Source organism: Pholcus phalangioides, unplaced genomic scaffold (genome assembly GCF_987345545.1).
Source record: "Pholcus phalangioides strain wild (caught in Gottingen) unplaced genomic scaffold, Ppha-v1.0 ptg000032l_1, whole genome shotgun sequence".
In the NCBI taxonomy this organism is placed as follows: Eukaryota; Metazoa; Arthropoda; class Arachnida; order Araneae; family Pholcidae; genus Pholcus; species Pholcus phalangioides.
The window spans coordinates 5637721-5781899 of NW_028301622.1; the positions used below are offsets into that span (position 1 = coordinate 5637721).

Consider the following 144179-nt stretch of genomic DNA (forward strand, 5'->3'; position numbering starts at 1 on the left):
AATTGCTGATTCTTTTTTGTCTTGCCGAATTTGCGATACCAGTTTGGCTCAGTTTTTTTTCCTGCCAAGTTTTCTCGGAGTCAATTTGGCTTTCTTTCATGCAACCACATTTCTGTTACTCTTCAATCAAAACTATGTGATTTTTTTCCCCTAAGCTCGCAACTTATCTCTGTTTCAATGTTGAAGGTGCCGCTTGATTCAACTGAACTCTGTTATTTAGTTAACTGTCTGTCATTAGTTTATATTATTGATGTTATTATTGTGGAGATGAAGTATCAGCCAAATGTGCAGCTTTCATTTCAGCTGTGCTGGTTTACATTCCGATAAATTCTGTCAAATATTTTTATATCATAATGTTCTTGCCAAATATTGCATGAACAAGCCCAATATCGTGCCAAAGGCATGTGAAAAGGATCAAGCTAAAATGCACCAATTCGATGTAGAAAAATTATACGGATTGGTGTAACAGGAAAGCACCTAAGAATGTTATTTGTTTAACTGCTGCAGTATAATAAATCTTTTGCGATACATTGACAATTTTTTTTTTTGGCAAGAAAAACGTCGAAAGCATGACTGTTTCACTCTTGGTGATTTCTCATCATGCTTTCGGATTTTTCCTCAATAAAAGATGAAAATCACATCGCCAAAAAGGGGATTATACTATAGCGGTTCCACAGTTATACTTATGATTAGGGCTGGACGAATAAAAAAAAACTAGGCACCATATAGATTTTCCCCCGAAAGAAAAAGGTCTGAAATACCGCTTCTTTTGACTTTTTCCAGGGCATACTGATCCTCTTTCATGTTGGCGGATATGCTGCTATAAGCTACAAACATTCTGTGCCGCTCTCAGCCTGCAATTTAGTGACCACACAAAGAAAATTTTAGGATGCCAGTACCAATTTTTAAGTCGACCTGGCGCCTGGGGTTTGTCCAGCCCTGCTTATGATTGGTCGTTGAACAAAGGCTGCTAAAATGAATAAAGCTCTCACCAGGAAACCAGAGTAGTAAGGCCCTATCGAGAAGCTCCAATGTTTCGGGATCCTTGAGTGATCGTAGCAACGCCTTTCTAGGTTCCGGCAAGACTTTTAGATTGGCCATCCTTTGGATCACTAGGTTAGCGCTAGGTCCCGATACTCTAATAACGGCTAGAGCGGACACTACACCAGCTGGTGATGTCGAAAGTGCATATATCGTGCTCCTACTACTCGCAAGTCTTTTATTAACGAGGAGGAACTTGAATTCGCGGTTGAGTATCCACGTAAGCTTCCTACACGTGAATCTCTGAAAGATATTAAACATTATTTTATGTAAAATAGATTATTTTATTCTTTTTAAAAATTAATTTTTTTTAAATTTAAAATGTCAATGTCTCGTAAGTGTCTCGTAACAGTCCAACCACTTCCCTTGTACCAACGAGTTGGCTTCAATTGTTTTTGTTTACAATAGGTGAACAAGACGACCGTAACTGCGATAATAAGTGTTTCAATTTTAATTATACAGGGTTCTTGGCTCTTTGGCTGTTTTTCCAATTAAGTCACAATGCACTTAATTTTTCGCCTATTAAAAAATATATATACATGATTTCTCAATAAAATTGGTACAAAAAAAGAAATTTCTTAAAGAATTTTTGTTGCAAAACAAAATCAGTTTCTGTGCGTATATTTTTCTAGAACATGTACAAGGTGTCCAAAAAAATTCGTAATAGTTTTCAGATAGTTTGAAATTTCGCAAAAAATGAAAGAATTGCTATATTTGAGTGCGGTTGGCAACAGTCTGAGTGCATGCATAGTGTTGTGTCTGATTTTTCAGTGCTGACATTTATATTTCAGAAGTGAAGTGTAATGATTGAATTATATTTGTAGGTCAGTTGTTGTCTGTGGCGAGACTTTTTAAAGGGGAGATCGGATCACATTCGCTCCTTGAAGTTGGGAGCAACTGAAAACCAACTTCAGCCGACCATCACTGTGGGGTTCGAACGCGGGACCTCGTGATGCGAGTCTGTCACTATCACCATTCGACCACCACAGCGGCAATCAAGACGACTGGTGATTATTCACAGCCATAAGTGTATCACTGCCACGCAGTAACGTTTTAACATTAAAATGTATATGAAACAATTACGACCGAAGCCAAATGTCGTATAAACGACATTGAACTGTAATCGTATCTCCCCATTAACGGACACTTTCCATTATCGAGGCAAATTTTTAGTTCCATGAGTGTCCGTTATCCAGAGGTTCTACTGTTCGTTATCCACCAATGCCAACATCACAATGAAAACCTTCAAAGGAAAATTCAGACATGAACGGTCGTCCACCCTGCATATACAGTAGAACCTCTCAATAACGGACAACCATGGGCCAACAGTTTTGTCCGCTATTGGGGAGGCACAAAGTAAAGTAGAACCTCGTTTATACGACTTTCACATTAATACGACGTTTGGCTTTGGTCGCAATTGGCTCTTATATTTTACTGCGTGTGAAAGTGACGATTATGCATAATCATCAATTGTCTCAATAAAAAATGTTTTATTAAGTTTCACTACATTTATCACTTTTACCAGCGATTATAAATAATTCCTAAATAAAATTGAAACTGACGGATTTTACTCCCAAGAAAGATTTGGGGGGCTTCTCTGAAATTCCGCTATGCTGGTTTGAAAATCAAATTATTTTCATAACTTTGCCTCCCATCAATAACACTAAATACATTTGGGATCCCAGCACTAATGATATTTTTTCCCGATTTCACAATCTCATTATAGTCCTACATCCCTCAATCAAGACTAGTCACTCTTTCAGTCCTCCCAGTAATTGAAGAAAACCCGGGCAGCATCGGGTTTTATGGCTAGTAATCTATATATATAAAATTGATTTTCTGTGTGTGTCTGTGTGTATGTTCTCCATACAAATCCACAATTTTAGTTCCATCGTCGGCCGTTGACAAATTTTGCATACGTACCAAATGGGACCCGACTTGAACGATAGGCTACTTTAAAAGTTTGTCAGATCTGGGAAAATGCCCGAAATGGGCAGACAACTGTTGGGCAAAAAATGGTTTTTTTGGCCTATACAGTCGAATCCCGTTATAACAAATTTCAAAAGACCGGAGAAATCACTTCGTAATAAAGAAATTTCGTTATAAAGGAATTCCAGATGTTTACATCGTTCGTATGTAAACTCATCTGGGTGATTAGAAAAGTGTTCGTTGAAACGAGATTTTCGCTATAATGGTATTCGTTAAAACGGGATTCGCCTGTACAATCACTTTTGGAATGTTTACTTTGGTTACCGTGGTTCCCTAGCAATGCGTTTCAGACATGTATATTAGGGTGGAACGAAATTTTTTGTCATTGTAATAGAATTTAAAATATGCCTTTATGTGAAGAAATGCCATTCCTAATTTTTTTCCCCAAAATTCAAACTTCTTGAGATTACTCATCGTTCCTGAAGTTTTACGCACGTGTGGAATTCTGTAACACAGCGGTTCCCTACAGGGGATACATTACGAGAGGCCGTTAGGGGGTACGCGAAAAGAAAATGGTAATGGCGGGCATCCGTCTAAAAAAAAGAACAAAATAATTCAAAAAGATTAACAAGATATTTTAAAAGTAGGTAGAGGTTTTTAGTGATATTGTCAGTTGTAATGTATTGACCTTTCCCTATCAATGAAATCTTTTATAACAGAGGGGTTGCGTCTGCTGGAAGGTTCGGCCTTCTCGCCCGCGCCTAACGTATGATCGGAATTCGTGAACTCCTTCCTCTCGGCTCACTTTACTTCGGCGTTTCAGATTTGATTATTGACTCATGCCGGGCTGTGCATAAAAGTGAAGAATTAATTCGTGTTGTGTTTAACTTTTGTTGTGGGCGTTTGTATTGAGGCGTGTGCGTGTTATCCCCACAATTTTAAACATCAACTTTTCTACCAAGCACCTGCTACTCACGTGATTTGCGGTATGGACCAGTGGCTAAAAACTAGATCTGTGCGGAAGCGGACTGAAACACCAGAATGAAATACCTTGCATCTGTAAACGTGAAAACATATTTTGAATCTTCCAAAAGGTGTGCTGCCAAAACTACCGAAACAACCTACGACATTAGCTATTGTCCCAAGTTGTCGCCTGACGTCAATAAAAACGTTTTTTGGAAGTCATAAAATGTCTCAAACATGACGTGATAAAATGGTCATTATGTCCATTTTGGAAACGTCAAAAATGACGTCAAAAAATTACCATTTGCAAATAGTTAGACTTTCAGAAGATAGATGGCGCTATTTGAAGAGACGGGGGGGGGGAAATACCACTTTCTGGCGCAGGTCGGAGTCGAACCTGGTTTCTCTCTGGATTGTCCCTATGTATCTCACGCCATGCCTTAACCGATCGCGCTATCGTAGCAGTAACCAGCTGGTGTTATTTAATGAAGACTTTAAAAGTATTGATTAGTTATATTACAATTACTGTTTAATCTCTTGCTGAGTTTAGCCTATGGCAGTTATTTTTTCGTTTTATTTTATTTTTTTATCCATGAAAAATATATTAATATAATTATAAATATAATTATTTGCGTTATTTATAATTATCGAAAAAAAAACCTTTTAAAAAATTCATTTTTTTAGATCAATGAATTCGTTGCATCTTTTTGAATTTTTGACAGATATCACAGATCTTCTGATCGTCCGTAAAAAGCATTATATGGATGCAATTATAATTTATATAACGTACGTTGATAAATTTATATGAACAATTACTCATTGAAAAATTTTGCATTTCCATTCAAAACAAAATCGCAATTAAAAGTACTTCATTTATCTTGTGAAAACCAGTAACGAATAGGCCTAGGGTAATTTTGAAACACCCTCTGAAGGTTCATTAACAAACATTTTGGATAATTTTGATATTTTCATCCGGAACAGAATTTTTTCAGTTGGAAAGAAATTCGTGATTTTTATGACGCAAAATCGTTTACGCCATAAAAAATCACGTCATTTCATGACCTTCATGGCTAATAAGGTCATGAAATGACCTGATATTTCATTAAGGTCATCAAGAATCACGTTATTTCCTGACCTTTATTGTTCGTGGTCATTAAATTACTTTGAAATGACGTGATTTTTTTTTTGACTGACGTCATTCAGAGAAAATGACCAAATTTTCACGTTATATTTGACGTCAGGCGACTACTTGGGGTATTGCGAGACGAGGAAAAAATCACAATATTGGTGAAAAGATGCTGTCAGACGCATGTTTGCAGAGGAAAGTGCTCTTATAATGAGTTTAATACCTCTGACAAATATTTTTTTCCCATCCAAGTCGACGAAAGTACCGACGTTGCGCAATATTCTCTGATACTTGCAATTGTTAAGTACTTGAAATAGAAAAGGAAATATTTTTATTTGTCACCCATCGAAGGGATCGTACGACTGCTAAAGACGTATTTGAAGCAATTAATCATTATTTCCTTAAAAAAAGAATTCAATGGTCAAAATGCATTGTTTCACAACAGATGGAGGAAAATCCACGGAAAGTTGCTATTCAGGCCGTCGTGCACGCGTGGCAGAAGTCGCGCCCAAAATGAAATGGACTCACTGCACAGACAGATCCCTGCATCGAAACCGTTACTTCCAAATTTGGGAAACGTTCTTGATGAAACGGTCAAGGTTGTCAACTTTGTCAAGGTGAATCCTACCAACTACAGGTTGTTTCAGTTGTTGTGTGAAGACATGGACATCCTTCACAACTCTTTGATTTTGCACACCAACAGTTAGGTGGTTGTCCCGGGGTAAAGTCCTGAAGTGGCTGTTTTAACTTCGGCAAGAGGTGGCCATTTTTTTAGGAAGTGTTCGAAACACTTCACGATTTCTTGTCACAAGCTGAACTGAATTTAACAGTCGGCCACTTGGAAGGATTAAAATCCTCGTTTGAAAAATATTTTTCAGACCCGGAAATGGGTGATCGGCTTAATTTTTCAAAATCCTTTCAAAGAAGAGTACTTTGAACCGGCTTCATTGTTGATTGCAGAAAAGGAGAATTGTTCGTATACTTACATAAAAAATATTGTTACGAACTATCGACGATAGATGGCGCGATTCGCTCGATGGCTGTCAGAAATATCGAAATCAGTTGATACCGGTTTCGGTCTAGCGCATAGGCATGCGATTGGCGGAGAATTGGCCGGAACATTCTAGAAAGCCCCGCCTCTCCAGACAGTGGTCCAACCCCTCCGTACAGTAGCGCCGCCGACTAGGAAACTGTAAGATAGAGTTTTGTGGAATGTTCTATTTCTGGAAGTTTCTGTCAGGGTTATAAATAGTGCGGCGCTCACAAGATGGCAGGCTAGACAGGCACAAGGCGATTCAGTCAGTTGTGTTTAAACTTTACGAGAAAGTTGTTAGCTCTCTGATTAGCCTGTAAATACGTGTAAATTGCTGTTCTGTAAGTAAATCTGTGTTTGTCCGTCGAACCGCTTCTTGTTTTGCAATCTCGAAGTCTTGTGGAAAATTATCCGGAACAATATAGAAGCAAATTGAACGCGATTTGAGTTTGTATTTACCCTCTTTTGAGCTTAATTTTTCAAAACTTTGTATTTCAATACAGTCTCAAACATCACATTAATTTTTTCCCCAATCTTTGTGTTAATTTGTTTGCTTACTTCAAAAATAAAAAAAAAAGCTAAGTGTATATATAATGAATTTATTTAATTTAATTCAACATGTACCTTGTTTTGAAGTTTTTCGAAAACTGTAATGGTCGAAACAGATTGGTGGGGGGGGGGGGAGTCCGGAAGAATTCGGGGTTGAGGGTGCGCGGAAAGGAACCGAGCCAGCTGGGGGTTCGCGGACCGAGAAAGGTTGGGAACCACTGCTGTAACATGACACCGCGGAGGAGGCGTTCCTATTCCCTTGAAAACGTGATTCGTTCAGTGACCTCGATGTTTTTCCCTTGTTTTCAGTATTCATTTGCAATCTTACCCCTTAACTTAGAGGGTGTATAGCAGTCAAAATGGTGACCAGAAGCTTTTATTGTTGTGACATTTTAGGGAATCCTGAAGAGTGGGATTCTCGGGTCTCGCCCATCTCTGGCGATGTTAAGTTTTGTTATTTGCTGACTCAACGCAATATGAAGGCACAACAATCAAGAAAAGATCCAGCTATTCCAAAAAATAATATAAAATATTTTAAAATCGTAACTTTGTAAAAGAAAAGACAACTACGTTTTTTATAGCATTATTGGTCTTAATTTCTTCTGCATGCTTTTGTTATAATATTTAACTGATTTAAACAGTCTGATACATTATCACCTACACTAATTAGTCCTACACCACTTCTGACAGAAGTGGTCCTAAAACTGTTTATTACCAAAAGGATATACTTTTTGAAAATTTTTTTCGAAATTTATTACCACCACCATCTTTTTTTTCTCTACCATTAAGCACGGAATTTTAATCCTTCCCTTACGCGAATTAAAATGAACAATTTTGTTTGGCATACAGTGTTAATCTTTCAGAATACAATCCAGTAATTACATAACAAAGCCACCTTGTGACCGAAAGCACAACAGATCGTACGCTATTAAGGTAGTGGGAATTATCGTAAACCAAGAAGAGACGTGATTGGCTGAAATCGTGTAATCGCAGAATAGCGGTGCATTTGCGAAATTATCGTACACACACACACACAGGTGGGACGTAAATTTAACCCTTTAACCTCTCTCTCACCAATAAGGGGATTCCAAAATCAGGGCCATTTTAAGAGCATCATGGGGCCCCGGGCCAAGTTGCTTTCTGAGGCCCTACCAGGAAAATTCTCGAAAAGTTCAACTACTTCTCGTTTTACCGAGGTCCCTGTTCACTTGAGGACCCCAGGCCGTGCCCGGGTGGATCCATGCGTTGAGACGGCACTGGCCAAAATGCGTGCTTGCCCCGGCTAACCAAACATCTTGTTGTGGCCTTGTGTTCATGGACACTGGGGGATTATGAAACCCCGTTTTAGAAGGCCGCAAAGCAATTTTCGCACCAGGCAGCAAAATACTCAAGTCCGTTCCTGCGTCCATTGAGATGGACACTGGGTCTGAAAGGGTTAATGAATATCTTTCGATTCATAATTCTTAATATAATTTGTAAATTATGAAATTATCCCCAGAAAAAAAATGAATAAAACGTGAGCTTCATTGAAAATATGGAAAGATGTCCCGTAAAATGCGGCCCATATGGTCACATAGTGTAGATACCACATGATAATAAAAAAGAAAGTTTCAGTTTATAAATGCATTAACAGCAAAATAATCCCATTCATATTTTTGAAGAGTCAAAGATTCAACGCAATCTTTATTTCAGTTTTTAATTATATTTTTACCATTCTCATTACAAAATAGGAAACGAGTCTTTCGCAAATATATGTAAACACGTTCAAATTATCTTCATGTAGAAAAATCAATAATAAGTGAGATAATCATAAATCTAACTTCTTCGATATTGATTATACTCGTTTCACAATTTTGATCCATTTGTTTATTTTGTTAATTGATATAAATAATTTGCGTGAAATGCAAGTAATAGGGATAAAAGGAGCATATTCGTATCGTATTGCCTTACCAGACGGTAACAGGCAACGAAATAAAGTTGATGGTGTGTGTGTTTTCTCGTGATGAGTATTTGCCTGTGTGATAGCTGAATCGTTAATTGAAAATTAGTTCCGTCTCGTCAGAGAGAAGTTAAATCTTTTTCGTGAGAAGATCTAATCTCATATAAATCTGCCTTTCGAATGATGGCTTGCCTACCGAGACGCATCATAAAAGAAACGCAGCGCCTTCTGGCCGAGCCCGTTCCAGGAATCAACGCCGTCCCCGACGAGAGCAACGCCAGATATTTCCACGTCGTCGTGGCCGGGCCCGAGGAGTCGCCGTTCGAAGGGGGGACCTTCAAGCTGGAGCTGTTCCTTCCCGAGGAGTACCCGATGTCCGCGCCGAAGGTCCGTTTCGTGACCAAGATCTACCACCCGAACATCGACAAGCTGGGCAGGATATGCCTGGACATCCTCAAGGACAAGTGGAGCCCGGCCCTGCAGATACGGACTGTCCTGTTGTCCATCCAGGCCTTGCTGTCCGCCCCGAACCCGGACGACCCGTTGGCCAACGACGTCGCCGAGCAGTGGAAGATCAACGAGGCCGAGGCCATCAGGACGGCCAAGGAGTGGACTCGCATCTACGCCGTCAATAACCATTGAGGTTTGATGAGCATGGGTAACCGATTATAATAATGATGATGAGTATATGTGCGTGCGTGTTTGTTTTGCTGTTGATCATTATTATTATGGAGAGGAGAGGGAGGGAAAGAAACTTTATCCAAAGGATACAAGTTTGATTTGCGTTTGTATCTCTATTCCTGTGTTTTTATTATTATTTTTTAAAATGTGTTTAGCATGTTTGGCTGAAATGTGTGGTGTAAATAAGAAAAATATGTATGTGTAGCATCACGATTATGAGTATAAAATTGAATTTTATGAGCTATTTATGATCGCTACATGTTTCATTTTAATTGAGAACCTACTCGCTAAGCCCATGGCCCATAGGGTCGATTCCCCTAGTGTACAGTTTACCAATTTGTTGACAAGTTTCTGGTATGACTGGTATGTTGCCAACACTGTCCTCCCTGGTATGTTTATGAACGTTATTAGTTGTTCCTATTGTCCCGTCAGTGATCCTAGCAAATAGCGCTGGCACGTAATGAAAACAGGTGTCAAGAGTAATTATGTTTCATATGCCATGTTCACCACACTTGATTGGAAGACTGAGTCCAAGAAGGATCCTTTTTCGTGTCTGTGAAAGAGCAGCCTATAGCCTCAAATTGAGCCGCTGTGGTGGTCGAGTGTCATAGTGACAGACTCGCATCGCAAGGGTCTGGGTTTGAACCCCACCGTATCACCGCAGTGGTGGTCGGCTGAAGTTGGTTTCCTGTGGTTCCCAACTTCAAGGCGCGAATGCGGGCCGATCTCCCCCTTTAAAAAGTCTCACCACAGAGAGCAACAGACCTACAAACAGCAGAAATTAATTCAATCATATGAAATATAGATGGCAGCACTGAAAAATCAAACAACACTATATACGCATTCAAGACTTAGGTACACACACACAGTTACACTTCCGGCACAGCTCACTTAGTAGTAATTGCCCATAGATGGTGATAGACTGGAGTTGTGCTCGGTTTGAAAGAAAAAAAAAGGCTCAGATTGAGATCCATAAATTTCGCCTGCCTAGAGATGTAAAAATCTTGAGAATATTCTCCTGTAGTTTATAATATAATTATATATAATCTCCTTGAGGATATTCTCTGTACGGACTACTTTAATAAATTACTGGGAAATATTCTCCAAAATAATACTGTAAAATAGGATGAATAGAAACGAAACTTTGTAAAAGCACAAACATTCCCGTAATACATTTGCAAAAGAATTTCTCTTCCCAGTTTATTTTTAGATGGCTAACGTGATAATGGAAAAATTCTTTTGCGGATATAATAAGGGAATAAATTTGTGCTTTTACAAAGTTTCGTCTCTCATTCACCCCATTTTGCGGTAACTATTCTCAAGTTAATAATAGTCCTTACAAAGAGTATTCTCAAGTTACAACAGTCCTTGTAGAGAGTATTCTCAAGAACCCCAAAGCAGAATGTTTAGCACTGTTCTGCGACGAGCCCTCAGCTGACTGGAAATGTTCTGCGGTAAAAATCCCAATACATGTAATAGTGGGGGGTTTTTTTTTTGCACGTTTTCTTAAATTTCGTACAAATTGTTCTGCAGTAGCACTAACTGTTCTGTGACGTACGTCGTAGATTTTGGCACATTCTGCTTTGGTGCTCAAGAACATATGTAATGACATGCATTATAATAAATAATCTCTATGAAATGTCTGTAAACCAGGCTCGGATACTGTGAAACCTCCCATAACGGGACCATTAATGAGCCATTTTAAAGCCCCGTTCCCACAAGCTTCAATGGATTGCTTCTTCTGCTGTTTGTCCGCTAATTGGGAGTTAATATGTAGAAAAATCCATTGAAGCTTGTAGGAACGGGGCTTTAAAATGGCCCATTAATGGTCCTGTTACGGGAGGTTTCACAGTATCTGAGTCTGGTTTACAGACATTTTTCCTGCCCTGAGCATACATGTGACTTGCTCATTGCTGTGATAAATCGCTATGCTATAGCAGGGCTTGACAGATCGGAAAAACGGTTTAGGCGCCCGTGTGCAAAGTTTCATAGGCACAAAGTAATTCTTTCCCAGACAAAAGACTTAGGGACCACTTTTACTTGCTTGCAGACCCAGCATAATTTCCAATAATTTTGTGCTGCCCTTCGACTTAGTTATCACATATAAAGAATATTAAGCGCCAATTCCAATTTGTTGCCACCTGGGATTTGTCCAGTTCTGTGCGATAGATGCAACACACCTCTTTTCTTAAAGCTTATATGGGTGGAATGGGACAGTCGAATCTATATATATATATATATATCTTTTTTTGCCACCAGATGGCAACTTATCTGATGATGATGTCACTCTCTGCTATTGATACGAAGAGTTTTTTTATTAGCTTACTGATAAAAAGATGAATTCAGGTCAGAAATGAGATTCTTTCCTGCAAGCAAGGGCATAGCGGAGGGGACTTGGGGATATGGTCCCCCAAAATGTGAGAAAATGACCGAAAAAAGGGAAAAAGATGGCCAAATCTATTGTTCTATTACTTTCGTTCCTCCAAACGAAATTTCTGGCTACGCCCCTGCCTGAAAGAATAGCAGACAGTGATGTTATATCTTTGGAAAATAGTTTCCCTGTGGATATCAAAACTCATTACTGTGTGTGTATGACCTCTAACCTGTTAGTTAACACTAGAAGGACCAAGCTGGTTATTTTTGACCGTTTTAGATTTTCAGGCTCAAATTTCATATTAAGCCAGATCATTTAGAATATTGAAATATGACGACGTTTCTTGAAAAGGCTTAAATATTGCACTGTCCATCTATCATAAAGTTTTAAAAGAATTGGTTAAGATATTTTTAGTTATACTTGGAGGACCATCACCTCATTTCATAGTGTGCAGCAAATATTTCGTTGAATCATGGTATCAAATTTCTACTGATATAGATATGCTCACTTCAGCTAATCGAAAGCATTCTTAATGATCGGCTGATTACAAAATAAAAATACCAAGATGGCCAAAAATGCAGTGATGCTAATCATTGAATCTTATCTGAAAGGTAGTAGAAATTTGAGCATGTGATCAGGGCTGGACATATCGAAAAAAGAAAAAAATTCTATGCGCCAAGACAATATTTTAGGCGACAAAAAAAAGTAATGCTTCTTCTGACTTTTTCAGGGCATAGCGACTCTCTTTCGTGTTGGCATATATGCTTCTTTTTTCTTTTCAAACTCGAGTACAACCCATGTATATCGCCATCTATGGGCAATTTACTTCCTAGTGAGTTGTTCCGGAAGTGTAAGTTTGTGTAGTTAAGAGTCTGAGTGCGTATCTAGAGTTGTGTCTGATTTTTCAGGCCAGACATCTATATTTCAGATGTGAAGTGAAATGATTGAATTATATTTGCAGTGTTTGTATGGCGAGACTTTTTAAAGGGGAGATTGGCTTGCATTAGATCCTCGAAGTTAGGAACCACAGAAAACCAACTTCAGCAGACTACCATTATGGCAACGGTGGGATTCGAACCCGGGACCTAACATTCAAAATCCCAGACATTTTGTGCTGCTCTCTCTGTCTGCAACTACACTAAGAAAATTTTAGGCGACCTGAGATTTTTGTCCGACCCTCCATGTGATGATTGTTCGTCTTCATCAATACTTGCTGAAATACTGAAGCGGAACAATGCTATCTCATCGGTAGATGATAATAAAAGGTTGAAAAGAAATTTACGCGTGAAATTCATTAAAGACCCTTTTATATGAAATGCGTTCACACAATATAGAAACGTTATATTTCGTGTTTTCTTGTGTAATAGAAAGAAAAACATTCTATGTTCTTTGCATTGGAAATGAAATTCCAATGCATTGAAATTCTGGAAAAAACTCCTATTTCTCAAAAACTCTATACCTCGAAAAATAAAGCAATTTTTGCATTTATTGTACTAAATCATAGTTTCCCCAACCTTTTTTGTCCCATCGCCCCCTTCTTCAGAAATTGTTTTCTCCCAGCGCCCCCCAACGAAATCTAACCCATATAATCCTATGCTATAACCCGTAGCTTCTACCGTCCCCCTGGAACATTCCATCGCCCCCAAGGGGGCGTTAACGCCCACGTTGGGAATCACTACTAAATCAAATCAACGCATTTCCCCCTCTCTATTTCGAAGGCCAAACCCAATTGATGGTAAAAAGAAAACCTAAAAGTTCTTTTTCTTTCATCTGGCGATAGGCGGATATAGACTTGAGTGTGAAAGTCTGGGGGGGGGGGCACGATGATGATGTCAATTCATATATACACAAATACATTAGATCAGTCGACTCCACCTTTGACGTTGGGCTCCCCTAATATCTCCACCCATGCATCTGGCTTCTTTCCAGAGGTGAAAGAAACTGATAACAAATTATTATTCCTATATATCAAAGCCCATTGTGTTGGATCTTGTCAATCGTAGGCAGATACTATGATTGACAGGATAGAGATGGGGGATGCCACGTGGATGGCTTGTTCGTTCGGCATGGCGAAAAGTCAGCCAGCAGACAATGCAAAATTTCTTCAAGAAAGCTGCGTTTTGAACCAGTCAGTCATGGCCCCGCCTCCCCCTCCCCAGCATAGGGGGGAAGGGGGCTGACAGGGTTCTAGCCCTGGGGCCTGGGATGGTTCTCATCATTTCTTGCTTTTTCACGCTATAAATTAACTACAGAAGGGGCCCGTTAAAAGTCTGGCAGAAGGGCTCGCAAAAGATCCCAGACTAGGGGCCCCGCTACAGGATGTGGGGGCCATGCAGTCAGTGATGAAGGATCGGGGATCTGGTGGTTCACTCGAATCTCAGAACAATGTTTACGATGAAATTTCAGAACATTATGGCATTACTAAAAAAACACTTGAAGCTAGAAATTACATTTCATCCAATTTTATGGAAATGGACAAGTTCACTTCAAACTTGTCAGCACCTTGACCGGTGCCGAAATTATTTCTCTGAATGTATGGCCGACGAAAATACAGCAGAGGATACTCCCCAGAGGAATTAGAAGAAAATAACAGTGAAAAAAATACTGATCACACGCTGCGCCATTTTCCGGAGCAAGCTCAGAAGATGGGGCCCGAAATATTTGCAGCTGTTGCCATGGCCCCCACATCCTGGAGACGGGCCCCCTTTATGATGAATTTACAGCGTGAAAAAACAAAAAAGGTAAAAATCGTTCCGGGCCCCAGGGCTGGAGCCTTGTCAGTCCACCCCTTGTGGGGGCCATGGCTGTTGCTAGTGTAAATGAATTTGTAAGGGGCCATTCAAGTATTACGTAAGCAGATTTTCGGCCATTTTTTTAACCCCCCCCCCCCCTAGTCAGCAAAATCCTGACCACCCCCACGTCAGCAGCTTAGAATATTTCATATCAAAAAGGGGTGGATGATGACGTAAGCAACCTTCAACCCGCTCCCCCCGTCATAAGAAGTCAGCAAATCCGAAACCCCCTCAGCCCTCTGGATGCTGACGTAATACTTGAATAACCCCTAAGGTTCAGAGAACGAATGCATAAGTGTAAGTTTACGGATTATTGTAACTAAGGTATGCAAATAAAATTGAATTCAGCAAAAAAAAAAATCGAACGTATTTTAGTGTGCATGCATACAGGGCCGTCTTAAGCATGGGTGGAGATACGGGGGGGGGGCATGCGTGGAACAGAGCCGTCTTAAGAGCATCATGGGCCCCCGGGCCAAGAGATTTCTCTGAGGCCCTACCTGGCGAATTATAGAAAATTTCCAACAGATCTAACTTTTGTGAGGCCCCTCTTGCTCTTCTCTTAAGGCCCCGGGCCGTGACCGGGTGGGCCCATGCGTAAAGACGGCACTGGCGTGGGAAGCAATGCCCCCCCCCCCTCCCCCAGCATCAACGGTGAAGTCGACTGATCTAATGCATATTTGTATAGATGAATTGATATCATCATCGTGGCCCAGACGTCCAAGTCTATCTCCGCCTATGGTCTTAAGAGCATCATGGGAAAAGTGATTTTTCTGAGGGCCTACTTGGCGAATTCTCGAAAATTTGAACAGGTTCAAATTTTTGTGAGGCCCCCGGGTGGGCCTCATGCGTTAAGGTGGCACTTCTTGCATATAGTGTGATTGAACATTTTTGATTGTGTAACTTAACCAATAATTTCATTAGTATGATATTGTAAAATATAGTACGGCGTAATAATATAGACCATAACGGGGGGGGGGGGGTCTGGTCCTCCGAAATGTGAGAAAATTACCGAAAACAAGGGGAAAAAGATGGCCAAATCTATGGTTCTATCACTTTGGTCCCTCCCCGGAACGAAATTTCTGGCGGCGGGCCTGTAGTACGGCATATTTCATAGCTCTTAAGCCGGGTTTTCCTAGGAGTAGAATTTCTGCGCCGGGTGCAGCGTGAAAACGTTGATTGGTTAAATACTTGAAATTCAGGTTTTTTTTTTTTGGCCAATCAGCGTTTTCACGCTGCACGCACTGTAGAAACCTGCTTCTAGGAAAACCTGGCTTTAGGGGTCATTCAAGTATTACGTCAGCATCGGGTGGGGGTTTCGGATTTGCTGACTTTTGATGACAAGGGGGGGGGGCCCCAAAAAATTTCTTAAATCGTTGAGTTTTACAACGTTTGGCTCTTCCATATCACTGTTGTTTTTTTCCCGTTGGTCAAGATTTTGTGAATTTCCACGTCAATGTGTTCAAATGGCAGCCCCATATGCACACATAACTGGACAATGCCCTGGGGTGCACAGGAAATGCCGGAAACCGTATACAGGGTGGTTAGAAATAAACCGGCACTACTCAGGCGTATGGGGTCATTCAAGTATTACGTCAGCATCGGGGGGGGGGGGGGAGGGTTGAAGGTTGCTTACGTCATCAGCCACCCCTTTTTGAAGATATGAAATATTCTAAGCTGCTGACGGGGGGGGGGGTCAAAAATGGCTGAAAATCTGCTTATGTAATACTTGAATGGCCCTTATGTAGAGCCCATTCTGGTGGAGATATTTTGATATATACGGACCATGGGGGGGGGGGGAGATGCAATATAAAAAATAGTTTGAGAAATTGAATACCATCTCTTCATATAAAAACGCCAATTGGGGCGAAATTTCCGGAGGAGGCAAATCACTTTTCTTTCCAATTATCAGTTTCGGCATTAACATCCAGAAAATTCAATTTCTCAGTATATTTCGGACCGAAAAAAATGCCATTTCTTCATAAAAAAAAATAGTTTGTTTTTGACCACCAGGTGAAAAAGTGGCACTTTTTATCGCAGTTATCTTTTTTTCCTTGGTCTAAATAACGAATATATCAAGTTTTAATGAAATAGGTCCACTACATTGGTCTGAGTAGTGTCAGTATATGTAAACTGACACTAACTGAGCTTAATTATACTGACTCCGACCAATGTAGCGCCCGTTGTGGTGGACGCATTTAATTGAAAATTGGTATATACGTTATTTGGGACCACAAGGACAAGGGGTAACTACGATTAAAAAAAAATCTCCACATTTTCACCTGGTGGTTAAAAAGTAAACTTTTTTTTTTTTTTTTTTAAATTGAATCTTTGGAAGATATGGGGGGGGGGGGAAGAAGAAAGATTCAATTTAAAAAAAAAAAGTTAACTTTTTGACCACCAGGTGAAAATGTGGAGATCTATATACCAAATTTCATCAAAATATTCCCACCAGAATGGACGCTACATACATCTGAGTAGTGTCTGTTTATTTTAACCACCCTATACAATCAAAGCTTGATATAATGACCCCTTTCTTTCCGTCGAAAACGAATGTTGTATTGGGAGGGTCGAAAGTAAAGCATATACGATAGTCTTTCTATGGAAACGTTTGGGACTTATCCTACTGGTCGTTGTAATAGAATGGTCGTTATAACAAGCGTCGGCTGTACAGTCGAATCCCATTATAGCGAAATCCAAGGGACCGGAGAAATCATTTCGTTATAAAGGAATTCCATGTTTTTGCATTGTTCTTATGTGAACTTATCTAAAGGATTAGAAAAGTGTTCGTTAAAGCGAGAGAATTTCGTTATAACTGTATTCGTTAAAACGGGATTCGACTGTATATGGAAATGTATCGGGTTTTTGTTTTGCAACTGCTCAGGGGTGCAAGAGCTGCGCCAAACTGCGCCGAAACTGTTCTCTTGCTACATGGTGCGCCGAATCCCTGCGCATTTGCGCCAATTCTTGTTTGTGGTTCGCGGAGGTACCGCTAATGCACTGTAGTACGTCAAATACCCTTAATTAAGCAAAAATTCGCATGAAAATGTTGTTCACGGGACGCGTTCTTTCCGAGACACGGAAAAAGATACGGGGGGGGGGGGGGAGAGAAACTTCAATTTTTTTTTCACTTCCCACCATCTACCACAATCGCGTTATCTCGTGACCTTGGAAAGTAGTTATACTACCTTGAAGTATAAAGTCCTGTACTGTTATTGGTATAACCGGCGGGCTATCAAAGTCCCTGAATAAATATGCCGAATTTTCCGATTTCGGAGACCGTTTTTTCTCCTGCTGGTTATAGGTTATATACTGAAAATAACGGTAATTTCGCGGCTGCCAACTTGCGTTCTAAGACGGCATGCATCGAAAAGAGGATTGGTTTACTCGTTTAAATTACCGAAATTTTTCGGAGATCGTTGGGAAAAAATAGAATCTGTAAAAACTCCAGCTAAGATATTCATAGTTTTGTCATCTAGCCACTATGCGGTCATGTTGGTTATCGTCGGCGGTTGCCGATCGTAACAATTTCACATCACGAAAATCCGGATTTGGCGAACGGGGCCGGCTCGAGAGAAAAAAATCTCTACCCATGCAGAACCTTTTTTTTTTGGCGCTACTGACCACGTTTTTTTTGGTCGACAAACCTTTTTCAAACCCTTTCAACTCCATTTGGCACCCCTCCTTGAGCGGCGCCCAATAAGGCCGCACGGTCCGCCACTGCATTGGTGGGGGAGGGGCATGCTCTTAACAATAGTCAGAGGAAGGAGTTTGTACTAGGGCATGCTCATTTTACATAACTTCTGTGAGATACCTAATATATATTAATGTCCTACTTTTCCAAAACATGTTGTTGGAGAGAATGAAATATTTTCACCCTTTCTTGTTTTTCGCACTCCCTCTCGTGTATTGCTGGGATGGTACGTTACTCCCTCACATATTGCTGGGATGTTGTTTAACATTGTATCACCAGCAGAACTATTGATTATGTGTGATGAATGGGTTGCACTACAATCCAAACAATTAGAAGAAGTGAAATCAGTTCAGAGAATAGATAGATAGATATTGGGCAGACATATTCAAACTTTGTAACTTTGAAAGCTGCCCAAAGTTAAAAATTTTGCCAGTTTTGGTGAAGACTTTTTTATCTTCAGCACATGGTAACACAGACAGTGAAAAAGAGTTCATTGTTAACAAATAAACAAAAGTCTGTTCGAACATTGAAAAATCTATGACATGAATGTCGCATGACATGAATGTATATATAGCCATCTGGTGGCTCGTCGTCCATGAGCTATTAGCTGATCGGTTTCACCGTCCATTGCACGGTTCCGTTCGGCATATATACGCTCTAGCGAAGGAAAATCTCTATCTCCTCTGTAGCTTAGTGGTCAGAACACTCGTCCGGCAATCGAGGGACCCGGGTTCGACTCCCGGTAGAGGCAGAGATGAGTTTTTTCCTTCCTTAAAAAATTAACATCTCAAATAATAAATATCTTCACAACATCCAGTCTTCCGTATATCTTGTATTGAAAAATCTGTCCATGCAATGCTTTAATGTTCAATGTAATAAGACATACAAAATCTTATGTTCGAGGGCATCAAATATTTCAAAAAAATTGTCAACGAGATGTTGAACTTCTGAAAGCGACTCTGATTCGTAATCTATTAACATGCTATTAGGTTGAGAAATTGTTTAAGTAAATAAGGTATTTATATTTTTCTCGTTTTTTGCATTTTGCATTTAAATTTAATAATTCCTTTAAATTTTGTGAGAAGCTAATTTTTTTCACGGAAACCCTTATTATATTCTGCACGTACTTTTTTTGCTATATCAGGATGAATAAGATTTTGGTGTTCAAGCAGCAGAAATTCTTGTTGCCTAGGTTTTCAGTATACATGCTGTTTAATTTGAAAAGAGTCTAATAATTTTTATTCGTCATTTCAGTAATGCATGTTTTAGTAGGGACAGAGATAATTCAGAAAAAATTTAAATGGATTTTAATTTGTGAAGGAAATTTATTTAGAATTATTTGTTTCAACCATTTTTGGCAAAACTTTTGGCATTTCACAGAAAAATTACTCCTTATATTGCAGATATAGTTCGTTTTTAGTTCTGCTCCATTTTCAAAATTTCTGCTCCAAAAATGAAATTTGCTGCTCCGAAATGGACGAGGGACACTTGCACCCCCTGAACTGCTAGATAAGGCACAAGAATGGTGTAACTTTGGATGCGGCCGTGTGACCGCATGGGTCATCGGCTGGTTCAGCGCTTTCTCCTATATATGTGTCATTCTCATTTGTACATTTTCTAACTGTATTATCGATTATCCATGATCACTTACCCCAACATTAGCCCGGATAATCATGGTTCTACAGTATTCGTGCCATCAATGAAACCCAGTGTACTAGTATATAGTGCGGCTTATCTCCTTCAATAATTTTTTTTATATTTTCTCGCACAGATAATATGGATATACAAGGGTATACAATGTAATTGTCGTAATGCAGCCTCTATCAACGAAAACTGGAGCGAAATTGAATTTTAATGCCTGAATCTCACACATCTATATGTGTGTACCGGTGAACACTGCCTCTTGCGGCTCACCGCTTGCTTTCCGACCCCACACTGTGCGGTAAAAGTTGTTTGTTTTGGCGAGTTCTATCACCCCATATATCAGTTCTGGCCATCAGTTTAGATACACCCCGCATATATGGTGAAACTTTCATTCAAAGGACACCTCTATTTCAGGGGAAGCGGATGTCTGTATCTCTTTGGATAGAAGCAAAAAGTCTGGTTTCATAGGTATCCCTTATAGAGATGGTTTCACTGTATACAGGGTGTCCTGTAAGTGCTAATGCGGCCTTTATTTCATTAACTAGGATTCCAATTTCAAAAATTACCCTGCACCAGTTTTGACAGTGAGAATATCATGTGTAACAAAATAAACAATCTAAATTCTTATACGGCCCCACTTTGCTTTAACTTCCAATTAAAAAGTTGTTTCCCTGTATCTCCTGAGGCCAAGAAAATACATATCATGTTTCTAAGTGCAATATCCGCCGACATATTAGAATTCAAAAACCGGAGAAAAGTTATGAAAGAATAGCAAAAACTAACGGATACTTCTTTCCCTCATTTAAGCTGTCTTCTCCCAACTATTCTCCGTATTTTGAATTCAAATATCTCAACGAACATTGCACTTAGAAACATGATATATATTTTCTTGGCCTCAGGAGATACAGGGAAACAACTTTGTAATTGGAAGTTGAAAGACAGTATAAATAAATTCAGCTTTTCTCATTTTATTACACGCTGAAAACTGATACAGGGTAATTTTTGAATGCCTTTTGAAATTGGAATCCTACCTCTGCGACGGACGGTCGATGAGATAAAGGCGGCATTTAGCGCTTACGGGGCACCCCAATACAGTGAAATCTCTCGATAAGGGATACCTATGATAAAACCAGACTTATTGTCTCTATCCAAAGAGATACAGACCGAGATATCAGTTCAAGCAAGCGGTGAGCCACGAGATGCAGGGTTTGCCAGTAAACATCTAGATGTGTGATTCACAAATTGATATTCAATCTTACTCCAAGATTCGTTGAGGAGTGAAAATACTCCTTCAAATTTTTTTTTTTTTCAATAGAGTTATTTCGGTTCTTTAATAAAAAATACTTTTTCTTTTTCAAAAACGCCGTTAAGGCTGGGACCTGACCACGGCGCGGTTGCACGCGGTTCAGGTTGGGGGGGGGGGGGGGAAGGCATAATCTATAGTTTTATTCTGTCAACGCACAGATACAACTGCAACCGCTGAGCGCGGTTTTTTCAACCGAGAAAATCCACATTTTTTTGGGACGGTTGGGATAACCGGAAAGCTGCCATCATGTATTGCAAAGGCTTGGGCTCCCTGATGACGGTTCGGCTGGACCTGCGGTTGCTCTCTTCCATTGTCTATTAAGTGGTTTGACAAGGAGGGTGACGGGATTTCGGATGCACTGGACAAAGGAATTGCTCTCCTTCTCAGGCTGCCATAAAAAAAATGAGAGGAGAAGACAAATTCGAGGAAGTGTATGGTGAAGTTCCATGCGACGGAAACACTAATTCTTTGTTTGGCACTTTTGCACTGATAACAATAAAAAAAACCAATGAAGAAAAAATTAAATTTTTCTAACTAGTGAAATTTTTTTGCTTTCCTACATGAGCATACATTGAAACTCGGTTATAATGACATTCATAAACTAACGTGATTACGCTAAAACCGAGATGTATATTTTAGAACACTTGAATGAAATGCATTGGATCCCAATTATAACGTTTTAGCAAAAAACCAATTGGTTATCTCACCCAAAAGAGTACAAATTACCACGGGGCCCAACCATTTATAATAAATTCATAAAAAATTAGAAGTAAAAATAATCAGACATCTGAAGGAATATATTTTTATATTTGCAAATTCTCCATATCAAACTTTTGAAACATTTATTAAAAGCCTAAGTATGAACCGGGGATGAAATATGTCCCTAAGAGCTGCATTGTGCTTTGCTTTCATTATTCTGTCTTTTTGGTATTTATTTTTGTATCGTATATGAATGTGGCTGTCTATCTGTTGTTTTTGCAATGAAAAAAAACCCATCTAGTCCAGCGGTTCTCAACCGGTGCTCCGTGTGAACTCCCAAGGGCTCCGCGGCCCTCGAGGAAAATAAAAAAAAGAACCAGTAAATTTGAAATAAAATAATTGATATTTTTGAATAAAAATAAATCAGTAACTTTGATGAATAAATAAAAAATAGGCTTACGGGGCTCCACCATAGAAATTATATACTGGAAAGGGCTCTGTGGGTCAAAAAAGATTGAGAACCGCTGATTTAGACAAAACGTTGTATGCGGGTAATATCGAAGATGCACTAAAACAATTTTCACACCTACCGTTCTTTTCAAGCAGTTTTTCATTTACATACACACACAAAGCCGCAACTAGGGAGAGCGGGTCCACTGTATCGAGTGCTGAACTAGGGGGGCGCCGAATTGCCCCTTTAACACCACTCCTTCTAACCTTTCCGTACACGGGGACGCCAAAAGCTTGCTAGCTCCAGTTAAAAAAGAATCCAGCTGCGGCCCTGTCCTTAAACCTTGCAACATACATACTGATGAACAGGGCCACAACGGCATGCGTGGTCAGCCGGGGCAAGCACGCATTTTGGCGTCCCCTTTTAATATGGAAGGAGAGATGAAAGGTTAACATTTGCGCTCCTGTCTGGCTCGGAGTTCGGGGCATCAGTCAGTGCCGTCTTAACGCAGGGGCCCACCCGAGCACGGCCCCGGTGCCTCAAGAGAAGAGGGGCCTCCCAAAAATGAGATCCGTTTGAAATTTTCAAGGATTTACCATGTAGGGCCTCCTAAAAACCACTTGGCCCGGGGGGGGGGCCCATAATACTCTTAAGACGACCCTGGCACCAGTCCCACCTGCTCCTCTCTAGTTGCGGCCCTGATGTCGTATGTACAGGGTGTTAAGCGGTCGGGGTAGCAAGTTCAGAGGGGCGGCAAATTTGAGTAATTCGTGATCAAGAACTTTAAATTATAACGTGAATAGGGGGCAGAGCAATTCGAATAGCCGGCACGTGGCGAAGCTATAAATCTGTGTCTGGAAACAGATTTAGTGTGAAGCATGTAAATAATTCTGTATAAATGAATCGTCCCCAAATGAACATTTTTGGGAATTAAAAGGTCTAATGAGTATCATAATGTTTTTTTAAAAAAAAATTTGATTTTTTACAGTTTTTAAGACATGAAATTCAGAAATTTCATTCCGATTTCCTATCTGAATTTTTTTTTTCCTGACCATCAAAAGAAATATATATTTTTTAAATAGGATAGGAATTTCCTTGACTTTTTTTTTGGTCATATGGGGTTTCCCAAAATTACAATTATTGTTCTTAATTTCCATTAATTAGAAATTTAATTAATTGGAAATTCACTTTAATTACAAAGAAAAACGTGCTAAATTCATGGCCAATAATTTTCTTCAAGCCAAAACTTCAAAAATATGTTACTTAAATAGTTTTTTAATACATATGTTATTTAAATTAATTAAGATGATTCTAGTTATCATATATAAAAAAATTTGTGCGATTTGGTCACGAATCATAAAAGCATCAAAAATGGGTCAACTTGTAGGCTGTCTTTCTTCAACTCTGAATTAATTTCAAATGGCAAATATTGTTATAGAAAATTAAATTTCATTACATGAATATTTTTATTAGTATATACAGTAAAACCCCTCCTTTCTGTGAACACGGACAGGACAAAAAAATTAAATACATGTAAAATGGGTGACCGTTAAAAAGAGGTTTGAAATTCATACTTTTATATATTATACATCTGTAAATTATTATTTGTCCGTAAAAGAGGGAGTATCCATTAAGAGGGGGTTTTACTGCAATGCAGCTTATGAGCACGAATTTGCATGCTAACTGGAGCCAACTTCAGCTTGGCGAAAAAAATTTGGCCAATCCTGAGATGTCACGTGACATAAAAAAATAAAAAACCCCGGTTGCTAACAGCAGTGTGTGTTTCACGTGAAATTCTACGGTTGCTGATAAGATCAACCGCGCCAGCCGAACCGTAGTGTGGCAGCAGCCTAAGGAAACCGAGCTAAAGCGTTCCCCCCCCCCCCCTTGAATATGTGCTATTGTGACTGTAATTGACCAATAAAGCCTGCTGTCCCAGATTTCAACACCATATGGGGTAATGAAAGGTCCAACACTCCCCAACCGGAGCTGATTTTGCTAATGATTAAGTCATTATTGGAGCCCCCCACAAAGATGGGGTTGGTGCTGGTTTCAGGGCCCCCGAAACGATTCCCATCATTTTTTTTTCACGTTATAAATTTACTACAGCAGAGCGGACCGTCAAAGAGCCTAGCCTCGGGGCAGGATGTGTGTGTGCGTGGGGGGCACGATTTTAGCATCACTGTTCATTCACCTACAGCTATGGTCTTTTTGTATGTTGTTTTTTATATATAATGACATTCATCGTCATCGCCGTACAAAGTTGTCGTCAAACTTATGTCATATATCCGCGGCTTCCTTTACCCTAGGCTCCTACAGTAATGGTTATTATCTGCGGCTTTCAGGAAAAGTATAGCAGCTATTGTACACATTCATTCCCGAACACAGAGTTTGGAAATCAGATTAGCACCTTATTAAGTATAGCGGCAAACTGATCAGTAGCCCTATCGTTATAGGCTGAATATTATTTCATCCGTAAAACATCTGTCTGCACTCAGGCACGGCACACACCCCTTAAAGAATCACAGCTAATTTATACAAGGACAGGATTTTGTCTGAAAGAAAAAGTTGTAAAGGTAAGGGGACTCCCTTTTTCCAACAACGTGCGATGAAAACGTTCGAGACAAAAAAACGGCCTAGTACACAGTTGAGGCACATCAATGTGACTGATCATTATACACAGGAAAATGGTTCTGCGTGTGGTCCAGCAGCAAGAGATAATGTGTGTAAGTGATATAACCATTGCCGCCTTAACGCATGGGCACCTCAAGAGAGAGGGGCCACGCAAAACTGAGATTTGGTTGAAATTTTCTAGAATTTACCCGGTACGGTCGAAAAAAAAAACCACTTGGCCTTGGAGGGGGGGGGGGGCATGATGCTTTTTAGACGGCCCTGGATATAACAAGACACCCAAAGAGTTATTACTTATCTAGATCACAGGTTCTTAGCTTTTTTGCCGCTGTGGTGGTCGAGTGGTTATAGTGACGGACTCGCATCGCCCCGGGTTCGAGCCCCACCGTCACCACAGTGGTGGTCGGCTGAAGTTGGTTTTCTGTGGTTCCCAACTTTGAGGCGCAAATGCGAGCGGATCTCCCCGTTAAAAAGTCTCGCCACAGTCCTACAAACAGTACAAATATTCAGTCATTACACTTCACTTCTGAGATATAGATGGCAGCACTAAAAATCATACACAACACTAGATACGCACTCAGACAGTTAGGTACACACACTTCCGGCACAACTCACTAGGTAGTAAATTGCCCATGGCGATAGACCCGAGTTGTGCTCGGCTTGGGGAAAAAAAAAGGTTCTTAGCTTTGTGCGATTCACTAACCCTTTGTGCCAATTAAATGAAGGCTATGGACCCCTTCACAAAATATTCGGTGTAAAGACAATAGGTTAATTTTATTTCCCCTCTCGAAGATCACTGATCCCGCCTGAATTCACTCCAGGAACTCCCCCAATAAATTCAGAACCACTGAATTATTACTATTTAATACTTAACCATACATGCACTTCAAAAACATTGCATCTTATTAATAATTTCAATTTTGTTTCATGCCAGTTGCAGTATTTCATTACCTAAAATAAAGGGTTCACTGTATTCTTAGGCAAGGAGAGTCCTTGGAAAGCTTTCGTGAGGAAGGGAGGTCCGTGGGCTTAGATGAGAAAACGATTACTTTAATAGTATATATAATGGGTTTGACAAATCCCAGGCATCATAGCGCCCGCCTAAAAATTATCTATGTATGATGACTGAATTGCAGTTTGAGGGCAATGATGAAATTATTTCGAAATTTGTTTTTACGTTTCTACCTGCATGGGAAAAGTTCATCGGGGGGGGGGGGCACCTAAAAAAATTATTTTAACCATTTTTCTCTGGAGGAAAAAAAATGCTTGGCTCCAAGGAAATTCAGGTAGCGCCTCTTAATTTATTTCAATTTGCCAAACCCCAGTATATGCTAAATACAATTCTGAAAAAGGGAACTGTGTAGCCTTCATTTTATTCTTAGAAGGGTTCTGCGGATTTTATTTGATTAGTCAGTCGTGAAGACCGGATCGGTTTCTGGATCGAGTGAAACAACCTTTCGACTTAGAGACATCACTGTAGATCGGTGTTTCGCAAAATGGGGGGCAATTCGAGTTCTTCTATGAAGGTATGGAACCTTTCGAACTCCCTTCATTTTTTATATGTTCAAATTTGTAATTTTTGTAGTTTCTTGTTGACTTCTTTCATTTTTCTTTTTAAGTGTAAAGGGGTTTGACCAAGGGTTCTTAATGAAATTTATAGTGCAATCTCGGCCTAAGTAAAAGTAGACAGAAATGGGGCCCCTGGTTTTAAAATTTATGGCAGCCAAAGCAAAAATAATGTTTCTTAATTGAAAAAAAAAAGTTATGGAACCAATGAAGTTTCACGGGAAGGGAGGGGGCATCAGGATTTGAAAGATGCTTTGGTGGGGCGCGGCCTCAAAAAAGTTAGGAACTACTGCTGTAGATCCATCCCTCCAATGAATACAAATATCTTGGAGTAAAGATCAGTGTTGACCCAGGAAGACACCCTCCCCAACCGAAGATCTGACCACAAAAGCTTTAACATTCCAGGGGTTTATCAAAAGTAGGGCGCTCTACTTCTACAGTAGGCATAAAGTTGCCAGACTTTTATGGAAATCTGTGTTAGTACCATCTCTTTCATGTGCAGATGCAATCCTGGTCTCAGACCAAACAACCAGAAGCGCTTTGGAAGCTACTCAGATCTCAGTTTGTAGATTTGCCTTCGGAGCGACCTCACTGGCATCCACACCCTTGAAGCAAGGGGAGAAAAGCTATCATATGTTGCCTGACTTTGGTCGCTGGATGATCGTAGAGTGGTGAAGAAACTCTTTATCCATTCTTTCTACTGCCTCCAAGGTACATCATCCTGGTGCCATAGGACCAACTTCCTTAGGAAAAAATATTTTAATACAGCAGTGCTACAGAACACTCAGAAAACCTGTTTGGGCGATGAAAACATTGAAAGAAGGCCCATGAATTAAGGAGGCAAGAAGTTCTAGAGAAATCATCACACTAAACTAATATTCTAGAAAGTTGGCCTGTTCCTGAGAGAGCACGTACAACGAATCGCTTGCAGGAACACTCTTCAAGGCTAGAAAACTCGCTCACAGGAGAAAAATCACCATCTTGCAAAGCTCATTCCAAACATGCCCTCTCTGCAGGATAAACGAGGAAGCAATAGAATATATACAAGGATGATGTCACTTTCCATATGAATGTTCTTAACAACTGGTTGATGCGAAGGTGGATTCAAGAAAGAAAGAAAATTCAGTTGCCCTCGCGAAAACCCAAAACCATATCCTCTCACTTGCTGGGCGAGCACCCTAGACTACAAAAAAAATTCAAGCTTCAAATCAACCAGCTATTAAAAACCTTCGAATAGAACAAATCATATTACACTGCCCTGAATTGCCACACTGCCAAATGTACCTAAATGAGCCTCTAGATGTGGATGAGCATGTTGCCCTTAGGCTCGGTCTACACGAGATCATCTGAAAGGGAAAAAATCATGAATGACACACAAGCACTGTTGAAGCAGTGGCATAGCAGGAACCACCATCTGGGAAGAGAAGAAGCACTTGTGCTGCGGTACTAACTGTTATGAAGGCATCCTTATCATTGATGTAAGGGGCCTGTGGCCTTCATTCAATAGTTACAAGGGAGGGAGAGGGGTGGGGTTGAACTTCATTTCATTGTTGAGAGAGCGATCAGTGACCTTCATTCAATGGTATGAGCCGCTGGTTGCCGCTGTGGTGGTCGAGTGGTTATAGTGACAGACTCGCGATGCGAGGATCCGGGTTCGAACCCCACAGTGGTGGTCGGCTGAAGTTGGTTTTCTGTGATTCCCAACTTCCAGGCACAAATGCGAGCCGATCTCCCCGTTAAAAAGTATCGCCACAGAGAGCAACAGTCCTACAACGATAAATCATTCAATCATAACACTTCACTCATAGTTAGAAAAACTGGTGGCAGATGGCAGCACTACACATGACAAGCATTACAAAGAAACAAAAAAAAAACAACTTCACGTCAGGTTTCCCTACACGTACATTCCCGCATGTACCGATTCGTTGGGGGTGTGGTGTAGCAGTAGTAGGTAGGGCCTCCAAAAAATGGCTCGGGGATCCATGATGTTAAGTCAGCCACCTCATTGGGCAATTTGCCTGTTGTGGCATTGTATTTGTATGAGACAGTGCTTGACAAATTGTGAAAAAATCAAACCAACAAAATACCTTAGGAGTCAAGTGGTTTTCCCCAGAACCTATTGTCACATTAAGAAAATTCTAGATGCCAATACACATTTTTTTAATCACTCTGGTGACCCGAGATTTGTCAAGCTCTGGTATAAGGGGTCTATAGTCTTAATTATACCAATAACAAAGGGGGTACACTGGAACACAAAAAGTTAAGAAATCCCTGGCTTTTAAGCCAACGATGTCAAAAATATAAAGTGGGTCAACCGCAAGGTTTATCAACAATAAGTACAAAGATTATGTCTAAGTTGAATAAAGCTATTTACAGATTACGCCAAAGAGGTTGAGGTTTATCGAGATTCACTGTGTTTTAGAAAAATCAAACTTTAAAAAATTGAATTGGTGTAATTGTGTACACACTTACGATGGCAAAAAATATTTTTACTTTACGTGGATTATGATGTTTTTGGCAAAGGAAATCACGATAACAACATTTGACTTGTCTTTCTTGCATGAATGAATGAACGCCAGGGTCTCTGCCACCGGACTTATCCCGTTGCCGAGATCTCTTCCAGCCCAGCTTCGTGGTAGAGTCTGGAACAAAGTGAGTGCATCTAACAGTCTGAGTGTGTAGCTAGTGTTGTGTATGATATTTCAGTGCTGCCATCTATACTTCAAATTGTGAGTGAAGTGTAATGATTGAATATTTGTAACGTTGTAGGCCTGTTGCTCTCTGTGGCGAGACTTTTTAACGGGGAGATCGGCTCGCATTCACGCCTTGAAGTTGGGAACCACAGAAAACCAACTTCAGCCGACCACCTCTGTGGGGTTCGAACCCGGATCCTCGCATCGCGAGTCCGTCACTATAACCACTCGATCACCACAGCGGCTTGTCTTTCTTGCAGAAACTCCAGTACCCTATGATGTCAAGAACCAATTAATTAGCTAAAATGGCATTTATTTGGCAGAAATCCAATGAACAGTATGAGCAATGCAGATATAATTAAAAAAAAAAAAGAGAACAAATAACGCCAAATGACTAACACAATAATAGTGTACAATGCAACAACAAATCAATACATGAAAAAAAATGACACACAGCAACAATAAAATAGCTTGATTTGTATCAATCGTATTAATGGCACCTTCATATATAATATAACTCTTTCTCAAAACCTGTACAATAAAGCACCATGTTAACAATCGACCCACTATTTCATTTTTTTTTTTTAATCTTCAATTAGGGGGAGGGGGAAGAGGATTCAGGTTCGAGCAAATCCTTCAAAACAAACATCACATACATCAATCCAAAAACAACAAAAAATATTAAATTGCATGCTTCGATAGCGATACATGCACAGTTACGTCAAATCCAAATAAACAGTAAAGAAAGACGAGACACACGCACAACACACAGGAACTCAGGTACGAAATTACGAAGTAGAATAACTTCACATCGACAAAATATGCAATAAACAACGGGGGAGGGAAAAACGTTAAATTATATAATGAAAGTTGATTCTGAAACGACACTTTTTTTTTGGAAAAATACATTTAAGAAATCTGAGATGCAAGATGTCGATATATTACGGTCCACATTTATAGTTATTAAGTATATCCGAAGGCCGAAACAGAAAGCATTTCTTTATGTTGTCATTTAACGAAAATGCATTTCTATACTCGTCATTGATCATTTTTGTCGTACCACGGTCATTTTTTCTATACTCGTTTATATAATAAGATGGTTATGGCCGTGCAGGTTATATATATTATTTTTAGATTTTGAATGGATGAACTGTCGCTAAACTAATGAGCAAATTCGCAAAAAGTTTTTAAAAATACGCCGGATGATGAGAAGATTGTCTTTAGACATGGTGACCTCACGTTTCTCAACTGAACTGATTTTTTCTTCCCTCGAAATTCTTCAAAAAATAAATGTGATTCTTTGAAAATAATCCATATCGAACCAAAGTAGACAAAATATTGCGCACACCTAGCTTCTCTCTCTCTCTGATATTCAAGACATCGAAACATACAAATCAAATGGTCCCTGGCCTTTATTTTATTGATATAAGGTGTTTGTGGCTTTCATTTTATTGGAACAAAATGTTTGTAGCCTTGCGGAACGAGTGGTTTAAGCCCTTCATTTTACTGGAATAAGTGGTCCAAAGCCTTTATTTTATTGAAACAAGGGATCTGTGACCTTATTTTTTTGAACAAGATCTGTCGCCTCCATTTTATTGGTACAAAGGAGCCTGCGGAACACAAAATGTTAAGAACCAATGATTAAGCAAAATAAAGCAGAATTAATCTTTATTGGCTAGTGATCAAAGTGTACGCAATAATTTGTCCAATGAGTGCATTTTATATGGCTTCTAATCAATATAAATCGTCATACATAAATACTAATTTTCTTGTTTCATTCTACGAAGAAAATGGCATATGAAACAAAAATGTTGTAAATGGATTTCTCATATTCGGTTTCGTTTGATTTAAAATAGCGATTTTGATTTGATAAGTTATTTTAGAAAAATTTGAAACATAGAACAGACTATTATTATAATACATGTTCTTCTAAGAATTTATGAATCTACGATGTGTAAAATTTTTTTCTCCCGTATTTCAACCAATTACAAAATCGAATTGCACCAATATTACACACCAGTTGCACAATACCAAGTATCGTCTCAATAAACCAAGTTTTTACATTCTAGGTTCTTTTGAAATTTCTAAAAAATCCGTACCATAAAGGCTGGCGAGTCGTTAAATAAACATTTTGCTTGTCAATGATCTTAACACATTGTCGACGGGATATGTAGAAAGGTGGTATTCATTTCTCAAGTTCAGAACACTACAAACGCTGTCCACCCCCTGCATGCAGGGGCGGCTAGAGAGAAAAATCTTCATCCGTGTGTGACCTATTTTTGATGCCTGACCACGTTTTTTGGTCAACAAAACTTTTTGTTTCACCATTTCAACTGGGATTTTGCCTGTCCTGCCTGCATTATAAGCAGGGTTTGGTAAATCAAGAAAAAAAATTTAGGCGCCACATTCCCATTATGTTGCAGGATTACTCTATTTCCATGCTCGTAATTCCAAATTTGAACACCTAAGATATACAATTCCGCTGTACATCTAACCATTTTCCAAAAATTTGCAAGAAGTAGGGATAGATTCTTTTTGCAGCATACCGTAGACCAGAGCAGGACAAATTTAAAAAAACTCTAGGTGCCAGAAAAATTTTCAAATCGGCAAAAAAAATTAATGCTTATTTTGACTTTTTCAGGGCATAGCAACCATCTTTCATATTGGCAGATAAGCCGCTTTAAATTACAAACATTTTGTGCTGCTCTCAGCCTGCAACTGCACAAAGAAAATTTTAGGTGCCAATACCAATTTTTTTAGTCGCCGTGGTGCCTGGGATTTGTCCAGCCTTGCCTTAAACAATGCGTTCACATGCAGAATTTTATATTTTTGAAACGGCAGGCCATCTTAATTCTAAGTAATTTCAAGATATCATTTTGAACTAAATTATCAAGAGACAAAATCTAAAAAAAAAAAAAATATTTCATCTTAATACACGGGCCAACCCAGCCTTAGTTCAGGGCCGTCTATGATGAGATCTGGTACAGTGATTTTAAAGAACGCGTTGATAGGCTAGTAGTTCCAGCCAGGTAACAGGCCCTACAATACATTACCTTGTCTGGGAGGCCCACGATATTGTTAAAGCAGCTCCGACTAATGGAAAAACTTCATAAACATTTTTGTATTCAGCTTTCTCACACATACAAAGAAAAAACTGTTTCAAACTCGGTTTATCGAGACTAGCAGGCGTCTTTAAACTGTTCCTAATGAGCACCATGGGATCCCCTGAGGCACCAGTGTGCCTGAATTTGTAATAATTGACATGTATTATTTTTATTTAGGTTCCAACACTGGTTACCATAGATGCTCGCAGCTAAAGAAAAGTTGAAGACCCCTGTGCTTTACAATGATAATTATCATAAATTAACAATAGCATAAGAATCTTGAAAACTAAAAGAACAGCACAAATAATATCTGAAAACAGTATTTCAAACAATAGAATCACACAGATGTGTAATTAACGATATTCTGAGCCGAAAAAAATATATTGAAATCAAGTCTTTTTAGAAATTTGGACGAATTAGTTCCTCAGATCAATCTACCAACTTGGCCACAGTATATAATGAAAATGGTCAGTTATTGTACAGAAAAAAAATCATTATTCATCTGTGGACGGTCCAACATGAAACTCCCTCTATGTATACATATATATATCGCCTACAATAGATGCAAAAAATACGACGGTACATTTTTTTAAATACATGGGAAGCACCATTGGTCTTGGAATCCAGTTCAATGCCCTTTTCAATTCTCGGAACGAGGATCCAGGGATATTTTTTTTTTGTAGCGAGAATATCATCAGTGCAACAATATTTAAAAATACATTTAGAAAAATATCTATAATCAACTGAGTTTGTTTTTAATTCTGCCGAAGGAACTAATTGAATAAATCTAATGCTACGACTATAATGATTACGATTAATTTTAAATTACAGATGAGGAAATGCATGATTTCCTTTCCACGAGAATAGGATCTTTATATGAGATTTTGGGGTCTGATAACAAGAAAAAAAACATAGCACATGTGTATTTTGATGCATGAAAAAAGGAACCAATGTCTGTATATACTCATTAAATAATTACCCATTTTTTTTTAATCGGGAATATAAGGGGAGGGTTTTCATACATGAATGAAAATGCTTTCACACTCAGCCACTTTGATGTATTGGGCCCACCCTGGCATGGCCTGGGGGACTAAAGTGCAAAGGGACCTCGTGAAAATGAGATTTGGTTAAAATTTGAGTACAGGTCTGGTTTCACACAAGCCGGTGTCTACAAGTCAATCCAGTCACATCTAGGTCTGTCTTGTCATTCACACAGAATTCCTAAAATTGGCTTTTTCGCAATACACTAAAGTATTACATATCCTAAGGACAAACATCTAGGGCCATTACAAAGGAAGTGATGGGAATGGGTTCACTTATCAAAATCAAGACCAGTTTGGTTCCCCTTTGACGGGACTGGTTTAAATTGAAATTGACAGGCGCGGCCTGTGTGAATGCAATATGGGAAGGAAAGCATGATGGATTTTTCTGTTGACCCAAACACACTTTACATGATGGGATGGACCTGACGTGACTGGACATACCTGGTGTGAAAGCACCCTAAGCATGTAAATTGGAAGGCACAAACTTACAGCCAGGCAGGGCGTCAAAGAAATCCCTTTTCCCAGACGCCTGTGATTTTTTGACAGTCATGACTTCAAAGGCTGAATGAAATATACAGCTTTGCTATGCTTCGGAAAATCATGCTCATTAAATAGCTGTGCATGTTTTCATAGCCACAATTCTGAATGTCTCTTAGAATCATCTTAAGTTTGAGTATTGTTCTCACATGTCTAACCCTAGACGTTGGATCAAAGGGGGGGGGGGAAAGGGCACTGCTATTTATGCTTTAACTGACTTTTCATGAGTGAAGCTTCCATAGCCATCCCAATGAAAGCATTTTGGACATCCATAAATTCTTCGGTAATTCAGAGTGAGAACCAAACAGACAGCATTTCCGATGTTTTGGGGGCGGGGATGATTTTGCTGAAAATTTGAGAGGAAATCAGGTTGCATGGACTCAAACTTGTGCTATCTGTAAATCAATAATATCAGCGCATACACATTTTTTCTGCTATACAAATATTTGCAAAAAAAAAGAAAAGAGAGAAACAAACACTCGTAAATGTTGACTCTACAGAATTACGAAAACATTTTATAACGAAAGATTCAGAGAGTATTAGTAATAACATTACGACGTGAAAACGATTTCATATAAAATATAAGCTTGAGTAAACTAGGGGGGGGGGGGGGGGCAGGGGGAACAACAAAATCCTGACATGATTCACATCAACACAAAATGTAGAAAAAAATGAGGTGTTTAGCGCTTCAGTGAAATGAATGTCTCGTAACATCACTTTCAATGCATATATATTCAAGAAATCCCTTGTCTCGATTTCAACGTTATTCCTTCTGATAGAATTGAATAAGGATAAGGTTATGTATGACAAAATTCGGACAACCACAGGAAGGAATATTCAATTGAACAGCTAAACTGTGTCCAGCACACACAGCATGTCTTAATTTGACATACACTGAAAAAAAGAAACTGCTCCACTAAAAGTTTTTTGCCCCAAAAAGAAATGTAGGTCCGATTTGAAAAAAAATTAAGTAGAATTAAGTATTAACACACAGGGGGTTCTTATAACTAGGGGGGTCCACGAATCCCTTGGAAAGCATTGGGGGGGGGGGGGTTGGGTTTGTAAGCCATGTATAAATATACTTTTGAAAAGGTATCTGTGACCTTCATTTCATTAAAACAAAGGGTCTGTGGACTTTATTTTATTAGACAAGGGGGTCTGTGATATTTATTGCATTGAAAAAACAGAGGATCTTTGAAACGCAAAAAATTACAAACCTCCTGTACTAACGTAATTTCTGGAAGATAACACAAACCCTCCTTGAAAACTATCAGCAGCATATGAAAGTTTTGAACGAAACAATGCCCCCAATTTAAACGAATTAACATGCTGAAAAAGTGGAATAATAAAATACCTTCAACAATTGAACTTCCCTTTTGCAGTATGTTGGTCAACAGCACTCAATGTACCTTTTGAATTTTTTTAAACTAATCAGAATAGTGATTCCCAAAACTTGTGCCACAAGATCAGTCAGGGGTGCTGCAAGATATCTTTGACACAAAATCACATTAATAGTACAGTGGATCCTGCATATAACATTTTCACTTTGTACAAATTATTTTTGATCCGATTATTATTGGTCTGATTCTCACCAAAAATTATCACAATTTCCTGCTTGAAGCATTTTTCACGGTTTTTGAAAAACATTATATAAGCTGGATCTTCAGTGATACTTAAACAACGTGTCAGGTCATTTAAGAATGCCACAGAAATGTTCCAAGATATTACAGGGGTGCTATCACGTAACTGCACATGCACCTCCAATACATTCCTCTACAGAATTTCTAATGAATGTTCTGAGTCTAAGAATGACCTTGACATATTCATGTTGTCAGGATAGTGCTTGTTTCATGTTCTTGCTGGTGTTGTCACCTGTTTTCCATATTTTTAAACAAAGATGATAAATGCTTCAATATTCATGTTATGTAAGTATCGTGTTGTAGGTCTGCCTGCTTACAGGGACGCTTTAAGCTATTTCGAAATTTCAAAAGGATTCATAGAATGTGGAAAGTCTGAAAATCCTTTTATTAGAGATAATCATTTAAAGAAATCATCAGATTAATAGGAAATAGTTTGAATTGAGTCTCTGTATATGACCTCCGATTTGCTTGCCAAATCTTAACCAACATAGCAATAAGCTATCTAAGCTATCAAACACTTCTAACTCTCCATTATATAGTTTGTGGAAGACAACGTTCATATACAAGCCCATTTTCTGTGCTTTCTCCCCTCTACCATTATATCCAATGCTTAACACTAATCATAAATATATTGAAGGCATGTGATGGTATGTCTACTAACTAAAATCCGAAACATCCCTGCATTCAGGAGAATCAGAGAACTTATTCTCAATCTTATCTTCAGTTGACAAAAACATGACAATTTGTTGAAGTGAACAGAGCGACAGAGCGCAATTGTCCTTTTCCAAATTTATTTAGATACATCAAATAGGGGAGGATCTTGGTTCCAGCTGTATTTGGCCAATCGGATAAATGCTAATTCAAAAACATAGTGTCCTCCGAAACTAAAGTGAAATAAAACTACAAAGAAATTTCAAAGTAAAAACCAAGTTGTCATGTTAGCCGAATTGCCAGAAAAACTACTAGAACCAGGCTCCTTGGAGATATTTCAGAGGGGGTCAGTGACTTTGGATTAGAGAATAAAGTCATTATTTTCACACACATTGATATATACAGAATATTATTTTGCAAAGAGGTCTGTGACCTTTATTTTAATAGTATAAAGGGTGCGTGGAACATAAAAGGTTAAGAACCTCTGATTTAGTGATTATATTTCATCAAGACAATGCTGAAAAGAGGTTCATAACTTCTATTTTATTGGTACAAGGGATCAGTGGCTGTAACTCCATTGGTACAAGGGGTTCATGACCTTTATTTTATTTGCTTAGTGGGTCTGTGGATTTCATCTTATTGTCTATGGAATACAAAAGATTAAGAACCCTTTGCACCGTAACCGAATGAGTAAATTTTCAACTGAGAAAAGTTGCAGCTTACCTTCCAGAAATAATGGTAGTTTCCTTCAATAAATCTATTTAAAAAATTCTGTATCGCAATCGGCACATTTTAAATTTTTACAGTAATTCATCTTCATTTGAATTCATCAATAGCCCCCCCCCCCTCAACAAACGCGATTTCAAAAATAGAAAAAACAAAATTACAAAAATTTAAAAAGTTCATTGCCCAGAATGGCATCATTATAAAAAGTATTTATATATTTTTTGCGTTATCGTTAAAGAAGAAGACGGTACCAAAACTTGGACTCGCTCAGGATTATTCAAAGCCAATCATACTCATGTTACAAAAAATACGCAACAAACATTGTTTAAATGACATTCATGATGAAAGGAAGTGATAAAGACCTCATTTCTACTGTACAACATGCAAATATACACATATAATGTACATCCAATAAACGAAGACAGTTGCACGATTTTCTTTTCCATCTCCTCTAACAGGTGTGGTTTCATACAAAAACAAAAAGTGCTCATGCATCCAAATAGCTGGAAGTGGTAAAAATATTTACAATGTGAGAGATGTATGACTTACGAAATACTCAAAGCTAAAGTAACAAGCGTTTCGGGTCGGTTAAACTGAGTATGAAATATTCAGTGCGAAGAAGTTTTTTTCCCAGCGACAAACATTACAAATTATTTTTTTATGCGAGAGTGTGTGTCGGATAAATTGATCATACAATTTCTACATGCTTATCGTTAGTAACACAAGGGACAGTGACTATATCATTGGCAGTCTGGGGTTTCCGATCGCCAACTAGTTCGTTCCACGTCACGTACCCATTCGTCGAACCGTGCTGAAGTTTTTTAGAGTTCTGGCCACAGATTGTTCTCTCTAGTAATGGCTTTGGCATCGAAACTGATTCGGGGACGTCGGAAAATTTAGAGCACTCTCTGACATTGCCGTTTGGCCGGATGTCCGGTAAATTAGATGGAGGACCGCTATTCTGTAGGGTGACTTGTTCTATTCCTGCAGTTCTTGACGGAGATGGGAGATCTGAAATTAAATCAACTAAATCCACTGAGTTCTCTGACGATAAGCATCCCATATTGTTATCCTCCGAATCATCGGAGAACTGTGTCGAATCAGTTTTTGACACTGTCCCATGATTATCTGTGCTACACGAAATACCCGCTGGAGACGAGTCCGAACTGTTTGTTTTGTACTTCAACGGAATAATATCCTCGTCTATGTTCTCTGAAATACCAGCAGCCGGCATTTCAATGTGATTGCCATTGAGTGTGTTAGGCGGAGAGTTGCAATCGGACTGGCCGTGCCTCGCCATGACTTTGGCATCTTGAAAACTAACGTAACTGCTCTTTTTTGGCTGCACTGGCGTTTCTTGCTGCGTAGTAGCTAGGGACGAATGATCCAGTATCGGATCCAGAACCTTCTCTTCGTTATTGAGAGCATTCAACGCATCATTTGGCACATAATCTTCACTTATATCGTTAGAAGTCTGACATATATCATCGTTTAAGCTTTCCCCATCACTTTCAGCACCTCCGAACTGACCAGAGTTCTTAGAATTCTCATCATTGCAATTAAAACCACTCAAAGCATGATTATATGTAACATAACCTGAACTGACACCCGTTTTCGGAGCAGATGAGACAGCACATGGTAACGAAGATGCACCACCACCACCAACATTTTCCGGAACTTCAGTTGAGGTTTCTGAAGTGTCAATCAACTCCACATCACTGCACGATACATTGTCAGGCTTCTCTTCTACGACATCCAATGGTTTCTGTCTAGCTGACTTTTGACCCAAACCTGGAGCTGGACGACAGAACAGATCAATGGAGTTCCCAACAAGGTTTTGCATCATTTTGGGCTGAGTAACTTTAGAATAACTTGGAGCGCTTAAGATTTCCGATTCAATAGGGTTCGGTTTACGCACAGCACTGTAAATTATACCAAATTTGGAATAACCTAAATTTTGCTGTACTGGGAAAGCCTGGTTGCTGATGTTCAACCCATTTCCAACACTTCTTGCCAAACCGAATCTGCAGTAAGGAGGTACGCCTGACAGCATGAGTGGCTCTGAATCGCTATCATCTGGAAATTCTGCAACTGAAGGTTCACTGTTTGCCAGTGACTGCTGATCTAACAGATTCACGTTGTGCACCCCCACAGAGACATAGCTGGATGTGAACGCTGGAGCCACAATGGCAAACTTGCTGTAAGGCTGCATGTGGCTGTTCTTCTTCAACGGATGTGGGTTGAAGTAGATGGGATCTTTCTTTCTTATGTAATATGGACATTTTGGTGACATATCTGTGATTCTCATAACCTTCGTCACAGGTCTAGGAGACATGCTCTCTCGTTCGAGACCAGAGTCCTTGCTGTTATTTGATGGACAGTTCTCCTCTACCATTTCCAGGTCTGGTTTGTATGAACGAGGCGTGGTATTGGAAGAGCTAGTTTCTGAAAATATGCCATCAGGGGACGGAGGAAGATCTACTTCTGCACCAGAATCGATCGAAATATGAGTCTTGTTTGTGTTGGAGGAGGATATACTGTCATGTCCCTTGCATGATATACTGCTATCCCCGCTTCTATTGCGTCCGTTCTTCTCACGATTTCCTTTCGTACTCAGAAACTGGAATACAAAGATAACTTTTTATTATAACCTATCAACAACATATAACCTATTATAAACATAGTATAATTCTTAATAAAAATTTTATAATTCTGCTCGATGCCCATTAATTTTGGCACTCTTCATCAGTTACAGAACAAATTACTAACAAATAATGAAATCAGGGGTTGGGTTTCTACCATTTAGTTTAAGTACACATAATTAATGCTTGTTATTTCACCTCATTGGTTGTGAAATATCAAATGTTTTAAAACAATATTTTTTAACATTTAATTATAATATCTCACCAAGATATGCAATATAAAAAAAAGTATGAATAGTCAGTTTCGATTCTTGGAAAAAAACCTATCATCGTCAGGACATTTCTTGCTGCAGTTTTTTCCAGCAATGGCAAAAACTCACCAACTCTAACATTTATTAATTCTAATTCTATTATTAATTTTAATAGTAAAGTTCAGTGAGAAGTGTATGTTTGTGTTCAAAACGACCTTATTTACATTAATAATAAAAAAAAATGCACAGTGGGCACAAAATACAAAAAATGCAAAGTACCTCACATTCGATGAATGGGGGAAAAAATTTTGCCACTTAGCAAAAACCCATTTTTGCTAGGACAGTTTTTTATTGTGATTTTATAGCGGTTTTTCCACCTATGGTGAAAATTCACCAACCCTGTAAAGAAATAATGAGTTGAATATCTGAAATTCTCAAAAAGCTGTGATTGTGTTGAAATGCTCCTAAGTAGTTCTGCAAATTCAGCAGCCTTAAAAAGAATTTTATATATGTTTTTGGATTCAGTCACTCAACTATGGAACAGTCTAATGGACATAGTAACAAAAGACCGTTTTGTTACACCATGTTACACTGAACTGACGAAAGTGAACGATTAATTTTAAACTGGTTATATTTCTTGTCAATAAAAGTAATTTGAAGTTCATAAATAAACAAAGGACTTTTATTCAAATATAAAACTAATAAATGCTTTCAAAATTGCTACTATATTAGCATTACTGTTGATATAAAATCCTCCTGTAACAGTATTAAATTAAGCTTATGATTTCATGAGTATGAAAGGAAGTAGTTTTTTAGAAATCAGTTTCTTCCATTTGAAACCTATTTCTTCCTGCTGTTTTCCAACCTGGAAGGAGCTTCCTAATCTTGGCAGCAACATACCTGATGAACTTGGTAGATATGTCAAATTGCTTTTAAGCCCCCCCCCCCCTTCAAGTTCTGCAGAACTCAAAAGAATTTCATCTTTTGCATTTATTCATTTTACGCAGAAAAATTGATTGCAGCATACAACTGCTAAAGACACTTTTGCTTTTCAATGTTTCACTACGGTGAGGAAAATGAGGATTTTTATAATATTTTCTGATATTTTGAACATTATTATTTGTAATAATAATCTGCTTTCTAATAATCTTCAAAATAAGATAAAATTTTTCATTTCGCAATAATACGGAAGAGATCAGTGTCATTTAATAAATGAATAATGTTTAACTGTTTTGTTACTTAAAAAAATTAAAAATAATTTTGTCAATTAGATGGATGTATTTTGAACTTTCAATGAAATTTCTCTGGGTCTGATAAAAAGCTTCAGCTGGATATGTGATTTTGGTCAAAGGACCAATATAATTTTTATAATTAATTTTACACGTGCATAGTTAGATTTTCATAGGCTTAATTCAAATTTATTAGAGGTGCTAAAATGTATTTGCCATATCTTACATTGCAGTGCAAATGATGAATACACAAGGAAAACTGGTTTTTTTCACTTGGAGGAAGCAGGGTCGGCAGTTTTTTGCCAAACGGAAGAAACTGTCCAACTTTTCAAAATACTGATGCAGTTATCAATTTGCATATGCAGACATGCTATGCTAACATAGGCTTAAAGCTTGTCAGTAGCAATGAATATACAGCTTTGCCATGGGGGTGGGGGGTGCCCCCTAGGGCAACATAATCATAGTATAATTAAAAAAACTCAAAAATTTAATTAAAAAAATTTAATTGAAAATTCATTAAATACAGCACCTTATTGGCACTGGAACCTAGATGGCTCAGGCCACGTGACTTCCCCCACCTCCCAAAGCAACTTTCCAAGGTCGTCAAGTCCCTTAATAATTCATGAATATTCAATGCAATCCCAACCTGCATACATCCTTGTGGGCCGTATATACGGACATCTAGCAACCCTAGACCCCCCTATTTTCATATTCAAGCTGCTATGGCACTTACAATGGAACATTCTCTCCAATACAAGTTCACGAGCTGGACCATGCACTATGCAAATTAAGCCGGGTCCGGACGCACCACGCTGAACCACTCAAAAACTGTTTTTAAAAGCTCACGTCATGGGATGGTGGAAATTTGATGGAAAACAGGTTTTGCATGTTTGGGCGAGCGGCGGGTTTAGATGCGGCTTTACAGATTGCCTTCTGTGCACAGACAAAACAGATCGACTCCGAGTTTGTCTTCACTCGAACTCTCTCACATGCATATTCATCGTTATGGTAAAGATCGAGGCAATATAAAAAAAGTTATAAGTAAAACACCGCAAGAAACTTAAGGACCAGATTTTTTTAAAGCTGATTTCCGTTGTATTGAGAGTGTATGCTGTAGCTCAGTAGTTTATTGTAGCCTTTCGTAGAAACTATGGAGAATCCGTAGCAGTTGGCAACTCTGCATATGTAATTGAATTAGCTTAAAATTTACTTAATATTATAAAAAATATACATTTGCTATATCTAAAGCATAAATTCTAAATTATATGATAAATTATTGATGGAAAACCAGTTTCTTCCACTAGGAAGAAACCTATCTCTTCAAGCTGGGTTTTTCCATGGTTTTCTCCCTTCGGAAGAAACTGTCCAACCCTGAATGAGATAGTAATGTATGATTTCATAGCTGCCAAATTTCGAGAATGAGAATTTTTCTTGCATACAAATTCTGTACAAAAATAAAAAATGATTTTTGGAAAGATTTTTCATTAATAACTTCAAGATTTTAGTACTAAGTCGCCAATCCTCGCCAACCAGTTAGTTAAATTACCTGTCACTCAAAACAAATCTCACCAACAAAAAAATTGCCACCTGGCCCAAAATGGGATGTAGACACTCAACAGGACATGTGGTCACATATGTCAGATAAAGCCATCTCCCTAATTTCAGATGTTAAAAGGCTAAATTGATGCTGGTTGTTTGACAAATTTTGTCTTAAGTTTTTTATAATTCAGTTATATATTATTGATACTTTTTAATGATCTAAGGCACTGTGCAAAAATTATGTTTATGACATCATTTCAGGGATTAAAAATGAAACAATCTTTTTTTTCAGGCGAATTCTTTGGGAATAATTTTTTTCCTTAAAAGTAGTGATTCTTTTAAGATCACTGAAAATTCTGGAGATTTATAAATTTTTTGGAAGTTTGGGAGAGGAAGTAGAAATCCAGGAGACTTAGCAGCTATGTTATTTGAGAGTGTCCACAAGGGATTTTTAGACAATAAATAGCTATCCTTGATGAATAACAAAAAATGAAACAAAATTGATAAGAAAAACAATAATTTTACCTCTTCCGAAGAAGCATCATAAGAACTTTCCAAATGCTTCGACAGCTTATCAGAAGAAGAATATGAGCACAAACGCTTATAGGCACTCTCCGAGGGAATTCCAGCATCTCGATTCATCTGCAGACCATTTTTGAACTTGTCATAGGTATTCAGTGGGTTCTTGAAATTTAAAAGAAACATTGTGTCAGAGAAAAGGAAATGAACAAAAATTAATACTGAACTTCATACATATATGGAGGGGAGAATTTTATTTCAGCCAAATACCTCTATAGGTGAATCCAATCCTCTGGGTAGTTGAACCTGAATCCTTTTGAGAGTATCGACTTCTTTCTTCATCCTAATAAGAAAATAAAAGGAAAAAAAAATTGCTCAGATAAGGGTTATTCCAGATTCAGTCGAACGAAACAAAATGATAGAACGGTATGTTATAATCACGAAAAGATACACATATTCAGAAAAATAAATACAGTAGAATTTTGATTAACTGAGATGAGCCATAGTGCCATGAATAACTCATCACTACCCAGTCTTTTATTTAAGATAATCAATATCACCTTCTCTTGCATAATGGCACCAAATAAAAAAATTCTGATGCACGTACTGTACTGCAGAATCTTTTTATTTGGACCAAAACAATTTCAAGTCTATTAGAGCTGGCTTTCTATAAATGTACATTGGAACTTTGGTTTAAGAGCATAATTCGTTCCATTCGCATGTTCGTCTGTAATGTGCTCATAAATAATGAAAATTCGAATGAGATTCATTCAACAATTATTTATTCACATAAAAATGACAGATAAAAATGAATTTAATAACCACACAATGCAATACCAGTATAATAAATAGTTTTATCTGCAAACAAAACTCTCCAATTTCTGCCATTAATTTTGTGTTGTTTCCAGTGTCTGACCATAGTGTCCCCTCCCCCAATAAAATAATACATTCCACAACAGAGAAAAATTCTTAAATAAGGCAGTAAGAGTTGAGTAACTCAATATAATTCAACAGCAATAGCAGGGCAATCCTGGGTCAAACAATCACTAGTTGGTAATGGGGTCAAAAGTTTTTCTACATTTTATCTATTTTCATCTCTTGCAACAGTGGACTGCTCGTATATCGTATTAAAAAAAAAGGGATCACTCGAAACAACACAAAGGTTAACTCAGGACTAGTCTGCTTTTGCTCTCATTGCCTCGAATGAAAATTCAACACGTTACAAGACATAGCTTTTCACAGCATATATTTTAAAATATCGTAGTTTTTATCGATACCGTTGTTTTTATAATATTTTGAGCATGGCATATATTACTACATACCATTTGGCCAATGAAAAAATCAAGAGTATGAGAAGTGACAGGCCACACGCAACTCCTATGATTAATCCAATCAGAACTATTGTTGACATTCCTGAAACATAACATTTTGTAAAAATCAAGTATTTTTTAAAAGTCCAATGCCAAACTTAATTGCAATTACAAATAGTCAAACCTCTCAAAAAAAGTATATTATCAGGACTGAAACTACAATATTTCCTTGAGTGGTTTTATATTAATACAGCCATACAAAATGATACAACTATTTTGAATTTTAATTTCTACTGCAAACACATTTTTTTTACAATTTTTACAAGCAGTGTGCAAACCAGTAGATAAGAAAATTATTAGAAAATTCATTATCAACTAAAGTTGTTTATTTACATTGTGTTTGAAGATTTTTTGGACCCAGAATAAACATTCAGCTGAAGCAGTCTGTGCCTTAAAACCATATCCAATTATCAAATTTTCTTTCACTATAGTTACAGTACAAAACCAAATTCAAAAAATCTGGTGGGTCAGAGTTCCCCCCCCCCCCTATTAAATCAGGATTGAGATAATCATACACATTGAAATAAGAACATAGAAAAATTCTTTAAATTGACAGTTCTACTAAGAGAGTCAAAAAAAAAAAATTATTTCATAACTCACACAATCTATATAAAGGTCTCTTGATAAGTAAGGTAAAATAGGGTGTTTAACTAACTATTTGCCTAACCCCTCAAAATAGTTAATAGATGCACTGGCCTCATTTGTTGGGGGGGGGGGGAATTCTACCAAGCTAAACTTTTAAGTTTAGGAACAGAAAAAAATCATGAGAGCCAAATATGTAGAATTCAGAGGATGACAAATTGGTGTCAAAGTCCAATTCACACAATTTGGCCATTGCAATGGTGGATCTGTGACCTGGACAGTCTTAGTGAAATAGGATTTTATTTGTGCACCTATCTTTGCTGTTTCACCTGCAGATGTTCTTTCGCATTTCCCGAAAATATTGCATAATGTTCTCTTATACCATACTGACACTTCTGGAAGTAATCTATATAGGCATTACTTTGAAAATTCTCAAAAATTGTGGCTGTCACTTTTTCCATCAGACAAAATAGTCTTTGGTTTGCTTGGTGCCATTTCACCAAGCTCTATCCACTTCTTTGACTTGTTTTGATTATAGTGCAGGAATCTTCAACCTGTTGCTCACGAACACTATGGTGCTCCCTGAAGCACCCAGATTGCTCGATGCTCGTGAGCACTTGATCAATGTTCCAATTAAACACTTTGCACAAATTGCATTCAAGGGTTGAAATCATCCGGATTTCATGCATGCGTATGTCAAACTTGCTGTAAAAGTGGTTTTTTTTATGATGGGTACAGGTAGTGCTCATGACTAGGAGAGAGTTGAAGACCTCTGCTTTAGTGTATGGTGATGAACCCAGTTGCAAGAGAGGTATTTCCGTAACTTTCAGACCTCTTGATGAACCCATATTTCACCCACAGCCAAAAATCAAAAAGTTTGATTTCTGGTGACAACAAACATTTCTTTCTAAAGTTTGTCTTGACGTTAAAATCCAAAAATACACTTTCTTTGATGTGTTGCGGTGTGAGAAAAAAATGTCACTCTATATTTACATCTGTTTATGCAAGTGACCCCTTATAGACTGGCATGCACTCGATCTGAGGTATCTGCTATTATTTAGAAACAGGATATAACAATCTTTCAAGATCAAGTCAGACCTCTCAAGAACTGATCATGTTGCAGCAAAATCACTAGCCCAGCAGCTTTGATTACATTCGACAGGTTGCAGTCGATGCTCGAACAGACTTTAACAATTAATTCATGAACTTGAAAGTTTGTGAATGTGAAAGATACTGGAAAAAAATTACATATTTAATATTTAAGGACCAGACAGGACTAGTTTGTAAAAATGGATCTGTTTATAAATTGAAGGTTTGTAAAAGTGAGTTGAAACCATATAGACATAACTTTATTTTTTTATGTAAATTAACTATTCATAAAAGATTCAAGTTACTATTTTCTTCTGGATTTTGGTATTTCAGAGAATCAATAAACATAAGGAAATGGTTACTTACCGATTGGACTTATAAAGCATAGTTTAGCCTTCGTTACTTCACTTGGTGGACTGAACAGAAGCGCTCCGTTTCTCACGTTTGCAGCTCTGATGCCAAAGTTGTAAGACACACCTTCGCTACCCATGGGTTGACAGTCAACATTCACAGTCATAGAGGTTTCCATCCCAGTCACATTCGTGATCACGATCTCTTGACGTTCCATGTCGTCAAAAGTCTCTGTATAAGTCATAGTCAATTCGTACATATCGATTGGTCCGTTCGGTATGCTTGGTGATTTCCAGGTTATATTGACTAGTGTTGTGTTTATTACTTCTGCGTGCGGTTGATCCATGAAACCGGGATCTAAACAAAAATAATAAAGGAGGTTATTGAAGGCGGTATTTTAATACCAGTATAAACAAATAAGCAATATAAACAATCTTATCAGAGAATCCGCAAATACACTTTTAATCCCGATTTCTTGAGGATCTATCTCATCAGGTCTCTGAAGCTACCTTCAATGAGAAATTTTTAATTCTGATCTTTGTGGCTTTAATGGAAACTAATTAATACTACATGTTATTTTAATAATATAATTTTTTTTTCATCGAAAAAGTTAAATAATGCTATCTAAACAAGAGGGGGGAAGAATTTCTAAATATTGCACTAAAAAACAATCTGCAAAATCATTCATTCAGAGATTGCTCTGGGATCAGTGATACGATTTAGACAAAGTAATTTTTGAGGAGCCCCCCTCTATCTAACTGAAAGAGTACCAGCCTACCAAGTTCCATATTTTCAAAGATCACATTATCAGATCTCATTATTATGGGACTGAACGCCTAAGAAATGCCCAGATGGACCCCATGCGTGAAAACAGCCCTTCAATGTATCAGTTATTTTTTTCCCCAAAAAGTTTTACAAAATAAACTTGATGCTCTTAAGCTTGTCAGCTGCAGATATATTTTCTATATAGTGTGTTATTTCCATATATTTTTCATAATGTTGAGTATGGAGATTATTCATTTTCAGTTGCTAATACAATACCAATTTGTTATTCCTAGCATATTGATGTAGTAAAACCTCAAGTTCTGTGTCAGATTCTTGTTAACTGGTGGGTCTTTCAGATTCTTGTGTTTTGGAAATCATCCAAATTTTGACTTGACCACTTCAGAGAAGAGGGAAAAGTCTCTAATATTCAATGGTCCATAATAATGATTTTTTTATGGTGATCTAATCCAGAGCTCTCTCTTTGGACAAGCGCCAAGTCACAATGGCGATTAAAAAATTGGTATTGGCGCCCACATTTTCTTTGTGTAGTAACTAAATTGCAAGCTGAGAGCAACACAAAATGTTTGGAATTTAAAGCAGCATATTTGTCAGTATGAAAGAAGGTCACTATGCCCTGAAGAAGTTGAAAGAAGCATTATTTTGGAGACTGTCTTCAAGTAAAAAATTTTTTTGGGATTTGCCCAGCCCTGATCTAATCTCGATCGATTCCACTTGAGAATTACAATGTGTGAGTAAACTCACATACAGCAGCAAAAAGGTGTTTTTTTTTTCAGATATTTCACATTACACAGGAAAGGGGTGGGGCAAAGGAAATTTCATGAAAAAAATCTGCAGTACTTGGCACATGTCAAAATATCTCATTCAAACTTTAGTTCAAGTATGGGGCCCCACAGGCTCCTTGGGAGGATCCCCTGGAGAAATTTTTGGGAAGACTGTAAGCTTGAAAGAGAAAATGACTCATTTTATTAATATAGGGGGTTCGTGGAATATAAAAGGTTAGGTCAAGAATCCCTGCTAGTAGGATGATCCTAATTCAAATGTTACCAGAACTATAAAGAAGAAAAAAGAAATGGAACTCACTTCCGATTCCTGTGAACACATAAACAGGCTTGGAATAATTGGAACATGCAAGGCCAACGCAAGCTTGTATGAGGATCGAATAGTTTGTGTAATGGGCTATATCTTTCTCCTTTATCTCCAACACATAGATGCTCTTATTCTTCACTGATGGTCTGTAATCTTTTCTTTTCATTTCACTTATAGGAGACCCTGCAGGTGCATAAGATATCACATACTTGTCTATTTCCCCGTTCGGCTGAGTTGGTGGCTTGAAAGACATCAACACTGCAGTTTCGTTGACTGATAACAGATTAGCATCTTGTGGTGGATCATCTGGAGCTGATTGATGGGAAATAATCAATATTTTAAAAACAATAATTCACTGTCTATAAACATTTTAAATTTAAGATGTTTCTCATATTATAAAAGAAATTAATTATTCATTATTTTCAAAACTTTATTAATTTAAAGTTTGAACTTTGCTCATTATTCCGTTTCTGAATCACAACTGATTCTTTCCCAACCATTTCTGGTTCTGCAGAATTATAAAACTTCAAAATAACTTAACTCAAAATGAACAAATATAAACATATAATTACCAGCGGACATAGTTCTCTCGTGTTTAACATCACTTTTCTCGCTACATCCATTGGCATTGCAAGCAGTAACAATAAACTTGTACCAGGTAAATGGCTTCAGATTTTCAACTATATACTGTTCGGAATCTGGATTTGTGACGTTGATTTGTTGCATTTTCACTGGTGGGCAAATGAGTAAAAAACTAAAGCATTAATACCAACATTATTTTTTAGTATTGATCACTAATGCAAGTTAATCCAGAATCTTTCAATTTTGTTTCAGAATCTATCGATAAAAATATAAGAAACAATATTACACTCATAGTGAATTTCATAACAAGTAATTACCTGAACAACTCATGTCAGCATGTACTGGACAGTACGATATTGTATATTTTTTTACAACATCCTTCTGCGCTCCGCATTCCAGATTCCAGTAGATTTGCATGCCAGTTGGACTATGACGAGTGACCACCACATTCTGAACTTTGTGAAGCACTGAAACAAATGATAAATATTGTAACCATGCAGAAGCTTATTCTTTTCACATTACAAATTACCTTTAAAAAACCTATTTCAATTTGACTACTTCATTTTTCCCGTCCCCCTATCTTACAGTTCACTAGTTCAGGTTTCTTTGACTAAGCAATGGCAATCAAAACGAAATATTCGTAGTACACATTGAATTCAAACTGTTTTACACATAAAATATTTTACATATTCACTGAAAATTTTTCATTTCTCTGGGAACCCTGCTGTATCTGCTTATCCAGACATGAGTTAAGAATACAACCTAAATAGTTAGGAACAACATTTTCTGAATTTTTTTTCATTGTGAACATGTTCTTTCATGTGCAGTAACTGCAATATCTTACATATGAGAAGCTTATTTTCAAAAAGTAATGTTTCCACTTTTACTTGAAATACACTTTTTAATGGTTTATGAATCTGAGATAAGCTGTGACAAATTTTCTTCTGACATAACACCTATATCCCGTACTGCTATCTGCAGCACATTTAAAACTTCTTCCACATGCGTACAATTTAATATATGAATTTAAAATTAAGTTCGATCAATCATGAAATGCTGAATGAGTTCATTATTTGGTGAGCGAAAACATCATTCCCCTGTTTATTTTGCTAGAAAAAGTTATTTTTTGGATAATAAAATGAAAGTATTTCATGTTTTTGTGAGTGTGTTGCAATCATTTCTTAAAAATTAATTTAAAAAAGTAATTTTACACAAACACAATGCCATCGTGAGTGTAATTCAAACCTCAGTGGTTGGTTCCCCCCCACTCCTTGTCCCACAGAGCGAAAGCGATGCTTGTTCAAGCATCGAGCTTTGGTGGCTGGTATGAAAATTGCCTTATAAAGAGCAGATTATCTGTATTTCATGGATTATTATTTAAAAGCATGGGGGGGGGGAGTGTGGTAGGTCCCCCCATATTATGTGTGACTGGATTTTTGAATACCAACCTGTATTAATAGATTTTGCGCGCACAGAAGCATTTTTCATCACACATGCAGCCAAGATATAATTTTGCTTGGGGGTAAGGAAAAACACTAAGAAGCAGTTAAAACTGCAAAGCTGCAATTGTTTTTATAAAAAAAAATTTCATCTCAGATCATTTCCCTAGGCGTAACTTACATAGGGTGCATAGGAAAACCCCTTTATTCTGGAGTAACTTGTGAACTGTCGATTCTAGAGAAGCATACTTCCAATTGGAAAAGTATCCAAATAATCTATGGACCTCAGATATGCCATTCATATCGCAAGGGAGAAGAATAGTTTTCAAAATAACAAAAATTAACTTTTAATTTGGTCATTGTAATAAAAAACCCAATTAGGAAAAATGTTGCCCTGTCTCTTCTGAGGGGGAAAAAAACCATACTTTTAATTTTTAGTGCAATATTTGCCGAGATACTTGAATTCAAACATCACCGAAAATGAGGGAAAGAGCCGAATATGAAGCTTAAAATGAGCTTGCTCTTACTTTATGCGGTTCTCTCCTTCATTTTCAGTGGTATATATAACACATCAACAGTATACGGAGACTGCGTAATAAATAAATTTGCTATAGACACCATGAATAATGTACGTTCTTTGTAGATTTAGCTGTTTCTTTTCCCTTATGTCAAATACAGCATCATACAAATATTTCATATCAGTAGTGAAAAAGACTCACCTCCGTGAAAAGGAACCACACAAACCGCCCACTTTATACCAGATGTAGCATGATGAGCATTATAAGCTACACCAAACTGGTAATTCATATTGTGATGAGGCAGTGTAACCTGATGGTGTGTTCCGTGTACAGTCTTCCATTCTATAGGTCCTTCACAGTTAAATGGCCGTTGCCAAATATTCTGACAGAAGAACAGAGTGTAATTTCCGATATTGTTGGATGTCGGGATAACAGGTTTCCAAGATATGTTGTAATTCCCATTTCCGAGAGCCAAGACCAATATATCTTCTGGAACAGGTGGCACTGGAAGACGAGGGGAAAAAAAAGTTCAGTACATGCTAATAAAGGGAAATGGAATCTATTTAGTTAAATATGAGAAAGTTGGGACCAACAGTTAGAGAAAACAAGTTTAACGTTCAACAAGGGACCTTCTAAATTTTACAAGAGAAAGGAAGAACAATGACTTTGCTGCTACTTACTGTTATCAGCCTTGTCGACTACAATGACAGAGAAATTGCTTGAGACTGCAACACTGTTCTTGGCATAAATTCTGAATAGATAAGCGACGTTTAGATCCATATTTTCAAATGGGTGAGTAGTATTGTTGCCCACTTCAATGATGCGCTCGTGAGTACCTCGTTTTGATCTGTGCCGAACGTAGTGCATGTGGTACTTGATCACATACCCAAACGATTTGCCATTTTCAAACTGCCTTGGAATGGGCTGAAAAATTGAAAAAGATAATTTCATGAATAATCTTACCATCACAGGTCGAAGATATTAATAACAAACATTTTTTTTCTGGTAATGTGAATTTTTTAAGAATATTGCACATAAATACTAAATACAGTTAAAATGTATAAATGGGGGATAGAGTACCATATCTCACATTCGGTTTAAATGCAATCAAGATTTTTTTCCCCTTGAAAAACAGTCTTCTGAACCTTAAAATGCGGTAAGTGACATTCATTTTTTTAAGGACATACAAAAGTACTAAGCATTCACTACATACTTTCCAATAAAGAGTGATCCTTCGACTACTCTGGGTATTCTGAACTTCAAATAATGAACCCATCGTTTCTGGAGCGAGGTATGGAACTGTAACATAAATTAGCATGTATTAAGAATCGTACGTAATCTATTTTAAATACAGAATAAATTTAATGCCACAACTACTATAAATATATTAGGCAATACCATATTGACTTGTCTTACCATCCGACTTCGTGGTCACTGTTTTATTCAGAAATTCACTCCAATAACTGCCAGAAATATTAGTTTTGCATCGCAACATTATCTTATAAGTAGTTGATGGAATCAGCCCATGAATCTCTGTTGATGTTACCGCACTTGTATTAACAACCTGGATTTAAAAAGCATAAATAACTTGATTATTTATCAAAAGAAAGTCCTATATGCATATTAATAACCCGATTCTCATTTTGCAATAGCAATGTCAGTTTTCACTACTTCATACAAAACATATAACGAAACTTACACCACACAGTTCTGGATACAAGCCATCCGCTCGACAATAATAAATCCAATATTCAAGGTGATTCTTGATATCATCAAACTCCATGCCTCTAGGAGGTAGCCATTGCAGTTGTAAACTGGTTTGATTGACAAACGGTTCATGCATATTTTTCACATCTTGAGGTGCTGCCGGCTTGACTGCAGAATTGAAAAAAATAAACAATTAAAACCAAAATAAAATTCCTGTATTTAATAACTAAGATATAATACATAGCGGCTCTTTCACTTGTCAGAGGTAGGGGAAAGGAATTTTCCTACCAGCAATATTTCCTCTTCAACAGCCTAATTGTTTGCATTCAAGCCTCACTGAATCTGGTATATAAGAAAGATCTACATTTTGTGCTACGATCCTAGTGATCCCAGTCAGAAGAATGAAAACCGTATCTTAAAGCAATCAGGGTTCTGGCCAGACTTTTTTGTAGGGTCTAGTTTTGTGAAAATGGTCATTAATTTTGTGAAAACAAGTAATTTTTCGGAAGCGAAATAATCTAGTTAATCTATCACAAAAGAAATGAAATGTCAAATTTATGGGTTCATTAATTTTTATTTTGTGAAAGGTATGGAAAATGAACACAAATTTTGGCTGGACAGACCCCATACAAGAAGTTATTGCAATGAATCTGGGCTTTTGCTATGATGATTTATTACTGTCTACTGAAATTAGTTTTCTGAATTTTTTTAACTTCTAGGTGCCAATGGAAACCAGTTTTGGGCTGTTGAAAAAAAAAAAATCTCACCTCAATAAATAAAAAGACGTGCAACGTTTAAGTTACGAATACATTTGGAAAAATAATCATTCCAGGCCAGTTTTCTCACTTCAGATTTTAAAGACAGATGAAAGCATATAAACACGTGATACACGGCCGGATTGACTCGACCTCACATCTTTTGCAAGATATCGTCCCCGCAGATGGGCACCTGGAAATCTATGTTCCCTTATTTCGAAACTTAAATTATAACAAATCCAAAAAAAAAACAACAAGATAAAAACTTGTAATATTACCAAACATAAAAATAATATATGTACGTATGTATATGTATACACACACACAGGGTGTTGAGCATCTTATTGGCGAACCATTGATCCTACACGTATACTTTCAGTTAGAAAAAGTGTCAAAAATAACATGTAGCACTCACATATGCCATTCATGTTTCAAGGGGTTTTATAGTTATTAAAATAAAAATACATTTTCATACCGCCTCCCAAAACTCAATTAGAAAGTTGTTGCCCCGTCTCTCCTTATGCCAATAAAATAATTCTACGTTCATAAGTGAAATATTCATTGAGATATTTAAATTCAAAAAGCGGAGGAAAGTTGGGGAAAAAACAACTCTAAGCGTGGAAAAACTGTTTTATCCATATTTGACGCTGTTTTTTCCCCAAATTTCCTCAGTGTTTTTGAATTCAAATATCTCAGTGAATATTGCACTTAGAAATGGATTCATTTTATTTTTTTGACAGGGCAACAACCTTCTGATTGGGTTTTGGGGCATATGAGGACCGTATAAAAAGTTATTTTAATAACTACACACAGCCCCTTGCAACATGAATAACATATCTGAGTACTACACATCATTTAGACACTTTTTCTTAATTGGAAATATGCCTCTAGGATCAGCGGTTTGTCAGTAAAATGCCACCCCCCTCCCCATTTGCGATGCACCCTGGATATCATAATCACAAACTGATAAATTGAGTCATGAACGTCCATTCAGTGCTTGCAAGATAAGATCATCGAATTAGAAGTATAAGATAATTTTAAATTTATACAGCAATCTCGATGCCCACTGTTTTATGCCGTCATTGGTATTAGTTCTGTTCCAGTTGTTTCACCTGCAGTAGCCACGTGGACACAACATGCACGGAAAATTATATCATTGCAATATAAAACATTATATTAGAAGTGAATTTACTATGGCTGTGTAGGGTTAATAGAGTCTCTCATTTAAAACATTCAAAATTTGAATGTTAAGTTACATAATGTACCGATTTTACAAAAATAAAACAGCCAAGTTCTTAGATAATGGGTCTAATGCCATCTCCTTCGGTTATTAAAAATAAACTAATTTTCCCACTGTTTCTCACAAGCTCTCATACATATTGTTAAAATGAATAAAAGGAAAGAAAAACAAACTTACTGATTTTCCAATGCAACAAAGAAATATACTGCCTCTCATGACCGAGCTTGTTTTTCCCTTCCAGCACCAACTCGATTGATGGCGGTTGTTTGCGATATGGTGGTTCAGAGTCAAGCCGCCATTCACAACTAGAACCATAATATGCTGCGCAAGGCCTCATCAAACTTGTTCAATGAAAAATAAGAACAGAGGGAATAAATATTTGAATGAAAAAGCAAATCAATATTCACATATACAAAAATATAAATATTAATCCATAATTAATTTTTAATTGAAAACCCAAACTGTCAAAATAATCTTGATAATTGAAAAATTATCAAATTTATTTATATTCCAGATAAGTACAAATGGTAAAAGCAGGGCATTCAATGAGTAATGATGTCAAGTTTTCTATTTGAACAAGAATTACAAATTTTAATGGACCCATCTTTTTGGATCTTTCACCAAATAGATGGATATGCCATTCTCAAGCAAAAATCTGCCACAAAGGATCTCAGCAAATCAAATTTTGTTTTAGCCCAAGTAAAATGTCAACAGAAACATGAAATGACCAGGAAGTGTATGGTGATGAAGCAGCTTCCTCAAAATGAACCTATATATATTATTTTGGATAAGTGGCCATATTTTAAGACATTTGAACCAATATTTTGATCAAATATTTAGACAAGTCGATTTAACGGAAACTGATAATTTCAGTTTCAAATTGAGTTGGATGGGTGTTTTAAGGGATAAGTGGATAGTTTTCAAGACTATCCACATAATGAAGACCAAGATAGTCTTCATTATGAACAGTAGTTTTTTTTTTTGTATTCTCGTAAGTATCAGTTCCTTTCTCCATGAGTACCATCTCAGAAAAGTTTTACAAGTTTTAGGAAAACAAACAACATTTTGATTAAAAGTAGTTTCCAAATCAGTGACCAACCTAAACTAAGTTTTCAAAAAACCAACGAGTTCCAAAGTTTTGGCAAAATATATATTCAGTATATTCAATTGCTTCAAGAGCAGCCCTATAATTTCTTAATCTTTTCCCTTCATTTGTTCATATCTATAGCGAATAGGTGTGAAATACATACTGTTGATGCTCAATATAGCACCCTTTTTCCCATCGAAAACTGACATTATATCGGGAGGGTCATTATATCAAAAATAAAACGTATATGATAGTCGTACTATGAAAAAAGTTTCGACTTAACCTACTGGTTGTTGTAATGGAATGGTTGTTATAATGAGCGTCAAATGTATATTTTTGTAGCATCAATTAATGCTATATGGTTGCAAAAAATATTTGATTAATTCAAAAATTTTGATTAACAGCTAAAATTTTTAGTCACTTCTCAGACTTAAAATTAATATCAACATACTATCTGTTGTCATAAAGTTTGTAGGATGTTTTAACTGGATTGTATGGCTCCTTCCACGAACAATTCAATCTTTCGTAATTGTAGCTGACACAGGAAAAATCATTGATACGAAGAGGTTTATCTAGAAAGAGAAAAAAATGTTAAAGATGAAAGCGTTACTTATAAAAAAAACATCAATGCAGTTAATGTTTATTGACAAGTGTTGAATTAACCCTTTCGCTTAGACATTTCACAGCAAATTTGGACTGAATTAGGTCCCCTGATGAAAAATCAATTTTTGTTTAAACATTAAGAAAGTGGAAACAGGGATGGGATGGATTTGATATTTCTCATGTTATCGGCCTACACTCCCCTCCAAGCATCGTCCATCATTCATCTCTCATGTAGGAACTTGTCAAGCATTTTTTTTCCTTTTATTTTACAGTGAAACCATTAAAATCAAATTTAATTGAGACAAGCCCAAGTCAATTAACCATAAGATTTCTAGCAACACTAAACTGATAACATAAACCAAACTCCTGATAACTATAAACAAATTTTTTCCCATGTCAAGATATTTGTCCATTCTGTACTTTGCAAAATTGACATTAATACCTGAATGATAACATTATCTGTGATTATAATAAGCAGCATATACTATACTATGTATCTGTAGATGCTGCTTATTAGAATTATATGTTAATAAAGCAGGTTTTCTTCAAGCAAGAGAAAAACATGTCGCTGTATGTCTGTGCTCAGAAGTTGATATCATTTAAATGGGATTTTTCAATAAACTTCAAGTAATCTGGTGCACCCTGGTCTGATAAGTGCTAGATTAGCAAGAGTCTACTGCAGCGGTTCTCAACCTTTTTGACTCACAGAGCCCTTTTAAGTAAAGAAATTCTATGGCAGAGCCCGTAGGCCAATTTTTTAATTATTCATCAAAGTTACTGATTTATATTTTGACTATTTAAAAATATTTATAATGATTATTTTTTCATTTTACTGCTTTTTTTATTTTCCTCGAGCGGCCGCGGAGCCCCTGGAGAGTGCAGAAGGAGCACACCAAGGGCTCCACGGAACACAGGTTAAGAACCTCTGGTCTACTGTATTCTCATTTGACATTTTAATAAGACAATATTCGTAAATAGAGCTTATTTTGAGAAATCTTATTCCCATTCCGAAACAGGAATTTTAGATAAGTCAAACTAATGATAGCGAAGTTTTTTGTTGGCTGCCACACATTTGACATACTTGCAAACATTGTACTTTCTAATGACGTTATAGTATTGTCATACTATTCAATGCTATTTTAGATTATAGGGGTGAGAGAAAAACCCTTGTGAAAAAAAACTCATGTTATAAACCCATTTATCATAATAAGATGCAAAACGATTTTGCCCCCCCCCCTCCATCAGAATTTTCTGTAATGAGTCCCGCCACTGATATTTATAATTACATGAATAATTGCCATATATTGCTAGGTGCATTATATTTATGTAGTCTGCATCATATACAACTTGCTTTCCTCGTGCTCCAGTATCATAAACCCGAAAGAACCCAAGCTTTTCCAACTTTGCACAATACACATGCTTTGATAGACCAGTATACTTACACCCGACTGCAACATAAGACGAACAAATGAGCGGATTGAAATGGATGGATGGAGAAGACATGATGCAGTTGTAGAAACCAGTATCGTTAACTGTGGCGTTGAATATCGTATATTCTACACTAAAGTCATCGATGATATCAACATCCTGAAAGGTCTTGTTTCTGAATTTCAGCGCCAAGTCTTCTGAAGTGATTCGATAATCTGTGCCATTGATGTTGATTCTGTGACTGAACAACGTGCATGTGAGAGTGAATGGTGAGCCAACTTCGATATCCATATCCATGCTCATATCTACAATATAAAAAAATATTGCACCAAATTAAAATGATAGGAAAATGCTACAAAAATGTTCAGGAAAAAAAGGTTAAAATGTGTGTGGGGGTCAGATTTTATATAAATTCAAATTGCATCTAAGCTCCATCTATTGTTTCACTGATTCATTAGAAATGGGGAAAAATATTCATGCTCAAACTGAAACTAAGCCTGATCCTTTCATTTTTTTTACTCTTTATTTAAAAAAAAACTAGACTCCAGTCTATTGCCATGAGCAATTTACTCCTGAGTGAGTTGTGCTGGAAGTGTGTACACCTGAGTGCCTATCTACTGCTGTGTATGAAATGTTAGTGCTGTCATCTTTTTTCAAATTGTGAAACATAATCCAATATTTGTACCATGGTAGGTATGTTGCTATCCTTGAGGTATTAATGATCTCCCATTCATTTGACCGTTATGGAAAAAATACTAGTAGAGAGAACAAAAATACACACTTGCCCCTTGCAAGAGAGTACAGCGGGGTGGCTCTTGGGCCATGTGATCCATTATGGCCACACGGATCACATTCCTTAAGCTGTTCCCAACTGTGCACTGGCGAGAACCAAACCAAAGTCTGTGCAATATGAGTCTATCATGACCACCACACGTCTGCGATGCTGTCCATTTTTTTAGCACTGCTATCATTATAGTGAATTAGAGTTAAATACTCTGATTATTAATCAGAGTACTTGACCATACATGTTCAGATGTCTCAAACATATTTATGTTGTCAGAGTTCTATATAAGGGTAGTGCCACCCGTCTTCCACCATATTCTGGAACAAAAATGGCGAATATCTGAATTTCATGTTTCCTGAAGGTTTGCTTACTCTGTGCAGAAAGGCTTTGTTTGTCACAGACTACTGTACACAGTAAAATGCCAATCCTGAACATGAATATGTCCAATATATGACTATTTGTCAACCGAATATTTTATGAGCCAAGTATATTTTATTTGCTAAGACAGGTGATTACACATAGAAAATTGTAGGCGCTAATACAATTTTTCTTAGTCACCACGGCAATCTGGTACCGGGGATATGCCAAGCCCTAGATTACAGTACATAAAGATCTACATCAAGGCATAACAAATCCTAGGTAGCTGTGGCATTTAAAAAAACTGGTATATTGCAGCCTAAAATTTTCTAGGTGTGATAACAAAATTAGTCTGAGGACAACACGGAATGTTCATAATTTATGTACCAGCATAAAAATTTTAACGTGTATAAAGAACCCTGTTTTACTAAAAACTGATAGGCCTATGATCCCAAAAAATAAGTAGGGCTTCCTTTATATTTTTTTATAAAGAAACTTTTCTCAAATAGAAAGGTTTTATACATGGATAGTATTATAGATACAGTAGACTCTCTAATCCTGCACATATCAGACCACGGTGTGGCGGATTATTACCGGATTACTGGAAGTCAATTGAAAAAGCCCATTCAAACTTCTGCACACAATGACATGGTTTCATCTTCCATGCTCAAAGAAAACCTGCCTAAAAAGCATTAGATTACTGGATGGGCCAGATTAGTGTGTGACCGGATTATCGAGAGTCTACGATATATCTCAAACTTTTTTCCATATTTCAAGCCCAAAAAAAGAAAATTAGGGGATTCTTCATACAAGTTTTAAAATGTGTTATTTATTTCATATTAAGCTCCAATAAAATATTAATGTCAAACATTTTTCTTAAATGTACATTTTGGTGTTGCAATTCTTAAATGATTTCAATTGCCACCATTGGGCATTTTGAAGGCAAATATAATCAACTTATGTAACTTCAAATTCAAAAATATTATTTATTTGTATCATTCTCCGATCATATAAGCAAATAAAAATAGATATTGGTGCGATTCAAAATACACAATACCTACTTGCTATAATTTTTTGAAAATTTCATAGGGAGCCAGAAATCAATATGATGTTTGCATATCAAAAAGGGAATATGCTTGAACTCACTATAAAGAATGAACGGTGAAAGCCATAAATGGTAGTTATTCTGATCGGAATCACCAGGGTAAAAAGGGTTAATTTTGGTAGTTTTTTCAAAATGACAAAATGACACACAGTGTGTGTCTCCCCCCCCCCCCCCAGTTCCCCTTCACTGGCTAGGCTAGGAAAGGATACTGGAACCAGTTCAATGAGGCCACTGTTGGGCTAAGAGTCGCTGACATTGGGCCCTCGCATGTCTCTCATCCCTTGGCCCGCTTTCCTCCGTCACAAAGCCATAACCTACAGCCCAGACTGAATCTGCAGAGATTGAAACAAGCAGACCTTCGCAATTCCATGCTTGCATCTTCATGGACCAAGTTACAGACCTGCTCTATCGCTCTCACCAGGACCCTCCTTGGCATTCCTCCATGAAGTCAAGAGAGAGGACTACCTCTGTGAGCTATGGTCTCTCCTGTGCTCAATCTATAAATAATATATAGCTTATGCTTATTTTATCAACTTTATCCATATAGCAATGAGGATAAGGCATCTGGGAATTGAACTACCTGAATCCTGTAAATTTTCCAGCACTGATCTCGGGCAAGCTACTTACATGGCTATGTTAAGACTGAGGAAACCTGTCAAGATTCGTGCCTTCGCGCCAAAAGATTTGCTTCCTATAGGGCCCAGGGATTTCTGGACTCAGTCTGAAGAAGTCTAAATCTCTAACTACACACCTCAAGATGTAAAGACTATACTTGAATCTAGTGATTGTGTGGAAGCAACAAAATCTCTTTGTAACCACAAATCTGACCTGTGAGTTGGTAGACATGGCAATGGGTGTTCTGCGCCAGTCATGGTTGCAGCTTGACCTTATAAGCATGATATGTCATTATTGTGTTCCTACTTCTGATGCAATAAAGATATTTCTTGAAAAAAATTGTTGGAGGTTATTAATTTTGATTGGGTTCAAAATGATACGATTTCTCTGATGCCACCAATGTCAGTACAGTACAATGCAGTGAAATGCCTCTTTTCAGTCAAATTTGCTTATAACAAGCTTGCTTTTAGCAAGAGCCTGGATTTAACGGACAAATCAATGCATTCCATTTGGTATAATGCTAATTTACCTAGCGATTCTGTCGCTTTTAGTGCATACATTTTCAGCTCAAATTTAATGAGCAATTTAAAAGGAAAATGTAAATACAAAAATGACGGAATGAAATTTTTTTTTTCATTCTGTCCCTCTCTCATATTATGGAGATAATACAATTGATACATAAGGGATCAATAAGTCAATCAAATAATTCACAAAAAGCCTATCATCCCATAAGGTTTGTTGTCAATGTACAGGAACAGCATCTGTAATATTTACAGATAAGAGAGTAAGTATGTAGTAGATTTCTCTTTTCACCCCTCACCTACCTGTTCTCTTTCACTACATGTATATAGTAGAAAGATATATCAGGGAAGTAAAAAGAACTTTTTTTTTTCATAGCCTTGCAGTAAAGCTTCACAATGTTGAGGAGAGAAGAAAGAAAACACAGAGAACTTGTTTGAACTTATTCCAATGGTGTTTTGATGCAATATTATGTCCTTGAGAATAAAGTGGTTAAGCAAGGACTGAATCAAACTCCATATGTTCAAGTGTGAGGATTATTAACAGAATTTTTTCATTTTCCATGTGTTGTGTTCTTTTGGGGAAACAAATGTCCAAAAACAAAGTTTCAACTATCAAAACTGAAACAGAAATTATATCAGGGAGTATAAAGTTACTAGAAAAAAAATGAAAAAAATATTTTATACATCTAATATCCCATACCATGCTACATTTACTTGTCATAGGAACTTAATTTCCAAAATTTCATTATATTTCACTCGAATACAGATTTAGCGAGAAATTGGATTTAACCAGTCATCTGGCTATGATGGCATACAACGCTGTGCCCATTTGTTTCAGTCTAATTACCTTAATTTTTGAAAATTAATTGGTAATTATTTGTTATAATTTTTTTATGATTATCAAAATGCATCAATTATGATTATTTAAAAATGCAGTTAAGAACAACATGCAATGTATTCATAAAATATTTTAATCAGGAAAGTATATTTTATTAGCTTCAAGCTTTTAAAAACTGAGCGAAAAAAAGAAACATGAGAAGTTAATTGGCCAGATGAATTGTTAACAAGCATTTTTGCTAGAAAGGAGGTCATAGTCATCAGCAGGTCAGACTCTGTAACCTGCTGTATTTTAACATAATAAGGTACCCTTTTTTTGCCAAAAATTTGGTCTCAAAAATAAGTGGGGGGGGGGGCTCTTATACATCATACATGGATGGTATTAGATATTAACAAATACTCAATTCCTGATGAGAGTGAATGATAATGATGAATTAGTTGATGTAGCTGATCGTCATGTATTAGATTAGAGTGATAAAGAATTTAACGGTTTGTATGATGTGTGTGAATATTATTTTAAAATAAAAACTTTTTCCAAATTTCAAGCCTAAAAATTGGGGGGGGGGGCTTCCTTATGCGAGATTTGTTGAAAAGTAACCAATCATAATTTTTTGTGCATAAACTAATGAAGTATCATTAATCCAATTTAATATACGGCAACTTTATCTGTATAAAGTTTTAGTATTCATCTATAAGAATCCTGATTGGTATCCCAGAGTGAATATACAAAGAAGCACTATGAGATCACAATATTTATATCAAATACCATTACCTAAAAAAACAATTTTCAAAAAATCAATATGTTTTCTTGCTCCAAGAATATGTAGAGAATTTGATGATATTATTAGACAACAGCAATCATGTTATATGTTTAAAAAGGCTATAAAAGATTGTATACTGGAAATAGCAGATATGGAGCGGTTCGTTTCGTTCGATAGTTAATGAAATTGCAAATGATATAAGGAGTAAAATTTGTTTATATCCTTGTTGTGTAAGAAAATATATCTGTATTTCGACATATCAGACTATAGTTTAACATTTTAAAGTAATATATTTGGTGTGACTTGCCTGCAGCAATTGTAGTAAAGTATATCTCTCTATGTGTGTTGCCAGAAATTCTTTATGTAATGTATCAATATGGCCCATGGAAGGTTATTATTTATATCCCTTTAGGTTGAAAAGTGTTAGCTTAATTTTTTTTTTTTGCCTGTTTTGTCCATTGTGCTGTTTGTTCAATGTTAAAAAAAAAAAAAAAAGCTCTGTAGAGAAATGGAATGAATCAGTTCAATCCATTTTGATTGACAATTTTGTCTTCAGAAGATGCAATGTAAAAGTTATGCTGACCATCTCATTCAACTCCACTGCATGGCACCACCACCACCATCAAGAGGTTCACCGTCAAAATTGGTGGCCATACCATGATTATTGCAGTAGCGTTGTTTAAGTTTTTCCCGCCATTTTTTCAAAAACTAAAATGGGACAACACTCACTTACACTCATCAGCAGTCTGCCAGAGATGGGAGGTTTATGCAGGCATGAAACAGTTCAAGCATGTGCACTGGGATTGCCTACATACCTGCACTAAACCATGCCACCCTGGCTTTATTGATAAAGGAATGAAAAATTACGATAGGATACTTTAACAAACCTCATACACATGTTATGATACAGTAAGTTACAGATTGTGTGTGAAACTAGTATTGTGCATACTTTCGTACAAAAGTACATTTTATTTTACACTGGAACAAAGAAAATTACAAAAGAGTTTCCTGTAAATAAGTTGCAAACCAAAAAAACAATCTGAGAAGAAACGTTCTTGGGAAAATGCAGACCCTTCATATAAGCTGCAGCATTTTCGTATAAGACACTGATAAAACTCTAATTACTAATTGAATAAAACCTTCTAAGTTTTCCTCTATGGTTTCATAATAAAGATTAAACATTATTTGGTTTGAACCCCACAGTGGTGGTCGGCTGAAGTTGGTTTTCTGTGGTTCCCAACTTCAAGGCGCAAATGCGAGCCGATCTCCCCGTTAAAAAGTCTCGCCACAGAGAGCAACAGTCCTACAACGGTAAATCATTCAACCATAACACTTCACTCATAGTTTGTAAAACTGGGGGCAGATGACAGCACTACACATAACAAGCATTACACAGAAAACAAACTTTACGTCAGGTTGCACTACACGTACAAACACATTCCCGCATGTACCGATTCGTTGGGGGGTTCCGCGGGGGGGGGGGGGGTGCATGTGTGGTGTAGCAGTAGTAGGTAGGGGCTCGGGGATCCATGATGTTCTTAAGTCAGCCACCTCGTTGGGCAATTTGCCTGTTGTGGCGTTGTATTTGTATTATGTATTACCTTGAGCACAAGAATGTTTTTTCACCAAAATGAAAATGAGGCTAAGCAAAATTAATTATAAAAATTGATTGAAATCCTTTGACTTTAGAAAAAAAAAGACTGAATAGGCCACAGAGAGCTAAATATTAACTTCAGAACCCATAAGCTATGGTTTCATTATGCGAAATTTGAGAAATAATCAAAGAAAGAATGTGTCCATATATAAATTCTAGCCCAATGGTATGAATGATGAAAATAATGTCTGTGACTGTATCTGCTGGGTTACTGTTATGAAGGGGTTCAAAATGCATACTTTAAATGAGATTTTTCACAGAAAAATTACTTAGTTGTAAAAGATTGGTGACCACATTGGTGGTGGGGGAGGGTACCGTTATGGGGGTATTTTATTGTACTTCAGGCAACCAGTGTCAGTTGAGCACTGTAATGTAATTTGTCATCAATGTAATGTTTGTAAAAATAAATGTTTGTAATCAATGTAATTTGTGATCAGCTTATTTACAGCTGTGATGCAAACAGATTAAGAAAACCAACACAGCTACATTATCGTATTTATATAGCAACATATTCTTAAATTGTTCTAGCACACCCAAAAAGGCATCATTGTCCACTTTGAAAAACAGTATACATCAAGGACTCTTCCAATAGATTCTTTTCATTTTCAGGTAAATATTGTTTGATTAAATGCAAACACATCTTGAAAACATTCTTTTGAGAATAATATTTCATGACAGAGAAGTTCAGAAATTTTAAATATTAATAGAGTACAGAATAACTGTGGTTGTGCAAACTCTCCTCTAAATCAACAAAGTGGGTTTCTACTGCACATGATTGTTTGGATTATCTGGAAGATGAGCTAGATCGGTTCGCACTATATACTTGAGTGAAAAATAAAATTCTCATGTCACAGTTTTCCCCTGTTATAAGATATTTCCATTATAACACCATAAACAAATCATGATGCTACTTACTCCCGATTTTCGATGAAGTTCCATCGCAGCATATTGCTGGCTTTGGCAGGATAGTAAGAACTATTATAACTATTGCGAGAAACAGGAAAGGTTTAAGTCTGCCCATTTCCCGAAGCATCTGTCTTCAGCCTGTCCGCATATTCATGTGATTCAAATGCACGCAAAGACAAACTTGTGCTGGTTCACAGAAATACGATACCTGGAACAAGAAAAAATATTTTTTCACACCCACTCGTCAATTTTATACATACATTCAGATACAGCAGGTCTTGACAAATTGAAAAAATAATTAGGTGCCAGAACAAATTCTTAGGAACCAAGCAAAGTATTTTGCTCAAGAAAAACATTCCTAAAAAATGTTTTCTTTTACTTTTTCCCATGTTAAAAGATGTAACGTAATGGATTCAATTAAAATTGCAATTCATATTTTTATGATCTTAATTCACACAATTTGTAACACAAACTCAACCACAGCGGTGGAAACCAATCAGCTAAAGAAATTTTGACGTAAATTTCAATAAAATACGAACAGTATCACATCGTTCACTAGTTTGTCATACAATAGTCCCATGTTACACCATGCCTTTGTTATAACAATTCTATATTTTATATCTTTTATTAAAAAAAAATTTACATTAGAACATAAAAGTTGGTTATTTCCTGCTTCCAGTACAATATTCAGTTATTTATTTTCTATTGAAGATATTATGGATCAAGGAGATATACAAATAATTTTCGAAGGAATTCTTTAAAATAAATTTTTTCCTGTCTAAAATTACCCCCTCTTGCTTATCTCCCTGAAGAGTTTGTTTCCTGAAGGGCGGGGGTAACCCTCTTTAAAAGGTTTTGCTGTATGTTCTATAATTTAACTTTTTGGTCTATATAGTAGAACCTGCGTAAAACTGGCCCCATCTATCATCTGGATTCCTCCCTATCAACCAGTCATAAAATTCCTGCTAGCTAACTTGATGTTCTAATGATGATCACACAATTTTGTTACCATAGCATGCAGTGTCCAGTAATTCATAGTACATAAATCCTTATTGCTTCTATGAAACTTAGTACCCTAATATTCTACTACAAGTAGTAATCATTAGTCAGACATTGGAATAGTGCAAATGCAGGACCGTAGCATGTCTTCATGGGACAGACATTTTCTTGGGGGTCCTTCTAAGAAGGTTATTAGTATGCAAAATAAGTAAATTTTTTGTTGGCCTCCCAATTGGCTTGGAGCTTTGGTTTCCTCCAGCCTAGTTATGGCCTGTGTGTGTATCCATGTTTAATGCAATATTTCTCTAAAAAACACACTTAAAGAATTGGATATAGACTAGTTATTTTTGCATGGGCTTTATCTCCCCCCTCCCCCCAATTGGATTTCCTCTAAACGTGAAGACTCTTGGCTCCAGTTAAGCTGAGTTATTATTTCAGACATTTCTCTTGCTCTCGAGATAAAAAAAATTAATTTCTAAAAAAGTCAATTCTTTGCTGAACTCTATAAATGAACACCATGTAACAACTTTCTTTACATCCATAAAAAATAATGAACACAATAAGCACAAAGCAAACACCATATTTGTCAAGTAAATTCTGTAGGAATTATGACTAAAAATTCCACAAAAAAATTTTTAAAGCACAAACTGATTCTATACTACTTGGGGAGGGGTTAGAATCAAACGTTTCTGATTCAATCAAAAAATGAATTCAATCTTTTTCTCAGGACTTATCTTAATAATATATTGATATGAATGCATTGAATGAGGGTTTTTGCATGATCCCTGAAGAATCAACATTTGTTTCACTATTTTAACAAACCAAAGTGTGAAAATTTCTATAAAACCAATATCCCAAGAGGAGAATAATCGAAAATATTCTCCAAGTTATCACGAGAGGTTTTAAAAGTTTGGTTATACAGATTGTAGAAACCTTTAAATTAAAACCTTAAAAAATTATTTTAAAATTAGATAAATTTTCAGAAATAAGTACACAACAAAAGAAATTAAACCAAAGTCAATTGATAAAGGAAGCAATTCTTATACAATCACTTTCATTCTAAGAAGATACAGAACTGTTGTTTTCTTCAATGCACATACTGAAATTCTGTATCACTCACATTTCTTTAAAAGTTGTGTAATTCAGCCCTGTTGGTTTAATTTTCTTGCTTTCAAGCTTCAATATTATGGGCTACAAACTTCAATATTCACATCTTCTTGATGGGAAGAGAGATGGGCACAGAGAATATTCTCTCAAAGGACTATTATTATAAACTAGAGAATATTCATATCGAAAATAATTATTCTCAAGTTATTTATTGAGATTATTTATTATAATAAATGTTGTTTTACATATATTCTTGCTGATACTCTCTGGAAAGATTTTGGTAACTTTGACCTTTGAAGACCGGATACACCCCGCTTCCCATCTCAGAGAGATATCGAAGCGTTGATTTTGGTAACTGAAGAACATTCTCATTGAGGAGAATATTCTCTGGAGGGACTATTATTAATAACTTCAGAATGATTCTTATTATTTTCTATAAGAATATTCTCAAATTATTTATAATAGTAGTCCTGCCAGAGAATTCTCAAGAATTTTACATCTCTACATTTATCCATTACAGATTTCAGTTACAATTGCATCGTATGTATTTTTCATTCCCATCTTTGCGTAGAGTTTTGTATCTCGTGGAATTTTTACTTCATATTTTGTACATTTTACACATATTTTGTGCTAATTTTAATTATCACTGCATTCTGTAATTTGGTTTTAGCTTGCTGCTTTGCATTTTTAAATATATATAAAATTGATTTTTCGCACGTCTATGTTCTCTGTAATTTATAATTTTAATTAGATTTTTTGCTAAATTTAACATATATACCAAACAGGACCTGACTTGAACAATAGGCTACTTTAAAAGTTTTTCAGAGCTGGGCAAAAAACGTTTGAATAACAATGGTTCATGGGCATCAACAGTGACTTTTGGAATGTTTAGGCTACCTTAATAATGCATTACTAAACTTTTGTAGTGGCTGGGATAACACTACAGAAGTTTTCTAAAAGTTCTTTTATAAAATTTGAAAAATTTAACCAGTAAGATTATGGATTGCATTTGCTCAAATGTAACCTACGAGATTTATTGGCTGGATTTTTCAAGTTTTATAAAAGGGATTTTGTCAAACTTTTATAGTATAATGTCGCACGTAAGGCCGGTATTACACTATAGAAGTTTGATAAAATCCCTTGCATAAAACTCAAAAAATTCAACCAATAAAGTTCATAGGTTACATTCGAGCAAATGAAACTGATAATCTTATTGGTGGCATTTTACAAGTTTTATAAAATTACTTTTACCAAACTTTTATAGTGTAATCTCAGCCTTAGACATGTTTATTCCTTCACAATGGTTTGTCACAGCTTTGATGCTCCCAGTTAGGAGAAAACCCGTGCAGTCCCGGGTATTAGTAAGTAAATAAATTTAAAAAAACACCAAGAATTTTGAAACATACCCAACAATGATCAAATAGATCAAACAGACAAAGAAAAACTAGTAGATCTTCACAATGTCGAGCAAGTCATATATCCAACACAAAATCAGCATGCATACACACACACACTGATCCTGGAGCACATGCACATCACCACCACCGGAATTTTGGAGCTTCTCACGCCGGCTATTTAAATCCGCCGCTGTTGGCGAGAGATTATACACTTATGATTTCTCTACAATAATAATTTGCGAGCGCACACACATACACGATATATATATATATACCGTGTATATTGAGATTATCCGAAGTAAACAAGTTGCACACACTCACACACAGAGGGGCACATTTATGTGCGACGATTCACAGAAATATAAATGTATCCAGAATCTTAATTTCTAAGAAAGCTCGTCACATCATTGGTAGGAAAAAAAAAAACACGCCGAAAAAGTTAAGACTTCTTCACAGGAGTGACTCTACCGCTCGAAAAAAAATCAACTCAGTTCACACATTTTTCTATCTTCCTTATACTTGCGTCCCTATTCATTATTATTATTTTTTCTCTTTATTCTTTCTTCCATTTTTGCCCCGTTCAATTTCTCTCACTCGCATACCACGAGAGGCGAAGGGTCTTCAATCGTCTCTTTCATAGGGAATTATGGGAGGGAGGGGAAAAAAGAGACAGAAGAGAGGCTGCTAGAAGACACATCCCTCTCTCGAGGATATAGGGAAAAATCTAGATAGGATTTTTCCCCTATCTATACATACAGGAAAAACGCAAATTGAGACGCGTGTGCCGCTCGCGACTAGACACAGCACAGGACGAGAAATCGGAAAGAGAGCAAATTGAGACTCTGATATGCTTCACTGATCGCACGCGCGCGCGCATTCGCAGCGCTACTGTCCAACCGAAGATCTTCGTGTACCACGTGTGCGATTCTTCATATTTTGTGTGTGTGTGTGTGCAGGTGTTTTTTTTCCTCCCACACAAAAGTAATGAGATGAGAGTTCTCATTCTGGAATAAAATACTAATTGATATTAATAAATAAATAATTAATTGTAGTTGATATTTATTAAATATCAAAGGCATTTTTACACGGTATCAATCATTTCTTTCATTAATTCCGGAATTATTTCCACTTTTATTAAGCACTGGAATTACATTTCATCGGTTCTAATCTTTAAATGATTTCGGAATTATCTTTCGTTAATTTCGGGATTTTCATTGATTCGAAATTTTTATTGTGAGATTATTCCCAAATTTCGAATTATCATTTTTAAGGATATGGGGCCGTTCAAGTATTACGTCAGCAAATTTTTAACCATTTTTGACTCCTGTCAGCAAAATTTCGTCATACCTCCTAACGCATATTGGTGGGATCAGAAACGTACGCGGGAGGGGGGGGGGTGGCATAGGGGGCTCATGCGCCTCACCCAGACGAAAAATTTTTTTAATGCAAATATTTTTTAAAAAAAATGTAAAATTTCTAAAGAAAATACCTTTATATGTTATTATAATAAATTTCTGTTAATTTCAAATACTATTCGAAGAACTCCTGATTTTTACTTTAAGAAATTCATTGCGACCCACCCTTTAAGCCATATGGTAAACCCTTGACCAAATGTGGCCCTGAAGATTATCTCATGTGCCCCATCAAACGTAATTTTGTAAAAATGAACTAAGCGGCACATTTACAAATCACTTAAATGACCCGTGGCAGAATTCTAGAGCATTTAAGTGGCATATTTTCAGGTCACTGAAATAGGCCTCAAAGATAACTTTCACATTCAAATATCACTTAAGTAACCCGCGACACAGTTTCAGAGCACTTAAGTGGCCCCCAGTGAGGTTCTACATCAGTCAAGTTACCCGCGGAACATTCTCAGATTACTTAAGTGATCCGTGGCACAGTTCCAGAGCTCTTAAGCGGCAGATACATTTCCTAAGCACGTGAAAGATCCGTGAAACATTAATCACTACAGTGGCTCTGTAGGGGACTTATCAATAGGGAGATTGTTAGTTCAGGGGGTGCCCAATAACTATCGAAGGGTTTTTCCGTTTTTAAGATGCCATTAAAAATATTTCATATCTTCATAAAGGGTGGTTGATGACGTAAACATCATCCAAACCCCCTCCTCCTTAGCAAATCGGGAACTCCCCCCCCCCCCGATTCTGACGCAATACTTGAATGACCCCTTTTCTTTAATTTTTATCAATCCTGAACGCATCAAAATATTTTCGTTTATAATGGCATTATTTTCATTAAATCTGGATTTACATTCTTTCCACCATTACTTTTTTTTTTGAATTACTGAATAATTTTCCTTTAATTTCGAATTTTCACTAATTATGATATTTGATCAATCGAGGAATTAATTTTCATTTAATCTGAATTTTCATTAGCGCTTCGGGGTTATTCATGAATTTCAAATTGTCATCAATCCTGATTTTCAATTATTTTTTGTTCCACGTATTTATATTTTTGAATAAATGTTTTGCAGTAAGCCCCAGCCAGAAATTTCGTTCGGAGGAAGGCGGAAGTGGGGGGCGAAGTGGTAGAACAATAGATCTGGCCATCTTTTCCTCTTTTTTCAGTTATTTTCTCACATTTTTGGCGGGAAACAGACCCCCCAAAATCCTCCTCGTTTTTCAGCATTCCCACACTTTATACTTTAATATGTTAAGCTTATTCTTAATGCCGACTATCCCCTCCTATCGAAGAGGGAAAGCCTCCAAAATGCCTAGGTTCCGGACACCCGAAATCGTCCCCTTCCGAAAAACGCTTGTCAACTCCGAAAACTGATTCACGAATGAACTGCGTTACACTATTCCCATCCCTCGCTACGCGTGGGCTGCGTTCACGTCGTCGCGCTCTACTCTGGAGGCGCGCGCGCGCGCAGAACGCGGCTCAATTCGAGAGCTTTAGAAGCACAAAGCATGCGAAGCGCGCACGTTGTGAGAGGGAAAACTCGAGGGATTTTCCTCCGACCGATCTGGAAAGGAGGGAAGGGGGAAATTAAATAAATAAAAATATCGTAGGATAAACAGGGGGGGGGGGGGGGGAAAGGAAGCGATGGTATTTTCCAGAAATTTTTTTTTTTATAATAATGTAATTCGAGAATCAGTGCAAGGAGAAATTCTTGTGCCTCCCTCTACTGCTTCCGAAAATGATGAATAAATAAAATCAAACAAGGTTAAATGGGTAAGTAATAAAATTAAAAATGGATTATTTACTACATTTGACCTCCGAAACTAGAGAAATCCCCCCAGCTCATATTTTACACTTTTTCTTATTTGAATGTCATCATTCGTGGAATCATCATTGGGTACATCAGAGCAGTGATTGATTGACGATTGTAAGATGGGGGATTAGTCTTTAAGTTCTTAATTGCGAGACATACGGCATTTACTCGGATATCGGACGAGGTTTTCCTTCAATTTCCGCTCTGCTTCCAGCCCCTAACGTCGTCTTATATGATGTGCGAGCGAATCGTGTAACACCTGAATAAAAAATGTCACAAAAAGACAAAGAAATCAATGAAAAAAGTGGTAGTTAACTCTAGAACTAAAGATGATTTTGACTGATCGGAAATGATAACCCGGGATTAATTGGAAATTAAATATTGACGAGAAAATTGAAGTAAGAATCGAGTAAAATAGTTGAAAATAAATCTAAAAAAATCGGAAATTGATGAATAAAATAATCGAAAACTAATGAGAGAAATAGTTCCAAAATTAACGGAAATTGAGTTTATAGAAGAAATAATTTGTGAAAATTTTCAATACTTTTGGTGATCCCTGATTGATTCGGAGCCCTAGGCCAGATAGGAATCCTAACAGTGATGTAAGAGCCGGGGACCCAGTGGGTGCTCAAAAAAGTCGCAGTATTTTATAACACAGCTCCAAGAACCACTCAGAATGTATTCATAAATCCTCTATACCAGTGGTTCTCAACCGGTGCTCCATGTGCACTTCCCAGGGGCTCCACGGTCGCTCGAGAAAAATAAAAGAAATCAGTAAATTTGAAAAAAAATAATAATTATAAATATTTTTAAATAATAAAATAAATCAGTAACTTTGAAGAATAAATAAAAAATAGGCCTACGGAGCTCCACCACAGAAATTATATACCATAAAGGGCTCCGCGAATCTAAAAAGGTTGAGAAACACTGTTCTATACGATAATACCCTAACCAGTGTTCGCCAACACTCATCTAGATGCATGATTCACGCACCAAAAAAAAATTTTACTCTAAATTTCACTAAGTGAAAATACCCCTTTCAATTACAGGTAACTTTTGTAAAAGAGTTTTTTTGTTTCCCACAAAAAAACAATTCTTTTTATAAAATTACCCCTTAAAATTTCCGAGGAGTGAAGTTAATCTCTTCAAAATTAATATTTCAGATATCCCTACTATAAACATGAGCAACCGCTGACTCGTTTCTCTTGAATTTTCTACTCTTTTCACATGATACAGTCGACGCTCGTTCACAGGCGGAAGGGGCGCGACGATGATGATGTCAATTCATCTATACATATATGCATTAGATCAGTCAACTTCACCTGATGCTGGGGGGGGGGGGGCGCAATCGCAATGAGCCCCCCCCCCCGTATCTCCGCCCATGCGCTCGTTATAACGACCATACGTTATTGCGATCGTTCCATTATAACGACAGGTACGATAAGTCCCAAATGTTTTCCTATTCATCCCATTTTATTTTTGTCCAATTACACAGGAAACTCGCAAAAAACCTTGAACCCCGCATTCTGAATCTCTCACTTTTTCTCCCTTCAAAAAATACACAAATTTCATGTTTTCTGTTTACAGAAACTGAGTTCGACCTAAATCTTAAATATCGGAGAATTGACTGCATGCACTATAAAGCCAAAAGTCTGTGTTCACTCAGAAGTTTAGACATTTTCTCGAATTTCCAGAAAAATGCTGAGCGAATCGTTCTGAAATATCCCGTCATATATATACCCTATGTTGGTACTCACCATTTCCAGTAAAAAATTGGTCACCATTGGTCAAGTACATTCACGGAACCGACCATCAAATAAGAAAAAAAAAGTTTTTGATCAATCCTGTATCTCTCTCAGAAAAAGCCGAAAATGACTTGCAACTTCGAAAAAAATATTCTACTAACTTTGCGCAATACTTGCGTGCATTTTCGTGAGAATAGCACATATATTCATGAAAATATAAATGTTTTCGATAAAAATTCCAATTTTCATCGCATGATCTTTCTTTTTGCTTATACCATGCCTAATATTCAACCAATTTTTACGACATATACAAAAAAAAACACGGCGCTATACACAAGACATACTGTATAGAAATTAAAAATGTGACAAATCATTATTGAATGAGATATGAGTATTTCTACTGAGTATTACTATAAATGATTATTAATTGAGCATACGCAAGAAATTTAAATTTTATTTTTCACAATTTGATTGCATGCAAATTTCAGCGAAATGTCGTGAAAATTCAGAAAGATATACAAATACAAATACAACGCCACAACAGGCAAAATGCCCAACGAGGTGGCTGAGAGAAAGATGCCCATAAAAATATGGATGTCATATATTTCAAAAATATAGCAACCCAATTAAAAATGCAATTAACAAAAATTGTAAACAATATATACACGTGATAAAATATTATACAATGCCCATAAAGAATACTTATGGTTGTCTTATTCTAAGAATGGATAGCTTCTCGATTTACCCCAACATGTTTATCGTATTTCTTTTTAAACGTGTCAATTGTGTTACAATTTACTACCTCCGGGGGTAAGCTATTCCATTTATTAACAACCCTATTAGAGAAAAATTCCCTGCGACACCATAACCTTGCATTGTCCCTCACCAATCGATACTGGTGTCCCCTTGTAAAAGCGGTTGATTGGCGGTGTACTAAAAGTTCATGGTCCATCCTATCCATCCCATTGGAAATTTTGAACACTTCGATCATATCTCCTCGACACCTGCGTTCATCCAATGTAAACATATTCAAAAAATGAAGTCTCTCTTCATAACTCAAGCCCTGTGTGCCAATAAGGACACGCGTAGCTCTTCTCTGCACCCCTTCAATCAAGTCTATGTCCCTCTGTAGGTATGGTCTCCAAAACCTTACCGCATACTCCAGTCCAGGACGAACTAAGCCTCGAAAAAGCGGAAGAATGACTTTAGGAGAACGCGAAGAGACCTTTTTGAAAATGAGACCAAGCATTCTATTCGCTTTTTTGACAACCGCTGAACAATGTTCAGAAAACTTAAGTCGCTCGTCAATGAGAATTCCCAAATCGGTGATTCCCAATACGAATTGAATTCCCAATACGTGATACTAATTTCGAAACTTGCTAAAAGTTTGAATGATAGGGGCTTTTTATTCTCAAATTGGTATGCGCACGCGCGATTATTTTCTGTCATTTCATTATTTCGAGAATAAGCCCACACAGCATTATGCGAGTGAGCAGAGACGCGTGTCTGATGATATTTAAGAGATGTGTTTTAGTATAACACGCGTGTATATATATATGATGTCAAAATAAACAAACTGAAGCCAAAAATGAAATAACAGAAAATAATCGCATACCAATCTGTGGAAAACTCTATTATACAGTTACTTTCAGCAAGTTTCGAAATTACAGAACGCAATATCACGTATATCTTTCTGAATTTTCATGACATTCAGCTCGAATTTCTATGTAAGTGGCACTAAATATCTGGCAATCAAATTATGGGAAATAAAATTTATATTTCTTGCGCATGCGCAAGTAATACAGTCGAATCCCGTTATAACGAACTCCAAGAGACTAGAGAAATCACTTCGTTGTAACAAAAATTCGTTATAAAGGAATTCCAGGTTCCTATCAATTGCATTGCTCCTATGTACACTTATTTGAGAGATCAGAAAAGTGTTCGTTAAAACGTTATTTTCGTTATAACGGTATTCGTTAAAACGGGATTCGACTGTAATCATTTACTAAAAATACTCATACCACTCATTGAATAAAGATTTGTTACATTTTAAATTTCTGTATAGTATGTTTCATGTATAGCGTCATGTTTCTGTGAATTTCGCAAAAAATTGGTTGTAAACTTCACACGTTGCAAAACTCATGCGATTAAAATTGGAATTTTTATAGAAAACATTTATACAGTGGACTCTCGCTAATCCGGCACATATCAGACCTCGACTGTAGTCGACATTCATTTCAACTCAAGTAAATTACCCGAATTTATTATTTAATCCTCTATATTATTCTCCCCCATAAGAAAAAAATATCGATTTTCTTTTTTTTTCAAAAACGGATGTAAAATCATGTTAGCATATTTCAAGGTTCCCAGCAGAGAGAGAGAATCTGCTTATCTTCCTAACCAAAACTCCGGAAGAAAGAAATATAATTAAAAATTATGACCTTCCAAATTTCGAATTTTTGTTTTTTGGGTTTGCCTTTCTTTTACCCCCTTTCGCAAAATTTTTCCCTGACTTTTGCCAAATATTTTACACTTTCCCTCCCTGCCTTTCCAGGCCACTGGGAACTTTGTATTTTTAATTGAAACGATACGACATACCAATTTAACTAATTGAAGTGGATTTTTTAATTTGCTAAATTGGTTAATTAAGGGTGAAATATACAGTTTGCCTTGATTTTAATGTTATTTATAAACAGATAAAATCTTGCTCAGCAACGTTGAATAGCTGTTACTTTAAATTTTATTTCCAATCTCAATTTGGTGGGCGATTTTAAAAATCTCTGAACATGTAGCAATTTAGCAGCTCAAAAAATGACACCGACAAGGAATCAACTCTTTCTAGATAGAAAAGTATTGCACTCATATAGCAGTATTTTTTTACTGAAATGACACTAAAAATGTACTTTGTAAAATACAAAAAAAAATTTGAGAAATCTAAATTGAAATAATGGGTTTTTTGACTGTATCGTATTTTCCTCCGCATAATCAGCGAATTATCTGTTGAAAAAGTGGTTGAACATTAAAGAAAATGCGGATTATCTACCGCTGCGGACAATCTGCAAAATGCAAAAAAAAAAAATGTTATCAGCCTGATGGGTATTCTGATGAGTCTGAATTTGAAGGTTTTTGATTGAACTGTAAATTATGTTTTGATCGCAAATAATGCTATTGTTTCGAAATAAATTCTATTAATTAGAGTGTCAATGGATTGATTATTGAAACATAGGGTCAGTTTTTATTATTATTTTTTAAATCCTGCGGATAATACGCAGCCACGGATTATATACGTGGTTTTTTTTTCCCCTTAAAATTTCGCATGCGGATTATGCGCCACCGAGGATTATACGCAGGAAAATACGGTATTGTCCATGCAAACTCAAACATACACGGGACCATAGAGGGTTAAGTCAGATAAACAATTTGAATGACATCAAAAATTGAACTTTGTTTTCTCTATAATCTTATCTTTATTATTTACTAATATTTACAGGGTTTTACTTGAATCCGATTCCTGATAACAATGGGACGACATGCCATGAAATGAAGTAATCAGCAAAAGACTAGTGCAATTCGATCAGGTGATTATACGTTCAGGAATTACCAAACACTATTTTTTTATTCTGGTTTTCGTGGAGCCTTTAATGAATGAGAGTATACCTCATGGCACATGAGTTGGGAAAAAGCAGCGCTTCAGCTTCGAACATTAAAATCGAACCTCGTTAATACGAACTCGCTTAGTACGGGTTGAATCAACAGTACCGCCAGTTTACTACTATAACCCTTACAAAGGTTGGCAACACCTATAGGAGCTGCAATGCAAACTATGAAAATCACTGCTATGCAGTACCTACCGCCTTAACAAATAGGTCCACCAGGGCTGTGCCCGTGGGCTTCAAGAGAAGAGGAATCCCCTCACAAAAATGAGATCTGGTAATTTTCTAAAATAAGCATGCAAGTTTGCGGACAAGCATTTTCAGCAAAGTAGGGAATCATAAAAATCTCTGGCCCGGAGGCCAATGATGCTCTTCAGACGGCCCTGCTGCCATGGACTTTAGTCCACATAAGGCAAGTTATTGGAAATATAAGGCGATAGGGAGTAAAAATCAATATTTCTATAAGTATTACAGAAATCGTGGCAAATATTGTGGGGGTGAGGCAAGGGCGGATACAATTTTACGCTTTTTTTTTTGTCCATAAATTCCAAAGATAAAAAGGGTCAAAGGTAATTCAGTTCAATTCAAAAAATGGCACCTCGGTAATTCACGCATATCTTGGTAAATATAAAACTAATGTGGTAAATCACTGAAAAAAAAAAGGGAAAATATATTTTCACGTGTTTTTGTGTCGTAAAATTCCATCGTTGTGCGAATCAGTTAATGTGTTCACGCACCCTCAGAAGCCAAACCATTTGCTCTCGTTAGTTAAAACCTATACTTCAGCGTTTATTTCATTATTCATTAACGTTTCTGGTATGGTAATCCGTATGATAGAGAGCCGCCCTTAGAGGTATGCAACAGCTGCGGTCCCAACGGGCGCCACACTTACGGTAACAGAGGAGTGAAAAAAAAAATATATCAAAATTTTTTGTATTAAACAAGGTGTCTGAACTTCACAACTATGGAATTCTGAATTTTCATTAGTGCTGCGAATATTGCTTTCAATCATTTTCCTCATTTTTGAATTCACAAATCTTATAAATTTTGATTAATAATTTTCATCGCGATAATTTCTCTCTATAGGTCTTAATTTTTTTTTAGTTTCGGAATAACTTTTTTTCATAGATTTGAAATTTTCATCAATTTTTGTGTTAATTTACATTTAATTGTGTCTATTTTTTTACATGGATATCTTTCAGCATTTCTGTAATAATGTATGAACTTTTAGGTGCGCTTTCCTTCTCTCCCCCCCCCCCGATTTTTTGATTCCGCTAGGCGGCGTTTTTCACAGTGAGTTTGCGTCGCGGCTTTTAGGGGCGTCGCCAAATTTTATCAGAGAAGTCGCGACGAGCTAGAAATATTTGTGCACGTGCCTATCTGTGCTTTGAAGTGGTTCTTTTAATGTAAAAACCATTCTTTTACCAGGGGTCAGCCGCCATTCCTTCCTCCCATTTTTGTTTACTTTTGCATACTTGACAGTTTTTAACCAGGGTACCTTCATGGGAGCCGTGAGCTCGGATGGAAAAGCAATTTATTCATTGCATTGCTATACAGAGATTATTTTTTAAAAGAGCCCTTGGCCTTCATTTTATTGGCACGGGGGGGTCCATGTATTTCATCTTACGGGCACAAATGTTCAGTGAAACACTTAACATTAAGAACCCTTAGTCAAGCCCCTTCCCCACTGAAAGAGAAAGATAAAAGAAAGAAATCATCAACAGAAATTGTTTAAAAATTAAAACAATTTAATTTAATAAACAATTTAAAATTAAAAATTTGAATTATTTCAACTGATATAAGAATGGAGTTCGGAAGGTTCCAAGCCTTCATAGAAAAACTCAAATCGCCCCCACCCCCCTAAAAAGTCAAATTGGCAGCACGTTGGGTATCACCGCTCTAGACATAGCATCATCCGAGACACACACACAAGTAGTTAATGCAATTGATATGATACAGTATTGCTTTGCCGGATGTCGCACCAAACGCGTGCATCGACCGCGAGAGACGATAATGTTTCGCATATCACCATCCGTTCATCTGATTGTCCAGAAACAGTCAGTCACCTGTTGGGGGTACACCTGCGGAGGACCTTCGATCGTGTCGCCTAAAACCAAAGAGCGAGACCCCGTATCTATAACCGGAGGAAACACGACCAGCCGGTGATCATCAGAACCATACGGAGGAAGCACGAGAATGAAGATTTCATTCTGCGTATGGGGGTGAAAGACAAGACTAACGAGATAAATGAATTTCAGATGTTTCCCACTTGATAATAATAGTCTAATTTCCATCACATCCGATACAATTCGCGTTAACGAGCGAGAAATCACGGAACTCAAATGAAGAAAGGATGATTATGGTGCTATTTAAAGGAAAACGTGTAAATTGTCAATAACGAAGCATTCAAGATCGGCATTTGAAAAATAACACTAGTCTACAAGGTTTTTCTATCATGGAAAAATTTAGCTGTTCTTGATTAATTTTTGGGTGCTGATTACAGATCTGACCTTGTAAAATGGCCGTCACGTCTAGTTTTTTTTTGTTATATGTATTTAATATTGTGAATATCTTTCAGAATTTACATATTTAGACTATACGTGTGAAATGATACTAGAAATATAATATTTATATTCTTTGCTACCTAAAACTTAGGGAATGGCAACACTGATTTTACCTCTAACTGCGAACGGATTCTCCGTTTTTTTAATTGAAAGAAAAACACAGGTTTGGAGATAAGGCAATGTCGCAGATGCATTAATGTTTCAAATAAATATTTTGTTTTGCTGCCACACTTATTAAACTGGGGATGATCAGAGGAGTACGCGGGGCATGGGGGCGTATGTCCCTCCCAAAACGATAAAAAATTAGAAATATTTTTGTAAAAAATAAAATATCGGGACACTACTAATAAAGTACCTTTATCAGCTTTTTTGATCAATTTCTGTTAACTTAAATATTTTTTGAAGATTGATGTGACTAAAAGTTTATCTGGAAGAAAATCCTTGTGAACCCCCTCCCCCTAAAACTTTTGTGACCCCTCCTAAGTCGATCCTGCGACTTATTTAGTAAGTCCTCAAACAAGGAAACTGTGGAGGGATTTTGTTTTCACATAGAGCTCGCTGCATGGCTATCATTCGCATCTGCAATAAAGGGGTTTTTAGAGGGAATCAAGGCAAATGGGACCTTTCAAAATGATGAGTGATTACTGTTGGTTTTTGCTGAAAGAAGACATCACGATACATATAAGAGAAAGAAATGAATTATTTTTTATAAAATACTAGAAAAATGAGTATAAATTTCGTTTTGCGTACATGCATGTGCACTCTATGAATACATGTAATATGAGGGGGGAAATTTTTTTTTTTGCTATTTCATAGTATATAACGATGTATGAATATGATATTTTTTATTAAGAATATGTCGATTACCTCTATTTTTCAAGATGTATAAGTTTTTCATAGTGTATGTGTATTTCAAAAAATAACCATCATACATACAGAAAACATGCACATGATGGAGATTCTTTACATTCATATTTGAATTCAGCCTCCCCTAAGTTAGTCTAGAGAAACTTATTTCATATTCATGTCATAAAAAAAAAGTTAAAAATCGTTGACCAGTATAGTGCAATTAGTTAAAAATATTTCACGTTCATACCCAAAACCAGCGGTCGGCGTATCCCCGAAGGCCTTAGTGAGTACTTTTTAAGAGGGCCCGCGGGATCATTTGCATTTACTACCGTTATACGAATGACATTTTTTGCTGTGAAATTTTAATTTATTCAATTTTTTGATATGCAAATTATAAAAACAATTTATTTTGGACGGATTTCCAGTATGAGTTTGCGTTGTTCCACCTGTATAACACAAGGAGGGGACCATACCCCCCCCCCCCATCAACCCTTTCTTTTTGTTCGATATCGTAAGTTTTGTGTTAGGCCGTCCGACACTGATGCGTCTTAGCAACGACCATGCATGTGGTACAATGACTGTTGTGTACACCTATTTTTTGTTAATTGATTATAATCCACCTAATGTACATAACAAATTTCATTAAAATTTGTTCCGGTAAAAACAAGTTCCGGAGATAATCGACCAAAAGAAGAAATTCTATCTATTTTGAATACCAGTGTAGCTCATCCTGGATCAGCATAAAGGGAGTAGGTTTTCTCTATGCCAAGTCGTAAAGAACTAGTTAGTTTACGCAACATGAAATATTTAAATCACCAATGGAAAATATTAGGTCAATTATATGTCAGCTCTTCGAGATTTGTGAAGCAACCGTACAACATAAATTGATCAACTCGAAATCCCATATCAGGGCCACACAACATATATCATGGAGCAGCACAGCACGGGAAACTCGAACACACAGAGTATCATTCATTCCACTTTATAACGGCACCCAAAAGAGGTCGATGTACTCTCTCTCTCTCTCTCTCTTCGATTACGTGTATGTATGCCCATCGAGGAGTAAAAACAGAAAAAAAAAGCTTCGGTTGTTTATACAATTTTTGAAAGAGAACATAAAAAAATGTGGTGTCATCCGCTGCTTCTTGAACTGGAAGATTTAGAAAAAAAAAATTGTTTTGATACGTGCCAAAGCTCGTTAAGAAGAGAATCTCAACATGTGTATGGGATGTATCGGGGAGAAAAAGTCAAAAGTCCTGGGTTATCATGTGGTGGGATCGTGGCAAAAGATAGTGACGCTCTTGGGCATGGAACAGTGAGACGAGATGGACAACATAGAAAAACATTCGTATTAAATTTCGGTACATTCGTCTCTCCTCCATCTTTCGATGTGTGGTGGATGGACTCTATCCCAGGGAAAAAATATATATCCAAGGCTTACCAAGAAAGCCCCCCAGACATTTCGCAAAGGCTTCTTCCATTGAAGAATCTTTTCTGTCACCCCCAATGGGAGCCACGTCGTATGAAAGAAATAATAATAATATATCATATTCGTTGGTCTACGACAACGCTTCTGGAGCATGTTCGAGTGACGCATTCCATAATTTTTTTTTTTTTCATCAGTGACGGGAAGAACTACTGCGGTTTCACGCTTTCACTCTGATGGATCGGCGGCATCGCTCTCTGGTGGTTTTCATCATATTCTTCTTTATTTAATACATAAGACGCTACATTCATTACACACAACGTCCTGCCCAATCTTTTTAAGGCGTCTTGAATTTTATTTGGCCTTGTCACTTACGCTGAAGTATATCAAGCTCCAGTATTTTGTGTTGGCGCCGGTGTTATTATTTTTCTCTTCGTCTACGGATTCTCACACGACTGACTGTCAAAGGAATCACCAAGTATACACATGCTCTACAAGCAACTAGTATTCAAACTGATATTGCCAGAAATATATGTATGACTGAAAAATAAAAAAAAATTTCCATCGGAATTTCGAGAAATTATAACGCCTGGATACACAACCTCACGCTCTCTCTCAACCCCCCCCCCCCCCCACGAGGACGGAGATGAATCAGTGAAGTTGATTCGGACTTTTTCGAGCGATGGAATTTTTTTTTTCCAAGATCTCTGCAATATATACGGAAAACTGGGCTACATGAAGAGATACCGATTGTTTCGGAAAAAGAAAATTCATCTCTGCCCACACGGGAACGCGAACCCTGATCTCTCGTTTGCGGGACGAGTGCTCTATCGACTAAGCTATGAAGACAGAATATTCTTTCCTTGGAGCGTATATATATATATGCTGAATGGTTCGTGCGATGGACGGCGGTAACTCAGTATCTCTTCATACAGTCAGTTTTCCCTATACAGTGCATTAACAAGGGAAAGCGACGGCTTTCAACATTAGATCTTTGATCTAAAATATATTAGTGATATATAATACACGTATATATGTTTGTAGCTTATATCTTATGATGCAAAATAATTCGAATCTTCTATATATAGTCAAACTAAGTTGTAACGACATCTCGGCTGTAACGTCAATAACTGGCGGTCCGGACTACGTGCCAAGGAGGCCTGCAGAGACCAAAGACCCATTGGCCGGCATATCAGACGGCAGGCAACTACGAAAAGGCAGCAAAGGCTCAACCAAGCAATGGGGGCTCACCTGGGAGTCCACAACTCAAAGACCCATTGGCTGCAGTTTGAGAACCTTGATTGTGGGAGGGCAAGAGCTGCGCCGAAAAAGCACCTGTGGCGAGGCAGCACCCTGAAAACCGAGCCAATTAGGCAACCGCTCGTGAGGAGTCTGAACTTTGAAGGCTGGGCCACGACTAGACAAATGTGGCGAGGCAGCTGTGTTTATTTGTATACGATCGTTTTCGCAGTCTCCGTCCAGGGGTTTCGGGTGACCCAGGGAATTCAGACACATACATTCACACTTTCGACACAACTCAATCGGTAGTAAATTGCTTATGGCGACAGACCGGAGTTGTGTTCAGCTGGAATGAATGAGCAGCGGTCCGGATTTTATACAGAGAATGATGTTAATGAGCCTTGCCTATAACGCTGATGAGAAGCAACCACCTATGATATAACAACACATTTTTCGTCCCTTTTGTTTTCTTACAATGAGGTTTTCTTCAGAAATTCCTCATATTATAGTCTGTTTCAGGTTAACTTTGCAGTGAAGAGAAAGGTAGGGAGTGTATTCCTTCGCCGCAAAATATAGTTCTCGTATATCGGAGGCTTAAGATGAACCTTTATACAGAATATTTCAATTTTTTCTATGATTTTAAAAAAAATACTGAAAAAAAATCGTTTTGAACCGATGTTTACTTGTTTAAAATTTTTAAATTATAAAAAATATTGGTTACCATTATTAAAAATCCATAGCAACGGCGACGACACTCTGGCGCGATATCCTAGAAATTTTCCCCGCCAATATCACTGTCGTGTTTTTTTTCGTTACACAATTATATACTGTATATATACATTTTTTTTTCGTTATTTGGTTGAATTTTCCATAACGATACAATTTTTCATTCAGTTTTACATGCAGTTGTAGGCTTACATAAGAACGAATATTCAATCAGTTTTATCTGAAAATAGGCTTCAGTGAGTTCAGATATTCACTCATAGATTACAAGAAGTGTTTCTCTTCCACGAGAGTGCCGATACTATTGTGACTTGTGAGAGGCCCTCTATGGGTGCAGAAGTTTTGGTTATAGGTCCTCCTTTTTTTAATTATTTATTTTTTGCCATGTTTATGGGATAGTTTTAGTTTCCGATCACGGAGAGTGTTGACAGAGTCGCGACTTCCCCTCACACGAACGGACGCCATCTTCCACCCACCTGTTTCTCCTCATGCCCCTTGCCTTTAGCGTCTCTTCAGATACAATAAATGAGTGGGGGGGGGGGGGTCCACAGTGGTTTGGGCTTTCATCCTTTATGTGACAGTTGTCTTTATTTTCACCAGAGATAGCCACGCTAAAGTTCTCTGCTCTTCCATTCCTGAATACTATATTTTTGGTTTTTGAATACTCGCTGTAAACAAAACTCTATAAGAATCACCCGTAATAACCATGAGCGGCACATCAACCGTAACAAAAGACTAAAGCTGTCGGGAAAACAAGTGGCATCGACGTATACCGTTCGGGGAAGGGGGAGGTCGAGTGACGGAAATTTCTTCAAGAAAAGTGAGTAAAAAAATTCTAAACTTTTCCGTATCATTATTATTATTTGGTGCTATTCCTGCATTTACATGTGAAAACAGAGTTAACCTGCTTCTTCTTAATTTATTTAACATTATTTTTTTCCATATAAATTGAAGAAAGAATTAAAAATCCCCAAGTTTTTGAGAGCCATGGTTAATATACAGTATTTTAAAATTATACGTTGCTTTCATAATATTGTTTGGATTTTTTTTTTGTAAATAAATTTCAGCTGAGGGAAGGGAAATATTGCAGAAACATATGACTGTTTTTTGAAATTTTTAGTGTTACTTACGGCACATCAATGAAGAGTAAGTGACACGCTGATAGAAGATAATTATTTTTTCTAAATTTTAAAACACTTTCTAATCAAAAAACAAAACAAATGATTTCAAAAACCTCACTTTAATTTCTGCAAGTATCGGCAATGGTTTTCTTTTAATTCTATAATTATTAATAATTTAACTGTGCAATTACGTTACACGTAAAAAATATTTTTCTCAGTGAGATTGGCGAGAATCGGCCATACCTTACCGAGGCCGCGCATCGATACATTGGTTAAGAGGCTTTCGTTCCCATAGCAACGAGTGATGCGGTTCCCTCGTAGCTTCCCCTTCACTGCAAAGTTAACCTGAAACGGACTATAGAACTGATCACATCCAGGGAAAGAGAGAGAGAAAATGTTCGTCTGTTCTATTTACACGTATCGTCAAAATTATATGTGTATATATATATTGCATGTTTGACGTGCTGACTTGCTCACGATCACTTTTCGAAACATTTCTGTATTTTGGCTTTCCCGACTAATTTTTATGAAAAATGGGTTTTTTTTCCAAAAAGCTTGCTTTGATTCCAAGTCTTTACTAGAATCAGGAATGAAGATAATGGCATAATTTATATAAATTGTGTAATAATGAATATTGGACATCATATTCACAATACATGATATGTTAATTTTTTCTCCGTGATATACATTTTAGCAGAATTGCAAAAATTCAGTAAATTTAGCACGTCTTTACCAGAGTACAAAAAATTCTAGCATTTCCCCCCAAAGGTTATAGAATGGATAACTCATAAATAATTCAACCATTCTATAGAATGAATGAATCATAGAATGAAAGAATATTTCTTTTTTATAAACCATATTTGATGATTTCGTTATCATCTGGCAATATGTTTGGCGAGAATTAACGATGCCGTATTAATTCTATCCTAAAGTCCCTATATTTTTCTCGATCAAATTGGTCACCGTAATCATAAAGAAATAAAAACTTTTCACGCGAAGTATTTCTTTACCTCTGATTATATCTTTCGTCAAAAAAAACCAAAACGTTAGCCGAATATTCGGCATTCAGCTAAATCACTATTCGTCCTATCCCTACTTTGAATGCTTTTTGAAAGGTGGTAACTCAAAGTTTTTCGAAGGGAAATTTTGTGCCCCCCCCCCCACAGATCGATCCCGTGTAAGTCCCTGTGTATGACTGAAAAGAACAAAAAAAGTAGGATCGAAATTTCAAGAAATTATATAAAACGACTGGATATACTCTATTTCTTTCGCCGTGAAGATAGAGATTTTCTTCCCGTGAGAATAGAGATGAATCATTGAAGCTTTTAGTAAGTCTTTCTCGAATGATGGATTTCTTTTTTCATTTGAGGAGCTTGTTTTCATAAGAGAACATTTCCACTTTTGCTAAATTTACAGTAGAAGTAAAAAAACGTTTATTTTACAAAAGTACAAAATAGCCCAACAGGGAGCATGTAGAAATGGTAGAATAATATTTAAATACTGTTTTTTTTTCAGAATCAATATTCAAAGGAGTTATCCAACTTGAATTTTGGAAATAATCCGCTTTGAAAGAAAATTGATGGAAATTTTATCTTTTTACTAAAATTTGAGCTGGTTAAGTCTGAAAAATTGGAAATTTACACATCACCTGTTGATTCCAGAAGATTTTTACCCAGGAAGGTACCCTTACTGTCCTCTTGTCATTAACATAAGGAACACGATAGTTCTACAGTGGAACCTCCCTTGACGAACACTCCCGTTAGCGGGCACCTCTACTGACGGACACAATTTTGAATTACATCGACTGGACTCGAATGTATCTTACTATTCATTAATAGACACCTTCCTTTAGCAGACAACATTCTCGGTCCCATGGATGTCCGTTATAAAAATCATTATGGGACAAATACGGAAAAATAAGAAAAAAGGCGGATATGTTCCCTTTCGATAGAAACAACTAACTTAACATTGTAATTTCTACCAAAAAAAACATTTCCGTTTGAATAATCCCGGTTGCATAATCTGACAGAACTCGTCCCGCAGATAAATAAACCGTTAAAAAGTGCATTTCGGAAAAAAAGTAGAAATGTTTCCTCTTGAAAATAAGCTTCTCATTTGAAGATCTTTGATCGCGAAGGAAAAAAAAACCCGTAAAAACATTGAATTAACGCATAGTCAGCAAACAAGTTTCGACTTCAACCTGCAACGAAAAAAAAAACCCGTATCGATTTTTTTTTCTCATTCGGTTAGATTAGTTGTGTATCGAATTTTCGAGAATAAATTCACCGTACAGATATTAATTAATTGACCGACCTGCATCAAAAAATAAATCGAGCTCGATAACTATATAAACATTCAGCACACGCGTGGTGGCTGCATTCACGAACAAGTCTCAACGTCTCATAACGGAATGAATCAGTTCGAGCAGAAACAGACCGACTAAGAACGGTACATACTACATACTAAAAAAGATTAATCAGATTTTGTTTCCTTTTGTCCGAAAACCTGAAGTACACGAGCCGTTATTCCCCCATGGTTCAGGAACTGGAAAACGATTTTCCGCAAATCGATCTCCCAATATATAAATAATTTCGTTATATAATTATTTTTATTTGGCTAAAGGAAAATTAAAAAAAAGAAAAGTAATGTTTAATTAAGTCTCATTCATGGGACTTAATCACGATATCCGTGATTTCCTTTAATTTCGTTTTCTTTTTTAAAGCTTACCGAAACCTAGAATAACGCATTAAAGTTACAATCATTTACGATATACGCTATTGGATGGAATTAATAAAAAGCGTTCTATACAGCACCGGTCTATTATTAGAATTAGCGGTGGGAAGGGGGGGGGGAGATTAGAGGATACACTTATTAGCCCTAGAATGGTACATATACGTCTAAGAGACGTAGTTTTGTATAGGTATCACAAGCATAGATATTTTTAGGTGCCATTCTAGAGTTTCAAAAAGAACTTTTCAGCGGAAAACACGCTCACGTTTTTTCGCTAATTCCCTCGGCACTGAAAAGTCTATCTCCATAACGAGTTTTTGCATTTTGTCATATTGTTGAGAGCCTCATTGTATTTTGTTCGTATCTCGTGTACGTTTTTTTACTATTCAACCCAGGTTCTAAGCATGAGGTTTCCATACAATTTCGTTCTCTCTCGATTCATCCTCAAGTCCAAAGATTCTTAAATCTTTTGTGTACGACGGACTTTTTTTTTTTTCGCCAAGGAAATACACGAACCTCCTATGTCTATATTTTGAAGGCTATGGATAGTACTGTTTTCACTCAAACGTCCGTGTGTTCTCACGATAATCAGATCTGTTTAATATTTTCAAGATTAAAGCATGTAAATTTGTAAGCAGGCATTTCTGGACAGGTAGAGCGGGGGTTGGTCCTCATAAAAATCTTTCGCCCGAGCCCCCACCATGATGCACTTAAGACGACCTTGGCCATGGAACCCTCTACAGGGCTCCCACTCAAAAAATGAGAAAAAGTAGGACGGGGGTCCTAGACAACATAATCATAGTTCGGGGGGGGGGACACTTTCATTTCGGAGGGGGGACCAAAGTGATAGAACAATAGATTTAGCCATCTTTTTCCCTTTTTTTCGGTCATTTTCTCACATTTCGGGGGGGGGGGGACCAGACCCCCAAGTCACCCCCCCCCGTTACGCCCTTGCATTTTTCAAAAGGATTTGTTTAAATTTTAGCGCTCAACGCGAGTGTAATCGTTTTTGACAAATGTGTGAAGCACTTTCATTTCTACCTCTTTGCTGAGTATTGTAAACATTGTTTATGCCTCTGCATGCCCAAAAAATGCAGAAGACAACTGAATGTTATTGGGTATCACATCAGAGTCACAAAACCTAGAATAGGCCTATGTACCCAACTGCTTTGTTATGAAAACTGTTGTGTCACCAATATACAAAATGTGCACAATAATTTTGAATGATGAATGTTACTGCCTAAGACCATGAAGTAGTAAGTACAAAATTATTTTTGTCACCCAGGTAGTAGTTTTTAATCACTACTCTACTTGTTGAGCCCTCAAACTAAGCAAATGAAAAATTAATAAACAAAGCAATGATCGACATACGAACGCCCCCCCCCCCAAATAACTTTAAAAACGATAAAATTTCTGCTTTGGCAGAATCATTAATTGCAATCTACATCATTTGCATTATTTGACATTATATCGATGATTCCCTCGTCAATTAAAATCAATTATATGAATTTTGTCGATAGGATTTGATAAAAAAAGTAGCACATTTTACCAAAAAGTAGGAAGAGTGGGAGCCCTGCCTCTACAAATATATATATAGTTATATACACCCCGATATAATAATGAGTGAATTTATTATTTTTGAGACACAATTTCTTAGTGATTTCTCTCTCAGTATTTAAAGTCCTTCCGTTCTTTCTCTTCGCAGCTTTCATACATTCTGGAAGTAGAGATGGGAATATTTGGCTACCTATTCCGTATTCGGCCAAACGGCCGAATAATCCTTAAGTATTCGGTCGAATATCTGTATAAATCTAAGCACAACAAACTAATTTCAAAAAATTATATTAATAGGAATTTTTCCCATAAATGAAAAACTTATATTTTATTGCATGGTGTGTACATCCCTTTCTGTGAAAGAAGTCATGTCAGGGTGAATTTCTAGAATAGAGCAAACTGAAAACCGAATCCTACTGCAATAAAATGGAAGCGCGTAACAAGCAAGCTGTTAACAAGGATGTAAAGTAACACTTTTATTCACGAGACACGTGAGATTTAAGTTGTATCGAGAGACGAAGACATTCTCGAGGAGTTCGATTTTAACCTTCATGACGAAGGGTTGTGTGTTTCGCATGTTAATGCAGAATAAAGGAATGCTCCATGTTCGCCGCTTCGTATACACCTCACCAACCGTCACAAGTGAGCATAAACTACACAAGTTCACTAACTGAAGGATGTACCTAGACAAGATACGCATTGAGCTACTGAAAGAGACAAAAGGGGCAAAGGACATCCAAAGAGGAAAATAAGTCGTTAATTTTACGATGCATTACTGGTTGAAGGTAACCAATGGTTGACATTTTCTTGATTAGATGTAAAATTTTAACAAGTGTTGAAAAAAAAAATAATTGATGTAAGTAATATTAAAATGTCATCATCATTAAAATCATCGTTAAATTTGATTATCAGTACCATGGCAATAAAAATCTTTCAATTACCAGTTTTTTAATACTTATTTAAATAATAAACTTCATAATTAAAATTCAATATCAATCATCCGAAATTAACAATAATTTAATTCTCAATTAAAAACAATTCTATTTGTAATTGAGATGAATTTTTAGGTAATTGGTATTAGGCCAAAACATTAGCCGAATATTCGGTATTTGGTTATTCGGCCAAATCACTATTCGCCCTATCCTTATCTGAAAGTTTTACACTTAGGTAAAGTGAATGGCGTTTTAGCAACACCTCCTATAACTACATATAGCTATAGATGGCGTTGGTTTTAGGCTTCCTTCATGTGTATAGGAGTATAACGTTTGGAATAATAAGAATCGAATGTCCCTTTGGGAGAGGGGGAAAGGATAAAGGTATTGTAGATGTTTATGTGGGCATGGCCGAAACAAGGTTGGGAACCACTGATTGCAGCCAACTCTTGTTAGGAAAAATCCAATAAGATAAAAAAACCTTTTTATTTCCCTAGTTCTTTTTTCTTTTTTTTTAATTGACTGCTGGGAAATCCAAAAAAGGTAACATAATAAAAAATATATAATTAAAATAAAAAAATGTAAAATCGATCTTATACGCCTGGGATTCACAAACGTTTTATAACCACGCCACCCTTGGGAAATTACAGCAAAGATTATGGAGGCACACCCTCGCTAGATTTGTTTTTCAATGTTTAAATATTAAACCAAGGAGTTTACATGTCGGTGAAATGTCAGATTCAACTTCAAACACTTAATTGCTCCATGGAAAAAGAAAAAAAAACTGGACATCGACACTACCACTTCATTCAAAACATTATTAGCATGTGGATGTGGAGAAAGCAAAATGTAAAACAATACTTAATACAAATCAACTAACGGTGCCCTTCAAGTGTCACTCGCAAGATTTAGAAGTGACTTCCGAACACCAATAGAAAATTGTCGGGGGGGGGGGCAGTGAATATCATAACGAGAGACGTTATTTATAAATTTCTCCGACGAAGCAAATCAAGATTAAAATACGTATAATTGTCATCTGACTTTACTATAAGTTTCTAACTTTTTATTAAACCGTGTTGTCAATTGAACGCTAGCATCTACATCGTGACTACCAGTTCAAATCCAATTATGGTATCACGAATGCAGAAAGAAAAGAAAGGCCTCTTGCTTCTCTAGAAGACCCTGAAGAAGGATGAAAAAAGATTCGATATACTAAGTACTTATTTATAATTAAAAGGGAAAGTTATATATCTAAACTTAATGGAAATAATTAAAAAAAATGAGAATACGATTGATTATGTGTAGCTGAATCGACTTGAAATCACTTCTGCAAATACTGTTACGAAAAAGAAAAAAAAAATGCAGTCAGACTCGGTTATAAAGACATCGAAGATTCCGTGGAATGTTTTCGTTACAACCGAGGTGAATGATTTCAAGATTTTTTTCGAAAAATATAAATATTGTGCAAGGAAAAAAAAAAGTTATCCCATGATGATGGGGGTGACCAAATTTGATCGATATAAATACAGGAAATCGGGATCATAAATACGGGTCATCGTCGGACTTTGCCCAAAATGTTACAAATTGTCGACGAAATTTCCAAATACTGTACCGCTTGTTAAATAACTCTTGGCAAGAAATACAGTGGTCCAGCAAGTCTGCAGTGATTTAAAATATATTTCACAGAAGAATTTATGAAACGAGCATTTATACAGTGTTTGTGGTCGTTATTATCATAATAGAATTTATGAATTACGTAAAAAAACCGAGGAGCATTTATAATAAAAAAAGTCAGGAAGTGAAATATTTCGGAAATTACGGGAATGTATAAGGGTCATGTCAGTGAGCGAGTCGGAGCGTTGAGAATGGAAATCATTTTTTTCACGATAGATATCAATAAAACGACAAACAAGCATAATTGCCTCAATGTATTTATCAAAGTGTGCGTCGCCGCTCGCAGGGGTGTGGCGGTGAGATAGAGATATTGATTTGTGTACCTATTTCTGCTTTAAAGTGGTTCTGAAGGTGAAAATATACACTAAACTATTATAGGGAGCCGCAGGTGACACAAGTTTGAGAACTGCTGCTCTATGCGATGAGCTCGATTTCTAGAAATTTCTCGGGAAAAACGCCATTAAACGGAAGCAATAACTAGGAGTAACGTGTTGTTATATCCGAGGTCGTGACTTTTCTTCGATGTCATAAGCAAGGATCATTAAGGTTCTACTACGAAATCAGCTCGGACTGCCAATTATTGACGTTAAAACCGAGTTTGACTGCATTTGAACTCGCGTATTCAAACTAATCAAAATTTTCGATAAATAATCTATGGATATTCCTTAATAGAAATATATTCAATAAAAAAAAGACAAATATATAACCCGCGATCTTACTTCGAATTTCAATCCAGCACTGCGTAGACACACACACACACCTCACGGCACAACAAAGTCTGCAACAAAAGTAACACTTTTTTTACAACTCTCCACCAAAACAATAGTTTCCGAATAAATTGTTGGTAAGACTTAATAAATCCTATTCCCGAATATCACGCAATCACAAGATGGTTTCATCAGCGGACACAAAACGTCAGGCTACTGACGACTAGATCTTCAAAAACCAAGGGGAAAAAACAAAAACCAACCACTAAATGAAATAAATACGACAGACGTCCAAGCCCAGACGAGACAGACACCAACTGTGTTTACGTGTGTGTGTCAGAAGCTACACACACACACACACAGTGTCGTTCCGTAATACTCTACAAAGTAATTAAAAAAAAAATACATTGGCACGTCATCGTAATCGAACAGCACAGGAACCCAAGAGCTAACTAAGCCCGAACTCACAACAAGCTTTATGCACAGGACCCGATATCAGGCACGAGAGAGAGAAAAAAAAAATTGCTTACGTCGGGCCTCATCGGTTTATCAGACATGTCGGAACACTATCATCGGCTAAAAAATTGTAAAAAAAAAAAAGAGAGGAGGGAGGAGGAATGAAGAGGGAGAATAAATAGCAGGCTATTTCTCTTTCAACCCCCCCCCCACTTTTTTTTTTAGAACTAGACAAAACAGAATAGAATTTTTCAAAACTGAATCAGCCTTGAAAATCATAAGAAAATTACTCAAAAACAGGAAAAAAAAAAAAAAAAAAAAACGCATGAGGATCAGCCAATGGTGGAAAATGCGCGACGCCTCTCTCAACATCGAGAGCTATGTTTTTCACCATGTTAAACCAGTATTATGGGCGTGTTTTCAACATATTACGTAGTTACACAAAAACTAAAATGAATAAAATAATATGAAATGAACATTAAATGTTAGATTATGCCATGATAAATTCGTAAGGGTCAGGCGCCGGTCGTCGTCCATGAGTTATTACGATTCCAATCCATCTCTCGAGTCCATCCAAGCAGTGTGCGCTGCCGATGATTTCGAAATATAAAATGAAAAATAAAATTCTGGTCTGAAACCTACTATCATGGAGTGTGATCATATTCAGAACCTTTTCCGGAAAAAAGTACATCGTCAATCAAAGCCAACGATCGACGAATCATCGACCGGAAAGCCCCTTTTGTTTTCTTCATGGAACGCAAGAAATTGATTGTATCTAATGGACCGAAATAATGCCAATTCACAATCCAATGCAATACATGTTCAATAACTGATTAACTGATTAAATTTTCAGGAAAATCAAAATTGCCATTCATCAAAACTTAATTAAATTCTATGATGCCCTCACACATACCAAGCTCCGTTATAGCACGAGAACCAATAATGCCATTGCACTCGTCCAGGAGGAGGAGCGTACGCAGGATTGACCTTTGGAAAGGGCACAAAAGGCTTGAAGGGGAGGGGATTTTCTTCCCGAGAAATTTGAAGTTAACACCTGTAGTGATTAACGATGATAAAATCTATTCAATTTATTTATTAAACTAAAACAAATCACAAAAATCACTACATACGCATGGAACGGACATACACATACGCGACAACATGTGACACCTCAACCAAAACACCGAGTGTCATCTCTAGACGGCTTTGACTTCTCTTCCAACCACAAGGAAAAATATATATAATATCCGGACGGCTTTAACCGATTCCCCACAGGTAGTCCCCCACCAGCGATAGCGAGAGAACTACCTGCAAGGCAACCTGAATCTGACCCGTCTACCTGAGCGGGTGGTCATGAAAGTTTGGTCCTCGTCACTGGAAGTCTGTTCATCTTTTGAAGTTATTGTTGCTTGCTGATGCTTTGAACTTGTGGTTGCTTGCTGTGAAGTTGTTGCTTGCTGTGAAGTTGTTGTTGCTTGCTGATCGTTAGAAGTTGTCCGCTGATGCTTTGAAGTTGTTGTTTCTTGTTGATCGTTGGAAGGCTTGTGGGCATTGAAAGGCAGGTCATCACCGCAGATGTAAGCCGGTTTGACTCTGTCTATGCTTACAGATACTGGTCGACCTTTTATTAGTATTTGGAACACCTTTTCTGATCTTGACAATACTTGGTAAGGTCCCTCGTACGGAGGTTCTAGGCCTTTCTTCACTCTGTCCGTGCGGAGGAAAACATATGAGCAAGACAGCAGGTCCTTGCTGACAAAAACAGAATGTTTTCCGTGGCGAACAGTCTGTCTTGGGCTTAAATTTTCCATGGTGGTCTTCAACTGATCAACGAAGCTTGATGGATCTGGGTGATGACGACTAGGTACGAAAAACTCTCCTGGCAGCCGTATAGGTGCACCATACACCATTTCCGCAGTTGTAGCTTGCAAGTCCTCCTTCCAGGCGGCTCGAAAACCCAACAGAATCGTAGGAAGTACTGTTAGCCAGCGGTTAGTTGCATGAGCCTTGATAGCAGACTTAAGGTCTCGATGGAAGCGTTCTACTTGACCATTTGCTCGTGGATGGTATGATGTGGTCCTCTGGCGATTGGTTCCCAAGAACTTGGTTAGAGCCTTGAACAAAAAGGACTCAAACTGGACACCTTGATCTGAGGTGATTCTGAGGGTGTCTCGCGGTTTCTCCAGTTTCTCCAGGTGATTCTGTTAGGTGAACCGAACCGAGCAACCCATCCAGAATAGAAAACCTTGGCCACGGTGTCAGCAGAGCTATCCGGCATAGGGAAGGCTTCAGGCCATTTAGAGAAGCGATCCACACAGGTGAGGCAATATGTGTAGCCTTCTGATGGAGGCAAAGGGCCTACAATATCAATGTGGACATGTTCAAACCTGGCATCAGGTGGTGAAAATTCCCCATGTGGGCTCTTCGTATGCCGACTCACTTTAGACTTCTGACAGTTAATGCATGTACGTGACCAAGTGGTCACGTCAGCCTTCAGTGCGGGCCACACGAAACGCTCTTGAACTAGTTTCACAGAGGCCTTCACGCCAGGATGTGACAGTCCATGCAAGGCAGTGAAGATGTCCCTACGCATCGAGGATGGAACCAGTGGTCGAATGCGTCCTGTAGAGACGTCACAGTACAGCTGAAGCTTTGATTCATCAACAGGAAGAGAGTGGATTTTCAAGGAAGTAGATGAAGGATTGGTGAGTAGTTGCTGAATATCCTCATCTTTGAGTTGTTCCTCTGCCATTCGTTTGAAGTCGGTGGGAGATGGTGTGTCTATGGAAGATATGGATATCCGAGACAATGCATCTGCCACATTTTCTGCACCCTTGATGTGTCGGATGTCTGTGGTAAACTGGCCAATGAAATCCAAGTGTCGAAGCTGACGAGGTGAGCATTTGTCAGTAGTCTGTCTGAAGGCATATGTGAGAGGCTTCTGATCCGTGTACAGGACGAATGAATGGCCTTCAACCATGTGCCTGAAATATTTGATAGCAGAGTAAGCTGCCAACAACTCTCGATCATAGGCACTGTAATTCTTTTGTGCAGGAGATAACTTCTTGGAGTAGAACCCAAGTGGCTGCCAAGATCCTGACACACGTTGTTGCAAAGTTGCGCCCATGGCAATATCGGAAGCATCTACCACAATAGCCAAAGATGCTGCTGCCACTGGAAATGCCAAAGCTGTTGCATCTGCCAGATCCCGCTTAGACTTCAGGAATGCTTCATCGGCTTCTTTGGTCCAAACGATCTTCCTCTTATCGTTTCGCTTGGAACCCGCTAGAAATTTATACAGGAGCGCCTGCGTCTCTGCTGCTTTTGGAACGAAGCGACGATAAAAATTGAGGAGGGCCAAAAATCGTCGGAGCTCTTTGACTGTGTCTGGCTTTGGGTATTGAGCGATGACCGACACTTTCTCAGGAAGAGGTGCAACGCCGGTTGCAGAGATCATATGACCCAAAAATCGAACTGATGGTTGCCCCAGAACACATTTAGCAGCGTTGAGGCGAACTCCGAATTCGGAAAAACGTTTGAATACTTGGCGCAAATGTTCCTTGTGCTCTTCAGCGTTTGTAGATGCCACGAGAACATCGTCGAAATACGGTACACAAAAGGTGAAACCCTGCAACACCATATGTATGAACCTCTGGAATGTTGCAGCTGCATTCGATAGTCCGAAAGGCATGAAGAGAAATTCGAACAGCCCGAATGGTGTTGTTACGGCTGTTTTCGGAATATCCTCTTGTCTCACAGGGATTTGATGAAAAGCTTTTGCGAGATCTAGGGTGGAGAATATTTGTTTCCCCTCTAGCACCTGGAGACAGTCCTGGATGTGCGGAACGGGATATCTGTCAGGGATAGTTGCAGCATTTAGTCTCCTGTAGTCGCCGCATGGTCTCCAATCGCCGTTGCACTTGGGTACCATATGCAGTGGGCTTGCCCAGCAACTTTGAGATGGTCGGCAAACTCCTTGGGCAACTAGATGATCGAATTCCCACTTGGCTGCACGCAGCTTGTCCGGTGGTAGCCTGCGAGGTTTTGATGCAACTGGCGGGCCTTTGGTCTCAATGCAGTGTTGGACGTCATGCTTAACAGCATTAAACGTTGCTACAGTCTCTGTCAGTTCAGGGAACTCGGTGAGAATTCGATGAAATTCACTATTGTCCCGGATGCATTTCACTGCTGGGGATGGTACGTCCGCACCAGCAATCTTGCAATGTGAACGAAGCTGAGTGAGTGGATCGATTAATTGACCGCGCCGAACATCTATAAGCAGTCCAAAATGCCGCAGAAAGTCAGATCCGATGATTGGACGTGAAACGGCAGCAACGATGAATGACCAATGAAATGCACGACGAAGTCCTAGGTCTAGTTTTAACAGTCGTTGACCGAGGGTGTGTATGGCAGTTCCGTTTGCAGCAAACAACTGAAGCTTGTCTGGCTGACGTCGGGAATCTTCTTTGCGTAGTGGCAGTACAGATACATCAGCGCCAGTGTCTATGAGGAACTGCACGGAAGATGACTGGTCAGACAGATATAGCCGGAAGCACTCGAGTTTGCCGTCACTCTGAGTATCGAGTCACTCAAAGAAAAAGCAACCAAATGTGTCCAGCCTTGCAGTTTCAACCAGCAGGGAAACTAGTTGGGCCGTCACTCTGAGTATCGAGTGACGGCCCAACTAGTTTCCCTGCTGGTTGAAACTGCAAGGCTGGACACATTTGGTTGCTTTTTCTTTGAAACGCCAGTGGTACCAGCAGTGCTGGTAATTTCTGTCACGACTGCTGGAACGCTGACGAGATCCTCGGCGATTTCTTGATTGGGATCGAGCACGCGTTTCGAGACGCTGCAAACGGGAAGAAATGTCCATTAGAATGGTCTGCATTTGCGAAGCTTCAGCTGAAACCGCATGAATTGCAGTGGAGCTTTCCGCGGCGGCAAGTATGGCATCAGCCATTTCTGCCAATTTATCCAGGCTATCATTGGATATCGCTAGTATTTGCTGAACATTTGTAGGCAGCCGCTGGAGGAAAAGAGACTTCAAAATATCATCACTCACCCGTTGCCCAGCTTTACTTCGCATTTCCAGGAGAAGGCGTGATGGTTTCCGATCACCCAGTTGCAATCCAGAAATTAGATCGCGCAACCGCTGTTCCTCCGAGTCCGCATACTGCGTGCACAAACGGTGTTTTAGCGTAGCGTAAGATGTTGCGGTGGGTGGGCTGGTGATAATGTCCCCGACAACAGACAGCTCCTCTGGTTGCAAGGCAGATACGATGTGATGATACTTGGTCATCTCGGCTGTCACTCCTGCCAGAAGAAACTGACTTTCCATCTGCCTAAACCAGATTTCCGGATTTGCTCGCCAAAACGGTGGAGCTTTTACGGAAACATGGGCGATCTCTGCCGAACCAGTTGCGTTTTCATCTGCCATTTTGTTCTTAAATCCTTTGGTTGCCTGTCCTCTTCACAATATAGGTCACCAGTTGTAGTGATTAACGATGATAAAATCTATTCAATTTATTTATTAAACTAAAACAAATCACAAAAATCACTACATACGCATGGAACGGACATACACATACGCGACAACATGTGACACCTCAACCAAAACACCGAGTGTCATCTCTAGACGGCTTTGACTTCTCTTCCAACCACAAGGAAAAATATATATAATATCCGGACGGCTTTAACCGATTCCCCACACACCCTTCAAAAAGCATTTAAATTAAGATAAATTGGTTAAAATACTATATAAAAAGCATTTTAGTTTCGTTATTTTTTTTTACACAGACATATTAATTTTTTTCTTCTAATTTTTGGTCGGCTTGGAGAGGGGGGGGGGGTACCAGCCCCCATGCCCCGCCTGCACTCGTTGAATGGTGGGGAAATTATCTCTAACCACTTCAATATGCGCAGTTGAGTTCCACAAAGTCTGGGGGTGCTTCAAGTTTTTGCGAGCGATCCAAAATCAACAAGATCGATTTCGTGGCCAATGGGACTGCTTGTTTTTCGAAATTAATGAAACCAGTGACACAATTATTGCATTTATAGTAGGCATGGGCGTACGCAAGATTTTCTCAAGTTCACGAGAGGGGGGGGGGGAGGGTGGTGGTAAGTTTTTTCCCTGCAAAATGACACAGTCTCGGCTGAAGGGGGAGTTAGAACCCCGCGTACGCTAACGATAACAAGTAACTGTTACTGTAAATGGATTTGTACGATTTGTTTGTCCCTGCGAATCAAGTTTGGGTCATAACCCATAAAAAAAAGGCTTAGAACCCCTGGCTGTTAGTGTGAACACGGAAAGATGGTCTCTAACCTAGTATGACCTTCATGACGAAAACAGAGGGTTCATTCTTCAGTAGAGAGAAATCAGGGGGTTAAAAAGAACTCCAGCAGCAACCCTTTTGGGAATGTTTATTTTCCTTTTCCTTCATTTTTCCCCTACTGAAGAATGAACCCTTTCTTTCTGTCATGAAGGTCACACAAGATCAAAGGCCATCTTTCTGTGGTTACACTATAGTGAATTTGAACGACCAATTTCGGAAGCCCCTGTGACCCAAATTTTGGTCGTGAACAAATAGGTCAAGAAATATGCATCCGAGTTTTTTGTTAAGGAGAAAATGGTACTTAAAAAAAAAAAATGGCAGACTTCTTTTCGAGTTCCATAGTCAAGTAAACGTTTATTACGATCAGGAAGTAACAAGTTAGATAAGATCAAACCCAGGACGTGTAGTTTCTCAGTACCAGATCGCAAAAATGTATGGGAAGGCATTTGCAAAAGCAGCTTCCCCCGTGTCAAATGCAATCAATAGATTTTGGATACCATATTCCTGCATTTGACCTGTTAGGTTTCCAGTGAACTTGGTTTTGCACCTTCTGAGACTACAGACCGGCCAACGTTTGGTTTCAAAACATTTACCTCATTTATGTTGAAAAATCATTAGGTATCATCCGGACACTTGGAGTGCACACCACCTAGCTCCGACCAGAGTCCAATCAAGAGCCTATACCGACCAGGATTTCTTAACCTTTGGGTCGCAGAAGCTTCCGCGATGAGTCGTATAAATCCACTTACAGCCAGGGACTCTTGAGCTATGGCTCACGACCCAAACTAGATTACAAGGGGATTCCTACGTGAGTCGTACGAATCGACTCACAGTCCTCTTACAGATGCACTTCTTGCGCCACTGGTTTCACTGATTTCGAACAGCAAACAGTCTCATGGGTCACAAAACTAATCTTTTTGACCTCGGGTCGTGACTGAAAAGGTTAAGAACCCCTGCTATAGACTTTATCGGAAAGGAATCATTCGTATAATTTGCATTCAAGGATGGAACAATGACGACTACGCCAGAAATAAGTGCCGATATATTGCATGACCTTATAAATATTGTCACACCGAAATCATGCTATAATTCGTGCTTTAATGGTTCCAATAACCGTATTAAACAGTGCGACTTCTCTACCAGGTAGTGGACAAACTGCAATCTTAGTTCGAAACGTTTTCACGACGACATATTCATTTTGTCGTCAAACCAAGATGATATTTCAAAAACCTTTACTTGAAAAAAACTATTTTTTGTCAAACCAGAAAGGGCTGTTTCATCTCTTTGATGTTGCGCTTGCCACCATGGTTCAGTGGGCGTGGTCTCGGAACTGTTGTGTGATGTCACGGCCCTGATACTTTTAACTGTTTTAAGTGAGTGATCTCTCTTTCATGGTGTTGTTTACTGTCACTGGTATGTACGGGTGGTATTTTCTGTGATTTTTGTATAAATCAGTGACAAACAAATATAAGTTTTTTGCGATTGCAACGTACAAGAACAATTCTCGGATAAATTTTTCTTGGATAACTACTTTATCCTTTGGTGGATTAACAATACCGTCGGAGACATGAAGAACGGTTTATAGCTTCTCGAAAGAGTTTTTAAATCTCTCCATATAGGTAGTTAAAGATATCTAACTGTAATCCTGATGACTCGGTAACGTATCCCAGAATGATCAACCACGCTACTACTACACAAATACGGAAGTCAGACTAGTTTCGAATATTCCAACTATCCTTAAAGTGGCTTTAAACCCACTTTGAAAACGTGTCTCTGCGAGACATTCAACAATAGAAAAGGTGTTATTAAAGCGCTGAAAGAAAGTCTCACGAACGAGTTCCCTCATATATACCCATAAGCTATCCACATTTGTTCTAAGATAAGGGATTTTATCAGAATTAAAAGTTTGAATAGAGATAAAAAGTTCATTCCGAAAAGAGATGGAAAAACAACGAAATGGATAAAATCTAAAAAATAGTTGCAAGTAATTAATTTCTTATGGCTTTATTTATTGGCTTGCTTCGTTCATCTATTTAAAGAGATACTGATGAAAATAATCAAAAGGATAATTTTTAAAATTCAGTAAAATGAGTAGCACAGCGATCATGCAAATTATCGTAATTAACAGGTAGCAAAGCGGGAGCACTCGCTTCTGCAGGGGAATAGCGTCAAGAGTCACGCCAGCTGGTACCGACTCCAGAGCCTCATAAGACGGTCCTTGTTATATGGCCCTAGTATCGAAAAAGATACGAAGTTTCTGGAATATTAGACTGATTTTATAAGTTACCCACAGAAAAAAACCAAACATGGTAGAAAATAAATTTGAATTGTAAGAGAAATGATATGAATATATAAGGAATAAATGCGCAGTAACCGTTTCGAAGATCGCTTTCATCGTTTCCCAAGGTGGATAACATAATAAAATATTCATGAGGAACGATCGGATCGGAAGTTCGAAATGTGAGAGCAATGCTTCATGTATTCCCCCCCCCCCCAAAGTGTAAAAAATAGTATATTTCCCGCTCTAGCTTGTTTTCTAACGGAGCTTTGCTTTAAGTTAGGAAGTTCAAGCCCAAATGATTCTGAACATTGTCTCGCTCGTAAAATATAAATCATAAAGATCACATTCAAATACGCAGCCACACGGTCAAGGTCACGTATTCTCCCTTCCATCCCAAAATACTTCCGCCTCACGAAGAGAGGAGCCTACGAAAACGATACACACACACAAAAAAAAAACCCAATTCCTATAGGATTCAAGGCCATCACAGAAAAGGGTTTACACACGCATGTGCGCACACCCCCTACACCTAAAATCACCCAGGAGACCAAAAAATGATAATGCTATAATGCGTATAAAAAAAAGCGAGTTTTCCATTATAGCTTTTCAAAGAAAAGGGATGTCACAGCGCTGGAAGTGGCGAGGGGGGGGGGGGTATCTGACAGTATAAAACTAGAAGACACCGCTGTTACAAGAAAAAGGACTTGGAAACTTCTCGTCGTTCAGAAGGTGACATCTGCCAAAAATAAGAGAGACTGCAGCAGCGGTTTGGGAAGACTTTATCCCAAAGGCTTCGACAACCAACACGCGCATTTCATTAGTCAAGGAGGAGAAATAAAATAAAAACAGAGAAGACTTTTATCGAACGGAGGTCTCTCTGAGATTTTCCATTCCCTTTTTTTCTTCTAAGACAAGAAAAGAGAGCATTACGTAGGCGTAGAACGGAAGAAAAAAAGAATAAAATACAAGAAAGAACCAACTTCGAATAAAAGAATTTTCTCGATACCATAAAAAAAATGTAAATGTATGAACTGTAAGAGAACTTTGTGCTGATAAAACGGTCAGTGACAGCAAAACTCCTCTATATCACTCCGTTTTCAACACCCACTCCAAAAAATCGCCCAATCATTCCCTTCTTTTTCTTTCTTTCTTTCTTTCTTTCGTTCAGTGTCCAAAATTTTATGTGCTTCTGTTACGAATTGGAATAAATAATAATTTGTTTTTCCAGTCACGTATTCCTTCAAAGAAAAAAAAAAAACACTACTGGATATGAGATCGGAAAAATTTTCAAAGTTACTCCGAAACTAATGCAATAATCCCACTGAAATACACTCACAGGAGGAGGGAGCAAAATACAATATATATATAACACGATTCTCTGATTTATCGGGGTGAATATCGAATCTGCATAATCCTCCACAGGGTGTTTTCCAAACTTTCTCGAGTCGCGAGCTGTCATCAGGAGACCATCCGTACGCACCACTTAAGGCGCGTATGCATTAGCGAGTGGTTCATGTAATGTAAGCATTCACAATTAGGTCTTCAGTAATTTGTACGGTGTTGTGAACGACGAACTAATACTTTTTGATCCGTTCGATCCGGACCATCGAAAGTCGGTTTTTTTTCAACGAACAGCGAGCACTAGATCGACGTTCCAATTCATTACCTTGGAGGAATTGCATTCAAGGATTGAAATCATCGTCATTTCATGTGCACCCGTTTGTCAAACTTACCGTAAGGGTGCTCTTTTTTGATAATGGGTAGGGATACGTAAATTTCGCAAAAAATTTTTTTTTTTAATCATAAATTTCGCATTAATTCGCAAAAAAAATTTCAGGTCAGAAATTTCGTATTTTTTTACAAAAAATAAATAAAATGTATTTAAAAAAATAGCATATCATAGGCCCTCGGCTAAAATGATTTTTCTGAGGCACCCTCCCCCTACCTTGCTAGAAATGCTTACTCTCGATAATTTGAACCAGATCCAATTTTCACGAGGCCCCTCTGCACTTGAGGTTTCTGGGCCGTGCTCGGTCGGACCCATGCATTAAGACGACACTGGTTGAATGTCGTGTGAAGTCAATTTATTTTAACTCTTTTCTGCTGCTGTGTCTTCAGCAGAATACTATGCCGTTCATCAATTCCAACATACAGTAGAGTCTCGTTTATCCGACCTTCCGTATTATCGGACGTCCCACCGCAAAAAAAAAAATTATTAAGCACCAACTGTTAAGCCTTCAGAATTTCACATACCGACGGAGTTGAGGCTCTAGAAACTGCAATTAAATGCATTGAACAACAAGGAGGTACAGGAATCGACATAATGACGCTGCAAAGATGGCGAGATTTGGCAGCGAAGAAACGGCACTCGTCAAAAAAGCAGACTACGATCAAATTTTTTTTTTTTTAAATCATCAGAGGACTGAACTTTTTTAAGTACTGTATTTAGCTTCAAAATATTCTGTAACTGTAAGTTCATTTTCTCACTTAATTTTTTCTGTTGTTATACTGTAAACATGATTATTAGTGACGTAATGTGCAAAATTATAACACAGTTTGACATTTAATAGGCTTTTCCTTAACACCTCCGTATTACCCGACGTTCTGTCGGCCTGTTTATGTCGGATAAGCGAGATTCTGCTGTACTCATTTGTCAATTTTTTTCTCTCGTAAAAATACCCTTGAAATTTGAGCCCAAAAGATTTCAAATCTACTAACTTACTCCACAAAACAAGAGCGAATGGAAAGTTTGATAATTTCAAATTGCCGATTAACATAATTTTCTTACAGAACTCGGAAATGAAAGTCAACTGAACCCGTATTTTAGGAGCTACAATTTCATTGTCAAGACTTATTTTTGAAAAACCTATGCTGGAGTCATCGTCTTCATATTTATTGAGAAAAGCAGCACAATATATGATATTAGCTCAGATCAATGCCACCTTTGAACCACGAATTCCGCCTGGTTGCTACTGGCGTCGGGAAGAATTTTGCTGCCAGTAATACACTACTTATACAGTGATAAATTATTTTCTTTTTGGTAACTTAAATACGCACTGCTCATTTTTCTTGAGTGCACAAAAAGTTTTCTTCGTCTTGGCAACAACAGAATTAAATTCTTTGAATTCGTTAATGAATGCGTCACCGACAAGTTTCACTTTATGCGCCCAGCCAACACCTACTAGAGAATTTTTAGTGTTTTCTAGTGGGTGTTGGCCCAGCAGTGAGTGCAAAATGTTGTCACCAAAAAGGGCTTTTAACAATTTGAAGCACGCAGTCATGTAACGCGCGGAGTCTAATACTAGATCCTTTATTTTTGTATTTAGTTTCGTATTCTTTTAAGATGTCAATTATAGCTTGGAAACACTTAAATTATCGAGATTTCGCAGAAAAGTAGTAAAAATTCATATTTTTGCATTTATTCGTCAAAATTTGCTAATTTCGCATTTATCGCGGTTATTTCGTAAATACGAAATTTACATATCCCTAATAATGGGTACAGGCAGTGCTCGCGAGTGGAAAAAGGTTGAAGACCTCTGCTGTAGATACTAGTCTATCTTGGAGGCTTTGAGCTATACCAATCGCTACTTTCCTCACGTTGTTGTCTAAATTTCTTAGGCCGGTATTCACCGACATGGTTTAAGCTATAGTCACAATTCTTTGATAACAGATCGACACGGATTGGTTAAATTCAGGTTTTTAACCAAGCTATGTAGATCTCTTATCCAAAAATTGTGACTACAGTTTAAACCATGTCGGTGAATACGGCCCTTAATCACCCATTCAAAAAATTACTAAACTCCACTCCTAGCGTACGCAGGATTTGTTCGGGAATGAGTGGGGGGGGGGGGGGGGGTGTCTATAATCCCTCCTCTAAAGAGTTTTTTTACGGTTTCCCCTGCAAATAAAAAACACTATAATTCCGGCTCGGGGGGGGGGGGGGGGGGCTCCCCCATCGTATACGCAAGTGCGTACATTCGAACTTGTCGATCTGGGCTGTAGTACTATAGCTGGTGTTGGCTGTAGCCCGCTTTAGGAATACATACGCAGGATTGGCCTTTGAAGGAGGCACACCGAGTTCGGGGGAAACGAAGAGGACAGGTGGAATTTATTTCAGAGAGAAAATTTTGAGTTACTAATCTCCAAAAAAAAGCATTTGATATTATTAGGAATTCATCAACATAACATGTAAGGTATTTGCTTTCGATATTTTAACTTTTTTTACAAAAATATTTAATGATATTTTTAATTATTAATCGGGGGGGGGGGGGAAAGCGCGCACCTGTGCCTTTCCCTACGTACGCCTCTGGTCCGCTTAACATCTCTGTGATCTAGTATATGCATCTAGTATACAAATCTCAAAATGGCGCTTCCGAAAAAAAAAGCTCTCTCTCTCGACATATTAGGCGGTTATATTGTATTTACCAGCAAACGTTTACTTACTGTCTCTGTTTAGAAATGATATTTCAGGAATGACACTTATGTTTCGAAATTTCGTCGAGTCAGTATTTGAATTAATTTATTTTGTCCGACACAGAATTACTGCCCATTCTAGAAAAGACAAATCACGCAACTGCAGCGATAAATATCCAGACGGGTTGGAAAAAATAAAATAAAAAGCACTAAAAACATTATGTAATCGGTACGTTTTTCTTTTCTCCACCATCCAATTTGGGTGAGATATGCTGACATACTGTTGGCAACGAACACGGTTGGAAGAAAAAAACCAGATAAAATCCTTTTTTTTTAATAACAATTTAATAACAAATCCTGATTCCATACAACACGAATTAAAAATTTCATAACAGGGGTGCACAAATGCACAACCTTTTCAATCCACATGTCAAATATGCGGTATTTCTGCCGCTCGCGGGCCTGACACTTGCATTTCAAGAGTAACCATATGACTCATATTTTACGGGATATTCCTGTAATTTTGTGGGACCGTCCCGATTCGTTTTATAAAATTTCCAGTTTCTCTTATTTTCAACAAGGACTAGTTGAATTTTTGAAATCAAGAATTAACTCTAGAATGGTACCTATACGTTCAGGGGACGTAGTTTCGTTTAAGTATTATCAAGCACTAACTGCAATACCCGAGCTGCCCGGATTTCTTCAACTGCTGTTCGGATTGAAAAAGTGACAAACCATTATAAAGGTATATGCATGTCTGAAACGCATTGCTAGGGAACCACGGTAACCAACGTAAACATTCCGGAAGTGATTGTTGAGGCCGAGACACCATTGTTGCCTGACAGTTTTTTGCCTATTTCGGGCATTTGCCTAGCTCCGAGAAACTTTTAAAGTAGCCTGTCGTTCAATGCGGGCCCTGTTTGGTATATATGCAAAATTTAGCGACGATCCATCTAAAATTGTAGATTTGTATAGATAACATACACACACAGAAAATCAATTTTATATACATACTAGCTATAATACCCGGCGTTGCCCGGGTTTTCTTCAATAAGGCTTTTTGGATTACGCATCACGTGATATCTCCCTCTTTCTTTGAGGGACATACAAATCGTGTTCAAGTTAACCAATACGAGACTTCCTGTACGAATCATGAAAGAAACAAATCTAAATTTAAAGAAACGTACAAATGAATATTTCCCCCCTTTATTGAGGGGCGCTAGGTATTTCGATTCCCCCCCCCCCCCCTGAATTTCAAGTTATCCATCTGATAGTTTCTGCTCCAAAAAATGCTTAATTAAAGCTGTGAAATTTCTTCGATGTACTTTATGGGCCATGATTAATTTTAAAACATCCTAAACTATGAATTTATGCAGTTGAATATCAAAAGACAATACGGAGACATTAATTTTCATGCTTGAGAAAATATAAATAAAAAGTTGAAATCAATGTTATCGCATGGATATTCAGCTCGAAAGTAGGTCCGGGCTAATTACTTCATATTTAATCTCCTGGGCTTATCTCTAAGCGAACTCAATATCACAAAAATCGGGAATTCAATACAATTTTTAAAATTATTGATGTGACAGGATACCCCCACTAAATTTCCGCATTTATACAGCAAAATCGGTAATTTTAACACTGATTTCTATGGGGATCATCCTTTGCCTGACCCTCAAAGTGATGCTGATGATGATTCTGACGACTATTGAAAAAGTGGCAAACCATTGTAAAGGCATATAGACGTCTGGAACGCATTGCTAGGGAACCACGGTAACCAAAGGAAACGTTCCGAAAGTGATTGTTCAGGCCCAAAAACCATTGTTGCCCGACGACTCTGACGTAATTTTAAAGTAGCCTATCATTCAAGTCGGGTCCCATTTGGTATATATGCAAAATTTGGTGACGATCGATCTAAAATTGTAGATTTGTATAGAGAACGAACGCACACATATATATACATATACAGTCAAACCTCATTAGTGCGTCACCCGGTTAACACGTCACTCCGCTTACCGGGTCACTTTTTATAAGTCCCAATTGTCCTCATGCAGGAATTGGCACAGCTATGGCTTACTCCGCTTAACGAGTCACTCCGCTTACTAAGTCATATTTTTGCTCTCCCAAGAGTGACTCGTTCGAACCCAGATTGAACGATAGGCTACTTTAAAAGTTTGTCAGTCTGAAATGGACAAAAAAAAAACTGTCGTGCAACAATGGTTCTTGGGCCTCGACAATGACTTTTGGAATGTTTACTTGAGTTACCGTGGTTCCCAAACAATGCGTTCCAGACATGCTTACTCCTTTACAATGGTTTGTTTTTCAATGGTTCAAGTATTACGTCACAAATTTTTAGCCATATTGACCCCCCCCCCGGTCAGCAAAACTCCCCATAGAGGGACTCGCCCCCCCCCCTCCCGACGATCAAAAAATTATTTTTTCAATGCAGAAAATATATATTTTTTTTTAATTAAAATTTCGGGAACCTTTACATGCTATTATAACCAATTTCTGTTAATTTCAATGCTATTAGAAGGCTTAGAAACCATAATTTCATTTTAAGAAATTTATTGCGGCCCACCCTCTAAGACATACATGGTTGGCCCGTGGACCAAATGTAGTCCTGGGGTTATCTCATGTGACCTGCCCCACCCTCAAAAACCTAAATTTCTGAAAATGAACTAAGCGGAGCATTTACTGAATGCTTAAGTGACCCGTGGCACAATTCCAGAGCATTTAAGCGATCCGTGACACATTTAGAGATCCCTTGAGTGAGATGTGGCACAGTTTTAGACCACTTAAGCAGCCCCAGTGCTAGATCACTCCCAGCTACATCACTCAAGTTACCCGCGGCTTGATTACGGATCACTTGAGTGATGCGTGGCTCAGAGCACTTAAGTGGCGCGGACACATTTCCAGATCATTTAACCAGCCCGTACATGTTTCCAGATCAACTGGATACGTGAAACATTTAGAGATCAATAAAATGGCTTAGTAGGGGACTTTTCAATAGGGAGAATGTTAGTTCAGTTGCGTACGAACTAGACGAAGGTTTTACTCGTTTTTGGTGCACCGAGTAAGATGTCATTAAGAATATTTAATATTGTTATACAGGGTGGTTGATGACGTAAGCATCATCCAAATCCCCCCCCCCCTTGTCAACAAAAGTCAGCAAATCGGACCCCCCATCGATGCTGACGTAATACTAGAATAACCCCAAACCCAGGCATTGCCGGGTATTATAGCTAGTCACTTACAGATTACATTATTATAATTATGACTCTCATGATTATAATATTTGTTAAACATCTACGTTTCTCTGGTGAATTATATCGACTTGCACTACCCATCATTTTCCGCGATTGGCGATTTTTCAGCAATTTTAGCGATAGTTGGCAGCTTTACTTGCCTTTGACAATTTCTTTCGGCTGTAATTTGCAACCTTCCTTGCCTTGACAACTATTTTGGCGGAATCCCGTAATTTATGAAAGAAATATGGCCAGCCTAGATATTTATTGTGTTGTGTGCATTGATACTTTTCTACTGGATCAACTTTTGCGGGCCGGATGAAATCCCCACGCGGGCTGCATTTGTCCCGCAGGATGTGCGGGAGGTTGTGCACCCCTGGTATTGGTAAATTTACGGGAAATTTTTCAATCATTTGCTCAAAAACACATTAAAAAGTGTAGTACGCACCGGTGTAATGCCAGGGATGCCACCAGCGCCTCAGGTTACTGAATTATTAGAAACAACCAAAGATGAAATCTGAGAATTTCGGCAGGCTGGAATGTGATTTTTTTCACCCCCTCCCCATTTTTCAATTAGCGTTCCGAAAGATTAATTATAATCAGTGCAATATCGGCTTAGCAATGAAGTAACGCTTATGCAGCAAGTGTGTGTGGGGGGAGGGGGTAGAAGAGAAGAACCCAGGCGTGAAATGATTTCCTCAACATCGAACAAAGAAACGACAACAACAACAAAAATTATAGCAATTAGTTCTTTACTCGAACGTTCAAAAACAGCCAATGTGTGCGCCCTCGCCCACATCCACATACACACACACGTGTTTCGTACCTTCCATCTATAACAAGAACATTTCTGACTCGATCGATAGGAACCATGAAACCAGAGAAGCATATCTCTCTTGCTTTCTCTCCTCCTTGCAACGTCCATTATGAGGAAATTAATGGCTCCGGAGACCCTAACACAAATTACTCATTTTCCAGAAGCCATCTACTTCAAAATCACCCACACACACACACACAATTTGCGGTAGATACTGGAAAAGTTAATGGCCGACCAACTCCCGACACCACTTAGTGAGCTGCGGCTGCTATCCAAATGGCGGGTTAGTGTTATAGACCGCGAGGTCCAAACAAAACATACCGCGATGGGAAACCATCACTTGCATGGTTTTACGCGTAATCGAACCGATACATTCCGTATTTAAGTCGAGAGGATAGCCGTTCGACAGCAATTTCTAATGCCCGTCGAATCATTCCGATGATTGCAAAGTAGCTGATCAATGTGGAAACTTTATACGTAAACAAAACTGCATCGTGTGATATACCATTTCTTTTTAAAGTCCCAATTAATATCCATGAGGGATAAATTAATATTCTCTGAAAACAATTTGAATTCAAAGACTGAACTCAGTATCGCTTTACATCTTTCCGCTGGATTTCGGATTACCAAAACAACTCAAGAGTTTTCATCTCCACTGAGTAATCTCAGGTGGTGTCCGATATAGATTTTCATCAGCGAAAGCCAGGAACTGAAGCGCTGTGAGCCCATTCTTGCGGGCCCAGAATTATACCAGTACGCAAGCTGGAGGCATCTTTTCTGGCAAAAAAAGTGTTCAGCTTTTGGAGATTTATTCACTCAGCGAAAGTGCTCAACAACCTCGTAGGAGAGTAGGGCCATTTCGTTGGATTTTGAGTGGCGCGCGAAAACGGAACAGCGCCGCAGTCCGCTTGAGTGATCTGGCACTGTGCCAAGCCACTCAAGCGATATGTGGATATGCTGCAGATCCCTTGAGTGAACTAGAAATGTGTGGCGGGTCACTAAAGTGATCTGAAATTGCACTGCGGGTCACTCAAGTGCAGTGAAAACACTGTGGGTTCCTTAAATGAAACGTGCCACTTAGTTAATTTTTACAAAATTAAGTTTGAAATCGCAGGCCACATCAGATTTTTCCGAAGGCCCCCCACATTTGTGCAGCAGGCCGTAGGTTGAGCATGTATGACTTTCAGTAACAAAAAAATAAATAAATACACTGGGCCGAGTCTGAATAGTAGATTTAAAGAACCCGTTAGTCTAGTAGGTGACCCACGGCGCATTTACAAATCATTCAGGTGACACCCCCCCCCCCTCCAAATACTTCCAGAGCACTTATGTGACCCGCGGCATATTTGAAGCTCACTTGAATGACACGGCGGCATATATTTGAAGATTTTACACTTTTAGTGTTTACCGTGTTTTTCTAAACGTTTTTTGAGCATCCTTTCAGTAGACTCTCGATAATCCGGCCCGTCCAGTAACCTGGCGTTCTTTAGGCTGATTTTCTGAGAGTATAGGGATTTTTCAATTGACTTCCAGTAATTCGGCGATTTCGGTAATCCGACACACCCGGTCTGATATGTGCCAGATTAGCGAGTCGACCGTATATATGTAAAATAACTTGCCGGTTGTTAACAGTGCATTTAAGAGTGCAAAAAAACCGAAATCAAAACAACATGGCAACAAATCAACCACCCTGTCAGCTCTTACCCCACTCTGTGTGATCAATGACAACAACTGATGACCTGTTGGGACAGTCATCCGTTAGTATACAATGCAGTTGCATAGTGCTCAATATATTCGTTAGTATTCAATGGGTGAGCAAGACTTGTTATGTGAAGCATGAGGAGAGAAAAACATACTTCTAATTTTTTCCCCAGCTTTTCTCGTACATGGACTGCGTTCGTCTGAAACAAAAACATTCATGTCTAACACCATCCGGCCAAAGTCATTCATGGCAACACAGAATTTCCTATTTCTCAGGCACTCACACCTATTAGCGTTTAAATGGTGCTGAAGGTCGGGGGGGGGGGGCCTTTCTGACAATTAAAACTATGAGTTGGAGATTTTAAGGAAGAGCAATTCTTTTGAAGTTCGCAATGCTCAAAATATCCAAGTTATACAGAATATGGCCTCTAAAATTCACGAATTAACGTAAAAAAATGTTATAATAGGCACTTATGTCAGGAAAAATGTCAAAAAATGCGAATTTTGAAAATACGCAAAAAAGGCATTTGTGACATTTTGCCTGAGCTTCCTGGCTCTATTAATAACATTTGATGATGTCCTAGAAGAGTTTTGAAGCAACAGTCCAATTTTTCCATCGCCCGAGTCCATTCTTGCTTCTTTTTTTGCTGATCCTCCAACGATTGTGGCAAACTATGCTTGAGAATCCTTCCCCCCTCCCCAAAAAAACGCTGAAAAATATGGGAGCGGAGCAATGTTCCCTCTAAGCTACTCTCGTGCTAGAGTTTTAAACGCACAGAAAAAATTCACTATACAGTATTATACAGTAGGCTACACAGTTGCATTCTGTTCTGTCATGACACGCACATTTCAAAAGTGTGTTCGCACGGTAACAACAGGTCAACGCAGGCAAAAAAAAAAAGTTATAGGAGCACGTTTATAGAGTGGAAAATGCTATTCTACACTGCATATCTATCTCATGTTCAGAGAGCACTCAAAATTTCTTCATAAGTTATTCGGGAATTTTTCCCTCACGAATAACATTATGAGGGGATTACCTACCAGCCGAGAGAGGTCAACCACTTTGTTGTTGTTCTTCCTCCGAGCTTATTCTGCCTTGACGAAATTAAGTAAAAGAAAAAACTTTTTTTTTTTACGGTGGACAAAAAATGCAGACAGCATACGCTCAAGGCATCGCAATTCGAATAAACCGGATATAAAATTACGAAACACCGAAGCTCGAAAATGTTCCCGCGCAACCTCCATCGTCATATAGAAATAGGTGAAGCTGGGGTTCCTGCCATCCCTTCATGCTTATAAAAGGATAATCCGATAGAAACTGACGTCTAGCGCACATGATTACTATAGGTGTCCATTCTGAGCGCATGCGCATTAGACACAAATAGATGTTCGAGAATTGATATATTTAATTAGGACCGGCTAACAGTAGTTGATGAGCAGTTGGTACGTCGCCGAATCGAAGGCAACCGAAAGGTTCATTGTACGAATCCCGCCCATAACGGTCCCCCCCCCCCTCTTTTACCTTACATCTTCGAATGATTCTTTGAATTTTCCTCCGCACACAAGGCGGGAAAACGATGCTTGTTCAATGAGTGAAGGGAATCATTGACATTCGAATTATGGTATTTTACCCTCGCGATGGAATTGCGTTTGTTAAAAATGAATTTTTTGCATTAATTTTGAAAAAATAATTACAATATAAAAACATCAAATACTTTCATTTTATGTAAAAAGTAATAAAATGTGTGTGGGGCGGCTGGCTGATACGCCATCCCCCACTCCAAACGCATCATGACCCCGCACACCCCTGGGGATGTCGGGACGTTTAATAACAGCTTTGAGTGCAAGTGAAAAAGGAAAAAAAAAAAATCAATAATCATTCAAAAAATTTAAGATGTAAGAAACAGAAGGGGAAAAAGTAGCGTTATGGGCGGGATTTGAACCATGAACTTTTCGGTAGCCTTTCATTCGGCGACGTACCAACTGCTCATCAACTACTGTTAGCCGGTCATAATTATATACAGTCAAACCTCGTTAATGAGTCACTCTTGGGAAAGCAACAATATGACTCAGTAAGCGGAGTAAGCCATTGCTGTGGCAATTCCTGCTTGGCACTTACAAAAAGTGATCCGGTAAGCGGAGTGACGTGTTAACCGGGTGACGCACTAACGAGGTTTGACTGTATATCAATTCCCGAAATCTATTTGTCTAATGCGCATGCGCTCTCAGAATGGACACCTATAGTAATCATGTGCGCTAGAAGTCAGTTTCTCTCGGATAATCCTTGTATAAGCATGGGGGGGTGGGGATGGTAACGTCCCTAGTGTCTGACATATGCTACCCGTGAATAGGGAAAAAGATGTGTGCAATGCTAACTTTTTTTGATAATCAGCATTCAGAAAAGATTGTAAGTCATAAAACAAATTCGTCCACAATGCATAAAGTATCGGAGAGACCTATCAATCATTGCGACCGTGATACCGGTCAGCACTCAAACAATCTTAGAATATAAATAAAACAAAGTCAGAAAAATACGGCATGCTATCACGTTCAAAAGTCCCTAATGTGAAACATAGAGTGAAATTCAGCCTAATTTCCCGTAGTGTGGTGATGCTTGAAAAATTTGAATGCAGATCTCTGGGAGTTTTAACGTCAAATTTTGTATCATCATGCATTATTCGATTTTTGCGAGCAGACAGAAAAATGGCGATGCCACAGGACAATTTTTCCCAAAGTGTGGGTCACTGAACTATAGAGGAGACGCGAAAGATTTTCCAAAATAAAAACGTCGAAATAAGAAATTCATTTTTATTTTAAAAATATGTCATAACTCAAAAATGGCTTTACTCCTGAATAAACTACCATGTATCAATTTAATTTTATCAAATTCTACTTATGCAATGATTAATATACCAAGTTAATACTTATATAGAGTAAATCAGAGAAAATCGCCCGATTTCAAAATTGTACGTTTCTCAAAAATTAGAAACGCAGAATGGTAAATAACATATGTGGGGGTGAAAAATGCCTACGTTTTTAAAACATTTTTTGTTGATGGTCGATTTGAAGTGTAGAATCATTTTGAAATCGAATGATTCTTCTATTAATCGCCCTGTATAAGAAAATCAAGAAGCATACACCTCGCTGCAATTCCATCTTGTATGAGGAACACTAAGTACGCCAAAAAAAGAAAATTAATATTGAATATCGTTAAAAGTCAATATCGCCTAATTAAAGCCGAAACATGAATTCCGAAAAGTGCTTTCAGTTCAGCATATTTATTGGGGGGCGGGCTGGGGGGGGGGAACCGGGACATATGGCCAGCCTATGTAGGGGTCGCAGATAAATATTTAACAAATTTGTTTATCTAATTTTTTTTTTATCTTCCTAGTCGAAAGTTACAAGAATTGCGGCTAGGAAGAAAAGAATACAGGGGGTGGAGGAAGAGATGTCCGCACATTAGTAAAAAGGGGGGGGGGAAGATAGAGCAAATGACCGGAGGGGTTCTGAAATATAAGGATGTGATGATGATCCCTCCGCAGAAAAGGAGAAAGAAAAAAAAAGGGAGAAACTGACCAAGCAGCACATCGAAATGAAGACAAACCGGTTTGTTCGAATCGCGCATACACTGTCCTAAGGCAATATGCCCAGGTTGTTGTCGGCCATAGATAAAATAAGAAACTTCTCAAAAATATAAACGTTATCAAAAAATATATACAGTGACTCGATATAACGATATTCTATTGGCCAAGAAAATATATCGTTGTAGAGCAGTGGTTCTCAAATTTTTGTAACCCACGGCTCCCTTACACAATTCATGGTTCATCTGCGACTCCACAGAACTGTTTAGTAGGTATTTCCAGTTGTAAAAGAATCACTTCGAAGCATAAAGAAGCACACAAATCAATAGCTCTAGCCCACCCGACAAAAGTTAACGACACCCGTAGAAGCCGCAACGTACACTTTGAGAAACACTGTTGTACAGGGATTATCGTTATATCGGGAGACAACATTGTCATCACAACGAAATTTAGGCTGTTGTTGACATCTTACCTTAAATCTGCGTTGTTAGTGAGAGAAACAGAAAAAATATCGTTGCAGCAGTTTTAAAATATCTTTAACAAAAAAATATGTAGTTACAGAGGGATTTATCACACACATAACTAGTAAGGATATCGTTGTATCGAGAGGTGTTTAACGTTAGACTATAAGCAATTTCAAACAATAATTTAAAAAAAAACATCGTTACAGCTGATTTATCGTTATGTCGAGTATCGTTGTAGCGAGGTTTCACTGTATATATATCTCTGCAATTAAGAAAAATCTAATCAATAAGATGGTTTTGTAAAATCTGTTATAATTTTGGGTTGGCATCAATCGCCTTGGGAAGTACGTTTCTGTTAGCATCAATCGTTAATAGAGGGCATTATGGGGAGTTGTAATGGGAGACGGTAATGACCTAACAATACGCATCAGATTTTGCCAAGTAAACATTTTCGATGCGATCGATCATCGATGGAATTTCGAAAAGGTACAAAAACACAGTGTGCAGAGTTCCTTACGTTCTATACAAAGTACGAAAGACTGAATACCAAGATTTCTGGAACAAATGTCGATTTGGAGATGGGAATAGAGAGAAGTCGTTCTGAAGAGACTCTATTTCTTCGCACTCCCCGGAAATGGAAGATTTAGAACCAGTACTTCCCCGGAGGACCTCCATTCGATTACCATTCCGCCGAAACGAACTTTGACTAAAATCAGTCCCTGGAGAACAGTCCAAACAACAATTAGAAGATCTACCTGTTTATGGGAACACAAAGCTATTAGTAGCTTGTATGTGTACATGTATTGACAACGACTATCGACCGATCGACCACTTGATATGTAGTTTAATTCGCCACGGACGCTCGGGGGGAGTTGGAAGAGTGGAATGAAAGAGACTCAAAACCTTTCGGAAAATAGACAGGAGGAGGAGGACAGCTGATGCACACGTGGGTCGAAACCGGGACAACACCTGAAAAGCAAACACTGCGACGAATAGAAGTGGGTTAAATTTGAATAGGAGGCGGACCTCTGGAGTTTCAGCCGTGGGGACAGTGTGCTATTACTATTATTATTATACGGAGCTTTCTACCTATTCATTTAACAGCGTACGTGCATGTGTTGCATTCAATTGCTGAACAGCTATATTAACTTGGTCGGGCAAAAAAAATATCAAGTGAGATGCATTAATCACTACGCCATGGGAAGGAATGGAATACCATTCGTGCTCGCACGTTTTCAATCCGGAAGAGAAAGAGAGAAAACAAAGCTGAGTATAGGATATATGCAAAGAAGCATACGTGAGCCCCGAAGGGTAAATGAAATAAATCTTATGATCTCGCTCCATTGTAAATACGGCATCGATTCGGTACATGTAATATAATGTGCATCTTCGACTATCTTTCAGTTAAATCCTTCACACTTCAGTTTTCTGTTCAGGTCACGAGGCGTCGCTTTCATGCCCCACAAACCTCTTTCGTGCACACGACCGTTCATAATACCGAATGGACAGGCTTTCTGAGCCTTTCATGCTTATCCAAATATGAAAGCGCGCGCGCGCACACACACACATTCAAGTTGCACAAGGAAAGTTATTAACAGTAACTTATTCATAACGAATTTTGAACAAAAAGGAAAATATCATTTTAAGGTTCTTGCGATTTCACTGACGTCAATTAGGGGCCATTCAAGTATTACGTCAGCAGATTTTTAGCCATTTTTGCCCCCCCCTCCCCCCGTCAGCAAAACACTGATCCCCCCCCCCTTGTCAGCAAAATTTCGTCAGCAGCTTAGAATATTTCATATCTTCCAAAAGGGTGGTTAATGACGTAAGCAACCTTCAAACCCCCCTAGCCATCAAAAGTCAGCAAATCCGAACCCCCCCCCCGATGCTGACGTAATACTTGAATGACCCCTTATGGTTAAACTAACGAACCCAACTAATCTGTTCAGAATTCATTAGAGCAGTGGCTTCCAACCTTTCTTTCGCCATGCCCCATCTAAGCACATTGTAAAATCATGATGCTTTCTTCTCTGAGTAGCAGCACGCAAGAGGAGGAGGGGATATAGAACCGATGCAGCTTTCTTACCCCCCCCCCCCGAAAAGATCGAAAATTAAATAAAATTTGTACAAAAATCAAAATATTGAAATAATTTTTTACACACAAAATTACACATAAAATCTCTTTTAAACTGCGCAGATCATAAATTCCACAGCGGAAAAAAGTGACTTGAGGATTTTGAAACAACCGAAATATTTCAAAAGAGAAATTTGGTAGCTTATCTTTCAAATAGAAATTTACTAGAACATTCTTTAAACAGAAATTTAGAAGGAAAATTGTTTTAATGAAAATTTATTTTTTAAAAAAATGAAAATTAAATTTACACGAAAAGTTTTTCAAATGGAAATGAAACTACAAAAAATGTTTTCAAATGAAAAAGTAACCAGGAATTTGCCAAACAAATTCTACCAGAAAAGGTATCTTTAGAAAAAATATTTGTACGACACGATATTTTACCAAAAAATTTTTCGAATATAAATTTATCAGAAGAATTTCAAAAACAAAATTTACGAGAACATTTTTCTAATACAATTTACCACAGAAATTTTTTTTCAAACGAAATTAACCTGAAAAATTTCTCGAATAGAAACATCATAAAAAAATTTCTCAAGTTATTCATACTGCAAAAAATCACTTTTATAAATAATACTAGGAAACATCAAGATTATATTTTCCAGTGTCTATAATCGAACTGCTACCCACAGGAATTAATGTTATTAATTTAGTTACAGTATTTAGTAAGTGTGAGGGGACTTTCGATTTCCATAAAAATCAGTGAAAGAAAATTGTAATTTATTAATTTATTCATTGATTCTCTCGTTAATGACGTTAATTACTACAACTACATGGTAACATAAGAGAAAAAAAAATTATTTAAGGATTAACCGGAGCGAATAAAGATTAATTTCTCCTTCAGTAATTTCCACTGAATGGGATAGACAGAGCATCAAGATAGGAAGGCCGGTCTCTAAGAATCCATCTCCCCACTCACTTCAAAAATTATTCATAGAATTATCTCTTAATAGGATTATTCAAAAAGAACGGAACATTACTATTCGCAAATGAAAATAGACGAAATAACGATCATGAAATAATTGCCATAGCCATCGAAAAATAAGACGAGAATATCATACACACACACCTGTATTACTTTTTTTTTACATAAATTTGAATTTTGAAACAAGTAGAGCGAAGGCTTCCGCATATTTTTCTAAACAAAAAAACAAAAACAAAAAAAAGGGGGGGGGGAAACGTATATTTCCGCCAGCTGTTATGTTCCTGCACAAAGCTCTCGAACACGGTTCTTATTTTCCAAATCTAGGCGTTTCCTGGGCGATTTCTTTTCAATTTTATGGCTTTTTTTTTAAACGACAATGTTCCCATGTAAAAAAAAATAAACAATAAAGAGGAGTTGGTAGCTTATTTGCTTATATAGGATTGATTATGCCTCTGCGTGACTATAAGCTCTCTGTCTCACATTCACAGCAACTCAGCGCTCTCCACTCATACACGCGCAAATCCATCCATATGTAGTATGAAAAAAAAAATCGTTTGCGTCCGTCAAACGTTTTCCCACGAAATACATCCCCAATAGGGGGCGTAAATAACTACTGATTGAGCAAAGAGCACATTAAAACTGCGTTCGTCCGGATCAGTCTGTACCAATGAACTAAACAAATTCTAAATGGACAAATTTTCTTTACCTTGTCAACCAAATATCTCAAGGCGTCTTCAACATTCCGTTAAAACCCATTTTCAAACAATGATCAATGGAGCAGGAAGAATGAAGATACATATGCACATTAATCAAAGCGATAAAGCAACGAGATCCTAAACAGTGGTGTAAAAAAATCTGGTTATGTTCTTTAAAAACATCCCCAACCTGTTGCTCGCGAGCTGCCAATGAAGCACATACGAGTTCTCTATGGTCACGCCTGAGGTTGTACTCGAGATGGCCGATCTTCCAATTAACTCTTAGTAAATGCGTAGCTTTGCACATATGCAGTGCCGTCTCAAGGCATGGCCCCCCCCAGAACACAGCCCGGGGGCCTCAACAGAAAAGGGGCCTCTGGAAAAATGGGATCTGGTTGACATTTTCGAAAATTTGCATGGTAGGGCCTCAGAAAAATCATTTGGCCCGGGGGCCCATGATGCTCTTAAGACGGCCCTGCATATATGTACTGTCCTTGAGTAAAGTATCGCATATTGAAGAGTTTTCTCACCCATTATTGGCTTGTCACTTCAGCATCTTCGTTTATACTCCAGCTGATCAGGTTGGGGTTTCCGGTCATAAAATTCTATGTGATTCTGTTTTGTTTTTTCTACCTCCCCTAATAGTTTGTACGTTGAGTTTTGAATCACCCTGTATATTTTAAAATGATTTTTCCGGCCTCCAATACGTGTCGTTAACTATGAAAACAATTATAAGCTCGGGAAAAAAACTAAGCATTTAAGGATTAACAACTTGCTCAGGATTTATGTACAAGGACGAAAATCATGCTTCCACACACAGAAGATCAAGCATAACTTCCCCCGATGACAGGCAGAGACAATGCTCCCGATTAAAAAAAACCCGGACAGACATCTGCTTTTCCGATACCTCATACTAGAGTTCCTTGAAATACTAGGCTGACTAATTCGCCATCTTTAAAGACTAATACACGTTCTGGAAATCCTCTGGGGAGACGTGTGTGGTGGAAAACTGCACAGATTTGGTGTACTGTTCAGGCGGCCTGATAAGAAAACGGCTTGATCAAAAAAACGATTCTGAATAACTGCGAAGTCTGCAGTCTCGAACTGTACATGCCGACTGGAGTGTGTGTGTGTGTGGCGCTGTGCCAGTTCAGTTTGGTTGAGGCCGCGTATCAGTCAACATGAGCCGGGAATTTCTCATGTGCACCAGCGAACTGAAAGGTATTTTGGAGTGTGTGTGTGGCGGAGGGGGTATTCAGGCCGAATCGACAAATCTCGACAGGTCGCCCTGAGCAATTTTTCCCCAGAGGATTTACGGAACATGTATGGGGCCCCTTTTCAGCAAAAGTGTGTGATATAAGTATTATCATTATATCCAGTTGCTGTGTGTGTTGCTTCCCGATCTGATTTATTTATTTTTCTAACGATTTCCAAAACATCACTCGGAAGCGACAAACCTGTTAATACCTAAAAGAGACGAGTTAACTCTTATTTACAGGCGCCTTACTACACACGGGTAAAGAAAGAGAAGATTCTCCTCATATTTTTATATATCATTTTTCTAGCAACACGGTCGGTTAATGCTCCCAAGTGACAAATTAGACAAGCCTATACAGTTTAAAGCCGATTCAAAACGTCTTTGCTTTCACGACTCATTAGAATTCGAATCAACACACAAGCTAACAAAAAATTTCACCTCAGAACAATTAGCTTGAATACACACCCACAGACCCTTCATTTACTATGGAAACCGAAGATTTCGTGAACTATTATCAACAATTTTGTCATGGATTGCAAATTCAAAATCACCAGAGGCATACATTCAGCCGTACGTGCTATTTCATATGGGATACCGGATTTAGACTTGAACAAGAAGAAAGCACAAACGAGAAATGGGATAATATGCGTGTATGTCGCGTTATTTCCACTGATTCCAAGCAATCAATTACCACCGCTGCTGCTGAAATAACAGAACATCAAAAGCAAACTGAGCGAGTTCAAGTAACTCTTTAGCAAAGTCGAACCCCTGACAACATCAGCTAAAGCAAAAAAAAAAAAAAATCGGAAAAAAAAATGATGGGGAGAAGGGCAACTCCACATCTATTATTATTGTTATTATTATTTTAGCTCAGCTCGCTTTTGTACAGCAGGTGAAACAACGCAGCTGAGTCCAGAGTGAAGTGCAACGCAATCACTCACAACACACTCTACCACAGTTTCCAAAACTCGAGCATCGAATTTATCTCGCGTATGTAAACATTCGGGAGAGGTTGAGGCGGTGGGGAAAGCGGTCGGGCAAAAATTTTTACTACGGAAGAGACTTCTCTACTTCACGCAAATGGCCGTACGACCTCTTGCGCACGCACGCATAGCACTTCCACAGGTGCGAGCGCAATACAAACACACAACAAGAAGAAAGACTTTCTCCCCACAGATTTTTCCCGGGAAAAGTTTTCAAACCTGTACAACAGAGAAGCCAAAAATATACGCTCTGACATGACTTCACGATATCTCTGAAATCTGTGCGCGAGAATTCAAATTTTCCGGAACCACTACAAGATTATTAATGATCTTGCCTTCTAGAAAACAGTCAGTTTGAAGCACAAGACGTGTGAACCCGTCACAGAGAACACACGAACGGCATGTTCTGTAAGCTGAACATTAATGAATGCCATCGTACCCCCGAGTGACTGCGAATACAGATGTCCCTCTCTTTACGCAAGGGGTCTCAAACCTTTCCGACATTGCGGGCCAAATTCAAACTTCCCATGAGGCCAGCGGGTCACCACACCGAGTCATACTGTAGTATTTATAATTGTAAGAGAATCCGGATTTTCAAGGACTTAAAGCAGTACAGTGGTGTCTTGATGGGATTGGACAACACGGCTCCGAGTTAAAGGGACGCCAAATAATTCAAGCGTTTTTATCATTCTCAAATCATTTCTTCCATCAATTCTGAAACTAGTTTACATGATTCTGAAATTATTTCTTTGAATATTTCTCGAAATTTCTTCAAATATTTCTCGAAATTATTTCTTTAAATATTTCTCGAAATTATTTCTTTAAATATTTCTCGAAATTATTTCTTTAAATATTTCTCGAAATTATTTCTTTAAATATTTCTCGAAATTATTTTTTTAAATATTTCTCAAAATTATTTCTTTAAATATTTCTCAAAATTATTTGTTTAAACAATTTTGAAATTATTTTTTTCAGTATGTCTGAAAATACAGGGAGTGCATAATTAAAAGACCGTATTTTAAAATAGCCTACAGGCGAAACAAGTCATCAGAAAATTGTGAAATTTAGAGGACTTCATGAAGTGATGGGAATTTTGTTCAGGGGGGAAGGGGGGTTAGTTGCACATGTCGCCACCAGAGGGCGTTTCACTTTAAATACCTGTAGTAAACATGTAAATTTATGTGATGTCATGCAGCAGCTGTTATAAAGCCTAGAAACATTCGCCGCGGAGATTTTGCTTGCAATGTGCTAGCTGCTCACAATGACGATAATTTACGAGATCGCGCTTTCTTGGTCAAATTGTTTAGCCAAAACAGCAATTCCGCAGCTAGATACTTCGACAACCGGGGCAAACCGGCATTTTTGTGCCCCTTGCATGTAGAAGAAGCGGTTAAAGGGTGAATTCAGCGATCCTTCTGGTCCAGCGCCCGGGGCAAAGGAACCGCCTGCCCCCCCCCCCGCCCCAGTTGCGGCCCTGTTTCTGCAGTAACTGCTCTATGAATGTTAAAAAACTTTGGAGTATGATAACGAAATTTGAAACCACAGTATTGTTGGCTGTTCGTTCTGGAAGAGGAAGAAAACCCGTTTCTATAGACGCAGTACACGAGGTTTCGCTTCAGGTGGAAGAGGACAGAGCTGCAAATTCTCGTGGTAGCACTAGTGTCAGGCGTTGGATAGGCCACGTTCAACTGTTCATAAGATCACGCGGAATATCCTCCGGTATTATCCATACAAACTTTCACTTGATTCATGCTTCCACATGATTATGACGCTCGACTCCGGTTCTCACTGCAGTTTCTAGCTCGCGTCGAGGTCGATTCAGAATGGCCTTGAAATATCCTCTGGACAGACAAAGCGCATTTTCACTTGGATGGTGCAGTCACTAGTACTCACAACTGCCGAATTTGGGAACCAAAAAATTCACACGCTATCTTAGAGGTTCCGTTGCATTCACCAGAAGTGACGGTGTGGTGTGGATTTACTGCATCATTTATTCTCAGTCCCTACTTCTACGAGAAGTTACGTTTTACAGATCCAGTGACATGTTCGATCACCGGGAAGCGATATGCATTGCAGTTACAGAACGAAATTATTCCGGCTCCGCAAGCCGCTCCGCCACGTCACTGCCATGCAGACACAATCTTTATGACGGAGCTCCTCCACCCATGGCAGTGCGTGCTACGGATATTATTAAAACGCATTTTACAGAAGAACGTGTCATCAGCCGCACTTCCCTGTAATCTATGGCCTCCCCGGTCCTTAATCCATGCGATTTTTGGCTTTGGGGGCATTTGAAACATCTGGTAAGTCGTAACAATCCAATAACTATACCTGACCTTAAATTTCACGCCACGTGCTGAACATTTCCCCACACACACTTCGGTCAGTTGTGAAACATGTTCGTTGCAGTAACAATTGTAAAAGTGCTTAAAAAATTGTTAAAATGGTAAATATTTGCCTGAATGTGTCATTTCTTAATAAAACGCCTATGCGTCTATGCGTCAAGCTGGCTTTGAGTGATATTTGACCATGTCTTATTGCTTGAAAGGTTCCTCTCCGGCAAGTGTTTTCAAACGCGGTGAAAGAATTTTAATAAAAAGTCCCGGTAGAGGTAGATTAAAGTCGGTTGAGGCCCAGAGAGCGGCGAAGAAAATATTGAGCTCCTTAAATAAGAAAAAAGTTTAAAGTTTGGATTTTTCCCTTCAGAAGTGGAGGCCCAGGGCGCACACCGTTACATCCGCCTCTGGGTCCAGCAATGGTCATCCTACCATATAGCGGCACTTTGCTATGATACTCGCAGTCACCTTGTAGTGTCTCTAATTTGCTTATAATAGGAGCGTAACATTATGGAAGAGAAGCGTAACAAATGGATGAAAGTATGCAATTTATGCTATACGTTCATATCTTAGATTAATTTAAGTACTCTTCTTTTCTTACTTTTTATAATTTAATATTATTCTTTTTCCAGCCACTTTGTTGGGAAATTTATCGGTTTTGGCCTTTTATTTGTATAAATATGCAGTTTATACTAAAATATTATTATTTAATTTCTTAAATTTTTCCAAAAAATTAAAATTAATCAAATCAAATGAGAAAGAAATTCATTTAATTTCTAAAGATCAACTGAAAATAGAAAATGAATTTATTTTTTATTGAAAAATTTGAAGTGGGCTACTTTCTAAATTTGCGTCTAGATCAGGAACAAAAAAAACACCTTTCCCAATTTCGCTCCCCCACTGACAAAAAACTGGCAACACCACAGTGTCTGCTCACGGAAACCAAACATTTTCAGAGTGGATGCCAACTCACTGGCATCTCGAAACTTCAACCGACTACGCTACAAAAAATGTGTAATATTTGATAGTAAGCCCAAGACGAGCATCCACAGGTTCGAAACACTTTCGACGCCCAGCCAATGAAAAAAAAAGAATGCATGTATCACATATTTGGTTTTGTCTGTAAAAAATTCAAACTATGAATGCAATGAATGGAATAATTTGCAGAAGAAGCTGCACAATCTTTGATGCATTGCATCTATCTGAGAATGCAACTAGATAAGTGGAAATTTTATGAATAGGAAGAATCCAAAGCCCTGTGAAAAAGTAAAAAGACTAAATTGCCCGTGTTTCGTCATATCACTTTTGGGGTTTTCATTGCAAGTTTTCAGAGTGCGGCTTATACGCCAGATTATTGCCTCTCCTGCGGCCCCAGACGCTGCAGCTGACCATTATGGTGGCCCTCGAACAGAGAGAAGTTGGATATCCCTGGTGTAAGCTACTATATTTATATGTAAGAAAACCACTTTTATTATGCATGGAATAAACTCCACTGTACCAAAATAAGCGGTTTTGTACTAAAGGGGGGGGGGTGTGCAGTGAATTTTTTAAGAGATTTCCACTATTTCAAATATGAAAGTATGTTTAACTAGAGGTACCACTCTATAGTTTAATTAATTAAGTGTCACTCAAGTTGAGGAATTGGTACACAAACAAGCAGGTATCACCTACATATTTAGAAAACCCTATCGACGTTTCAATGACAACACTGAGTTAATTTTCATCAAGACGAACAATGAACTCGCAAAGAAAGAAACCCGTATACACACGATAAACGTCGGGAATAAAACGCTTTATGCATATCAGATACAACACGCAAGAAGACACAGACAAGACACGGCTAGAACCTTAGCTATCTTGCACATAATAAGACGCCATTTACTAGAAGTTCCTGTCTTTCTTTCGCGAGTGCAAACAATAAATGATCGTCGATCAATCAAACGAAAGATGGCGTCTATTCAGAAACCTTTCTCGAGAAGAGCCGGGCAAATGTGACAGACAGATAGACGATCTTCCCAAACTTTTCTAGGAGTAAAATTTCTCCACGAGAAGTAACCGATCTCGGAGCAGTCAACGACAAATCACGTTGTTTTTTGATCGAAATCTTCCACGTAATAGCGACACAAAAGTTTTAAAAAAATAAATATATATTTATATATTCATATTCATTCGATCATGGTAATAATAGAAAATATCATCTCATCCATTTCGTATTCAATAATGATCACTGCGATACAGGAAACAAAATGAGAGTGGGGGAAGGGAATCGATCAATTTTAATATGAAGATACGATCGCCAGTTTCGCGTGCCTACACTACCAGAGAAGAGAATAAAAAGACTAGAAGCCATTGTACACAAGTCTAGGTACCATAACTTATAGAGCGGACCAGAAAAAAAAAAAAAAAAGGCAAAATCAACCAGCAAAACGTGGATAGATAATGGAGAAAGATGATGACAACGATTTAGCGTATTTCGAAGTCGAGTATTCACAGGAGAGAATATTATTTCTTTCCCATTATTCATCGAAGGTGTGAGCAGAAATGATTCATATATATATATATATATCTTCGATTCCTTCTCTCAATGGATTCTCTCTCTCTCTCAGAAATGAGCGTGAATGTCGATTGCGAGATATACTTCGATAGGAAATGACTCCGGTTTTATCGCAGCATCGATCGATCTCTCGTGACGGAAAATGACAAACAGAAATGAAAAGTTCTTGTTCCTGTCTTGAAAATCAAATTTGCAATTTTCATTCATTGCCTTTTTCTCGCTACATCGTTCTTCATTTACGATGGGTGAACAAATATGTATCTCGCAATTGGTATATTTATTCAAAAGATCAAAATGAGCTCGCAAATATTCACGCGATTTCAAATTTTTAGGGACACTGAAAAGGATATAAATGAATAATTTAATATGATAACATTTGTTATGTTAACTGATACTATATAAACCCCTCTTCCTTACATATTTCCCTAATTTCAAAGATAATTTGTTTTTTCAAACTGCGAACATGAAACGAATACCTGGAAAAATTATTTATTTGATTCGTGTTTAAATAAGCATTAATACATTAATTTATTGTATGCGTATCAAATTAATTTTTGATTTTTCAGAAATTCGATTCAACGTTCGTAGTTAAACAAAAGTTCATTGATGGAATTGGGAAAATGTTTTTGATACTAATCTTTGCACCAATCTTTTCGAATTTCCTATGTACAGTAATGCTTTGAAAAATTAAGGTTTGCACGTATTAAAGTAACAAAAAACACGAATCTTAGAAAATAAAGTAGCCCAGGGCTGCAACTAGGGGGGGGGGGAGCAGGCGGGTCTCTGGTCCCCGGGCGCTGGACCAGAGGGGGCGCAAATTTTATTCTCAAAACTCTCCTTCAACATTACAAGGGGGTGCCAAACTGCGCGCTTGCCCCGGGTGACCAAGAATCTAATTGCGGCCCCGAAGTAGCTATATAGAAAGTAATACCGCAAGAATATCTGCGGGTTGTCAAAAAAAAAGAAGTATATATATAGGTGGTCAAACACCAAAAAACATTTCTAACTCCAAACAAAAATGATGGTTTAAGAGAAACGTAGAGGCGCTAGGACTCAGTGGCCTTACAGTTCGGTACAGTGTTATCCGAAAAAATAATTTTGAGCAGTAATTTTGCTCCTCTCCAAAATTTTAAAGGGGTATTTTTAATGAAAAACTGATAAATAAGTGTTAAAAGAATTAACTAAAATTTGAAGGAGGATATGTATTTTCACTCCTCAACAAAATTTGGATGGATAAAAATGAATTCTGATGCGCATTGGCAAACACTGGTTTCGTCCTATGAGATCACCCAATCTGTCCCGTCCCGTCTTTCTTTTGAGGGAACATTTAATCCATGAAGATATTTTCGAATTTGATTAGGAGTTTGTCTCTATAATTAGTCTTTGTTGAATTGTATTATAGAGACGTATATATACTGTACTGTATCATAAGTTGGACGCGCAATATGTCTGATGAAATCCAGAACGTACACCAATCTCTGTGTCACCAACAACTGCTGTAGTGAGGCGTATATTTCTGTCGGCAGTCGCTCTTTCGAACAAGTATTTCGATTATTCACAATTAAACCTTTCATTTAATCTTCTGTGTCTGTCGTGTTTGCGCCTCATCTCCTCGGTTTCATCCTCAAGCGTACTTTCACGTTCAATTTTCAACAATGCATTTATTCTATGGGAAGGAAAACGGTTTCGGAATGATTAATCTCTTCCGAAACATCTTTTTAACCCTTTAAGTGGCATTGACGAGATGTCTCGCCTTTTTAAAAGTCTCTTATTTTAGCATTGGCAAGTCTACATATTTTGCAGTTTATTTCTCAATGGAACACTTTTTCCTACACCTTTTGGTTTGCACCTGCTGAAAATCGGAAGAAAACCTAAGTTCATTAAAAATAAATATATAGTACTAGCTATAATATATGCGGCGCTGCCCGGGTATTCTTCAATTTCTGTGGGAGGATTGATAATGTGGCAAATCATTATAAAGGAATAAACTATTATTTATATATATAAAATTGATTTTCTGTGTGTGAGTGTGTGTGTTTTCTATACAAATCTACAATTTTACATCAATCGTTCAAATTTTGCATATATACCAAATGGGACATGACCTGAACGATAGGCTACTTTAAAAGTTCGCCAGAGCTAAGCAAATGCCCGAAATGCGCACAAATCTGTCGGGTAAAGAGTCTTTTGTGAGTACCGCAGGAAGTCGCCATATTGGTTAACTTGGACACAGTTTGTAGGTTCCCCAAAAGAAAGAAAGAGGGAGATATCACGTAGCTATCATTATAGCTAGTGCATAATACTGGTAATATTGAAGTGACAAACCATCGTAAAGGAATATGCACGTCCGAAACGCATTGCTAGGGAACCACGATAACCAACGGAAACATTCCGAAAGTGATTGTTGAGGCCGAGAAACCATTGTTGCTCGACAGCTGTTCGCCCATTTCAGGCATTTTCCCAGCTCTGACGAACTTTTAAAGTAGCCTATCGTTCAAGTCATGTCCCATTTGGTATATATGCAAAATTTGACGACGATAGATCTAAAATTGTAGACCTGTATAGAGAACATACACACACAGACGAAAATTTCTAAAATTACGGTAGTTAGGCACCGAGATTCGGTATTATACTAACATTGAAGACACGAATTATTCCATCTACGTAAAAAAAAGCAGCATAAGTTAATACTTATTTCTCCGAAGATCATTTAATCTCTACTCCATTTACAATAACTTCGTCTTTGGTTCAGTTATTTATTGATCAAGCTTCAATATGAGTAATAATAATAAAAAAATCACTCATCCTCTTCCATTAAGAGGATCCTATTACTTGTTTCCTTTTTAATGAAGAAAACTCGAAACTTCCTGAGTCGCTTCCTCAGAAAGGGAAAATGGACAGACTACACAATGATCAGCATTGAAGCCTTCATTTCGAAAGATTCTAAAGAGAATTTTTCGGTTTTCAAAAGATCAAATTAACTTCCATTTAATTTATTGTACGCACTTCTAAAACTCGAACATTTAAAAAGAAAAATTGTGCTTGCCTTGAGTAACAAGTTAACGAAGCATCAGTGCGTAACCATTTCCTATAAAGAAGGCGGAGACTTTCAATAGGAAGAAATCACGCTATTTCCTTCCGTATAATAATAAAAAAAAGTGTTGATTTTTTTCTTTTTACTACTTCTTTATATCAACTTATTTTATTGTTAATGGAAAGCTTCCGCTAATTCGCAAAGCATTAATATCCTCTGCTTATGTCCTGGAAAAAAGGGTGCAGGAAGTTCTGAATGGCATTACGCAGATATAGCTACATATAAGGCCATAATGAGTCGAGTTATGAATAAGAAAAGCAAGAAAAAAAGTGAATGGCTGGGCGCGATTGTATTTTTACGCTTGAAGATACTATAGTGGAGTGACAAGGTTACATTATACGTTACAGCAATGGTTCTGGTCCTAGAATATTTCCACAGGTTTCAAATGGAAAAAGAGCTGTGGCAAGTCACAGAGGAAGCTGTGATAAAAATTCAGGTGTGAAGAAACGAAGCTTTCAAGTGAAATCTTGAAAAGTTGTGACTATTCTCAGAATTCAACAGAACCACTAAGGCCATCTTAATTCACTGAGCCAAGTGGGCAATGTTTGGACAGTTATGTTCATGGGGGGGGGGGGGGCATAATGAGGTCTGGTACAATGATTTTCGAGAATAAGTATATAAATATGTAAGCTGTTACAACTAAGTACGGGGTACCCATAGTATCACTCTGACCGAAAGCCTATGATGTTGAGACGGCCCTGAATAGAACCAGGACAAGAGGGAAGCTCACATTGCCTAGGAGTCCACAGACCAAACTACTTTTGTTTTTATTATTGAAAGTTTTATTGCCGTTCATCAAATGAAAAAAATTGTAATTATTGGTTCCTAATAATTAAGCCATCCAAGTCTTTTCAAAGAGGTCTTTTCTGGTCATTCGCAAAACATAATATTGCAATTAAAAAATTCAAAAAAACATGTAAATATCGCTATTTTTATTGCCATCAATACAAGTTGAAATACAAGTTTTGCTACGATCCTAGATTCAAAAAAATGCAAATACAACGCCACAACAAGCAAAATGCCCAACGAGGTGGCTGAGAAAGATGCCCATAACAGGAATATGGATGTCATACTTCTAAAATACAGCAACCCAATTAAAACTGCAATTATGAAAACTAAAAACATGATAAAATATATTATACAATGCCCATAAAAAAATATTTATGGCTGTCTTATTCTAAGTATGGATAGCCTCTCAATAGACCACAACATGCTTATCGTATTTATTTTTAAGCGTGCTAATATTGTTAAAATTTACTACCCCCAGGGGTAAGATATTCATATTAACAACCTTATTAGAGAAAAATTCCCTACGACACCATAACATCCTCGCATTGTCTCTTACGAATCGATACTGGTGTCCCCTTGTAAAAGCAGTCGATTGGCGGTGTACTAATAATTCATGGTCTATCCTATCCATCATACTGAAAATTTTGAACACTTCGATCATGGCTCCCCGACACCTGCCGTTCATCAAATGTAAACATATTCAAAAAATGAAGTCTCTCTTCATAACTCAAGCTCCGTGTTCTTGCACCCGCTTCAACTAAGTCTATGTCCCTCTGCAAGTACGATCTTCAAAAGATTATCCTAGCTTTGCATTCAATGCTGCTGTAAGATGGGAAAGATTAAAGTGGCCCAAAGTGAGGCACGTATGAGGGTAGTATTAGCCCAAAATGTTTAAATTTTTTAACTAGCTCAAGTTAAAAAAAATCTCTTTACAAAACATAAGATCGATATAAAGAGGTTGCCAGAACTGAAAAATATTAATATTTGATTTAATTGGAAAATGAATTTGCAATTTAAAAAAAAAAGACCAAAGTAGCCCGCGTTAAAGGCACTTCAAACACGGCCTTTGGCCTTTCACCCTCTAGGGAAAAAAGAGAGGTGGGGAAAACCTAGAAACTACTAAAAATAACAGTATCACTAGGATGTTGAACTATTGCCTAATCCGACAAGATGGCGAATCTTGATAAATATCAGAACAAAATTTATTTACATCAAGACTTTTGATAAAGTGTTGTGCGCAGTGATTTTTCTTTTCTTCACTCTTTAATCCTAAACGATGACTAATTAATTTCAAGAGCTGAGGGCTTAAAAACATTTTGTCCTTTAATAATGCAAACCACTGGAGATTTAACACTCGTTATTGACATCATTGGCGTGTAAATTGCGTTAGTTGGCGACCTTGGTAATTCAAAAATTCTTATTTGGTTGAGTAGCAGCGCTTCTAATCGCAAAATTGAACATAACATCGAAATTTGGGGCAATGAGAATCAACAACAGAAACTCCGATTTGTTTCTGTCGCTCGCTCTGACGCCGTTTTTTCTTTTTTTTTTTTGAAACGGAAATCGACTCGCACATTCGCGATTCAAACTTCAGCCGACCATCAGGGATTGAGGGTATCTATCGGGTTTACGTGATAAAAACAAACCCCCGTAAGGGAGAATAGTTTTCTGAGAAAGAATCGAGTAAGAGAACTTGCCGGGAAAAATGCAAAAATCCTTCTTTCTGATTTCGTGAGTTTTACTTGACTTCCGTAATTTCTTCCATGACTTTTTTCTTTCCGTGACTTTTCTATGACGGTAGACACCCTGGTATTTTCCTCGATCAATTATGTCACAATGAATTGACAACTTCGTGTGAAACATCTGATTGCATTTGGTTTTACTTTTCGTCACAAAAAAGTCTTAAAACGTCAGTCTGGGTTATTACAACAAAATTTAACCGAATCTTTTATGTCGTTATAACCAAGTTTGACTGTATCTTCCATAAAATGGCAATATAAACATTCATCTTTCAAGTTGAACGTTAAAATGTGGTTTTTTTTCTTCTTTCTGTTTTTCTTTAGAGGCTATTATTACTCCTTCACTCAAACGAGACAAACAGTTACAATTCTACCATTTTTATTTTTTAAATCTTTTCTGACGTACGAACGAGTTGAAGAAACGCACAGCCAATCATGAGGAATATAAAAGCTGTGCGCTAACTGTCTAAAGTCACCGCCTAAACAGCAGCAAAACACTTCAACGACGTCAAAACAGCACCAATTCGTCAACGGAAACTCCGAATTGATTTGATCTTTTCAAAGGTTTCTTTCTTTTTTTCTTTTTTTTTGTTTTCAAACACCAGCAGCAGCAGCAAAGTCTCTTCTTTCGAACACTGACTTTAAAGATGCGCAAGATGAACTTGGAACGTTAAATATAGACTTTTCTTGACTACTTTCTTTCGCTGTCATAATAAATGCTGGTAACAGAAACAAACGGTTGCGGTTTAAAGAAGACACGCCAAAGGAGGAGCAGAAATCATTACAAAAAATAAAATAAAATAGGAAACAAGAGAAAGAGAGAGAGAGAGGGACTATATTTCTCTTCTCCAAACTCAAAAACCAAAGTGGCTCTCACCTCAGGGAGGAAGAAAAACCGACGGACCCTAACAACTAATAGAGCACAGAAGGTATTCCTCTCTCATTAAAAAAAATACCCATTATTTATCTACCAATGGGGAGCGGTAGGTACAGTCACGTGGAGAGAGAAAAACGAAAGGAGCTATATTTGGCACCCCGCTCTCAAAGAACGCCCAAAGAAGATGAGGCCTCACCACGAACTTCGGGGAGAGGCCCACTTGGAGGGTGAAAAAAATTCTGAGATGATTCGGTAGTACGAAATTAGCCTTTCCCCTCGCATCAATGAACGTCGACGACGGTGAAGGAAAATCTTTGGAGCTCAGCATGAATTTAACCAAAGTGAGGAATAACAGTTGGATTTTACACAATCTACAACACTTCATCAACCCTCCACCCCTCAATTTCTTTTTTTTTTTGAATACCATCAATCAAGGCGGCAAAGTGCCTATATAGGAGAACGGATTCGTCCATCTTCATGGAAAGAAAATTTTGCCCCTCCACGTCTCGCAGATCACTGAAAAAAAAAACAAAAACAGGTTAGCGAACAGCGGTTGGCTAGAATTGTTGGGGCCATATGGTTCCCCCTTACGGTTCGGGGCTATTGGGGGGGGGGGGAGGGGACAAGAGTAAAAAATTGATGGGAGGCCACAAAGTAGTGGAATCAAATTCAGTTGTGAAGAAATTAGGCCGATCGTCTAATAGAAGCGAAAACATGCGGCAAGCTACGCCAGCGACAACAGCTGACACTGAATCCGACGACAATGGGCGGCTGACGTCCACTGAAAGGAAGCGCACATACTAGGACGAAGAGGTACGAGATACAAGAATTGCGACTAGGAAGAAAAAATCGTATGGGGTGGAGGAAAAGATGCCCACACATAGTGAAGAGGATAGAGAAAATGACCGGAGGGGTTTTGAAATTTAAGGGTGGGATAATGATTCCTCCGAAGAAGCTCTTTTTTAAGGGGGGAAAGAAAAAAAAAGGGGAGAAAACGGACCGATCAGCAGATCAAGATGAGACCAAACATGTTTGTCCAAGTCCCGCAACTCATTCGACTATGTGCGGTGTAGAACAAAACATTGCAATTTTTTTCGTCAATAGTCTTTATTATCCACTCCCGTACCATCTTGGTTACCCCACTATGCGTAAGGCTTAACACGTTACTCAGTTCGCGTCTGCACTCAGTGAGTGTGTCCGTTGAATACTCTTGAGGAAATATTAGAAAACTAAAATTTTTGAGAAGTCCATACTTGATAAGACATCTGACACAACTCGGAGAAGGCATTTTCTTCTTGTAAATGAATAATTATATTTAATCGATTACTACTTGCCATCACAACCCATAAACAACAATTATCAATTACCAAGAGAAAGAACGAGGAGAGGATGAAAAAAGTGGAGCGAAAAAAAAAAGGAAACAACCATACTGCGCCTGCGAAGATACGGAAAGAGACACGAGATGTTATTTCTAGGAGCTCTACTATCCACTATCTATCAATGAGGATAGCGTTGATAAAATGTTACACACAAAAATTCCTACAATGAATTACGGACCGAAAATGAGACACTATTGCAGTAATGATATGCGTGCACAGGGCGCGAAGGAGATGATCCTCCACCCCGTTCAGTGTAAAAAATTGTATTATTGGGATAGGCAGGAAGAGCGGAGATGGCCATTCCCCCCCCCCCCCGTTTCATTCAAGGAATATGCATCAGCTTATGAAATGTCCTCAAAGAGTTCGAGGGACTATAACCCAAACAAATTTAAGTTGCCCACTCCTTTACCTTCCATTTTATACATGTATTTTTTAGGAGAGAACTGGCAAGACATTGCTACACTTGAAACATAGGGAGATGGTAAGTAATAATAATAAAACACCGCCTAAGAACGATAAAATGAAATTTTATGCCCTCATTTGACTAAGGAGGGGACCCAGGTCCCGTGCCCCGATGTCGCATCCACTTTGAACACACTGCTTTCCATGTGTTTCGATCCCAGAAGCTCCCAGCTCCACCAAGCATAAAAACGAGCCGACAGGATTAGGAAGCTCGGTTGGACAACCGATTTCGCAACGCATGTTAATGCAATGCGGTCTGTCCCTGTCTCGACGTTGAGGGGCAAGAGACCGAGACGAGGAAATCCATATCTGACCTCGTCGTTGTGTTGGAGAGAATCTACAGAGCTTTGTTCTATAATAGGATTTCTATTCTGAGATGCGCAGCCTGATGACCTTTAAGGAGCTCTAAAAATTTCAAATATGTCACTGAATTTCAGAGAAATCAATCCATAAGAAAAAAACACTGCGGTTTTTAAAAACGATATCTTTTGCCGCTCACGCTATACGACCTTTATTATTAACACCAGTGTTTCTCACCCTGGAGAGTATGCCCCCCCCCCACCCCCTGAGATCCTGGTATATTTTAAGGAAGACACGGGTGAAAATCAAATGGAAGGGGAGCATGAATGGTTGGGGGGAGGTTCAGCGCCGCCTTGACATCACAAGAGTGGGGCTGACGGGGTTCCTACTATAAATTTACTATAGTTCGACAAGTGAAATTTCTGATGACAATGAGACCAGGATGAAACTTTCGAAAGCAAGCGTACAAATTGGTAGGGCCTAGGCAGGCATTTCTAGCCAGGTGGAGGGGGAGCATAGATGGCTTTGAGTGAGGTGTGAAGTTTAGATTTCAAGTCAAATACGTTGGGAGACGTGTGACCCACAGAACTAATGGACATCTTAACGCATAGGCTTTCCTGGGGAAAGGGGGGGGGGGCGTTCACATTCATAAATGGCCTACATAATGAGGTCTGGTACTACAATTTTCAGGGATGACAATGTTTTGTGTGTAAACTATGAGCACAGCAGATATCTCTTCAACCGATGACTTTAGAGAAATGACGCGGTTGCAGTTACTCAAAAAATCATATATCTGAGGTGGTCGTATACATAACAAAGTAAAGAAATTAACTTTTTATAGACGGTCCCTGTGTGCTAAAACTTTCAATTATTGAAATGTTAATCCCGCTCTGAAAAGTCATTTACAGAAAAATCCATATTTTTAAATGAAATAATTTATCGAGATATTAAATACAGTAAAACCTCGTAAAGTCTGACCAACTGGGACCAGAGCCGATCTGGGATATCGAAAATCAGGGTTAACCGGAGAATGTGGAAAAACGGAGTAAAATACATAAAACATACTTTTGTCCATGAGTCAAACTCGAAAATTCACTTAATTAGTACCACCTCAGAGCGCAGCAAAGGTTGAGAATGTTCTAGTACAGTTTTATGCTTAGATTAACAGTATATTTGATACAAAGGCTAAGTGGTAGCTTTATGTGAAAATACTCCTTCAAATTTTAGGGGTTTTCATACAGTCATTTCTCAGATTTCCATAAAAGAAATACTCCTCTTTTAACAAAAAAACCAAAAATTTTAAGAAGAGTGAAATTAATCTTCAAAATTGTTTTTTTTTTTTCGGATAACACTGCTTCAGGTAATAAAGACCTTCTGGTGAGTAGCCATAAGAAGCATCTGTCGTATTTCAAGCTTAAAGTCCACTGGAAGATACTACGAGCGAAAACAAGTTGCGTGTCTGCGTAAGACTGCGAAGAAAAGTTCTTCTGTATATAAAATCATTATATTTTGGCAATTATTTCTTTATCAGTGAGCAACTCTGAGCACGTTTTTATTTGCTCAAAAGTTGCCATTTTTAGGGGACTGTACACAAATAGAATGAACTAAACAATTTTAATTTTTCTTTCACAACAAACAACAATTATATTTTGACAATTACAGAACGTTTACAGCTTTGAATTTTAATTTGTTTCGCAATTTGTAAGAACCACAACGTCAATCATTAGTTATAAATGCTAGAAACTTCAAAGGGAAATATTTTCGTTAATATTGCATTTTACCACTTCACGTACATAGCGTTTGGCAAGAAATTTGGATTATGTCTATTTAACGAATCGGCGATAAATCTTGTTAGCTTGTCCTGATCTGACCGCACGTTAGAAAAAGAAAAAAAATATATATAAGGAGGAAAGGTATAGTAGATAAGAGTCTTTTTTTAAAGTCCTTTTTTCACCCTCACTCTACGTGTTCTCTTTCGCTCTTACATGTATATAGTAGAAAGATACGAAAGTTTTTAACAGCTGGCTGATGCGAAGATGAATTTAGGATAGGAAGAAAATTTAACTGCCCTTGCAGGGAATCTAACCAGCACCTCCTAGAAATAGAAGGCCTCCGCACAAGTTGCCAAGTTCATCTGTGACGTCATGTGAGTGCAGTCCGATATAACACTACCTAGCAAGTTTGCCATAGTTTGAATCGCAACATCCCATTCCGTTTCTTCTTATTTCGGCGAAGATTCTTCCGGGTTGGCTCACAAATACCGCACGGTGATCTGGACGTTGGTCATAGAAATCGCCAACTCTGTGCCAGATCGTTTCTTTTCGGCACAACGATGATACTAGCACGTGCGGCGGAATTTTCTGAGTGAGGATGGACTACTTGCGAGACGACACGGGCAGCGTGAGGAGGCCTTCTATCTCTAGGTGGTGTTGATCGAACCCGTCCCAAGTTAGAGGACGTGAATTCTATTCCCCACAAGGGCAGTTGAATTTCATTCTTTCTCTTCTAAATTAATCTTCGCATCAGCCAACTGTTAAAAACCTTCGTATGAATAGCGAAGAGTGACATTACATCCTCGAAGTAGAAAGATACACTGAGTGTGTGGAAAAAAAAAAAAATCATTAACAGGAGTATAGAAAGAAAGGTGGGAAAGAAACACAGAGAAAACTTTAGTTTGAATTTATTCCACCGCTGTTTGGACGTAATTTTTTGCAAATCACTTCTCAGAACCGCATTTACGTTTCACTAATTGGAAGTTTAAGCACAGAGGATCTACATAAAATGTTAATTTTCTATTTTCTTATGTACGTGACCTCTTGGGAAATTCAAGCTATTTTGAGTAACCACACGTACTTTGAAAACTTTTTGTAGATGAAAGTGTTTCTAAAGTCAACGGTTGCAGAAATACCCACACAATTTGGGACAGCCTGTATAGTAAATTTATAGTGTAAAAAAAAATAATAATCGTATTGCCATTTATCGTGCCCCACAAATACGTAAGTTCAAAGACAACTAGAACAATTTCATCATATGAGAATAAGTTCCAAACAGCCCGATGGCCCAGGGATAGACTTGGTATTTTTTAAGCACTTGACGTATTTACCACAAAATAAATGCAGGAGGTGATTCCCTCGCCCCCTTCCCCAAAAAAAAGATAAGTTTTCGCACAATCCGAGTTTTCAGTAATCCGAAGTAGTCTCGGTCCCGTTCACCTCGAACTATCCAGACTCTACTGTATAACCGCAATTCTTCTTTTCAACACATCGGCGACAAGTGAAATTTCGCTGACACGAGAAAAAAAACTCTCCTACCGAAAAACCGAAACATGCAATGGAATCGGTCGTGGCTTCGGGAAGCGAGAAAAAAAAAAAACTTGCTGCCTCAATTAAAATTAGACTAGAGCATTCGAATTTCGCAACAGAATTAATGAATAAATCCGTCTCATCACCAACTAATTCTACATTCCGAATAAAGCCACCTTTTCACCCTCAAAACACAGCTAATCAATCTTTCTGCTGCCTTTTCCTTCCTTCTCTATTGGTCTCAATTAGTGAGGCAGGCACATGAAGCTAATTAAAGACTTACATGTTCACACGGGTCCGGGGAAAAAAAAAATAGAGGCAACCCTCGTGGAAAACAAATGAAGCCGGTCTTCCATTTGAACAGCTGCGTATGTAACACCACAACCTTGGTGAGCGTAGAAAAACAGCCTGCCTTAAGGAAACAAAAGAGAAGGCTCGCGTGCAGGGAATCACACAGACCTGGGGAAAGAGGCTGCCGAACGCGGAGCTCAAATTACCAGCGGCAAGCAGGCTTCCACGCGGAATAATTGAAAATTGTACGCGAATCTTTGAGCAGCTTGCACAATTTCGCAAAACGACGTCATCCACTTCGGCCTCGCTTCGTAAATCATCAAAAGCGACTGCCGCTGTACAAACTTTACCAATGGAGTCCGCATAATCGGTACTTCTATTAAGCAAACACGCTACTAAAATTTTTCCTGGTCGAACGAGTATTCGAAATTTTCCTTTGAAGTCAGGAGAAATTCCTTAAATAGGAAACATGAGCCCTTTTTCAATCGATTGACTTACGAGAAACAACAACCGAATATCCTCAACATGCCGAGTTTTATTTTTTCACGTTAGAAGAAACTCCACCGTCTTCTCAGGCCATCCTATATTTCCGACTATAAAAGCCGTTACAAATAAATTACAATATGCATTTCTTTCAGAAAGCACTTTCAAGCCAATCGCATAATTAATTAACTGTAACACAACTAAATGAATATTCATTTTGAAGCAGCAAACATTTCCTTAATGGATGTTAACGCTATTATAGATATAAGCAGTTTGTAAGTCAGCAAATCTTATCTTTTTGCAATATTTTGTGTTCACTTCTAACCATTCATTTTCCATGACTACTGGAAAATGAATGGCACAATGGTTACACATTCACATATTATTTTTTCCCAGGAACTGCTCCCAATTGGTACTGGGGGGATTATTTTCCCAGAATAGAAAACTACTCTTTTTAGAGGAGACAACAAATTTTTGCTTCACGTCCTCTAAAACTTCCATCAAACTCAAATTCAAACCGAAATAATTACCAGTTTTCGTTGACTCGACTTAAATTTCCCTCATGTGTCGAACTTCAACATGACCAAAGAAAACAATTGCTACCGCAAGAAAAACAAGATTTATTTATTTTTTCAACCCCTCGAATTTTATTTTAGCACTAGCTATAATACCCGGTGCTGCCCTGGTTTTCCTCAATGAGGCTGTTTGGATCACGTGATATCTCCTCCTTTCTCTGAGGGACATGCAAACCGTGTCTAAGTTAACCAATATGGCGACTTCATGAAGAAACAGAAACGAATATTTTTTTCCCCTTTCTTAAGGGGCGCTAGGTATTTCAATCCCCCTTCCGTACTTCAAGTTATCTATTTCTGCTCCCAAAAAGGCTTAATTAAAGCTGTGGAATTTATTCGATGTACTTTACGGACCCATTATTGATTTTAAAACAACCTAAACTATATCAATTTATGCAGTTGAATATCAACTGACCCTCAAAGCAATACTGATGATGATTGACGTCTATTCAAAACGCCTCATTACTGGGAGTATTGAAAATGTGACCAACCATTATAAAGGCAAACTATTATACATATACATATGCTAACAGGATTAGAGAAGTGACAAACCATTGTAAAGGCATAAAACACGTCTGAAACGCACTGCTAGGGTAACCAAAGTAAACGTTTGGAAAGTGATTGTTGAGGCCCGAAAACCATTGCTGCCCGACAGTTTTTCGCCCATTTGGGGCACTTGCCTTGCTCTGACGAAAATTTAATGTAGTTTATTGTTCAAGTCGGGTCCCATTTGGTATATATGCAAAATTTGGTGACAATCGATCTGAAATTGTAGATTTGTATAGAGAACATACACACACACAGAAAATCAATTTTATATAGATAGATACCAACCTCTCGGTGAGTATAGAAAAAAAAAAAGCAAAAGTATCGGACGTTGCCGTTCGGAATCGGCAATAGATTGTAGGTTCCGGTCTAATTGCTCTCGTGTACAGAAAATGACCGCAGTCCGATAAAAATAATCAACGACCATGTCGAAAAATTTGATCAAAATATTGATTGAAATATTTTCAAATATGGTCACTTATCTGAAATGGAATATAATTTATCGTTGTTTATAATTGTTAAACAAAAAAAAAAAAATTCAAAAAAGACCAAAAAAATCTGTTTCACCAAAGAAATGAAAATAATGAATTATTAATAAAAATTTCAAACGAATTTTAATCGGACTGATCAAGTCGATTAGCTCAACTAAATTTTTTAACTGCGATTAATCGACCCGATTAATAGATTAATAGGACCAGCCCTATTTTTTTCTATTAAATTACCATCACTTATAGAATCAAGTTCGAAAAAAATGAATCTGGAGTCGTTAACATAGAGAAACACTGCAAAAGCATCTGAAAACTGTATACGATTGTCTCTTAGTTTTTAAATCTGTTCATGACGGGAAAAATTTAAATTTCACGCGACACATTTCTACGAGAGGAAACAAACGTTAAGTTTGAAAATGTCGGTATGATTCGTATTTTTTGTGTGTGAAAGACAAAGTTTCACAATTTTTTTTTCTCTCGTCATTTCAATTTTCAGGAACATAATCAACTACATCATGCAACAATTTTTTTTTCCCTCCATCGTGCACCACAATCCAAAATTCTTTCCCGCACCCGTGGTTAAGAATCACTGATTTAAAAATACTAGAACTATTTAAAAAAATATGAATAAGAATTTAAAAAAAAAAGAGAAAAAGGTAAGCACGTACATCTCGATTAGGAATTTCTCTTTCGATTAAAGTAGAAAATTAAATCCCGAGAAAGGAGCAAAATAAAACTTCCGAGTTAAAAAGAAAAAAAAAACACAACTTATCAGAACTGAAGGGAACTATAGAAAAAAAAATTTGATCATTTTACCATTTCTTTTGTTTCATTCACATTTCCAAAAAGTCAAAGTGATAAAAAAAAACTTTTTTATTCCTTTTCCGGAATAATCCAAAAAAATAAATAAATATTGATTTTGAGATTAACGAGTTGATAGAAAAAAAAACACACACACATACAGTAAAAACAAGAAAAAGCTCATTAAAAGAAAAAAATTATAAAACTTTTTTTCTACATTTTTAAAGCTTTCAAACAGAATAAAATCATTATTTTTCTAGATTCCTAAAATAAAAACTAGATCAGATTTTTTTTTTTAACAAGGATATAAAATTCGAAATGGAATGGATACAATAAAAAAGAAAATCAAATCTTTTTCCATTACATTCAAGATCACACGAATGGAGATCTTTTCTCCTCGCCCGACTCTTTCCTCCAAACCGAAACGTATGATTTTGAACGCTGAAATGATATCGATATAGAAGGATTATATTTCAGGAAAAAAAATTGAGTTTGAACAGAAAGAATCCATGATACAATTTATGTGTGTAGGGAATCCGCGGTAAGGACTGGGTTGGAAAACGACCTAGACAGAATTCTAATTTGCAGCCCAAGATGCTGTTTGAAGGAGGGTGAAATAAAATGAATACAAATCAAAATTGAAAAAAGAAAAATGATTCCGTGTAACGCAAATGCTCCCCCCGGAGGAGAAATGGGTTAAAGTCAATTTCCACGGGATTACCTGGATGATTTACAGAACGTAAAATCAAGAAATATTTTTTTTTGTAGCCCGGAGATTCCATCGCTTTTTATGTTCGCGACACCCTCAAGAATGAAATTAGAATCCCAAAATATCTCGAGGCACTTCAGGAACGCCGGTCAGGACTCGACGTCCTAATCACTACACTCCAATACTCTGTTATTTTGAACATAAAATATTCAGTGGCACCCGAGAGCGTTTGGTAATTGCAGTCGAACTCTGTTAACTCGAAGCGGTGTCGGAAATTGATATTAATTAGTTATAGTATTTCTATCTATAAGATAGACAATTTCAAAAAATGTGAAATGCAATTCAAGTACAGGGATTGGACAAAATAATATGAACACCTATGAAATGAGACAAAATCTTTATTAATAGGCTGTTGGCCCTCCTTTTGCATTAATTACAGCTTGTATACGTCGTGGGATGGACAAATACAAGTCATGCACAACAGTCACGGAGATACGTAGCCACTCCTCCTGTAAAGAGGACACTAATTCAGAACTTGTCTTTGGAGATGGAAACCTACTGCACATTTTGGCCTGCACAAAATACCCCACAAAGGTTCAATTATATTAAGATAAGGGGGACCAAGTGGGCCACACGAGGTGTTGCAGTTCATCATGGTGTTCACCAAGTCAGTCTCCGACAATTCCAGCAGTGTGAACGGGTGAATTATCTTCTTGGGACACAGGTCGGGAATCAGGGAACAAATATTGCACCATCGGATGAAAATGGTCGGCCAGAATACTGACATAAACCGCTGCATTAACCCGCCCCATCCAGCACAACAAGTGGGCCGAGACCATAGTGAGACATGACGCCCCACAGCATCACTGATCCCCTCCGTGCTTAACAGTAGAAAGGAGACAGTCAACATCATAAGCTTGTGCTGGCGTTCTCCAAACGTAAACACGTCCGTTAATCTGGAATAATGTGAACGACGATTCGTCTGACCAGATGACATTCCATCATTGTTGTTGTGTCCAATTGTTATGTTTGCGACACCATGTTCGTCGTTTCAAGACATTGCATGGTGTAACCAATGATTTTGGAATAGTCACTCTACCTTGTATGTTCGCTGCATGAAGTTCACGGCGGATAGTTTCTGTCTATACACCTTCCTGTAGATGTGTGTTCACCTCAGGTGTTATCTGGGATGCTGTTGTCTTGTGCTTTCTAGCCACAATCCGTTTCAAAACCCTTCTGGGTCTATCAGCCATCTTCAATTTTCAGCCACTGTTATGCTTGATGTCTATGATGTCTTTCCCTGTTTGCTAGAGGCTGTCATTACTATCGACACAGTACTTCTCTTGACAACAACAAGGGTGGCCGTTT

At 37.8% G+C, this 144179-nt stretch overlaps 2 protein-coding genes and 1 pseudogene across 4 annotated transcripts in view; 1 reads left to right on the forward strand and 2 right to left on the reverse strand.

Annotated features, from left to right (window-relative positions):
* The window catches only part of LOC149066825 (5-taurinomethyluridine-[tRNA] synthase subunit GTPB3, mitochondrial), a 14872-nt gene extending 13472 nt beyond the window's left edge, over positions 1–1400 (reverse strand). Inside the window, exon 1 of the mRNA XM_089253177.1 lies at positions 993–1400. Within this exon, the coding sequence (XP_089109303.1) occupies positions 993–1302 (310 nt within the window). The 5' untranslated portion in view covers positions 1303–1400. The remainder of the gene's footprint in view (positions 1–992) is intronic.
* Positions 1401–8596: 7196 nt separating this feature from the next.
* LOC149066826 (ubiquitin-conjugating enzyme E2 N pseudogene) lies at positions 8597–9505 on the forward strand (annotated as a pseudogene). Its single transcript, XR_016195423.1, has one exon. The product of XR_016195423.1 is annotated as a ubiquitin-conjugating enzyme E2 N pseudogene (transcript).
* Positions 9506–36019: 26514 nt separating this feature from the next.
* LOC149066827 (uncharacterized) lies at positions 36020–93056 on the reverse strand. 2 transcript variants are annotated; one of them, XM_089253135.1, is made up of 18 exons: positions 92817–93056; positions 65162–65360; positions 57627–57917; positions 56033–56153; positions 54672–54835; positions 52492–52667; positions 52209–52356; positions 52006–52091; positions 51473–51716; positions 50994–51296; positions 49153–49302; positions 48826–48984; positions 48248–48565; positions 46397–46738; positions 44312–44402; positions 43260–43332; positions 42996–43154; positions 36020–39429 (listed from the first exon to the last, which is right to left on the reverse strand). In XM_089253135.1, the coding sequence occupies exons 2-18, from the start codon at positions 65277–65279 to the stop codon at positions 37498–37500; spliced, it is 4875 nt and encodes a 1624-aa protein (XP_089109261.1). In that variant the 5' UTR covers positions 65280–65360; positions 92817–93056; the 3' UTR covers positions 36020–37497. The 2 variants fall into 2 exon arrangements, with proteins under 2 accessions (XP_089109261.1, XP_089109260.1); XM_089253134.1 differs by lacking the exon at positions 92817–93056 and adding an exon at positions 68665–69293.
* Positions 93057–144179: the final 51123 nt, after the last annotated feature.

Coding starts and splice junctions, on each gene's coding strand:
- LOC149066827 (XM_089253135.1), bottom strand. CDS start 65,279: ATGCTTCGGGAAATGGGCAGACTTAAACCTTTCCTGTTTCTCGCAATA. Junction 52,092..52,208: donor AGTGACCACGAAGTCGGATG/GTAAGACAAGTC, acceptor TTTATGTTACAG/TTCCATACCTCGCTCCAGAA. Junction 48,985..49,152: donor TGCTGACATGAGTTGTTCAG/GTAATTACTTGT, acceptor TTTGCCCACCAG/TGAAAATGCAACAAATCAAC.